The 144,179-nt window shown below is 44.6% G+C and overlaps 3 protein-coding genes and 1 long non-coding RNA gene across 4 annotated transcripts; all 4 read right to left on the bottom strand.

Annotated features, from left to right (window-relative positions):
• Nucleotides 1–17,590: 17,590 nt before the first annotated feature.
• LOC148755980 (mammaglobin-B-like) lies at nt 17,591–20,108 on the bottom strand. The gene is made up of 3 exons (XM_088790021.1): nt 19,948–20,108; nt 19,395–19,582; nt 17,591–17,800 (listed from the first exon to the last, which is right to left on the bottom strand). The coding sequence occupies exons 1-3, from the start codon at nt 20,000–20,002 to the stop codon at nt 17,762–17,764; spliced, it is 282 nt and encodes a 93-aa protein (XP_088646147.1). The 5' UTR covers nt 20,003–20,108; the 3' UTR covers nt 17,591–17,761.
• A 10,661-nt stretch (nt 20,109–30,769) lies between these two features.
• On the bottom strand, nt 30,770–34,049 carry LOC141572470 (secretoglobin family 1D member 2-like). The gene is made up of 3 exons (XM_088790020.1): nt 33,913–34,049; nt 32,085–32,272; nt 30,770–30,908 (listed from the first exon to the last, which is right to left on the bottom strand). The coding sequence occupies exons 1-3, from the start codon at nt 33,965–33,967 to the stop codon at nt 30,879–30,881; spliced, it is 273 nt and encodes a 90-aa protein (XP_088646146.1). The 5' UTR covers nt 33,968–34,049; the 3' UTR covers nt 30,770–30,878.
• An 11,816-nt stretch (nt 34,050–45,865) lies between these two features.
• LOC148755979 (mammaglobin-A-like) lies at nt 45,866–48,626 on the bottom strand. Its single transcript, XM_088790019.1, has 3 exons — nt 48,467–48,626; nt 47,913–48,100; nt 45,866–46,076 (listed from the first exon to the last, which is right to left on the bottom strand). Exons 1-3 carry the CDS (start codon nt 48,519–48,521, stop codon nt 46,038–46,040), a joined length of 282 nt encoding a protein of 93 aa, XP_088646145.1. The 5' UTR covers nt 48,522–48,626; the 3' UTR covers nt 45,866–46,037.
• A 7,976-nt stretch (nt 48,627–56,602) lies between these two features.
• Nucleotides 56,603–99,901, bottom strand: LOC148755978 (uncharacterized). Its single transcript, XR_016018494.1, has 3 exons — nt 99,798–99,901; nt 57,892–58,082; nt 56,603–56,741 (listed from the first exon to the last, which is right to left on the bottom strand). It is a non-coding gene; the product is annotated as an uncharacterized LOC148755978 (long non-coding RNA).
• Between the last annotated feature and the right edge of the window lie 44,278 nt (nt 99,902–144,179).

Below are 144,179 nucleotides of genomic sequence, written 5' to 3'. Positions count from 1 at the left end.
ATTTCCGGGTCACAGGCGTAAGATCGGACTCACATTTGTTTTAGGAGGGTCACCGTGATGTCCATGAGTAGGGGGTGCTGCGGGAAGGGTATCAAGACCCCAGTTGACCCCTTGGGAGACTTTGGCACCCGGCAGGCAGGACTAGGAATGGGCCGTGATGATGGCTGTGTGTGGGGAAAGCACAGGAACCGAGTGGGGCTCTGGAAGTGGACGGGGCAGCACTTAGATGACTCTTAGATGTCAGGAGGGAGATGAGCTGCAATAGGGTCATAATAGTCCCCCAAAAGTTATCCACATCTGAAACCTGGAACTTGTCATTTATCTTTCAGGGCAAAGAAGGACTTCGCAGAGAGGAGATAAAGTTATGGATTTTGAATCAGGGACATAATCCTGAATGTCTGGTGTCCTCCAGGACACCATCTCATAGATTCTACACGAAGGAGGCCCAAGGAGACTTGCACACACAGAAAGGGGAATGCAATGTCACCTCACGGGGCCCTGATTATAGTAATGTGGGCACAAGACAAGGAATGCCGCCAGCCTTCTAAGCTGGAAGTGCCATGGACAGATTTTCATCTTGACTTTCCAGAGCCAGCGTGGCCATGAGTTTGGCAGACGGTTACAGATTTTCGCCTTTTGTCCTCCCCACTTGGAGAAAATGTGATAGGCCACCTTGTGAGTGGTGCTGTGTTACAGCCGACCTTGGAAACGAGTCCGGGGGCCTGTGATGTATCCAAGTTTTCTGAGTCACCTCCTTTAGCCTGGGTGGGGTCATGGCAGAGGCAATGGTGGGGGGCAGACACTGTGTATTTTGTATTTTTCCTCTGAAGTTAAGTGTGGATTTCTTGAGTGGCGTTGTCCAGACGGCAGCTGGAAGCTTGTTTGTGCATCTTTAGGGACTTGAGGGGTGAAGCAGTGGCCGCGCGGTGCAGGCCGTGAAGAGCAATGTGAGTGTGCAGAGCGACATGAGCTCGCTGGAGGCTGAACCCTGAATTCACTGCAAACTGAGAAGGGACAGAAAACAAGTGACACGGGACCATACTAGGACTGAAGCACAGTGAAGGGGTGAGGACCAGGCAGGTTGTTTGTGGTTATGATGAGGATGGAATAGCAGTGACGCTGCTGACTGGGAACCACGTGACCGGCCAGACAGTGAGGCTGCGGGTATCCCTCAGGTCAGGCCCAGGAGCAGGAACCTTGTGGTTGCTTTCTACCCCTAACCATCCTTTTCACTCATGGCCCTGCGACTGGGAACTCTGTAAAGTAATGCAGGATGGTCCTGAGGAAATATTGCCTCTTGTGGTCCCTGCACCTCAGGCCTCCATGGGAACCCGGATGCTGGGTCCTGAAATGTACTAGTGACAGCACCCAATGGCCACTTCATAATGAACCCACCCCATCCAGACCAGAGACTATTGGATGATAAACAGACACGCAGAGAAGTGCAGGGCGAGTGATTTATTGAAGCAAGATGTTGAAACCTTTACATTTTCTGGGAAGATCAGGTCATATGGAACGTCAGAGGTCCTTGTGTGTAAGATTCTTTTTCAACCTAGGATTTACATTTGGACACTATTCTAATCTGAAATAGAAGAAGAGAGAACAGGTAGGTCAGTCATGTTGCTCCCGGACATGACACATTTGCACAGGCTGTTGCTCAAAACCAGGATGTGGAAGAAATATTTCAACCAGCAAAGGCATTGGAGGGCCCCAGGCAGGACAGCGGTGCGAGCGGTGAACTCAGATGTCCTGGTCCACTTACAACAAACCATGCGGGTCAGGAAAGAGCCATGTCCACAGCCCGGCAAAGGGACCCCGAGGGACCCAAGAGTAGGACCCAGGATTCTAATGGACGGAGGAGCAGGGTGAAGAGCAGCCCAGGATTTGCTTTCTCTGAGTCCCAGGTCCCAGGACTGTGCTTTTTCACTCTGAGGTGGACATGGGGTTGAGAGACCGGGACAGGGGTGAGAGGGGCCTGGGAAGTTCCGCTTTCAGATTTCCAGCCTGGAGGTGTGGAAATTCATCGTGAGGGCAGGTGACCTGAGAAGAGAGATTGTGCCAGACGCTGTGTGCAGCCTAAGTACAGCTCAGCAGGTGTCATGTTCTCATTCACCCTGTGGCCACCGGTCAACCTCTCAGATGTGAGCAGAGAGGCAGGAGCCTCCGCCTCCTGTGCCCTCACGGAGGAGATGCCAACCTCCCTCCTGGCTGTGCACTGAGCAGATACCTCTGTGCAGAAAGAAGAGGGAATTTACCAATATATGGAGAATATGGTGTCTGTCCTCACTGGAGATTTCATCTATGCATTCCTTCGCTTCTAGTGTGGACGATAGAGCTTCCTCTGGTGGATTATATTTCTCAAGAATGCTCTTCAACTCTGATATAGAACCCATTAGGAAGCTTTTCACTGCCACAAGAGCGGACGGACAGGCTCCTGTGTTGACTGGAGCAGACAAAAAAGAAATACAATAGACATAAGCAAAGACTCTTTTCTCCATAGCTCTCTGATGTTGGAACTGGACAGGAACCCCAGGGGTTTTATGAGCTCATCACACAATTGTGCCAATGACCATGCAATCCCTAGAAGTCCTGACTTCCTCAAGGTCACAGAGCAAGCCTCAGAGCAAGAGAGCCCTCGATAACAGTTTGACGTATTTCTATGTCAGTTTTCTTCTTTGCAAAGGACACACACTGCCCTCCACGACTCTCCTATTGTGCTGAAGTTCACTTACCCTAGATTTAAAAAATGACGGTTGGCCTATCAATAGAGTGACATCTTCTGTTGTCTTGGATATTGAGGAAGAAGAGATTTAGTAATCAATCTTTCAAGTGAATGGGAGAATCAGATCTTACCAGAGATCAGAGAAGGGGGAATAAACCTGGAGTGAGATTAGTAAAATGTTGCTCTTTGGAAACTAAATTAAACAATATTATTCTGTCATTGGATGCAGACATAACTACAAAGCTAAAAAATATGTTTGTAAGTGTAAGACATCTGAAGCTTATACACAATACTATGATTGGCTCTAATATTCTGCACCGATGTACAGATTTCTTCAGAGAGGTTGGGAGGTGGGAACTCATAGTTATTATTGACCCTACTGGAGTTGTGCTGAGACCTGAAGTAACCCGTTTTCCTGGTCTGGATTCTCCATCCCCTCAGTCTTTGCAACCACCTTAGCCTGCAAAAGACCCAGTCAGGCTCTCATCTGATCGTAATCAGACACACAAGGAGGACGAGGAGGCTCTGAGAGTCAGATGAAAGAGAAAGACTCCAAAAGACGTGGGTCAGGATTGAGGGCATGGAGACACACAAAAGTGTTGTTGGACGGACGGCTAGAGTTAGATCAGAGCGATGGCGATGGAGCCCTAGCGATTGCTCTGGTTCTGCTCCCACTGTGCTCGTGCTCTCAGAGGACGAGCAGGGATTGCGGGTAGAGTGCTGCTCATTGGCAGAGCCCATTGAGATTTATTATTCAGAATCGGAGAATGCTGGCTCTCCTTGAACTGAGAACTAAGACCCTTCACCTCTAACATTTTGTGTGTCTGAAGCTATGAGTCACCAGCTGTGGGCTGACCTGGCACCTAAAAGACCCCGGGCAGGAGAACATCTGATGACTACTGGATAACGACTGGGTACTGACACATAGAGCTGGTCTCTGGACCTACTTAACATTACTCCACTGTCGTAGCTGGTCTTGGTGGTGGCTGTGAAACCCAGTAAGAGGAGACCTGGAGACTAAGCATTGTGTTCAAGGTCACAACGCTGTCAAGTGGCAGAACAGTGATTCACATCCCAATTTAATTCTGTCCTGTGGCTTCTGAGAACATGATCACAGACACGGAGTGAGGCTTCAGATGGAAAACTCTCACATGTGCCTGCAACGCAATTTTTAAAATGAAAGTTCCAGAGTATTGGGAATTGAGTATATGAACCCTGAGCTTTGGGGGACTGGGTCACAAGAGGTGGAAAAAGTTTGAATTGGGATCTGTTCACCCCCTTCCCCAATAAGTCATGTAGTTCAGAGCAGGTAACTTACCAGGGCAGATGCCAGTCTGGTTAGCAATGATACTCACCCTCGTGGCCAGAGGCCAGAATGCAAAAGGCCAGAATGACCAGCAGGACAGGGAAGAACAGCCTCATGGTTTCTTTTGCTTTGAGTTTTCAGCTTTCGCAAAAGATGGGCAATTACAGGAGCTGGACTCAGGAGCCTGGGAGCCCAGGGCTATAAGTACCTAGTGAGCCTCAGTCGTCCTGCCCACAGAGGACGTGGCAGGTCACAAGGCCTGGCGTCCAGCCCTCCCTTCCTCCCTGAGGGCTGATGCCACCATCCATGTCACAACCCCGGTGACAGGTCAAAGCTGGGTGTTGCTGGCACCATGCTCCTCACCTTTGCAGCAAAGCTGAGGTTGTGGCTTTACCAATGTACAGTCAGTGAATTGATGGGAGCCCCCCTGTAATGAAGCTCCTTAACAGAAGCTGAGTGTCCGATAAGCTCATGTTTACTTATCATCGTGAGTGGCACCGTGAAGGATCATCAAATATGCCCGGAATGAATGAATAAATATTAGTGACAAAGCTCTAAATCTGGTTAGTGTACAAACAATCAGTGGTTTCATATCCCAACAGAAACCAGTGCCAACAGGAAGACTACCTCCGCGAACTCACTTACTTCTCCAACACAATGTTTCCAACGACATCAAGAGAGATTTCCTATCAAGTCAGTGCTAATCCGATCAAAAGAAGCCCCCATTCAGTTTCCCGTGTCCAATAGGAGGGTCACACGGGTCGTCAGGGACCCAGCAGTAGAAGCGCCCAGCGGGCAGGTCTCAGCCTCCCCGACCGTAAGCGGGTGCTCTATGGACAATTCGGGGATGGGGCCATGACAGTTCTGAGGAGAGGCATTAGCAAGGAGTCTGTTACAGGGCAGCGGGCTTGACAACCACTCAGAACAGACAGAAGTTTGACATGAAGAAATGTTGGGAGGAGGGATCCGCGGCAACAGCATGAGGGACAAGACAGCTTAAGCCACGTGGCTTGTTGGGAACACAGGTCCCAGGTTTCCCTGAAACGTACAGGACACCTGGTGGGGGAGGGAGGGCTTTGTGCCTGGAGAGACAGCATGGGCCACAGCAAGCAGTTTCCTTTGTATCTGTGGGCAATGCAGGCAGAGTGGATGGCTGAGGTCAGACACACCTAGAGTTTTGCCCTGGTGTTTTCTTGCTGTTATTCAGACGTGAAGTCAAAATCACATGGGATTTTTACATTCAGTATCATGGCATAATCGAAAAATTAAAATTAAAATTACACGTGTTGGTTTGTAAGTGGAGAGATAAGAACACTTGTGCGTCTTTGTTGGGGATATAAAATGGTGCAGGCACCATGGGAAGAGTCTGGAGGGCCTTCAAAAATGAAAGTAGCATTATGATTGATCGACCTGGTCGACCTCTGAATATAGACACAAAAGAATTGAAAGCTGACAGTGGGGAAGGCTGTTCCTGCACGGACATACAGGGCATATGGGAACTGCATTTATTCTCTGCTCAACTTTTCTGCGAACATAAAACTGCTGTAAGAAATAAAACTATGAACAAAGACAACCATCTAGGTGTGAACATTCCCTTCTAATGAGGGGGGATGAGAATAATAAATGAGTCAATGAATTGGTCATGATATATGTAATAGAGAGATAATCAACTATCAGAGAAATTTAAGAGAATCTACTGGAAATAACTGTTAAAACAGATCAAAGCTCACTGTGGAGCTACCTACGAGATCAGCACAGAAGCAACCATCGCTTTCCCATCATCCTGTGTCACCCTGACATGACTAACGGGGAAATGACACCATTGGCCACAGGGACGTTAGCACAACAAAAGTATATTGCAGTTTACACAAGTGAAACACGCAAAGCTTGAATGGTAAAACCATGGAATTTACTCGCAGATGTCACTAGCAATCTAAAATCACCAGGGCACACACCTTGTTCCTGAAGGAAATGCTAGAAAACTTAATGATGTCAACTGTTCTCAATTATTCTAGTTTCAATCCAGGCCACATAAGAATCACAATAAGGCTGTGTAACACTGTGTTTTGAATCTGAAGTGCTGTTTGCATCTTTCACAATTAGAATGGATTCATTTTGGGCATTGAGGAAGAGCCCATATTTAGGGCCAGACTATCTGGGTTTAAGCTCAGCTCTGGAACTTTCCATGTGTGGGGTCTTCGCAAGGTTCCGACCCTCCCTGCCTCAGTTTCCTCACCTGTAAAACCAGGGAGATAATAATAGCCTGTGTCACAGGATGTGTGTTAGGATAAAGCACTTAATACAGGAACAAAGCTCATCACACGGTCTGGCAGTAAACGTCAGCCACTACAATTATGCAACACAAAGGAGAAAGAGTAAGTAATAGTCAAACAGAATAAATCACCTCATTCCCAAAGACAAATATCAAACTGAGTCTAACCAAATAAGCCAACAGGGAATGTTTATTTATCCTAAAGGCTAACAAAGTGTGCTTCTTAATTTGGCTGTGGTTCCATTGGGTTTTCTCTCAGTTAAAGGAGAAAATGAGATCGTTACTTTTCAATCATCTCATTGTTGTTTTATGATCACATCTAAGACTGTTACTGTGATTTTCAAATTCTAAAAACTGAATATTGGAACTAAAGGAAAAGGGTGGTGGGTTGGGGGGAGGTATTATTTATCCTGAGTCACAGGGCCTCTGGACTCCTGTCCTCAGCAGGATGCACTGGGGACAAACATCCTTTTGGCTGAGGTGGAATCCCAGGGCTTCTCCAGGGCTAAGTCTGACTGGTTAACACGTATGTGGGTTGGAAACATGGAGGACATCACTTCTGGATCTTCATGACCACGTATAGTTTTATATAATATGTCTCATCTTGTTACTCTGGTTCTCATTTCCCACCTCCTCTCTCATAAACATTCTCATTCCATTTCCAAAGACAGAAAGTGTACACATCACCCATCACGTCTTACACAGCATTGACTCTGCATGTGTAAATCTCTAGACTCCCTACAATAATGCAAAGTCACATTTTGACACACACAAAATTTTGCCTCCAGAGAGTGGTGTCTGATTCCGTGCTTTGAATAAAATGAAAGGAGGACCTAATTCCCCGTGGGGATAAATCATTAAAAGTAACTGTGAGTGATATATTACAATGTCTTTTTTGGCCAATATCCTAGAGGAATCTAAGAATTCGAGTGACATTGCTACCACAAACTTATTCTTGTCACATCAGCACAATCATGTGACAAGTATCTTCAGACTTTTCTCTTATAAATATGAAAACATGACTAAAATTGCCTTATCTTAACCATAAGTGATATTATTCAGGGATATGTAGAATCAAGTAGGCCCCATTTGTCTCATTAAGAGATGTATTTATCAATAACATTTGACTTCATATATATAAGAAGAATGAAAAATTGAAATATATCTGTTTATCCAACGCTGTGAGCATCTCCGATGGTGCCCAGATCAGCAATGCACCTTATCTCACAAACTCCATCAGCCATGTTATTATTCCTTCCATTTCCCTTGAGCAGGCGTGAGCCCAGGAGATTATGCCCTGAGCTCCTCAGGGAAACTTGTGGGCTGATGGAGCCACTTCTCTCTACTCCCCAGACCACCTGCCAGCAGCCCTCGTACACCCAACGTGGACTCACACCTCTTGCTACAAGCATGAGCTGCAACGGGAGGCCCACGACATGGATAGGCCGGGGGCATCAGAGATTGTTTCCTTCACCTGTTGGCCAACTCTTGCCATAACTCAATTGTTCTGTGATGGCTGAGTCTCCTTCTATGTCCTACATACAGAAAAGAATGAAGGAAAAAAGCAGAAATGCTTGGTTTGCTCCAGAATTTTCCAATAATTACTCACTGTGTGCAGTGCCCTACTTGTGCCTCTCCTAATGCTGGGGATCCAGTCCACGTGCCATTTCAGACACAGCATGGAGTTTGAAGACCCTTCACCCAGGTTCACCTTGATTTTATCCCAAGGTGAACCCATCACGGGGGTTGTCACGTGACCCAGCCACACCTTGGACTCTCCCGGGATGGCCTGGCCTTTCAACAAATCATTTGTGATGAATCATTCATTACAAATACATTTAGCCCCAACAATAAAATTTTCACTTTGAATTTGAAAATAAACAGTTGTATTGCCATACGAGGTCGGAATTTTAAGGTCCCGAACTCATCCTTGAAAAAGTGCTACCGGCCTCGTTGCTGAATGTCCCTGTGGTCACCTGCTTCCCTCTGGTTTCAGTAGAAGTGACTTTAGCACGGATTTCTTTACAGTGATCCTGCCATTGACTTGACAGTTGCTTTTATTTGTTCTAAATACTTTTCTTCTATGATTAATTAACTTAGGATTTTTACTAAGAAAAGTCACCAGATTTTGTCAAATATCATTAATCTGTTCATGTAACTATGAAGTTTTCTGTATTTATTTGTTGAGGTGATAATGTTGATTATAGCTTTTAAAGTTGAGGTGGACACATGTGTCTGGAATCCACTATATGTGTTTAGCTGTTTTAAGACAAGTCTCACCTCTGACCTTTATCTTCTTGGTGTGCAGAGGAGAAATTTCACTACACACACACACACACACACACACACACACATTTACATACTACAGCAGTTAGGGGAGTGCTCAGGGGACTCTATGACTCAGGGGGTCTAGGAAAACAAAACTGTTTTCACAGTAATATTAAGATTTATTTTAGTCGTTCATTCTCATTCTCTCTCAAGTGTTACGTTGAATTTCCAGAGGCTACATGACCTGTACATTGCAACAGAAGTAATTCTGAAGCAAATATGTGAATCCAGCTGTCTTCTATTAAGCCAGACATTAAGAGACTGGGGAAGATCTAAATAATGCTGCTCCAGTCACTGAGGAGATATTTGAGCTTTTTCTAAACAGGTTTGCCATCGCAACACTGGTGTCGTGAAAACCATCACTAAATCTAAGTGAACATGGGAAAGGAAAAGACTCAAATCAACATTGTCGTCTTGGACACGTTGATTCGGGCAAATCGACCACTACTGGCCATATGATCTATAAATGTGGTGGGATCAAGACAAAAAATCTAAAAACAATTTTTTTATTAGAATTTATTGGGGTGACAAAGGGTAGTAATATTACATGGGTTTCAAGTGTATGATTCTGTAATTTGAGAAGGGAGCTGCTCACATGGGAAATGGCTCCTTCAAGTACCTCTGGGTCTTGGATAAACTGAAACTGAACTGAGATATCACCATTGATATCTCCCTGTGGAAATCCGAGACTGGTCAGAGAAGTAAAGAGTTAATAGGAACGAGCTTGTAAGATGGCGGGAGTGAGCTGAAACATTAACTGCTTGGCTCTGACTCCCCTGACCAGCACTGCACCTGCAGGCTGACAAGCACCTTACATCCATCACAGGTGGGAACCAAATATTCTCACCTGCAAGGCCCACCCCCTACCACCTAACAATCTCCCAGCCTAGATGGGAACAGAACGGTTCCCAACCACAACAGCAACTCCCCTGCAAGCTGACGTCCATCACAGATGGGAACAGGACAGTTTCCCGGAGACGACATTTATAACGGCAACCCCCCTACAAGCTGATAAGCACCCCACATCCCGCATGGAAAAAATATGGAACCCCAACACTCCTTCTCATCGGGTCACCTCTCTCATGGGACTCTCCTCTGGCTTAACTTCTGCCAGCATCTCTCTCTTACCCCTCTGTCTCTGCAGCTGTCTCCATCAGACGCTGCCCTGGCCAACTTCTGCCAGCATCTCTCTCTTACCCCGCTGTCTCTGCAGCTGTCTCCATCAGACGCTGCCCTGGCCAACTTCTGCCAGCATCTCTCTCTTACCCGTCTTCCTCCGCAGCTCTCCCTCTCAGGCTGCCCTGTGAAAACTTCTGCCAGTTCCAAACACAACTGTCTTTCTCTCTCTCTTACAGTTTCAATAAATCATCTTACTTTTGTAGAGTATCGTAAATACTTTTACATTCTGCGAACGACCAGGGGTTAATTCTATGCCAAGACAGAGACCAGCACATATTATTTGACCATTGCCGATGCTCCAGAACACAGGGACTTTGTCAAAAACACGAGTACAGGCTGACGGTGCTGTCCTCACTGTTGCTGCTGGTGTGGTGAACTTGAAGCAGGTCTGCCCAAGAACGGAAGACCCATGAGCACACTCTTCTAACTTACACACTGGCTGTGAAACAACTAATTCTTGGTGTTAACAACATGGGTTCCACTGAGCCACCTTTCAGCCAGAAGAGACACGGAAATCGTTAGGGAATTCAGCACCTACTTCAAGCAAATTGGCTATAACCCAGGCACACTAGTATTTGTGCCAATTTCTGGTTGGAATGGTGACAACATGCTGCAGCCAAGTGTCACAAGCTTTGGTTGAAGGGATGGAAAGTCACCCGTAAAGAGGGTGTGTCAGTGGAACCACGCTGCTTGAAGCTCTGGATTACATCCTGCCACCACCTCGTCCAACTGATAAGCTTTGCATCTGCTCCTCCAGGACAGCTACGGAATTGGAAGTATTGGTGCTGTCCCTGTGGGCCGAGAGGAGACTGGTGTTGTCAGACCCTGCACGGTGGTCACCTTTGCTCCAGTCAGCATTACAACTGAAGGAAAGTCTGTTGAAATGCACGGTGAAGCTTTGAGTGAAGCTCTTCCTGGGGACGACACTGGCAAGATGTGTCTGGCAAAGATGTTTGTTGTGGCAATGGGCTGGTGACAGCACAAATGACTCACGAATGGAGCTGCTGGCTTCACGGCTCAGGTGATTATGCTGAACCCTCCAGGACAAATCAGTGCCAGATGCGCACCTGTGCTCATGGCCACCTGCTCACATTGCTTGCAAATTTGCTGCGATGAAGGAGAAGATTGATCATCATTCAGGGAAAATAAAAAGCTGGAAGACGGCCCGAAGTTTTGGAAATCTGGTGATGCTGCCATCATTGACCTAGTGCCTGGCAAGCCCAGGTGTATTGAGAGCTCCTCTGAGTACCCTCCTCTGGGCCATTTTGCTGTATGTGACGTGAGATCGACAGTTGCTGTGGGTGTCATCAAAGCAGTGGACAAGATGGCGGCTCATTGTGGCAAGGTCACCACGTCTGCGCACAAAGCTCAGGGGCTAAATGAACATTATCCCCAATACCTGCCACCCTAGTCTTAGAGATCAGAAGTGTTTGTGTTGATTGGCCTTTGAAGTTTAATAGTAAAAGACTGGTGAATGATTCCAATACCGTGTAAAACCATCTGAAGGAAAGGAGAATGTTTTATGGATCTTGTTGGGGTTTTGTGTGGCAGTTTTTAAGTTATTAGTTTTTAAAGTGAGTACCATTTAATGGAAACACCTTGACCAAAAATTGTCACAGAAGTTTGACACCCACTGAACAAAGTTTATTGAGAAACCTGTGTGTTCCTTTGGCCAACACTGGAACTTCCTCCAGTGCTACATGGGGAAAGACCTAAGGAGAGTGGCCTTTACCTATTTCTGGTGTTACATCTGCTCAGACGTTAGAATTTGATAATTTCTGTGTTAACATTTCTTTTCCTGGGTGTGAACTTTGGGTTTTTTTCATCTTGTCTTAAGGGAAAGAATCATCTATTTACACAATAAAACGTATTGGAAGGGGGTCTATTGGTGCATCACTTCACAGGTGAGAATGCATAAGGAAACAGTGACTTTGTTTACAAAGGCCAAATTCTGTAAAATTAAAGTTCACGTGTTACATACTAAACTTGGTGTAGTTCAATCTATATTGAGTAGGTTTGTTATGTCAAAGTTACTTTTTCATATATTGAAACGTGAATTCTCAGATTTGCAAATCCTGAGGTAGTTTAAAGAACCAACAGTAAGACATAAATACTATTGAGGATTGTTTTGCTACAGTTCCTTGTATCCCGATTCCAGGGAAAAGAAATGACATAGGAAGTTGAAAAAAAGAAAAAGAAAAAAGCAGTGATGGTGATTTGAGTAAAGATCAACGAAGAGAGATCGAAGAGCGAGAAAAATAGGATTTAAGAATTGCTGTACAGTGCATTCCTATGTGTTTCAAAAACACAATTAAAAACAATTATTTAAAGTTGTTATTCTGTTTTTGAACTGTGTATTTTTGGAAAATACATTCCTCAGAGACAGGGCCAAGTGGGCAATTTATTCTGTTCTGGTACCGAAGTACTTCCTGAGTCTCTGATCTTCTTTACCTTCAAAATATTATACTTGTATAACTCCATCTTCCTACTTTATTTTCATTATCTGAGCAGATTAAAAACAATGGTTTGGCATTATCTCATCTCCGTCCAATGTAGTGGGCCCGGACAGGGGAGATGCTCCTGACCCACCAGAGTCCACGGATGAGGCAGTGGGAGTGTTCCCACAGGGCTGGGCACTGAAGGGGGCACTGATGGGAGATTCTAGAAATGAGAACAAAATGGGATAAAAGTGAACTGCTTTAAATTATCGCCATGAGCCAATGTCTCTAAACAATCTCACTAATGACACGCTTCTCCCCGATGGACATTCTAAATGATTGTTACCTTGACCTGAGCAGACTGTTCCCAGAGGCCTGTCAATGAGACGTCCTGACCACGTGCGGTCAGGAAAAATGGTCAGCACAGTGGCAGGAGGTAAATGTCAGCGATTACACTTATATAAACAAGCAAATAGAAATACTAAGTCAAACAAAATAAATCACCTCAAACAGAAAGTCAAATATCAGAGAGTCTGTCTCTGCCAATGAGGAATGTTTATTTATCCTGAATGCTAACCAATCGTGCTTCTGTATTGGCTCTGGTTCCATTGGAATTTTCTCAGTTAAGATAAGGTCACTACTTTTCAGTCACTTAATTTACTATTTTATGATCATGCCTGAGTCACTGTCATTGTGATTTTAAGATCCTAAATACCGGATTTTGGAACTAAGTCTGAGGAGGGTGATTGGTGGGGATAGGAACCGCTTCCCCCAGGCACACAGAGTCTCTGGACTCCTGTCCTCAGCAGGATGTGCTGGTCACACATGTCCCTTCTGGCTCACATTGAAACCTTAGGAATTCTCTAGCCCTTTGGTCTTCAAACTGGTCAACCCTTGCCAGGGGGATAAAAACTTTTAAGGGATCACTCATAGATGGTAACATCCCATATGTTTTACCCCATACATATGTGTGTTCTCACTGACTCGTTTCCTGCCTCTGTTTTCATAATCACTCCTGGTCCGATTTACCAAACAGAGACACGGACCGTCCTCCAACAGAATCTCCATGTAGACAACCGACTCTGCATGTACTTATCTCTAGACTTCAAAAGAAAGAATTTAATGGAGACAACCAAGATGGCGCAGGAGGTAAATGCTGTGTTTCCTTCTCTCACAAGCACATCAGAATTACAACTAATCCAACCTCACTAATCATTAGAGAAATACAAATAAAAACCACAATGAGATACCACCTCACCCCTAGTAAAATGGTTATCATCAATAAATCAACAAACAACAAGTCCTGGAGAAGATGTGTAGAAAAAGGAACCCTTGTGCACTGTTGGTGGGATTGCAGATTGGTGCAGCCACTGTGGAAATCAGTATGGAGGTATCTAAAAAATCTGAAAATGGAACTAGCTTATCACCTAGCAATTCCACTCCTAGGTATCTAACCAGACAAGTCCAAAACTCTGATTTGAAAAAATTTATGCACTCCTATGTTTATTGCAGCACTATACACAAAAGGCAAGACATGGAAACAACCGAAATGCCCGTCAGTAGACAACTGGATCAAGAAACTGTGGTACATTTATACAATGGAGTATTACACAGCCATAAAGAGGAATGAAATCTTACCATTTGCAACAATTTGGATGGACCTGGAGAACATTATGCTAAGTGAAATAAGTCAGACAGAGAAAGACAAATACCATATGATCTCACTTGTATGTGGAATCTAAAGAAAAGAATAAATGAATGAACTAATCAGAAACAGTCTCAGAGACATAGAAGAAAAACTGAGGGTTGCTAGATGGAGGGGGGGTGGGGATAAGGGGGAAGGTGAGGGGATTAGAAAACAGCCAGTAACCACAAGATGGCCACAGGGTTTTGAAAATTAATTTGGGGAATGTAATCAATAATGTTGTAAAGATTTTGTAGGGTATCTGATGGACACTTGTCTCATTAGGGCGACCACCTCAGGGATGATGTAGATGCCTGATCACTGCACTGTACACCTGAAGCTGAAGCTGAACAATAATGAATGTCAACTATAATTTTATATATATACAGTTACAAGAGGTGGAGTACAGCATTAGGAATAGAGACAGTGGAAATATAATCGCTGTATGCGATTTCAGAGGGGTAGGAGAGGGGGGAAGGGGGTTATCACTGTGTGAGGGATATAAATGGTAAATGTCTAACTAGTACATTGTTTTCTACACCTGAAACTAATAAAAAAATTACAACTAAGCTACAAAAGGACCATTATTGAGAATCACCTAAAATCAAGCTGAACTGAGGCCTTTTAACTAAGGATGGACAGAAAAAGCCACCTCCCGACTGATATAAAGGACAGAGATGTGAAACAACCTGGTCCCACACCCGTACGTGACCATTAAAGATCGGGAGGGATATTTCAGCTATGGCGGTCCCCCTTAACACCTAGAAGAGCAAAATATTCCAGTCCAGGGTTCCAGTTCTGGGGAGAGAAGTCCCCACAATTGTTGGTTGTGAAAACCAGTGCACATTGTGACTGAGTGAGACTGAGTGCATCTGTACTCACAGGTGCTCCTCTTAAAGGGACACCACGCGGTGTTACCCAGGAATGGAATCACTCGCTCTGAGCTCCTGCGCTGGGGCAACAGCTGGAAAAGTGACAGGGACAAATGATGGGGAATTGAGTTGTCTGGCTTGGGATGGGGCGGGGCTGGAGAGGTGGCTTCCTCCTGAATGGTGAGTGGGGCTACTAGCAGAAGCCATTGTTTCTTTGTTGAGCCCTTCCCTTTCCTGGTGTGTGAATACTAGCGACTGCCATATCCAAGTTTCCGCAGTTCAATCTCCATGCCCGGCTGAGTTGATACCTAACCCCACACAACTTTAGTGCATACCCAGGCTGCTTTCAGTGGCTTTTTCATGCAGACTTCCTTCCTTGGCTCAAGCTGCAGACTTTCCTAGGGTCTCTCAAACATTCGCGGAACCCACACAAGCAGCATCTGGCTTGAGTGAGTCCTGTACCTCTGGCTGAGCAGCCCTAAGCCAGCACTGGTGACAGCCAACCTTGGTTTGCCCTTGCCCTCTGAAGGTGCTTCAAAGCACAGCACAGGTGGCAGCATCTGTGGATTTCTTTCTGGTTTCTGCTGGGTGGCTCCAGGTGGGGCATGGGCTGTGGCTGAAGTAGACCTACAGCACATCCCCTCCAAGGTGGTCCTGGGGCTGGAGCCCCCAGTGGCCAGCTTCAAAATGAGCTGGAGCATCATCCAGCCGTCTCCAAGTATGACACACCCAAGGGGCGGATTGGGTGGGCACCAGAGTCCTGCTGAGGCAGATCCTGCTCTGTAGGATCAGCCGCTGTACATCAACTCTTCCACAGTAGTCAAAGCCAGTCCTCACAACCAGAGTTCAGGAACACACTCCAAATGGAAGGAAATGTACAGCTGCTGCTCTGCTGAGCTTCAAATACAGCATTAAGTAGGAGTGGTTTCATTAGTCCATTCACACCCCCAAAACCCATCCTTGTTTTGGGGGCCAAATGCTCCGACTCGCAGGACACGTCCTGTGGAATCAGTAGGATGCCCCCAGCATTGCTTCTCTAAATATGTTCCTGCCACACCAGCAATGTCAGCACCAGCTGGGAGCTTGTATGAAATGCAACTTCTTGGCCCTCAGCGCTGATCTACTGATGAGGAAGAACAACAAGCTGTCTGAACGAGACGTCTCGGTGACTCAGCTTGGGCTTCATTCCAGAACCACCACCTGTATCATCTCGCGTAATTTGGACAACAGAACCTAAATTTGTTGTTTCCTGGGATATTGGTTTCTAGACTAATTTATGCTGACACATATTTATGTAAAAACTAAAGAGAGCTCTAGGACCAGACGCTAGAGTGTCCTTCCCCCTGGAATACTCATCACCCAACACCTCACACTCTCTCACTCACCTCCTTCACATCTGGGCTGAAACGTTACATCTTCAGTGAGCCATTTCCTGTCCATCCTAATTAAAACCACACTCCCACCCTTTTTCCTCTCCTTATTTTTCTCTGTGGTCTTTATCACCTCCTAAAGTACTTTTTAATTTACCTCTTTTTTTGGTTCATAATTTCTCTGCCTGTGATCAAATATAAGCATCCCAAGGGTAGGAATTTTTGTCTGTTTTCCTCTTTGATGTATCCCAATGCCAAAAGCAGTGCTTGACACAAACGCATGTCAAACAGGAAGTTTATGAGGGAATGACTGCGATTGTAAGAACTGGTCACGGGAGGACACACTCAAAGGATGGTCAATGAGAGAAACGGCTTCCTGGGAAGTCGGGGTCAGAGATGGTGAGGAAGCAGCAATGGAATTGAAGAGAAGATGGATTCCAGAGTCCAGATTCTGGAAAAGAACCATCAGCCATGAAATGGAAGCTCCAGCATGACCTGACTTATATTGTGTCATATATTTATGCTCTGGGTACAGAGATGACTGTGGAATGTGAGGGAGGCAGATGGACCCGAAGCTCTGCGTGCGGGAAGCATGTGAGTGATTCCCTTCCATTGGGGAGCAAAGCCTTGTCTATAGGGGACCCAACAATCCCAGTGACCCTGAGCTCAACGCAATAGGGCTCCCAGAAGGACTTGTGTGCCGCTAAGGGTCAAGATTGTATGAGGCTTATGATAAAGGAAGGAAACCATAATCATGGAATCTTACCTAACAGCGCACGAGGGATAGAGAAGTGGTAGATCTGAGGGTGTGAAAGGGATGAAGCAGGTGTGTATGGGTCCTGTTCATTGATTAGCACAAAATGACCACACTCATGGGAACACAGACAAACAAGTGTTTTTCCTGAGGTTTGGGGTTATGGGCACAGAGGGGTATAGTAAGTAACTTTGTAATGAAAGATTTTAGCAATCCAGTTGAGGATATAGATCCAATCTTAGGATGCAGACAAGATTCATCCCTGCCCTGCCTGAGCCCCCTTTCTCGCTGGCTGTTCCCCTCCCTGCACACTCGGGCCAGGGACACAGACAGCCCGGCCATGGTGAGCAGAGCTCAGCATGGACACAAGGACTGAAGGACATGTGGGAACTTGAGATTGTCGCAGCCACCAGGACCTTGGGCCTGAGCAAGGCAGAGATCGTCCCGGAAGATGGGGTGAGAGGGGAGAAAAATCACTTTCCAGAGAAGGGTCGATGTTGGGCTACAGGTGGTGAGGAGCAGCGTGCTGCTCAGAGTCTGCAGTCCAGCACCGTGAGCTCTTCATGAATAATGGGTGTGAGTGTGTGTGCGTGTGTGCGAGCACACGCGTGTGTGGTGTGAGTCTCTCTAAAGCCTCCATTTTCATCAGATCACAAGAAAAGAACTTTAGGTTTGCAGATACTTTATTGAAATGAAAATGTATTTGAGGTTTCAACAATTGTCTTGCAGTTTGCAGATCAAAAGACAAAAAAAGAAATATAAGTCGTGGTTTCTAATGATAGACACTCCGTTCTGATCATTCTCTGTAGTCGTCTGAGCCGAAGGTTTGTGGAAATTTAATATTTAGCACACCAGATACTGCGAAATACTGCTTGCTGGAAAACAAAACAGAGACATCACCTACATTCCAATTCCTCATGAGAGGAAAATATGGAAAAGCAAACATTTCTTCTCATTGTTTTCCTGGATTTGTCTAAACACATCTGACATTCAAGAAAGATAGTGCTGGAAATAAAATCAGAATTGTCTCCTCATTTATTCTATTTTCAAGAGACATTAATCGATGCCTAAGAGGTGCTTGTATTTACTGGTCTCCCCCACCCCCATCCTCAGGGGTCCCTGTAATAATTCTATCTGCATGTTTTCTGTTCTTTGAAATAACACATCTAACAAAATTATGCCGTGTGAACCATTTTCAGTATCTCAGCTCAAATACAAGGACGTGTGACATTTTTGAGTTCTTTCATGATCGTACATGTTAGAAATACAGAAAACAGTCTGGTGCCTCCACCATGTCCTTTGTGGGACACAAAATGTCAGAGATGTGTACACTGGCTGATTTGTCTAATCTAGGGTTTTAAAGAAAATATTCCTACCATCTTTAATCGCAGGGGTTGTTCAGTTTTTAAAAAATGTAATTATGGTAAATACACGTAACACAAATATTACCATTTTCACCACTTTCCATATATAGACAGTAGTGTTAAGAATATCCCCTTCACAGTTCAACCAGACCCAGGGCATTTGCATCTTGCTAAAGTGCAAGTCCATACCCGTTAAACACTCCCAATTTCCTCACCACCCAGCCCCTGGAATCCATTACTCTGCCTTCTGTTTCTAAGACATTGGCTACTCTAGAAAACTGATGGAAGTGGATTCATGCTATATTTGTCATTTTGTAACTGGCTTGTTTTTTTATACTGTTTTCAATGTTCTTCCATGTTGCACCCGGTTTCCGAATCTTTTTAGTGACGTACACTTATATGTTTGTGATATGGCAATGCTTTTAAATTGTCTGCCCTGGGGTGTGTTAAATGTTAAATTAGGATATGGAATACATGCAAGGTAAATACTAAATAAATCGTTTATTATTAGACAGATTATCTCGTTGTTAAACTACTGATTTTGTTTTTAACAATTCCCTCACCGTGGTGAGTTCATACCCACGATCTGCACGACTCTTTAATTATTGGTCAGAAAGTGAAGTTTTTACACTAACACACTCTCATTGCTTGAAAGTGCACTTTTGAATGTGTTGGAAAGATGTGTGGAATAATCCTTAAAATGAGTTTTCTGGAATCAATCGAAAAGTCTTTAAAAAGTTTGACTATTTGATCTATGAACAAGAGGAATTAATTTTTCTGAACACTCTTACAAGTGATGGAAGGTCTTCTTAATAATCAGATATTATCTGAGCTGAAGGTTAGGGGAACCTTTGCCCAAGCGTTTTCGCCCCTCTAGGTCTTTTTCATTTGTCACTCACTAAGGATTCCACAAAGTGAACAGACAGAGCAGCACTGAACTTGGACGGCGTTCTTGGTGTCACAGTGTCATTCACACTCACCAACAATGAAAGTCGGGGAAATAAAACATAGTTAACCCTTGCTCTGGCATAATTAGTGACAAATGTAGAGGCTGCTTGTCCCTGTCCAGTGGATTCAAAACACTTAAAGAAGAAATCGAAATTACCAGCATCACATGGATGTTGTTCACATTTTCGCTGTCCTGCTCGAGCAAACATTGCTTCAGTTGGGTGGCGGCATGTTCCTCTTCTGCACCATGTATGAACTCTGCATAATCCCTGATGTAGCGTTCAGTGCTCACGTCACTGGAAAGAGTGTCATTTAGCACTTCCTCAAGGAGCTTGCAGCCAGAACCTGGGATGAAAGCATGCAAAAGTCGGCTCACTTACAGAGGTATGAATTCCTTTATGGGCACAGCTAGGGTGTTTGTCATCTTACATCCCAGGAGAGACGCACATTCAGAAAGACTATGGTCAACGGTCTTGAGTCCTCACATCTAGGAGAGTAAACTCAGGATCTGGGATTTCCTTCAAGCCCTGAAACATTGCCTCCTTGCACCGCCTTCCTGGCTTCCACAGCCCAGAGAAGCCAAACACATGAAAACGAGGACCCTGGAGAAATGAGAGGCGCTGTGCTGGGCTGTGGGGAACAGGAGGTCGTCCACAGGGGCCCTGACAACACCCTGCAAAGCGAAGCCCGCCCTCCGGGTCAGTGCTCACCTGCAAAGCAGCAGAGGGGGAGGGCGATCAGCATGAGGACGGTCAGCAGCTTCATGGTGCAGCAGCGGCTGTGGGGCGGTGAGTGCGGTGTGGCAGCGAGGAAGGGACTCACTTTGGAGCTGAGGGCTCTGAGCTCCTCCTTTTATTCTCCTGGGGCCACCGTGACCCCTCCCCCAGTGAGGGGAGGAGTCACAGGATGAACCTGGAGGCCACGTAACCCCTCCCCTCAGCGAGGGGAGGAGTCACAGGATGAACCTGGCGCTGGGCCAGGAAACCACAGTGGGGAAACACCCAGAACCCAGCCACCCTGAGCTCTGTTCGTAGAAACCGAGGCGACAGCTTTTTGCAATCAAAACAATTTTCAAATTGCAACAATGGTACATGACGGTAGATGCAATTAATGCAGACGTGCTTACTAAATAATAAAGCAATTTAAAACGGAGTGCGCCTTGTTGTTTTATTATTAGGGTGGTCTTCATTACGTCCCATCCTCCTTTTCCTGTTGTTTCTCTTTTCCTTCTCTATCTTCTAGGTACAAAGAGGTTCCTATCCTGTGTCTGTTCCTCCTGCTTCTCTGAACACCTGGGCTGGGTGCAATACCGAATCCCGCCTCGGGGAGGCAGACTTCCTTGGCCCAGAGACATACAGTCAGGGCTTGGAGTTGGGAAATACTAAGGTGTCGCCTGCTTTGAAGATTGTTTTTACGAAGAATACCTCATTTACTTAAGTCAATTTCATGAATTAATTATAAGTGTAGAATTAAATTTCTTCTACACTTACAGTTTTTGTCAGCTGCTAGGTTTTTTTCTTCCACTGATTGAAAGGACGATGTGAGAAGTAGGAAAACTGACGCTTTGGGGGAGGCAGTGCCTAATGGCGGGCTCCTGCAGATGTGGATTTGAATCTTGGATGCAACATCTAATCACGCGGTATCCCCCGGTGAGTTACAGGGCTGGTCATGTCGAGCTCCTTTTGCCCAATTTCTAAAATGGACATAAGTGATCCCATGCTGTTTTTGTAGGGATGGCAGACACTGTATGTAAAGAGCCTATCAGAACTTAAAACAGGGTCATCAGGACTATGGAAGATTCCATCCATCCATCCATCCATCCACCCACCCTCCCATCCTTTCTTCTGTCCTTCCATCCATTGTTCACGACAACCCGATTCTCCTATGACTGGGCCCTGTGCTACATGTCACAGGTTCAGTTGAGGAACAAGTTTGAGCAGGGCCTGGCCTTGTGCAGCTTACCTCTCACTGGGGAGGCAACGAACACACCTACAGTTGACGGAGAAATCTAGGGAAAGTGGTGGTTTAGAGAACAACAAACAACCAGTAGGGTAGCCGTCCTGTAAGGAGGTCCAGGCAAGAATCGGAGGAGGGATTTTTGAACTTCGATGGTGAAATCCAGCAGAACATCTGGGAAAGAGTGTTCTAGACCGAGGAAACAGCAAGTACAGAGGCCCTGAGAGCACATGGCACTTGGCAAGGGAAGGGAAGTGTGCAAAGTGTGCCTCTTGGTGTCAAGAGAGGGACAGGACAGCCTCATAGGATAGAAACGCCGGATGGGTTTTAAGAAGGGGCAATATAAAAATATGAAGGTAACAGGAACAAGAGAAACGAAATAGGCTTACGTTGAAGACAAAAGAAATGGCTGAGAGAGTCTAAGAGTCAATGATTAATTCCCTGCGAACGCATTATTCTCCATCTGGATATTTTGGGATTCACTTCTTGACATCATTCAGCTGGAGCTTAAGTTGCCAAGGACAATACTGATTTACGAAGAAGCGAGAAATAGAGAAGAAGGTCATGTTCTTATGGGTGTCCCCTCACCCAGCTGACCATTGCTGGGCACTTCATTCCAAGGCATGTGAAGGACTTTAGTAATGAAAGAGACATGAACGGGATTTCATGAGAACTCTGCCTGGTGCCTCAGTTGTTACGGACGGGCCCTGGCACACTGGGCCCTTCACAGCCTCTTATTCAGGAAAGAAAATCCCACCTGATGTCCATGAGCGCACAGTAAAGTGTGTGTCTCTTTACCTCCATGTTTTCTGCAAAGCACATGAGGACCATTCTCAGGTGAATCATATAAAATAACTCTGCTCACAAAACTCCTGTAAAAGCATCATTTGCAAGAGCAAATGGAAGAAACCAAAAGGTGAGAATGCCTGTATTGCTGGGCTGATTTTTTCCTCCTCCCAGAAGGCACTTTGACTCAGGCCCCCAAATTCAGTTCACAAACTTGAGCAGTAAAGTAGCCTTCAGTGTCAGTGTGTGTGTCATTTAGTGCTCACCCTCTGTGACAAACCAGACAAAATAGACTTGTAGGTGGAGGTGAATTCTTCACAGATTTTACCGTGAATACTCTTGTCTTGGGTAGAGATAAATGTCAGCTAGGAGAGAATTACATTTGGCCTGTTGTCAGGCTTGTAGAAGACCTGAGGTGAATTCTCACTAATATTTTGCTCATCTGAGGCCTTGCCACCCTTAATAAAAGTGGTAACGCTCAGTGAGACCCATTTTTTCTCAGTGATTCATGCATTGACAAAAAGCATATAAAAGAGTTGTGCAAATGAAATGATCCTTGAGTTTCCATTAATAGTGAGTCGTATACATCAGCCCCACGTTATTTGGGGACAAGATACCCTACATTTCTTCTGTTTCACTCATTCTGTAAACCTGGTTCTGCCCTGCGCTCCTGGGCTGTTGGCACATTAACCTCATGCATGTGGTTTGGACCTGAACCTCTTCTTCCTTAAGATCAGGCCAAAGCCTACAAATTGGGCGGGGAGGTGCTTTCCCCGGCCAGAGACTTCAGGAAAGGCAAAGTCTTGGGGACATCTTGATGTCCGTCGTTCACGGTATCCAGGCCGTTCCAAGCACAGGAGTCTCCCATGCCTGGGGCCACACTGGTGTGGAGATTTCACTGCTGTGTCCCATGTACAATAGCAATCGTCCTATGGATGTCGTGAGGCCTGAATGAGTTACAGTGAGGAATCCTCAGACAGGGCTGGGCACAGAGTAGGTGCTCCGAACACGTCAGCTCCCAGCCAGTAATTTATAACCTGAGAAAGGTATTCTGATAAACCTTGAAGGACTTCTGGGACCATTATAGACCACTGAAAACTCTGCTTCTACTTCACAGTCTCTAAAAGGCCTGGAGATATCATGTCGAGACATGAAGTCCTTGAGGCTTGAGTCCCTTGTCCCCGTTTGCTCTCCATTCTTGGTTACTGTCTTTCTTAACCCTGCGCTGCCCTTCGCGCTTCCCATAATTCTTGTCATGCAGGACGCGACATCTCAGTAATTAATTCCTGTGAACACAGTATTCTCCGTCTGGATTATTTGGGACTCACTTCTTTCCGTCATTCAGCTGGAGCTTAAGTTGCCAAGGACAATACTGATTTAGGAAGAAGCTAGAAATAGAGAAGGTTATGTTCTTATGTGTGTCCCATCACCAGGTGATCGTTGATAGCCATCTTCGTTCCAAAGGCAAGTGAAGGACATTAGTAATGAAACGGATGACTGTCTCCTTGGTCGGGATTTAATGAGGACTCTGCCTGGTGACTCAGTCATTACGGACCAGCCCTGTCACCTGCTGACACACTGGGCCATTCACAGCCTCTTTTTCGGGAAACAAAAACCCACCTCATGTCCATGAGCCCACAGTAAAGTGTGTGTCTCTTTACCTCCATGTTTTGTGCAAAGCACATGAGGACCATTCTCAGACGAATCAGATACAATAACTGCTCGCAAAGGCTCAAGTAAAAAATCGTTTACAAGAGCAAATGGAAGAAACCAAAAGGTGAGAATGCCTGTATTGCTGGGCTGATTTTTTCCTCCTCCCAGAAGGCACTTTGACTCAGGTCCCCAAATTCAGTTCAGAAACCAGAGCAGTGAAGTAGCCTTCGGTGTCAGTGTATGTGACATTTATTGATCACCCTCTGTGACAAACCAGATAAAATAGATTTGGACGTGGAGGTGAATTCTTCACAGATTTTACCTTGAACACCCTTGTCTCGGGTAGAGATAAATGTGAGGTAGGAGAGAATTACTTTTGGTCTGTCCTCTGGTTCAAGCAAGACCTGAGATAAACTCACACTGATATTTCGCTTGTTTGAGGCCTTGCCACCCTTAATACAAGGGGTAACGATCAATGAGAGTCATTTTTTCTCAGTGATTCATGCATTGGCACAAAACCTATAAAATTCTGAACGTATGATCCTTGAGTTTTCATTAATTGAGTTTTAGTTGTATACATCAGCCCCACGGTATTTGGGGACAAGATACCCTACATTTCTTCTGTTTCACTCATTCTGTAAAACTGGTTCTGCCCTGCGCTCCTGGGTGTCGGCACATTAACCTCATGCATGTGCTTTGGACGTGAACCTCTTCTTCCTTAAGATCAGGCCAAAGCCTACAAATTGGGCAGGGAGGTGCTTTCCCCAGCCAGAGACTTCAGGAAAGGCCGACGTCTTGGGGACATTTGATGTCCATTGTTCACGGTATCCATTCCATTCCAAGCACAGGCGTCTCCCATGCCTGGGGCCACACTGGTGTGGAGATTTCACAGCCGTGTCCCTTTGCACAATGGCAATCATCCTATGGAGGTCGTGAGGCCTGAATGAGTTACAGAGAGGAATCCTCAGAACAGGGCTGGGCACAGAGTAGGTGCTCCGAACATGTCAGCTCCAGCCAGTCATTTATAACCTGAGAAAGGTGTTCTGATAAACCTTGAAGGCCTTCTGGGACCATATAGACCACTGAAAACTCTGCTTCTACTTCACATTCTCTAAAAGGCCTGGAGATACCATGTTCAGACGTGAAGCAGAAGGGCTAAAGTAGGAAACAAAGTACTTTTTTGATCCATGCTTCCTGGATTCTTTTTCTGATCCCTCCCTGAAAGAGTCTTATTGAGATAATTACATATAACTTCTCTCTCGAAATAGTCTCTATTCTGTTGGCCTATTAATCTTCCCAATACCCACCTCCAACATGTGTATTTGTTTTCCACATTGAGTAAAACATGAGTGGGAAACAGTGGTAGAGCACTTCTGCGATGAAAGAAAATGGTAATCGCCTCTTTTAATCTTCGCAGGAACCCAATGAGCAAGGTGATGATGACATTTATTCACCAAACAGGGCACTTTGGAAGGTGAAAGAAGTCACTACATGGATGGAATGCCAGGACAGCAGCATGAACCGGGTTTCTCCTGAGCAAACTGAGATGTGTGGTCACCCTCCCCATGAGGTGGGCATCTCATTTCTCCCCAACTGCAGGCAATGGCACAAGAGAGGTCAAGTAACTTGACCAAGGGCACACAGCTCGGGGGTGGCAGAGCCAGTAAGGGGCCAGGCTTTCTGGCTCGAGAGGCCCTCTCGACACTATCGGCCTCCTCAGCCTGACCCTTGTGGACCTTCACTGTATGGTTCACATGGATCCTGTGACCTTGACCTGCACAACTGCCCTGTGTGAACTCCAGGTTGATTTCTGTGCAGGCCACACAGTTTTCAGCTCAAGGCATTTGCTCCCTGAGAAGCCCCTGCTCCACTGTCCTTGCCTCAGTCCCCTTGGTTTTACCTCCTTACGCTTTCCTGACACCACATCAAAGACAGCCCGCTTCTTATGTCCTTTCCTGGCCCTGAATCTCTGGGGATCTCCTTCCCACACCCCATGGCTCTCCATGTGCACGTCTGTCCTGTAAACCAGGCCCAGGCCCCTGGCTCTTTCCCTGTGTTGTGGTCCTGGAGGGCGTGACCTGTGCCCTCTGGTCTTTGTGTGACAATAGTGATAGAGGTGCTTAACTAATGATTGTGTAACTGCTCATCAGGACGGATTGTGAGTTATTACATGTTTTATTCTTGGGTCTATTCAGACAGAGAATGTCATTTGAAATTCAATGTCTAATGAAGGCAAGGCTCAAACACAACATGAAGCCTAAACCCAGGCCTCAGGGTGACATCCTGGTGGTGACACCATGTTCTTTATGTTCCTGGAGAGGACTTCAGAGTCACCACAGAGAGGGCGCAGGTGACCACAGGAGGAAGTTGGAACCCTGTCACCTGGGTCTTGGGCCACCTCAGTCTGTCTGTTCCTGAGAAGTAAACACCAGCTACATCCAGTCAAACCCGGATCCTTCTAATGACTTGGGACAGGAGCCGGATTTGGAGGCCGAGCCTGGATCAGCAGTCGCCTCCAGCTAATTCTTTTTGGCTTCTTCACCGAAATCCTGAACTTTACACGTCTTACATTTTCACAAAGTGTGCGCTTAAACATTTGATCTTCATACACAAGTGACAGTTCCCATGGTTTATGAGGTCGGTATCTACTCAGTTGCTAAGTTCCCCTCCACTTCCTGCCCACATTTTCTAGCTAACATTTGCCTTCAGTATGTGAACGTTTGGCCACTAGGACCCTTACAGTGACAATATGGGGAAACTGATATTAATGATTTCACTGCTAGAACCATGATTCTCATATGCAGCTCCTTCCTGCAGGTTCTTTCCGAAAGGAAACTATTTTTTAGGCTGATGACCAAAAAGTCACAAAAATGAGTTTGGATGTAGGGAATGAGTGGGCTGTTCAATTTTCTATTCTTCACTTTGGGGAAATTTTCTAGATTTTATTTTTTGGTGACTTTCTTCCCACCACAGTGTCTCTCATTCTAGAATCCTATTAGTTGGACATCCTAGATGGATGCTTTAGCGTACTTTTCTTTTCTTTCTTATTTGTGTCCTTCATCCTTTCCACTGCGTATAAATCACTCTTGTTACACATATTATTTGTTTTCGAACTCCCTTATTATCTTTTCCAGCTGTTATATATTTAATTTTTCCGTAGGTGCTTGTACTTGAAGGTTTATTAACCACGAAGAGAATAACAGGTCTTAGTAATGTGAGCTTCTGAAGACCCTGAAGGTGTCCCACGAGAGAAAGAGACTGGCCCAGAGAACTTAGACAGGCCGCAAGAGAGTTTGAGTCAATTTAGAACTTTCTTGACTCCTCTTATCTTCCCATTTTTAACCCCTAATCTCTCAGAAACTATGTTTAGCAGGGAGGAGAGACAGGGAAGTAAGGAGAGAGGGGAAGGAGAAGACTTAATAGTGACCCAATGTGAAGTTTTGATTCGTATCCAGGCCAGGATATACTACTTTCTAAAGGGAGACATTGAACTTCATACCATAGGAATGGAGAGCCATTGAAAGTTGGCTTTAAGTAAGCTTATGACAAATGCGAGCTTTGAATCACATCACTTTATATGAATACAATTCTATGTGCAGTCAGCTATCAATGAAGCACGGGGATAAATAAAGATATTTCAAACGTGCAAGTCTTCAAAACTTTCATCTCCAGTGAGCTTTTTCTCAGAAGGTGGCAGAGGATATGCTCCACCCAAAAGAATATTGTCATCCAGAGTAAGATGGATGCAAGAGGACGACATCTGAGGAGCAGAGCCTGCAGAGACAGCAGTTATGTCTGTCCAGGGAAGGCATTAGAAGTCTCAAAGGTAACGTCAAGAGAACCTGCAGAAATCAATCCTTTGTACTTGGTTAACTCAGTTTGTGAGTCTGATCCAGAGTTTCTAAAAAAATTACTGATATCTTCAACAAAGCAAAACCCAGGAGGCATATCAAACAGAGAGCTTTCTCCACATGTAATTTGAGTTTGAGATGTCAACAACTCTGGGAGAGCGTGTCCAGCGGGGACTGAAGCCCTCCTGCCACTTACAGCCAACTTTCTGCCACCTCTGAGAGAGCTACAGACTGTGGAGTCTTTTAGTGTGTGTTTGATAAAATATATACAATATGATTTTTACTATTTCATTCGTATTTAAGTGTACAATTACTTACATTGAGTACATTCACAATGTTTTACTACTACCCATTTCCAGAAACCATCCCAAGCTGAGACTCTACCCATTAAACCGTAGCCCTTTAACCTCTCGTCCAGCGCCAGTCTTTGGAGTCTTGCATATCTCGCCTCCCACTCTGTGAACATCTCATATAGGAAAATGTCCTGTATGAGATCCTAAGTTTACTAGTTTTATAACAGTGAAACGAATGAATGACCTTCAATTGCCAGGCTTGAAGGGCTATAGAAGTAGCCAGGGACAGGTCTCCAGGTGACCACCTTGGTAATGCTGGCAGTTGTCCGACCGTCGTGAACAGTCTTGTTCCTGCCTCCACTTCAGTGGTGGCCTCCACAGTCACTGGGTGTCTGCACCCTTAGGAGGCAGAGGTGAGGAAATGGGGACTGCATGGGTTCCACACACAGAGATACCCGTGTATTTGTCCTGGAGTGAGGCTTGGGAAACACTTCCTTTGAAATCTTCCCAGTTGATTGTGACACAGAGCCAGGGTTGAGGAGCAGTGGGTGGGACTTTCTTCATCCCCACATGCAATGGTGGGAACAGTCTTTCACCTTCCAGGAGACTAGCAAGGAGAAAGGGAAACAAGGGAAAGAAAACCTGTAAATGTTCCAGGATAATGTCCACCCATAGGTGTGCTCAATACGTGTAAATCCTTAAGTGTTTTAGAAATCATAACAATAATTGATAAAATTTGTTCTTCATGTTAGTAATTTATTTAATATATTCTCAAAACAACTCTGTGATATGAGTGGTATATCCCAGAAAGTTAAAGTGATAACAGAGGGATGACTGCCTATCTATGTGATTATGTGTGTGTCTCGTAAGTCTGTGCATGTTTCTGGGTGTGTCTGTGTGGGTAAAAGTGTGTATCATTGTGTGTGCCATGGGTGTAATATATGTGTGTGTATAAAGGTTTATTTTAGGGTGTGAGAGTCAGGGAGGGCTTCACAGAGGTCGAGACGTGAAAGGGACCTCACAGATGAGGTTGTCAGCTGTCCTGTGCAGGGAAGGTTACAGAGGCAAAGGGAACACCACGTGTCCTGGTGCACTGGTGTGACCCACATAACATGTGAGTGAGTGGCACACAGACAACTATGGCTGAGCACAGAATCCTGGCGAGCAGGGAGAAGAGGTCGGAGGGATGCCAGGGACGGGTCGTGCCAGGCCTTGTGTGTGACACCAATGGTGGGCCGGGTCCTCCCAGCGATTCCAGTCTGGGTCTCCGGGGGTTGCAGGAGCTCCGTGTGTGCACCATGCATAGTATGCAAACTGAACATACAATGTGTTTCAGAAAATAGGGACCAATTCCAGTGCACATGTTTCCTGATGTGATTAAGAATACACATCTTTGTAAAAGAATTGTAGAAAACCGATAATAGTACATAACTGTTGTCTTCTATTCTCTCAATCACAGTTTGAATAAATATCCCTATTATAATTGGAGAATGGGCTTAGGACTCAGAATAAGTCCTCGTGCTTGACACATTCAGAAACACATGTTGTCTAGCATTTCATGGTCACAGGCGTAAGATCGGACTCACATTTGTTTTAGGAGGGTCACCGTGATGTCCATGAGTAAGGTGTCTGCAGGAAGGGAATCAAGACCCCAGGAGACCACTTGGGAGACTTTAGCACCCGCCAGGCAGGACTAGGAATGGGCCGTGATGATGGCTGTGTGGGGGGGAAAGGACAGGAGCCGAGTGGGGCTCTGGAAGTGGAAGGGGCAGCTCTTAGCCGACTCTTAGATGTCAGGAGAGAGATGAGCTGCAATAGGATCATAATAGTCCCCCAAAAGTTATCCTAGTCTGAAACCTGGGAACTTGTCATTTATCTTTCAGGGCAAAGAAAGACTTCGCAGAGGAGATAAAGTTACGGATTTTGAATCAGGGACAGAATCCTGAATGTCTGGTGTCCTCCAAATGCCATCTCATAGATTCTACATGAAGGAGGCCCAGGAGACTTGCACACACAGAAAGGGGAATGCAATGTCACCTCACGGGGCCCTGATTATAGTAATGTGGGCACAAGACAAGGAATGCCACCAGCCTTCTAAGCTGGAAGTGCCATGGACAGATTTTCATCTTGACTTTCCAGAGCCAGCGTGGCCATGAGTTTGGCAGACGGTTACAGATTTTCGCCTTTTGTCCTCCCCACTTGGAGAAAATGTGATAGGCCACCTTGTGAGTGGTGGTGTGTTACAGCCGACCTTGGAAACGAGTCCGGGGGCCTGTGATGTATCCAAGTTTTCTGAGTCACCTCCATTAGCCTGGGTGGGGTCATGGCAGAGGCAATGGTGGGGGGCAGACACTGTGTATTTTGTATTTTTCCTCTGAAGTTAAGTGTGGATTTCTTGAGTGGCGTTGTCCAGACGGCAGCTGGAAGCTTGTTTGTGCATCTTTAGGGACATGAGGGGTGAAGCAGTGGCCGCGCGGTGCAGGCCGTGAAGAGCAATGTGAGTGTGCAGAGCGACATGAGCTCGCTGGAGGCTGAACCCTGAATTCACTGCAAACTGAGAAGGGACAGAAAACAAGTGACACGGGACCATACTAGGACTGAAGCACAGTGAAGGGGTGAGGACCAGGCAGGTTGTTTGTGGTTATGATGAGGATGGAATAGCAGTGACGCTGCTGGCTGGGAACCACGTGACCGGCCAGACAGTGAGGCTGCGGGTTTCCCTCAGGTCAGGCCCAGGAGCAGGAACCTTGTGGTTGCTTTCTACCCCTAACAGTCCTTTTCACTCATGGCCCTGCAACCAGGAAATCTGTAAAGTAATGCAGGATGGTCCTGAGGAAATATTGCCTCTTGTGGTCCCTGCACCTCAGGCCTCCATGGGTACCCAGACGCTGGGTACTGAAATGTACTAGTGACAGCACCCAACGGCCACTTCATGATGAACCCACCCCATCCAGACAAGAGATTATTGAATGATAAACAGACACTCAGAGAAGTGCAGGGCGAGTGATTTATTGAAGCAAGATGTTGAAACCTTTACATTTTCTGGGAAGATCAGGTCACATGGAACGTCAGAGGTCCTTGTGTGTAAGATTCTTTTTCAACCTAGGATTTACATTCGGACACTATTCTCAACTGAAATAGAAGAAGAGAGAACAGGTAGGTCAGTCATGCTGCTCCCGGACATGACACATTTGCACAGGCTGTTGCTCAAAACCAGGATGTGGAAGAAATATTTCAACCAGCAAAGGCATTGGAGGGCCCCAGGCAGGACAGCGGTGCGAGCGGTGAACTCAGAAGAACTGGTCCACTTACAACAAACCATGCAGGTCAGGAAGGAGCCATGTCCATAGCCCAGCAAAGGGACCCCGAGGGACCCAAGAGTAGGACCCAGGATTCTAACAGACGGAGGAGCAGGGTGAAGAGCAGCCCAGGATTTGCTTTCTCTGAGCCTGAGGTCCCAGGACTGTGCTTTTTCACTCTGAGGTGGACATGGGGTTGAGAGACCGGGACAGAGGTGAGAGGGGCCTGGGAAGTTCCGCTTTCAGATTTCCAGCCTGGAGGTGTGGAAATTCACCGTGAGGGCACATGTACCCCTCTGCTCTGAGCACCCAGGCATCATGGAAATGTGCATAAACCTGACTTAATTTCAGCAACTGTTGGGCTGAGAGACGCCTTTAAATATGTAATTTCTTCATAAAGACATGATTTAAGTGTTTCAGCCTCTCCTATACCTGCAAGAGACACAACGGGGGGTGGCTCTACCCACTGGCCATGAGGGGTGAGTGGTGGAAAAGTGAGGCACAGATACAAGGAGCAGGCCTTGGCTCTGCAGAAGCTCAGACACCCCAGCCAGTGTACTCTGTAATAAGTCAGAGGCAGGGCTAGTTCCCTTTCTCCCGCTGTCTCCCCTTCATTACTCCCAACACTCTCCATGAGATTCCCCATTGCCTGTGCCCCTGGGTGAGGGGAGCTTGCACGTCGACAGCTCCTGGGCAGGGAGGCAGCTGGCTCTGGGCGTCCAACATGGCTGCGTGGACCCCTGGTTGTCCTGCCCCTGAGGACACTGAGGGGAACCTGATGCCCAGGCAGGTGACCTAAGAAGAGAGTTTGTGCCAGACGCTGTGTGAAGCCTAAGTACAGCTCAGCAGGTGTAATGTTCTCATTCACCCTGTGGCCACTGGTCAACCTCTCAGATGTGAGCAGAGAGGTGGGGCCTCTACCTCTTGTGCCCTCACGGAGCAGATGCCAACCTCCCTCCTGGCTGTGCACTGAGCAGAGACCTCTGTGCAGAAAGAAGAGAGAATTTACCAATATAAAGAGAATATGGTGTCTGTCCGTATTGGAGATTTCATCTATGCATTCCTTCGCTTCTAGTGATGCCGAAAGAGCGTCTTCTGGTGGATTATATTGCTCAAGAACGCTCTTCAACTCTGGTGCAGTACCCATTAGGACGTTTTTCAATGCCACAACAACGGATGGACAGGTTTCTGCATTGACTAGAGCAGACAAAAAAGAAATACAATAGACATAAGCAAAGACTCTTTTCTCCATAGCTCCCTGATGTTGGAACTGGACAGGAATCACAGGGGTTTTATGAGCTCATCACACAATTGTGCCAATGACCATGCAAACCCTAGAAGTCCTGACTACCTCAAGGTCACAGAGCAAGGGAGTCCTGCAAAACAATTTGAGGGATTCCTAGTTATTTTTTTCTTCTTTCTAAAAGACACTAACTGTTATCCACATCTCTCCTGCTGTGTTGAAATTCACCTTCCCTAGATTTCAAAAACAAAGGTTTGTCTTTCCATCGAATGACACCTTCTTTGTTCTTGGATATTGAGGAAGAGGAGATTGTAGTTATCAATCTTTCAAGTGAATGGTAGAGTCACATCTCACCAGAGATCATAGAAGGGGGAATAAATCTGGAGAGAGGTCAGTAAAATTGTTAAGTATTGGAAGATGCTCTTTGGAAACTAAATTAAACAATAGAATTATGTCATTGGATGCAGACATAGCTACAAAGTTAAAAAAATATGAGTTTAAGTTCAGCACATCTGAAGCTTACACACAAAAGTATGATTGGCTCTTTTATTGTGCACTGATGTACAGAATTCCTCAGAGAGGGTGGGAGGTGGGAACTCAGAGTTATTTTTGACCCAAGGCAATTGTGCTGAGACCTGAAGTAACCCCTTCTCCTGGTCTGGATTCTCCATCCCCTCAGTCGTTGAGTCACCTGCAGCCTGGAAAGTGCCCTTCCAGGCTCTCATCTGACCCTAATCAGACAGCACGGGGAGGACGAGGAGGCTCCCAGAGTCAGATGAAAGAGAAAGACTCCAAAAGACTTGGGTCAGGATCGAGGTCATGGAGACACACAAAATGGTGTTGGATGGACGGCTTGAGTTAGTTCAGAGCAACGGCGATGGTCCCTAGCGATTGCTCTGGTTCTGCTCCCACTGTGCTCGTGCTCTCAGAGGACGAGCAGGGATTGCGGGTAGAGTGCTGCTTATTGGCAGAGCCCATGGAAGATTTATTATTCAGAATCGGAGAATGCTGGCTCTCCTTGAACTAAGAACTAAAACTCTCCAGCTGTAACATTTTGTGTGTCTGCAGCTATGAATCACCAGCTGTGGGCTCACCTGGCACCTTAAAGACCCCGGGCAGGAGAAGGTCTGATGACTACTGGATAACGAATGGGTACTGACACCTAGAACTGGTCTCTGGATCTACTTAACGTTACTCCACTGTCGTAGCTGGTCTTGGTGGTGGCTGTGAAACCCAGTAAGAGGAGACCTGGAGACTAAGCATTGTGTTCAAGGTCACGACGCTGCCAAGTGGCAGAACAGTGATTCACATCCCAATTTAATTCTGTCCTGTGACTTCTGAGAACATGATCACAGACACGGAGTGAGGCTTCAGATGGAGAACTCTGACATGTGCCTGCAATGCTATTTTTAAAATGAAAGTTCCAGAGTATTGGCAATTGAGTATATGAACCCTGAGCTTTGGGGGACTGGGTCACAAGCAGTGGAAAAGGTTTGAATTGGGGTCTGTTCATCCCCTTCCCCAAATAAGTCATGTAGTTCAGAGCAGGTAACTTACCAGGGCAGATGCCAGTCTGGTTAGCAATGATACTCACCCTCGTAGCAGCAAAAGGCCAGAGTGACCAGCAGGACAGGGAAGAACAGCCTCATGGTTTCTTTTGCTTTGAGTTTTCAGCTTTCGCAAAAGATGAGCAATTACAGGAGCTGGACTCAGGAGCCTGGGAGCCCAGGGCTATTTGTACCTAGTGAGCCTCCCTGTGGTCCTGCCCACAGAGGACGTGGCAGGTCACAAGGCCTGGCGTCCAGCCCTCCCTTCCTCCCTGAGGGCTGATGCCATCCATCCGTGTCACATACCCCGGTGAAAGGTCAAAGCTGGGTGTTGCTGGCACCATGCTCCTCACCTTTGCAGCAAAGCTGAGGTTGTAGCTTTACCAATGTATAGTCAGTGAATTGACGGGAGCCCCCCTGTAATGAAGCTCCTTAACAGAAGCTGAGTGTCCGATAAGCTCATCTTACTTATCATCGTAACTGGCACCGTGAAGGATCATCAAATATGCCCGGAATGAATGAATAAATATTAGTGACAAAGCTCTAAATCTGGTTAGGGTAAAAACAATCAGTGGTTTCATATCCCAACAGAAACCAGTGCCAACAGGAAGACTACCTCCGCCAACTCACTTACTTCTCTAACAGAATGTTTCCAACGACATCAAGAGAGATTTCCTATCAAGTCAGTGCTAATCCGATCAAAAGAAGCCCCCGTTCACTTCCCGTGTCCAATAGGAGGGTCACACGGGTCGTCAGGGACCCAGCAGTAGAAGCGCCCAGCGGGCAGGTCTCAGCCTCCCCGACCATAAGCGGGTGCTCTATGGACAATTCGGGGATGGGGCCATGACAGTTCTGAGGAGAGGCATTAGCAAGGAGTCTGTTACAGGGCAGCGGGCTTGACAACCACTCAGAACAGACAGAATTTTGAGATGAAGAGATGTTGGGAGGAGGGATCCGCGGCAACAGCATGAGGGTCCAGACAGCTTAAGCCACGTGGCTTGTTGGGAACGTACAGGACGCCTGGTGGGGGAGGGAGGGCTTTGTGCCTGGAGAGACAGCATGGGCCACAGCAAGCAGTTTCCTTTGTATCTGTGGGCAATGCAGGCAGAGTGGATGTCTGAGGTCAGACACACCTAGAGTTTTGCCCTGGTGTTTTCTTGCTGTTATTCAGATGTGAAGTCAAACTCACATGGGTTTTTACATTTAGTATCATGGGAACAATACAAAAATTAAAATTAAAGTATTAATATTCAAGTGTTGGCAAGGATGTGGAGACATAGGAACACTTGTGCATCTGCGGTCGGGATGTGAAATGGAGCAGCCACCATGGGAAGAGTCTGGGGGGCCTTCAAAAATGAAAATAGCATTACGATTGATCGACCTGGTCAACCTCTGAATATAGACACAAAAGAATTGAAAGCTGACAGTGGGGAAGGCTGTTCCTGCACGGACATACAGGGCATATGGGAACTGCATTTATTCTCTGCTCAACTTTTCTGTGATATAAAACTGCTGTAAGAAATAAAACTATAAACAAAGACAACCATCTAGATGTGAACATTCCCTTCTAGTGTGTGTGTGGTGGGGGGGATGAGAATAAGAAATGAGTCAATGAATTGGTCATGATATATGTAATAGATGGATGATCAACTATCAGAGAAATTTAAGAGAATCTACTGGAAATAACTGTTAGAACAGATGAAAGCTCACTGTGGAGCTGCCTACGAGATCAGCACAGAAGCAACAATCACGATCCCATCATCCTGTGTCACCCAGACATGACTCAAAGAGGAAATCACACCATCGGCCACAAGGACGTTAGCACAACAAAAGTATATTGCAGTCTACACAAGTGAAACACGCAAAGCTTGAAGGGTAAAATGATGGAATCTACTCAAAAATGACAAGGAATGTAAAAATCTGAGGCACACACTTGTTCCTAAAGGAAATATTAGAAAATATAAAGATGTCAAGTATTCTCAAGGGTGCTACAGTTTCAATCCAGGCCCTATCAGATTCTTAATCAGGCTGATTTAGACTTTGTTTTCAAATGCTGTTTGGATCTTTCAATTTTAGAATGAATTCGTTTATTGAGTAGTGAGGAATAGCCCATATTTAGGGCCAGACTACCTGGTTTAAGCTCAGCTGGAACTTTGCACTTGTGGAGCCTTCAGCAAGGTGACCACCCTCCCTGCCTCAGTTTCCTCACCTGTAAAATAAGGGAGATAATAATAGCCTGTGTCACAGGATGTGTGTTAGGATAAAGGACTTAATACAGGAACAATGCTTGTCACAGGGTCTGGCAATAAATGTCAGCCACTAGAATTATGCAACACAAAAGAAAAAGTGTCAGACAGAATAAATCACCTCATTCCCAAAGGCAAATATCAAACTGAGTCTAACCAAATAAGCCAATGGGGAATGTTTATTTATCCTAAAGGCTAACAAAGTGTGCTTCTGAATTTGGCTGTGGTTCCATTGGGTTTTCTCTCAGTTAATGGAGAAAAATGAGATAGTTACTTTTCAATCATCTCAGTTTTGCTTTATGATCACATCTAAGACTGTTACTGTGGCTTTCAAATCCTAAATAGTGAATATTGGAACTAAGGGTAAAGGGTGGTGGGTTGGGGGGAGGTGTTATTTATCCCGAGGCACAGGGCCTCTGGACTCCTGTCCTCAGCAGGATGCACTGGGGACAAACATCCTTTTGGCTGAGGTGGAATCCCAGGGCTTCTCCAGGGCTAAGTCTGACTGGTTAACACGTATATGGGTTGGAAACATGGAGGACATCACTTCTGGATCTTCATGACCACGTATAGTTTTATATAATATGTCTCATCTTATTACTCTGGTTCTCATTTCCTACCTCCTCTCTCATAAACATTCTCATTCCCATTTCCAAAGACAGAAAGTGTACACATCACCCGTCACGTCTTACACAGCATTGACTCTGCATGTATAAATCCCTAACAATAATGCAAAGTCACATTTTGACATACACAAAATTTTGCCTACAGAGAGTGGTGTCTGATTCCGTGCTTTGAATAAAATGAAAGGAGGACCTAATTACTCGTGGGGATAAATCATTAAAAGTAATTTTGAGTGATATATTACAATGTCTTTTTTGGCCAATATCCTAGAGGAATCCAGGAATTCGAGTGACATTGCTACCACAAACTTATTCTTGTCACATCTGCACAATCATGTGACAAGTATTTTCAGACTTTTCTCTTATAAATATGAAAACATGACTAAAATTGCCTTATCTTAACCATAAGTGATATTATTCAGGGATATGTAGAATCAAGGAGGCCCCATTCGTCTCATTAAGAGATGTATTTATCAATATCATTTGACTTGATGTATATAAGAAGTATGAAAAATTGAAACGGATATGTTTATCCAAACTGTGAGCATCTCCGATTGTGCCCAGATCAGCAATGCACCTTATCTCACAAACTCCATCAGCCATGTTATTATTCTCGGGTGCCTTTGTGCAGGCGTGAGCCCAGGAGATTATGCCCTGAGCTCCTCAGGGAAACTTGTGGGCTGATGGAGCCACTTCTCTCTACTCCCCAGACCACCTGCCAGCAGCCCTCGTACACCCAACATGGACTCACACCTCTTGCTACAAGCATGAGCTGCAACGGGAGGCCCACAACATGGATAGGCCGGGGGCATCAGAGATTGTTTCCTTCACCTGTTGGCCAACTCTTGCCATAACTCAATTGTTCTGTGATGGCTAAGTCTCCTTCTGTGTCCTACATATGGAAAAGAATGAAGGAAAAAGCAGAAATGCTTGGTTTGCTCCAGAATTTTCCAATAATTACTCACTGTGTGTACTGCCCTACTTGTGCCTCTCCTAATGCTGGGGATCCAGTCCACGTGCCATTTCAGACACAACATGGAGTTTGAAGACCTTTCACCCAGGTTCACCTTGATTTTATCCCAAGATGAGCCCATCACGGGGGTTGTCACGTGACCCAGCCACACCTTGGACTCTCCCAGGATGGCCTGGCCTTTCAACAAATCATTTGTGATGAATCATTCATTACAAATACATTTAGCCCCAGCAATAAAATTTTCACTCTGAATTTGAAAATAAGCAGTTGTATTTCCATACGAGGTCAGAGTTTTAAGGTCCCGAACTCATCCTAGAAGAAGTGCTACCGGCCTCGTTCCTGAGTGTCCCTGTGGTCACCTGCTTCCCTCTGGTTTCAGTAGAAGTGACTTTAGCACGGATTTCTTTACAGTGATCCTGCCATTGACTTTGACAGTTGATTTTATTTGTGCAAATAGTTTTCTTCTATGATTAATTAACTTAGGATTTTTACTAAGAAAAGTCACCAGATTTTGTCAAATATCATTAATCTGTTCACGCAATTACGAGGTTTTCTGTATTTGTTTGTTGAGGTGATAATGTTGATTACAGCTTTTAAAGATGAGGTTCACACATGTTTCTGGAATCCACTATATGTGTTTAGCTGTTTTGAAGACAAGACTCCCCTCTGACCTTTATCTTCTTGGTGTGCAGAGGAGAAATTTCACTACACACACACACACACACACACACACACACACACACACACACACACATTTACATACTGCAGCAGTTAGGGGAGAGCTCAGGGGACTCTATGACTCAGGGGGTCTAGGAAAACAAAACTGTTTTCACAGTAATATTAAGATTTATTTTAGTCGTTCATTCTCATTCTCTCACAAACGTATAGTAGAATTTTCCAGAGGCTACATGATCTGTACATTGCAACAGAGATAAGACTGAAGCAAATATGTGAATTCAGCTGTCTTCTATTAAGCCAGATGAAGAGACTGGGGAAGATCTAAAGCAGGGGTGTCCAAACTTTTTTCAACGGTTTTCACCAAGGGCCATATGCGGTAAAATTCACAAACAGCCGGGCCACTAACTCGAGGTGAAGTACGTATTGCCTCACCTGGTTTGTTTAAGTAAACTAAATATATTTTTGGAATTTGCTGCGGGCCAATTAAAAATGGGTTACGGAACGCAGTTGGCCCGTGTGCCACAGTTTTGACACCCCTGATCTAAGTAATGCTACTCCAGTCACTGAGAAGGAGATATTTGAGCTTTTTCAAAACAGGTTTGCCACCACAATACTGGTGTCGTGAAAACCATCCCTAAATCTAAGTGAACATGGGAAAGGAAAAGACTCAAATCAACATTGTCGTCTTGGACACGTTGATTCAGGCAAATCAACCACTACTGGCCATATGATCTATAAATGTGGTGGGATCAAGACAAAAAACACAAAAGCAATTTTTTATTAGAATTTATTGGGGTGACAAAGGGTAGTAAAATTACATGGGTTTCAAGTGTATGATTCTGTAATTTGAGAACGGAGCTGCTCACATGGGAAATGGCTCCTTCAAGTACGCCTGGGTCTTGGATAAACTGAAACTGAACTGAGATATCACCATTGATATCTCCCTGTGGAAATCCGAGACTGGTCAGAGAAGTAAAGAGTTAATAGGAGAGAGCTTGTAAGCTGGCGGGAGTGAGCTTAAACATTAACCGCTTGGCTCTGACTCCCCTGGCCAGCACTGCACCTGCAGGCTGACAAGCACCTTACATCCATCACAGGTGGGAACCAAATATTCTCACCTGCAAGGCCCACCCCCTACCACCTAACAATCTCCCAGCCTAGATGGGAACAGAACGGTTCCCAACCACAACAGCAACTCCCCTGCAAGCTGACGTCCATCACAGATGGGAACAGGACAGTTTCCAGGAGACGACATTTATAACGGCAACCCCCCTACAAGCTGATAAGCACCCTACATCCTGCATGGAAAAAATACGGAACCCCAACACTCCTTCTCATCGGGTCACCTCTCTCATGGGACTCTCCTCTGGCTTAACTTCTGCCAGCATCTCTCTCTTACCCGTCTTCCTCTGCAGCTGTCTCCATCAGACGCTGCCCTGGCCAACTTCTGCCAGCATCTCTCTTGCCCGTCTTCCTCTGCAGCTCTCCCTCTCAGGCTGCCCTGTGAAAACTTCTGCCAGTTCCAAACACAACTGTCTTTCTCTCTCTCTTACAGTTTCAATAAATCGTCTTACTTTCATAGAGTATCGTAAATACTTTTACATTCTGCGAACGACCAGGGGTTAATTCTATGCTAAGACAGAGACCAGCACATATTATTTGACCATTGCCGATGCTCCAGAACACAGAGACTTTGTCAAAAACACGAGTACAGGCTGACGGTGCTGTCCTCACTGTTGCTGCTGGTGTGGTGAACTTGAAGCAGGTCTGCCCAAGAACGGACGACCCATGAGCACACGCTTCTAACTTACACACTGGCTGTGAAACAACTAATTCTTGGTGTTAACAACATGGGTTCCACTGAGCCACCTTTCAGCCAGAAGAGACACGGAAATTGTTAGGGAATTCAGCACCTACTTCAAGCAAATTGGCTACAACCCAGACACACTAGTATTTGTGCCAATTTCTGGTTGGACTGGTGACAACATGCTGCAGCCAAGTGTCACAAGCTTTGGTTGAAGGGATGGAAAGTCACCCGTAAAGAGGGTGTGTCAGTGGAACCACGCTGCTTGAAGCTCTGGATTGCATCCTGCCACCACCTCGTCCAACTGATAAGCCTTTGCGTCTGCTCCTCCAGGACGGCTATGGAATTGGAAGTATTGGTGCTGTCCCCGTGGGCCGAGTGGAGACTGGTGTTGTCAGACCCTGCACGGTGGTCACCTTTGCTCCAGTCAGCGTTACAACTGAAGGAAAGTCTGTTGAAATGCACGGTGAAGCTTTGAGTGAAGCTCTTCCTGGGGACGACACTGGCAAGATGTGTCTGGCAAAGATGATTGTTGTGGCAATGGGCTGGTGACAGCACAAATGACTCACGAATGGAGCTGCTGGCTTCACGGCTCAGGTGATTATGCTGAACCCTCCAGGACAAATCAGTGCCAGATGCGCACCTGTGCTCATGGCCACCTGCTCGCATTGCTTGCAAATTTGCTGAGATGAAGGAGAAGATTGATCATTGTTCAGGGAAAATAAAAAGCTGGAAGATGGTGCGAAGTGTTGGAAATCTGGTGATGCTGCCGTCATTGACCTAGTGCCTGGAAAGCCCAGGTGTGTTGAGAGCTCCTCTGAGTACCCTCCTCTGGGCCGTTTTGCTGTATGTGACGTGAGATCGACAGTTGCTGTGGGTGTCATCAAAGCAGTGGACAAGATGGCAGCTGATTGTGGCCAGGTCACCACGTCTGCGCACACAGCTCAGGGGCTAAATGAACATTATCCCCAATACCTGCCACCCTAGTCTTAGTCAGAGGCTTCAGAAGTGTTTGTCTCGATTGGCCTTTGAAGTTTAATAGTAAAAGCCTGTTTATAATTGTAAAACCTTCAGAAGGATAATAGAATGTTTTACGGATCTTCTGGGATTTTTATGTGGCAGTTTTTAAGTTATTAGTTTTTAAATGAGTACCATTTAATAGAAACAACTTGACCAAAAATTGTCACAGAAGGTTGAGACCCATTGAACAAAGTTTAATGAGAAACCTGTGTGTTCCTTTGGCCAACACTGGAACTTCCTCCGGTGCTACATGGGGAAAGGCCTAAGGAAGAGTGGCCTTTACCTATTTCTGGTGTTACATCTGCTCAGACGTTAGAATTTGAGAATTTCTGGTCAAATTTTTTTTTCTGGGTGTGAACTTTGTTTTTTTCCACGTTGTCTTAAGGGAAAGAATCATCTATTTACATAGTCTAAACCTATGGGAAGGGGGTCTGTTTGTTCAACGCTTCATACGTGAGGACACATAAGGAAACAGTGACTTGGTTTAGAAAGACCAAAAATTGTAAAATTAAAGTCCACGTGTTACATACTAAACTTGGTGTAGTCACATGAATATTGAGTAAATTTGTTGTGTCAAATTTCGGTTTTTAGCTATTGAAATGTGAATTCTCACATTTGAAATCCTGAGGTAGTTTATAGAACCTAAAATGAGGCTTAAAGAGTATTGAGCACTGTCTTACTACAGTTAATTGTATCCAGATTCCACAAAAAGTAAATGATACTGAAGTTGGATAAAGAGAGAGTGAGAGAGAGACATTTGAGTAAAGAACAAGGAAGTAAGAGAAACTGAAGAGCGAGTAAAACAGGATTTAGGAATTGTGCACACGGCGTATTCCTATGTGTTTTAGAAATGCACTTAAAAATAATTATTTAAAGTTGTTATTCAGCTGTTGGACTGTGTGTTTTTGGAAAACACACTGCAAAGACAGGACCAAGTGGCCAATTTATTCTGTTCTGGTACCTAAGTACTTCCTGAGTCTCTGATCTTCTATATCTTCAAAATATTATACTTGTATAACTCCATCTTCCTACTTTATTTTCATCATCTGAGCAGATTAAAAACAATGGTTTGGCATTATCTCATCTCCGTCCAATGTAGTGGGCCCGGACAGGGGAGATGCTCCTGACCCACCAGAGTCCCCTGATGAGGCAGGGGGAGTGTTCCCACAGGGCTGGGCACTGAAGTGGGCACTGATGGGAGATTCTAGAAATGAGGACAAAATGGGATAAAAGTGAACTGCTTTACATTATCACCAGGAGCCAGTGTCTCTAAACAATCTCACTGATGACACGCTCCTCCCCGATGGACATTCTAAAATGATTGTTACCTTGACTGGAGCAGACTGTTCCCAGAGGCCTGTCAGTGACACGTCCTAACCATGTGTGGTCAGGAAAAATGCTCAGCACAGTGTCGGGAGGTAAATGTCAGCGATTACCCTTATGTAAACAAGCAAATAGAAATACTAAGTCAAACAGAATAAATCACCTCAAATAGAAAGTCAAATATGAGAGAGTGTCTCTGCCAACAAGGAATGTTTATTTATCCTGAATGCTAACTTAATGTGATTCTGAATTACTTCTGGTTCTATTGGGGTTTCCCTCAGTTAAGATAAAATCACTACTTTTCAGTCACATAATTAACGTTTTACGATCATGACTGCGTCACTGTCATTGTGATTTTAAAATCCTAAATACCAGATTTTGGAACTAAGGGTGAGGAGAGTGATGGGTGGGGATAGGAACCACTTCCCCCAGGCACACAGGGTCTCTGGACTCCTGTCCTCAGCAGGATGCACTGGTCACACATGTCCCTTCTGGCTCAGGTTGACATCCCAGGTATTCTTCTGGCCTTTGGTCTTCAAAGTGGTGAACTCATGCCAGGGGGGTAAAAAGTTTTAAGGAACCACTTCTAGACGGTAACATCCAATATACTTTACTACATACATACGTGTGCTTTCACTGACTTTGTTTCTTTCCTCCACTTTCATAGTCACTCCTGCTCCAGTTTACCAAACACAGAGACGGACCATCCTCCATCAGAATCTCCATACAGACCACAGACTCTGCATGTACAAATCGCCAGACTTGAAGAAAAAATTGAAGCATATTGTGGTGCAGAAAATGTTTTCAATAGAAAGTGATTTCTACTTGCTTGCCTTTATAAAGTCAAAGGAGGACCTAATTAAACCGTGGCTGATAAATCATTAAAAATAATTTCAGTGACAATATATACCCTATAGCTGAAAGGAATTCAAAGAATCAGGTGACATCACCACTACAAACTCATTCTATTTGTATCTGCACATTCACGAGGCAAGTATTTTCAGAATTTACATGCTTAAGGTGGAAAACATGAACAAAATTTCCTCACATTAGTAATAAGTGAGGTAATCCATGGATATATAAAATTAAAGAAGGACCTCTTTCTGCACATTAAGAGATGCATTTAGCAATAACATCATACAGCATATAATTAAGAAGTATCAAAAATGCCCATGTCAGGTGTTTGTCCAACATTGTCAGCATCGGACTGGTACCCAATATTCCAATGTACTGTATGTAATAAACTTTCCAAACCAACTTTATTTCTTCATCCCTTGCCATAGTGCACTGTTGATCCTTAGGGATTTATGCCCTGATTTCATCCAAGACACGTGTCAGCTGAGGCACCACTACTCGCTGTTTCCACAAACCACCTGCCAGCAGCCCTCGTCCACCTAACGCAGGCTCACACTTCTTGCTACAAGCTGTGAGCTGCCAAGGGAGGCCCATGACGTGGGAGAGGCTGCTGGACATCAGACATTGTTTCCTTCATCGTGTTCACCAACTCTTGCCATGAAGTCATGGTCCTGTTATCTCTTTTGGTTCAAAAATAAGAAGAAGAAGGAAGGAAAATAACAGAACTCATGGTTTACTCCTGAGCTTCCGTAACATGTCTCCTGTGCCCTGCCCTACGCATGCAGCTCATAGTGCTTGGAATCCTGTCCGGGTCCCATTGGGGCACAACCTGGAGTTTGGGGACACACTCCAAATGGGAGAGAATGTTCAGCTCCTGCTCTGCTGAGCTTCAGATACGGCAATAAGTAGGAGTGGTTTCTGTAGTCCATTCACCCCCCCACGTCAATCTTTGTTTTGGGGGCCAAACCCTCAGACTGGCAGGACACTCTTGGGGAGATCAGTAGATGCCCCAGAACACTGCTTCTCTAAATATGTTCCTCCCACACCAGCAATGTCAGCATCTCCTGGGAGCTCGCATGAAACGCAACAATTGATGAGAAAGACAATGCAGATCTATTGATGAGAAAGACAAGGGTAGGACCAAGAAGCTGTCTTAGCAAGACCTCTAGGTGACTCAGGCGTGAGCTAGATTTCAGAATCAACACCTTTTAGCATCGCACATAGGTGGGCCAAGCGTACCTTAATCTGTGTGTCCTGGAATATTGGCCATGGAATAATTAAAGCTGACACCTGTTTATGGAAAACTAAAGAGAGCTCTAGGATCACATCCTGGAGTGTCCTTCCTCCTGGAATACTCATCTCCCAGACGCCTCACACTCTCTCCCTCACGTCCTTCACATCTGGGCTGAAACAACACGACTTTAGTGAGCCCTTCCCTGTCCATCCTAATTAAAACCGCACCCCCACCCTTCCTCCTGTTCTTATTTTCCTCTGTGGTATTTATCACCTCCCAATATACTTTTTAATTTACCTCTTTATTCCCTTCATTCTTTCTCTCCCCTTGATAAAATATAAGCATCCTGAGGGAAGGCATTTTTGTTTGTTTTCCTCACTGATGTATCCTGATGCCAAGAGCAGTGCCTGATACAAATGTGTGTCCAACAAGAAGTTCATGAGTGAATGACCATGATTGTAAGAACTGGTCACAGGAGGACAGAGTCAAAGGATGGACAGTGAGGGAAACAATGAGAAGGACTTGTGTTCCATTAAGGATCAAGATTCTCTGAGGCTTATGATAAAGGAAGGAAACTGTAATTATGGAATCTTACCTAACAGCCCACAAGGCTGGAGAAGTGGTAGAGTTGAGGGTGTGAAAGGGATGAAGCAGGTGTGTATGGGTCCTGTTCATTGATTAGTGCATCAATGGCCACACTCCTGGGACACAAACAAGTGTTTTTCCTGAGGTTTGGGGTTATGGGCACAGAGGGGTATAGTAAGTAACTTTGTAATGAAATATTTTAACAACCCAGTTGAGGATATAGATACAATCTTAGGATGCAGACAGGATTCATCCCTGCTCTGCCTGAGCCCCCTTTCTCGCTGGCTGTTCCCCTCCCTGCACACTCGGGCCAGGGACACAGAGAGCCCGTCCATGGTGAGCAGGGCTCAGCATGGACACAGGGACTGAAGGACATGTGGGAACTTGAGCTTGTCGCAGCCACCAGGACCTTGGGCCTGAGCAAGGCAGAGATCGTCCCGGAAGATGGGGTGAGAGGGGAGGAAAATCAGTTTCCAGAGAAGGGTCGATGTTGGGCTACAGGTGGTGAGGAGCAGCGTGCTGCTCAGAATCTGCAGTCCTGCACCCGTGAGCTCTTCATGAATAATGTGTGTTTGGGTGTGTGTGTGTGTGCGAGCACACGCGTGTGTGGTGTGAGTCTCTCTAAAGCCTCCATTTTCATCAGATCACAAGAAAAGAACTGTAGGTTTGCAGACACTTTATTGAAATGAAAATGTATTTGAGGTTTCAACGATTGTCTTGCCGTTTGCAGATCAAAAGACAAAAAAAAGAAACATAAGTTGTGGTTTCTACCAATAGACACTCCGTTATGATCATTCTCTGTAGTCGTCTGAGCCGAAGGTTTGTGGAAATTTAATAGTCAGCACACCAGCCACTGCTATATATTGTGTCCTGGAAAACAAAACAGAGACATCACCTCCATTCCAATTCCTCATAAGAGGAAACTCTGGAAAACCAAACATTTCTTCTCATTGTTTTCTTGGATTTGTCTACACACATCTGACATTCAAGAAAGATAGCGCTGGAAGTAAAATCAGAATTATCTCGTCATTTATTCTATTGTTCAGGATACATTATGATGCCTAAGAGGACTGGTATTTCCAGGTCTCTCCAACTGCAGCCCCAGGGGTCCCTTTAATAATTTTATCTGCACGTTTCCTGTTCTTTGAAATAATATATCTAACAAAATTATGCAGTGTTACCAGTTTTCAATATGTCAGCTCAAATATGATGACATGTGAAGTTTTAGAGTTCCTGTATGACCTTACATGTTAGAAATACAGGACATAATCTGATACCTCCATCGTATCCTTTGTGGGCCACAAAATATCGGAGATGTGCACTCCGACTGATTTGTGTAATCTAGGTTTTGTTTTAAAAATTTTATTGGGGAATATGGGGAACAGTGTGTTCCTTCAGGGCCTATTAGCTCCAAGTCATATCCTTTAATCTATTTGTGGAGGGTGCAGCTCAGCTCCAAGTCTAGTCGCCGTTTTCAATCTTTAGTTGCAGGGGGCGCAGCCCACCATCCCATCTGTGAATTGTACTGGCAACCTTGTTGTTGAGAGCTTGTGCTCTAACCAACTGAACTATCCGGCAGCCCCTAATCTAGGTTATTAAGGAAAATATTCCTATACAGCAGTCGTTCCATTTTTAAAAAAATGCAATTATTTTAAATACACATGACATAAATAATACCATTTTCACCATTTTCAATATACAGTTCAGTAGTGTTAAGAATATCCCCTTTGCAGAGCAACCAGACCACAGGGCATTTGCATCTCGCTAAAGTGCAATCCACACCCATTAAACACTCCTAATTTCCTCACCACCCAGCCCTGGAATCCATTACTCTGCCTTCTGTTTCCAAGTCATCGGCTACTCTAGAAAATTGATAGAAGTGGAGTCATGCTCTATGTGTATTTTGTGACTGGCTTTTTTTTTTTTTATCATGTCCTCAAGGTTGTTTCCTGTTGCTCCCTGTTTCAGAATCTTCTTAGTGACGTACACTTATATGTTTGTGCTTTGGCAATACTTCTAAATTATCTACCCTGGGGTGTGTTAAGTGTTACATTAGGAAACAGAAAAACTCTACATAAAAACGAATCCAATCTATTATGATTAGAAAGATCATCTCATTGTTAAACTACTGATTTTGTTTTAAACAATTCCCTCACCCTGGTGGGTTCATGCCCACGATCTGCACGTGTCATTCATGGGTCTTTAATTAGTGGCCAGGGATTCAGTCTTTTATACTAACAAATGTCGATTGCTTGAAAGGGCACTTTAGATTGTGTGGATAAGATGTGTGGAATAATCCTTAAAACGAATTCTCTGGACTCTGTTAGAAAGTTTAAAATGTTTGACTATTTGATCTACAAACAAGAAAAATTTGTTATTCAGATCACTTGTACAAGTGAAGGAAGGTCTTCTTAAGAATCAGATATTTTCTAAGCTGACTATTCGGGGAGTTTTTGCCCAAGCTTTTTTCCCCTCTTGGTCCTTTTCATTGATCATTCACTAAAGATTCCACAAAATAAAGAGACAGAGCAGCACTGAACCTCGGATGGCTTTCTTGGTGTGACAGTGTTATTCACACTCACCAACAGTGAAAGTCGGGGAAATAAAGCATGGTCGACACTTGCTTTGGCATAATTAGTGACAAACGTAGAGCCTGCTGGCCCTGTCCAGTGGGTTCAAAACACTTAAAGAAGAAATAGAAATTACCACAATCACTTTTAGGTTGTCCACAGTTTTACCATCCTGCTTAAGAAAATATTGCTTCATTTCCTTTAGGGCGTTTTCAGTGGGTTCATCATCTATCAACTCTTGATAATTCTTGAGGTATTGATCAACGCCCACGTCAGGAGAGATTGTATCATCTATCAGTTCCTCAAGGAGCGGGCAGCCAGAACCTGGGATGAAAGCATGCAAAAGTGGGCTCACTTACAGAGGTATGAATTCCTTTATGGGCACAGCTAGGGTGTTTGTCATCTTACATCCCAGGAAAGACGCACATTCAGAAAGATTATGGTCAACGGTCTTGAGTCCTCACATCTAGGAGAGTAAACTCAGGATCTGGGATTTCCTTCAAGCCCTGAAACATCTGCCTCCTTGCACCCCCTTCCTGGCTTCCACAGCTCAGAGAAGCCAAACACATGAAAACGAGGACCCTGGAGAAATGAGAGGCTCTGTGCTGGGCTGTGGGGAACAGGAGGTCGTCCACAGGGGCCCTGACAACACCCTGCAAAGCGAAGCCTGCCCTCCGTGTCAGTGCTCACCTGCAAAGCAGGTGATGGGGAGGGCGATCAGCATGAGGACGGTCAGCAGCTTCATGGCGCAGCAGCGGCTGTGGGCTGGTGAGTGCGGTGTGGCAGCGAGGAAGGGACTCACTTTGGAGCTGAGGGCTCTGAGCTCCTCGTTTTATTCTCCTGGTGGCCACGTAACCCCTCCCCCCAGCGAAGGAAGGAGTCACAGGATGAACCTGGTGGCCACCGTGACCCCTCCCCCCAGCGAGGGAAGGAGTCACAGGATGAACCTGGCGCTGTGCCAGGAAACCACAGCGGGAAACACCCAGAACCCAGCCACCCTGAGTTCTGTTGGTAGAAACCGAGGAGACTGAGTTTTTGAACCGAAAACGACTTTGGAACAGAAATAATGGCACACGGAAGTAGTTGCAATTAATGTAGACGTGCTTGTTCAAAAAAAGAAAAGCTAATTACAGTATTGTGAGCCGTTTTGTTTCATTATTAGGGTGGTTCATTGTGTCCCCATCCTCCTCCTCCTCCTTCTCCTTTTTTTCCTTCCCTTCCTCCTCCTCGTGTTGCTTCTCTTTTCCTTCTCCGTCTCCTAGGTACAAAATGGTTCATACCCCGTGTGTCTGTTCCTCCTGCTTCAGGCAACGCCTGAGCTGGGTGCAATACCTCATTCCGCCTCTGGGAGGCAGACTTCCCTCACCCACAGAGTGGAGTGGGACAATATTAAAGTCTCGCCTACTTTGAAGATTGTTTTTGCAAAGAATATCTCACTTATTTAAGTAAATTTCATGAATTTGATTATAAATGTAGAATTAAATTTCGTCCAGCTTTTGTTAGCTTTTTCGTGTAGCTTACCTCTCTCTCACTGGGGAGACAACGAACACACATACAGTTGACTGTGAGATCCAGGGAAAGTGATGGTGTAAAGAACAACAAACAACCTGTAGTGCAGCCGTCCTGTACAGTGGTCCAGGCAGCATCGGAGCAGGTACTTTTAAGCTTGGATGTGAAATCCCGGGGAACATCTGAGGAAGAGTGTTCTAGGTCAAGGGAACAGCAAGTACAGAGGCCCTGAGAGCACATGGCACTTGGCAAGGGAAGGGAAGTGTGCAAAGTGTGCCTCTTGGTGTCAAGAGAGGGACAGGACAGCCTCACACGATAGAAAAGCCGCATGCATTTGAGCAGGGACAACATGAAGGGAACAGGAACAAGAGAAACAAAGTTGGCTTATGTTCAAGAAAAAAGAAATGGCTGAGAGAGCCTGAGAAACGAGTCAATGATTAAATCCGTGTGATTACATTATTCTCCGTATGGATTATTTGGGACTCACTTTTTTAGTAATTCAGGTGGAGCTTCAGTTGCCAAGGATACTAATGAATTAGGAAGAAGCTAGAAATAGAAGAAGGTCATGTTCTTATGGGTGTCCCCTCACCCAGCTGACCATTGCTGGGCACTTCATTCCAAAGGCAAGTGAAGGACATTAGTAATGAAATGGGAGACTGTCTCCTTGAATGGGATTTCATGAGGAATCTTCCTGGTGACTCAGTCATTACGGACCAGCCCTGTCACCTGCTGATACACTGAGCCCTTCACAGCTTCTTACTCAGGAAACAAAACTCCACCTCATGTCCCACAGTAAAGTGTGTGACTCTACCTCCATGTTTTCTGCAAAGCACATGAGGACAATTCTCAGGTGAATCATGTACAATCACTGCTCAAAAAAGCTCATGTATATTAGCATCGGTTGAAAATGCAGATGGAAAAAACCAAAAGGTGAGAATGCCTGTATTGTTGGCCTGATTTTTTCCTCCTCCCAGAAGGCTCTTTGACTCAGGTCCCCAAATTCAGATACTAGAGCAGTGAAGTAGCCTTCGGTGTCAGTGTGTGTGACATTTATTGATCACCTTCTGTGACAAACCAGACACAGTAGATTTGGGGTGGAGGTGAATTATTCACAGATTTTACCGTGAACACCCTTGTCTCAGGTAGAGATAAATGTGAGGTAGAAGAATTACATTTGGCTTCTTCTCAGGCTCATATTAGACCTGAGGTGAACTCACACTAACATTTGCTCATTTGAGGCTTTGCCATCCTTAGAAAAAGTGGTAACGCTCAGTGAGACCCATTTTTTCTCAGCGTTTCATGCATTGGCACACAGCCCATGAAAGAGTTCTGTAAATTAGATGATCCTTGAGTTTCTGTTAATTGTAAGTGAGTCGTATACATCAGCCCCATGGTATTTGGGGACAAGATACCCTACATTTCTTCCTTTTCACTCATTCTGTAAAACTGGTTCTGCCCTGCGCTCCTGGGGTGTTGGCACATTAACCTCATGCATGTGCTTTGGACGTGAACCTCTTCTTTCTTAAGATCAGGCCAAAGCCCACAAATTGGGCAGGGAGGTGCTTTCCCCGGCCAGAGACTTCAGGAAAGGCTGAGGTCTTGGGGACATCTTGATGTCCATCGTTCACGGTTTCCAGGCCATTCCAAGCACAGGCGTCTCCCATGCCTGGGGCCACACTGGTGTGGAGATGTCACTGCTGTGTCCCTTTGCACAATGGGAATCGCACTGTGGAGGTCGTGAGGCCTGAATGAGTTACAGTGAGGAATCCTCAGAACAGGGCTGGGCACAGAGTAGGTGCTCCGAACATGTCAGCTCCAGCCAGTCATTTATAACCTGAGAAAGGTGTTCTGATAAACCTTGAAGGACTTCTGGGACCATATAGACCACTGAAAACTCTGCTTCTACTTCACATTCTTAAGGCCTGGAGATACCATGTTCAAACACGAAGCAGAAGGCCTAATTTAGGAAATAAAGCACTTTTTTGACCTTGACCGGCACAACTGCCCTGTGTGAACTCCAGGTTGATTTCTGTGCAGGCCGCACAGTTTTCAGCTCAAGGCATTTGCTCCCTGAGAAGCCCCTGCTCCACTGTCCTTGCCTCAGTGCCCCTGGGTTGACCTCCTTATGCATTCCTGAGGCCACATCAAAGACAGCCCGCTTCTTATGTCCTTTTCTGGCCCTGAATCTCTGGGGATCTCCTTCCCAAGACCCCATGGCTCTCCATGTGCACGTCTCTCCTGCAACCAGACCCAGGCCCCTGGCTCTTTCTCCGTGTTGTGGTTGTGGAGGGCATGACCTGTGCCCTCTGGTCTTTGTGTGACAATAGTGATAGAAGGTGCTTAACTAATGATTGTGTAACTGCTCATCAGGACGGATTGTGAGTTATTACATGTTTTATTCTTGGGTCTATTCAGACAGAGAACGTCATTTGAAATTCAATGTCTAATGAAGGCAAGGCTCAAACACAACATGAAGCCTAACCCAGGCCTCAGCGTCACATCCTGGTGTGACACCATGTTCTTTATGTTCCTGGAGATGACTTCAGAGTCACCACAAGGAGGGCACAGGTGACGACACGAGGAATTTGGTGCCCTATCATCTAGGCATAGGGCCACTTCAGTCTTTCTGTTCCCAAAAAGTAAACACTAGCTCCATCCAGTCTAACCTGGATCCATCTATGACTTGGGACAGGGAACCGGATTTGGAAGCCGAGCCTGGATCAGGAGTCACCTCCAGCTATTCTTTTTGGCTTCTTCACCAAAACCCTGAACTTTACACGACTTAACATTTCCACAAAATGTGTGGTTGAATATGTGATCTCAATATACGTGTGAGAACTCACATGGTTAATTAGGTATCTACTGAATTACTAAGTTCCCTTCCTCTTCCTGCCCACATTTCTAGCTCACCTTTCAGAATATGAACCTCTGGCCCCTAGGACCATTGCAAGGGGAATATGGAGAAACTTATATAAATGATTTCACTGCTAGAACCATGATTCTCTCCTGCAACTCCTTCCTGCAGGTTCTTTCTGAAAGGAAAATCTTTTTTTTTTTGGTCAATGTCCAAAGGTCATAAAAATGTGTTTGATATAGGAATGAGTGGGCTATTCAATTTCCTGTTCTTCACTTCTGGGAAATGTCCTAGTTGATTTTCTTTGGTGACTTTCTTCCCACCACAGTGTCTCTCAGTCTAGAAGGCTGTTAGATGGACGTCCTACATGGAAGCTTTGCGGACTTTTGTTTCTCACATATTTGTGTTCTTTCTCCTCCCACTACGAATAAATCACTTTGGTTACAAATATTACTTGTCTTCCAACTCCCTTATTATCTTTTCCAGCTGTCGTATTGCTAATTTTTCCAGAGCTGCTTGTACTTTGAATGTTTATTAACCATAAAGAGAGTAACAGATCTTAGTAACCTGAGCTTTCTGCAGACCCAGGAAAGTGTCCCACGAGCGAACGACACTGGCCCAGGAATCTAGACCAGTCTCAAAAGAATATGAGTCTATTTAGAACTTTCTTGTCCCTTTATCTCTTCCCTTTTAAGCCCTAAATCTGTCAGAAAATATGGTTATCAGGTGGGATAGAAAAAGGGAACTAAGGAGAGTGGAGATGGAGTGGTCTTAATTGTCAACCATTGTGAAGTTTTAATTCTTATCCAGGCCAGGATATGCTAATCTCTAAAGGGAGACATTGAACTTCATACCATAGGAATGGAGAGCCATTGAGAGTCGGCTTTAAGTAAGCTTATGACAATCCGAGCTTTGAATCACATCACTGTATATGAATACAGTTCTGTATGCAGTCAGCTAGATTTGAACCATGGGGATAAATAAAGATAATTCAAATGAGCAAATCTTCAAAACTTTTATCTCCAGTGAGCTTTTTCTCAGAAGGTGGCAGAGGATATGCTCCACCCAAAAAATATTGTCATTCAGAGTAAGATGGATGCAGGGAGACGGTATCTGAGGAGCAGAGCCTGCAGAGACAGCTATTATGCCTGTCCAGGGAAAGCATTAGAAGCCTTAGGTAATGTCAAGAAACCCTGCAGAAGTCAATCCTTTGTACTTGGTTAACTCAGTTTGTGAGCCTGATCCAGAGTTTCTAAAAAATTACTGATATCTTCAACAAAGGAAACCCAGGCCTACAATAGAACAGAGAGCTGCTCCAGACATAATTTGACTGTCAGCTGTCAACACTGTGGGAGAGTGTGTCCAGGGAAGACGGAAACACAGGCCCTTCTGTCACCTACAGCTAACTTCCTGCTGCCTCTCAGAGAGCTACAGAATGTGGAGACTTTCAGTGTGCTTTTGGTAAAATATGCACAACATAAATTCACCATTTCAACCTTATTTAAGTGTACAATTACTTGCATTGAGTACATTCACAATCTCTTACTATCCATTTCCAGAAATCATCCCAAACGAAGACTCTAGCCATTAAACAATCACTGTCTAACCTCTCCTCCAGCGCCAGTCTTTGGAGTCTTGCATATCTCACCCCCGACTCTGTGAGCATCTCATGTAGGAAAATGTCCTGTATGAGTTCCTAAGTTTATTAGTTTTATAACAGTGAAACGAATGAATGACCTTCAATTGCCAGGCTTGAAGGGCTATAGAAGTAGCCAGGGACAGGTCTCCAGGTGACCACCTTGGTGATGCTGGCAGTTGTCTGACTATCGTGAACAGTCTTGTTCCTCCCTCCACTTCAGTGGTGGCCTCCACAGTCACTGGGTGTCTGCACCCTTAGGAGGCAGAGGTGAGGAAATGAGACTGCATGGGTTCTACCCACAGAGATACCCGTGTATTTGTCCTGGAGTGAGGCCTGGGAAACACTTCCTTTTGAAATCGGCCCTGTTGATTGTAACACAGAGCCAGGGTTGAGGAGCAGTGGGTGGGACTTTCTTCATCCCACATGCAATGGTGGGAACAGTCTTTCCATTTCTGGAGACTAGTAAGGACAGAGGGAAACGGAACCTGTAAACCTTCCAGGATAATGTCCACCCATTGGGGTGCTCAATACATGTAAACTCTTAAGTGTTTTAGAAATAATAATAATAACTCATAAAAATTTTTAAGGTTATTGCTTTTTTTCAGTATGTTTTCAAACAATACTGAGAAATGAACATTAAATCACAGAAAGATAAAGTGACAACAGAGTGATGACTGCCTGTCTATGTGTGTAGGTCAGTGTATGTGTCTGTGTGTCTGTGTGTGTAAAAGTGTGTATCTGTTTGTGTGCCAGTGGGTGTAATATATGTCTGTGTATAAAGGTTTATTTTAGGGTGTGAGAGTCAGGGAGGGCTTCACAGAGGACGAGACGTGAAAGGGACCCCACAGATGAGGTTGTCAGCTGTCCTGTGCAGGGAAGGTTACAGAGGCAAAGGGAGAACCACGTGTCTTGGTGCACTGGTGTGACCCACATAACACATGGGTGAGTGGCACACAGACAACTATGGCTGAGCACAGAATCCTGGTGAGCAGGAGAAGAGGTCGGAGGGATGCCAGGGACGGGTCGTGCCAGGCCTTGTGTGCGACACCAATGGTGGGCCGGGTCCTCCCAGCGATTCCAGTCTGGGTCTCAGGGGGTTGCAGGAGCTCCGTGTGTGCACCATGCATAGTGTGCAAACTGAACGTGCAATGTGTTTCAGAAAATAGGGACCAATTCCAGTGCACATGTTTCCTGATGTGATTAAGAATACACATCTGTTGTAAAAGAATTGGAGACACTGATAATAGTACATAACTGTTGTCTTCTATTCTCTCAATCACAGTGTGAATAAATATCCCTATTATAATTGGAGAATGGGCTTAGGACTCAGAATAAGTCCTCGTGCTTGACACATTCAGAAACACATGACGTCTAGTATTTCTGGGTCACAGGCGTAATATCTGATTCACATTTGTTTTAGGAGGGTCACTGTGATGTCCGTGAGTAGGGTGTGATGCGGGAAGGGTATCAAGACCCCAGGAGACCACTTGGGAGACTTTGGCACCCGCCAGGCAGGACTAGGAAAGGACCGTGATGATGATTGTGTGGCGGGAAAGAACAGGAGCCGAGTGGGGCTCTGGAAGTGGACGGGGCAGCACTTAGCCGACTCTTAGATGTCAGGAGGGAGATGAGCTGCAATAGGGTCATAATAGTCCCCCGAAAGATATCCACATCTGAAACCTGGGAACTTGTGATTTTTCCTCCAGAGCAGAGAAAGACTTTGCAGAGGTGATAAAGTTACAGATTTGAGTCAGGACAATAATCCTGAATGTTCTGGTGTCCTCCAAATGCCATCTCATATATTTTACACGAAGGAGGCATGGGGAGATTTGCACACACAGAAAGGGGAATGCAAGGTCACATGGGGCACTGATTATAGTTATGTGGGCACAACACAAGGCATGTCACCAGCCTTCCAAACTGGAAGCGCCATGAACAGATTTTCATCCTGAGTTTCCAGAGCCAGCGCTGCCCTCCTGACAGTGTGTGTTTGGCAGACTCTTACTCATTTTAGCCTTTTGTCCTCCCCACTTTGATAAAATAAGGTTAGTCACCTAGTGTGTGATGGTGTGTTACAGCCGACCCTGGAAATGAGTCCGGGGGCCTGTGAGGTATCCAAGTTTTCTGAGTCACCTCCATTAGCCTGGGTGGGGTCACGGCAGAGGCAATGGTGGGGGGCAGACACTGTGTATTTTGTATATTCCCTCTGAAGTCAAGTGTGGATTTCTTGAGAGGCATTGTCCAGATGGCAGCTTGATGCTTGTTTGTGCAGCTTTTGGGACAACGAGGTATAAAGCAGTGGCCGCGCGGTGCAGGCCTTGAAGAGCAATGTGAGTGTGCAGAGCGACATGAGCTCGCTGGAGGCTGAACCCTGAATTCAGTGCAAACTGAGAAGGGACAGAAAACAAGTGATACGGGACCATACTAGGACTGAAGCACAGTGAAGGGGTGAGGACCAGGCAGGCTGTTCGTGGTTATGATGAGGATGGAATAGCAGTGATGCTGCTGGCTGGGAACCACGTGACCGGCCAGACAGTGAGGCTGCGGGTTTCCCTCAGGTCAGGCCCAGGAGCAGGAACCTTGTGGTTGCTTTCTACCCCTAACTGTCCTTTTCACTCATGGCCCTGCGACTGGGAAATCTGTAAAGTAATGCAGGATGGTCCTGGGCCAATATTACCTCTGTGGTCCCTGCACCTCAGGCCTCCATGGGAACCCGGATGCTGGGTCCTGAAATGTACTAGTGACAGCACCCAATGGCCACTTCATGATGAAACCACCCCATCCAGACCAGAGAGTATTGGATGATAGAAAGACACGCAGAGACGTGCAGGGCGAGTGATTTATTGAAGCAAGATGTTGAAACCTTTACATTTTCTGGGAAGATCAGGTCACATGGAACGTCAGAGGTCCTTGTGTGTAAGATTCTTTTTAACCTAGGATTCACATGTGGACACTATATTCATCTGAAATAGGAGAAGAGAGAATCAGTAGGTCAGTCATGCTGCTCCCGGACATGACACGTTTGCACAGGCTGTTGCTCAAAACCAAGAGGTGGAAGAAATATTTCAACCAGCAAAAGCATTGGAGGGCCCCAGGCAGGACAGCAGTGCGAGTGGTGAACACAGACGACCTGGTCTACTTACAACAAACCATGTGGGTCAGGAAAGAGCCATGTCCAGAGCCCGCGAAAGGGACCCCGAGGGACCCAAGAGTGGAATGGAGGAGCAGGGTGAAGAGCAGCCCAGGATTTGCTTTCTCTGAGCCTGAGGTCCCAGGACTGTGCTTTTTCACTCCGAGATGGACATGGGGTTGAGAGACCGGGACAGCAGTGGGAGGGCGCTGGGTAGTTCTGCTTTCAGATTTCCAGCCTGGAAGTGTGGAAATTCACCATGAGGGCACATGTGCTTCTCTGCTCTGAGCACCCAGGTATCATGGAAAATGCATAAACCTGACTTAATTCCAGCAACATTGGGCTGAGACAACTTTAAACATCTGATTTCTTCATGAAGACATGATTTAAGTGTTTCAGTTTCATATGAGGCTGCAGGAGCCATCACAGGGGGTGGCTTTATTCACGGGCAGTGATACGTGACGGGTGGGAAAGTGGGCAAAGGTACGAGGGGTGGGCCTTGGCTCTGCAGAAGCTCAGAGACCCCAGCCGGTGACCCTCCATCAGGACAGAGGCGGGGGCTAGTTCCCTCCCTCCCGCTGTCTCCCCTTCAACACTCCCACCCTCCCCATGAGATTCCCAGTGCCTGGGTCCCTGGGTGAGGGGAGCTCAGACCCCGACAGCTCCTGGGCAGGGAGGCAGGCAGCTCTGGGCGTCCAACATGGCTGCGTGGGCCCCTGGTTGTCCTCCCCCTGAGGACACTGAGGGGAACCTGGCGCCCTGGGAGGTGACCTGAGAAGAGGGATCAGGCCCAACTCTCTGTGCAGTTCAAGCTCAGCTCACAGGTGTCATGTTCTCATCCACCCTCAGGCCAGGGATCAGCCTCTCACACGTGAGCAGGGGGCACGGGCCTCCGCCTCCTGTGCCCTCACAGAGCAGATGCCAACCCTCCTCCGGGCTGTGCACTGAGCAGAAGCCTCTGTGCAGAAAGAAAAAGAATTTACCACAAAACTTTGAATTTTCTCTCGGTGAAAATAGGATATGCCGTTAGTGAATCCTTCCTTCACTCTCACCACATCCTGAGCAGCTTCTGGAGGTGGATTAAAAAACTGAAGAATGCCCTCGTAGGTGGGTACAGAATCCAAAAGGAAGCTTCTCACTGCACTAGCAAGGGATGGACACACATTTGCATTGGCTGGAACGTAAGAAAAAGAAATACAAGTGATATAAAGAAAGTCCCTTTTCCTCTCTGATGTTAGACCCGGACAGGAACCCCAGTGGTTTTATGAGCTCATCACACAATTGTGCCAATGACCATGCAAACCCTAGAAGTCCTGACTTCCTCAAGGTCACAGAGCAAGGCAGCCCTGGAAAACAGTTTGAGGGATCCCTAGTTCAGTTTTTATTCTTTCAAAAAGACACTAACTGTTATCCACATCTCTCCTGCTGTGTTGAAATTCACTTTCCCTAGATTTCAAAAACGAAGGTTTTCCTTTCCATAGAATGACACCTTCTTTGTTCTTGGATATTGAGGAAGAGGAGATTGTAGTTATCAATCTTTCAAGTGAATGGTAGAGTCAGATCTCACCAGAGATCATAGAGGGGGGAATAAATCTGGAGAGAGGTCAGGAAAACTGTTAAGTATTGGAAGATGTTCTTTGGAAACTAAATTAAACAATAGAATTATGTCATTGGATGCCGACACAGCTACAAAGTTAAAAAAATATTCGTTTAAGTTGAACACATCTGAAGCTTACACACAAAAGTATGATTGGCTCTTTTTTTGTGCAGTGATGTACAGAATTCCTCAGAGAGGGTGGGAGGTGGGAACTCAGAGTTATTTTTGACCCAAGGCAATTGTGCTGAGACCTGAAGTAACCCCTTCTCCTGGTCTGGATTCTCCATTCCCTCAGTCGTTGAGTCACCTGCAGCCTGGAAAGTGCCCTGCCAGGCTCTGATCTGACCCTAATCAGACAGCACGGGGAGGACGAGGAGGCTCTGAGAGTCAGATGAAAGAGAAAGACTCCAAAAGACTTGGGTCAGGATTGAGGGCAAGGAGACACACAAAATGGTGTCAGATGAACGGCTAGAGTTAGATCAGAGCGATGGCGATGGAGCCCTAGCGATTGCTCTGGTTCTGCTCCCATTGTGCTCGTGCTCTCAGAGGACGAGCAGGGATTGCGGGTAGAGTGCTGCTCATTGGCAGAGCCCATGGAAGATTTATTATTCAGAATCGGAGAATGCTGGCTCTCCTTGAACTAAGAACTAAAACCCTCCAGCTGTAACATTTTGTGTGTCTGAAGCTATGAGTCACCAGCTGTGGGCTCACCTGGCACCTAAAAGACCCCGGGCAGGAGACATCTGATGACTACTGGATAACGACTGGGTACTGACACCTAGAACTGGTCTCTGGACCTACTTAACGTTACTCTACTGTCGTAGCTGGTCTTGGTGGTGGCTGTGAAGCCCAGTAAGAGGAGACCTGGAGACTAAGCATTGTGTTCAAGGTCACGACGCTGCCAAGTGGCAGAACAGTGATTCACATTCCAATTTAATTCTGTCCTGTAGCTTCTGAGAACATGATCACAGACAAGGAGTGAGGCTTCATGGAGAACTCTGACATGTGCCTGCAACGCTATTTTTAAAATGAAAGTTCCAGAGTATTGGCAATTGAGTATATGAACCCTGAGCTTTGGGGGACTGGATCACAAGAAGTGGAAAAGGTTTGAATTGGGATCTGTTCACCCCCTTTCCCAAATAAGTCATGTAGTTCAGAACAGGTAACTTACCAGGGCAGATGCCAGTCTGGTTAGCAATGATACTCACCCTCGTAGCAGCAAAAGGCCAGAGTGACCAGCAGGACAGGGAACGGCCTCATGGTTTCTTTTGCTTTGAGTTTTCAGCTTTCGCAAAAATTGAGCAATTACAGGAGCTGGACTCAGGAGCCTGGGAGCCCAGGGCTATTTGTACCTAGTGAGCCTCCCTGGTCCTGCCACAGAGGACGTGGCAGGTCACAAGGCCTGGCGTCCAGCCCTCCCTTCCTCCCTGAGGGCTGATGCCACCATCCATGTCACATACCTCAGTGACAGGTCAAAGCTGGGTGTTGCTGGCACCATGCTCCTCACCTTTACAGCAAAGCTTAGGTTGTAGCTTTACCAATGTACAGTCAGTGAATCGATGGGAGTCCCCCTGGAATGAAGCTCCTTAATGGAAGCTCAGTGTCTGACAAGCTCATCTTTACTTATCATCGTGAGTGGCACCGTGAAGAGGATCATCAAATATGCCCGGAATGAATGAATAAATATTAGTGACAAAGCTCTAAATCTGGTTAGTGTACAAACAATCAGTGGTTTCATATCCCAACAGAAACCAGTGCCAACAGGAAGACTACCTCCGCGAACTCACTTACTTCTCCAACACAATGTTTCCAACGACATCAAGAGAGATTTCCTATCAAATCAGTGCTAATTCGATCAAAAGAAGCCCCTGTTCACTTCCCGTGTCCAATAGGAGGATCACACGGGTCATCAGGGATCCAGCAGTAGAAGCGCCCATCGGGCAGGTCTCAGCCCCCCCGACCATAAGCGGGTGCTCTATGGACAATTCGGGGATGGGGCCATGACAGTTCTGAGGAGAGGCATTAGCAAGTAGTCTGTTACAGGGCAGCGGGCTTGACAACCACTCAGAACAGGCAGAAGTTTGACATGAAGAAATGTTGGGAGGAGGGATCCGTGGCAACAGCGTGAGGGACCAGACAGCTTAAGCCACGTGGCTTGTTGGGAACGTACAGGACGCCTGGTGGGGGAGGGAGGGCTTTGTGCCTGGAGAGACAGCATGGGCCACAGCAAGCAGTTTCCTTTGTATCTGTGGGTAATGCAGGCAGAGTGGATGGCTGAGGTCAGACACACCTGGAGTTTTGCCCTGGTGTTTCTTGCTGTTATTCAGACGTGAAGTCAAAATCACATGGGTGTTTTACATCCAGTGTCATGGCAACAATACAAAAATTCAAATTAAAATTTCGAGTGTTGGCAAGGTTGTGGAGACATAGGAGCACTTGTGTATCTTTGGTGGGCATGTGAAATGGAGCAGCCACCATGGGAAGAGTCTGAAATGCCTTCAAAATTAAAACTAGAATCACAATGTGATCGATCAGGTCCCCCTCTGAGTACAGACACAAGAGAATTGAAAGCTGGGTCTCAAACACATATTTGCACACCCATGTTCATAGCAGCATTATTCAGAACAGCCAAAGGTGGATGTAGCCCAAATGTTAGGGACAGATGATGGATAAGCAGAGTGCAGTACATACGTGTAATGGAATGCGGTTCAGCCTTTTAAAGTGAGGAAACCCTGTCACATACTACAACACGGATGAACTGTGAGGACAGGGCAATATGTACAATAAATCAGTCACAGAAAACACCGTTTTGCGATTCCTTTCCATGAGATTTGTAGAGTAGTCAAATTCATAGAAACAGACAGTAGAATGGTGGTGACCAGGGCCTGAGAGAAGGGAAAATAGAATTGTAATAAACATCAACTCAGCAAATTAACAGTGAGCTCATTACATCTGGAAACAGACCATTGTGATGCATTCTTCATACAGGTCCTTTGGGTTACAAACCTTCTGAAGCTCAAAAGAATAGTGAAAATGAGAAGTGCAGCAATATTTTTAATGCTAACTATGGTCATGCAATGTGCAAACATAATTTGTCATATTCAGTCACAGCTACAGATCGATAGCTATTACCTTCCCCGTTACAACAGTTGATCAACTAACTTGCAGAAAGTAAGAAACTTGCTCAAACTTGTACAGTCTGGAAGTCAGTAGCCCAGCTCGGGCACTGGTGGTATGTGATGGTAACACACAAAGTGGTAATTTCAGTCGGGGTGTCTGGCAGTGGTGACGTGTCCAGTTGAATGGAGATAGTTGACAGTTCAATTCTATCTCAGCTGCTTGCATCTCACTTTCTGACTCAGTTGAATTCTCTAGTTGATGACTCATCCCACTTCCTTCATCTGTCTCTTTTCAATTCCTTTTTCTTCTTTTCTTTAAAAAAAAAGATCATTTACTGACAGCAAGAAATGCTGGGGAGGATGTGGAGCAACAGGAACTCTCGTTCATTGCTGGAGGGAATGCAAAATGGTGCAGCGACTTTGGAGGACAGTTAGTCCGTTTCTTGCTACCTGCACACCATTTTACCATGTAATCCAGCCATTATACTCCCTGGGAACGTTGTCCCCCAAGTGTATGGTGCTGATGGAGCTGACAGTGGGGAAAGCTGTTCCTGCACGGACATAAATGGCATATGGGAACTGTATTTATTCTCTGCTCAATTTTTCAGTGAAGCTAAAACTGCTCTAAAAAATAAAGACTATTAAAATACAAAGGCAAACATCTAGTTGAGAACATTCTCTTCAAATGATGGGGGGAAATTAGTATAAGAAACGAATCAATCAATTGGTCATGATATGTGTAATAGATTGATCAACTATCAGAGAAATTTAAGAGAATCTACTGGAAATAATTGTTAGAACAGATAAAAGCTCACTGTGGAGCTGCCTACGAGATCAGCACAGAAGCAACAATCGCTTTCCCATCATCCTGTGTCACCCTGACATGATGCAACGAGAAAATGACATCATTGGCCACAGGGACATTAGCACAACAATAGTATGTTGCAGTTTACACAAGTGAAACACGCAGAGCTTGATGGTAAACCATGGAATTACTCCCAGATGTCACTAGGAATCTAAAATCACCAAGGCACACACCTGTTCCTGCAGGAAATGCTAGAAAACTTAATGATGTCTACTGTTCTCAAATGATTCTAGTTTCACTCCAGGCCACATAAGAATCCCAATCAGGCTGTGTAACACTGTGTTTTGAATCTGAAGTGCTGTTTGCATTTTTCACAATTAGAATGGATTCATTTTGAGCCGTGAGGAAGAGCCCGTATTTAGGGCCAGACTATCTGGGTTTAAGCTCAGCTCTGGAACTTTCCACGTGTGGGGTCTTAGCAAGGTTCCGACCCTCCCTGCCTCAGTTTCCTCACCTGTAAAATAAGGGAGATAATAATAGCCTGTGTCACAGGATGTGTGTTAGGATAAAGGACTTAATACAGGAAAAATGCTCAGCACAGGGTCTGGCAGTAAACGTCAGCCACCACAATTATGCAACACAAAGGAAAAAGAGTAGGTAATAGTCAAACAGAATAAAGCACCTCATTCCCAAAGACAAATATCAAACTGAGTCTAACCGACTCAGCCAACGAGGAATGTTTATTTATCCTAAGGGCTAACAAAGTGTGCTTCTGAATTTGGCTGTGGTTCTGTTGAGTTTTCTCTCAGTTAAGAGAGAAAAATGAGATAGTTACTTTTCTTTTTTTTTTTTTAAATTTATTTTTGACATTTCTTTTTTATTTTATTTTAGATAGTTACTTTTCAATCATCTCATTTTTGTTTTGTGATCACATGTAAGTGACTGTTACTGTGATTTCCAAATCTTAAATACTGAATATTGGAACTGAGGGTAGAGGAGGGTGGTGAGTGGGGGGAGGTGTTATTCATCCCGAGGCACAGGGCCTCTGGTCTCCTGTCCTCAGCAGGATGCACTGGGGACAAACATCCTTTTGGCTGAGGTGGAATCCCAGGGCTTCTCCAGGGGTTTGTCTGACTGGTTAACACTTATGTGGGTTGGAAACTAGGAGGACATCACTTCTGGATCTTCCTGACCACGTATACTTTTACAATATGTCTCATCTGGTTACACTTGTTCTCATTTGCAATGTCCCCTCTCAGGAACATTCTAGTTCCGGTTTCCAAAGACAGAAAGCATGCACGTCACCCATCACGTCTTATACAGCATTGACTCTACGTGTACAAATGCCTAGATATCCCCCAAATAATCCAAAGTAATATTTTGAGGTACAAAAAACTTTTTCTACAGAGAGTGGCTTCTCATTCCGTGTTTTAAATAACATCACAGGAAGACCTAAACACCCGAGGCAGAGAAATCATTAAAAATAATTTTAAGTGACAGATCACAGTGTCATTTTTAGCCAATTCCCCAGAGGAACCCAAAGAATCAAGTGCCATCGCTGCCAGAAACTCATTCTTGTCACATCTGGACAATCATGTTCAAGTATTTTAAGAATTTACATCTATAAAGATGAAAAAGATGAAAATTGCCTCATCTTAACAGTAAGTAATATTATCGGTAGATTTATAAAATCAAGCAGACCTTATCCATCTCACTAAGAGATGTATTTATCAATAACATTTTACTTCATATATTTAAGAAGTATCAAAAATTGAAATATATCTGTTTATCCAAAGCAGTGAGCATCTCCGATGGTGCCCAGATCAGCAATGCCCCTTATCTCACAAACTCCATCAGCCATGTTATTATTCCTTCCATTTCCCTTATGCAGGCGTGAGCCCAGCAGATTATGCCCTGAGCTCCTCAGGGAAACTTGTGGGCTGATGGAGCCACTTCTCTCTACTCCCCAGACCACCTGCCAGCAGCCCTCGTACACCCAACATGGACTCACACCACTTGCTACAAGCATGAGCTGCAACGGGAGGCCCACGACATGGATAGGCCGGGGGCATCAGAGATTGTTTCCTTCACCTGTTGGCCAACTCTTGCCATAACTCAATTGTTCTGTGATGGCTAAGTCTCCTTCTGTGTCGTACATATGGAAAAAAGGAAGAAGAAAAGCAGCAATGCTTGGTTTCCTTTAGAATTTTGCAGTAGTTACTCGGTGTGTGCAGTGCCCTCCTTGTGCCTTTCCTAATGCTGGGGATCCAGTCCACATGTAGCCTTAGCATCGTCTCTAAATCTCTCTCATTGTAGATCTGCCACGCTTAGTGTGTAAGTCGTGAGACGTAAGACCTTACAGGAATCTTCCTTACCTAGCATTGCCTAATACACGGCTATTGACCAATAAAGCCTATGTGTTGGTTAGTTCATGATTATAAATATTATGCTAATTAAGTCATCTTTATCATGGCGTAAGCTATTATCTTTTACCAGCTATTAATTTTTCTATGAGTAAGAAAAATAACCTACGTCAGGCTGCAAAATACAGACGAGCCTCTGTAATATACTCAGTGGTATTGTAACAGCTTTATTTGATGTCAGAGGATAGTAGACTTGGGAGGTATCACTTAGTGAGGGGTATAAATGTCTAATCATTATGATGTTTTGTCCACCTGAAACTAATGTAAAAAATTCTTGGAAGGAGAACTGATTCTGGGTGGTGAACACACAATGGGATTTATAGATGATGTAATACAGAATTGTACACCTGAAATCTATGTAATTTTACTAACAATTGTCACCCCAATAAATTAAAAAAAAAATTTAACAGCAAAAAAAAAAATTCTTAGAAAGGAAGAAAAAAATGAAAAAAAATCAAGCGTCTTTAGATTAAATCACTGTGGGCCAGATAGGGTCTATATTTCTTTAGTTCAGAGTTTCTTTGTCTTACTCATCTCTATTGCTAGAACAGAAGGTCCAATTCGGGCTGCTAAGCAGGGTGTCGGATGATGGAGGCTTAATGGATGAACAGAAGTTGTGTAAGTCATCAAGGTGTTACATAGAACAAGGGTGGGGATCACGGTCATTAACACAGGAGAGAGCGCTGGGCGAGGGGCCCCTCTCCTAGGACTCCCCACCTTCACAAAGGTACTGAGCATCAACTGCATGGCGTCCCAGCCTTCTGTGCCCATGAGCCCAAACCTCAGGAAACACTCTGTGCTCTCGTGAGTGTGATCGTTTCGGTGCAAACCAATGAATACATGCATACACACCTGTTTTATCACTTTAACACCCCCAGATCTAGTTGTTCTCCACCCCTTGTGGGCTGTTCGGGAAAATTCCATAATCATGGTCCTTCCTTTATCATACGGCTCATACAGTCTTGATCCTCAGTGCCCACAAGTCCTTCTGGGAGCCATGTTGCTTTGAGCCTCAGGGTCACTGAGATCGTTGCAAACCCTCATAGAGAAGGCTTTGCACAGCAATTCAAGGAAATCATTCACATGCCTCCAGTCCCCAGGGCTCGGGTCCATCTCACTCCCCCACCTTTCACAGTGATCGCTGTACCCCACAGAGTACATGTATCACACAATGTAAGTCAGTTCATGCTGCAGCTTCCATGTCTTGGCTGATGGTTCTTTTGTAGAATCTGCACTCTGGAATCCACCTTCTCTTCAATTCCATTGCAACGTTTCCCTCATGACGATCCTTTGAGTGGGTCGTCCCCGTGACCACTTCTTACAATCATGGTCATTCACTCATGAACTTCTTCTTGGACACACATTTTTTGTCAAGCACTGCTCTTAGAATTGAGATACATCAGTGAGGAAAACAGACAAAAATCCCTCCCCTCGGGATGCTTTTATTTCATCTAAGGGAGAGAAATAATGACCCCAATAAAGAGGTAAATCAAAAAGTATAGGGGGTGGCTGGTTAGCTCAGTTGGTGAGAGTGTGGTGCTGGTAATACCAAAGTTGACCGTTCGATCCCAGCATGGGCCAATGTGAGCTGCACCCTCTTAACATTTCAGCCTAAACCTGAAGGAGGTGAGGGAGAGCGTGTGAGGCATCTGGGAGATGAGTATTCCAGGAGGAATGACACTCCAGGGTCTGGTCCTAGAGCTCTGTTTAGGTTTTACATAAATAGGTGTCGTCATAAATTACTCTAGGGACCAATATTCCAGGAAACAAAAAATTAAGATCCTGTTGGCCAACCTATGCGAGATGCTAAAAGGTGGTGGTCCTGAAATGTAGCCTGCATTTGAGTCACCTAGAGATCCTGCTAAGACAGCTTCTTGGGACCGCCCTTGAGTTTCTTATCAGCTGATCTGCATTGAGGTCCAAGAGGTTTCGTTTCAAACGAGCTCCCAGGTGATGCTGACGATGCTGGTTTGGGAGGAACATATTTTGAGAAACAGTGTAATGGGGCCACCTGCCCATCTCCCCAAGATGTGTCTTGTGAGTGTGAGTGTTTGGCTCCAAAAACAAGCAAGGGACTTGGGGGATGTAAATGGTCTAAAGAAACCACCACTACTTATCGCCATATTTGAAGCTCAGCAGAGCAGGAACTGTTCATTACCTTCCATTTGGAGTGTGTCCCCAAACTTGAGGTTGTGTCCCAATGGTACTCGGACAGGATTCCAAACATTATGAGCTGCATGCGTAGGGCAGGGTACGCAGGAAAAAATTTATGGACGTTCAGAAGTAAACCAGTCATTTCAGGTATCTTCCTTCCTTCTTCTTCTTAGGTTTTGAACAAGAGGGATGACATAGGACCATCGCTCATGGCAAGAGTTGGTGAACAAGATGAAGGAAACAATGTCTGATGTCCAGCAGCCTTTTCCACGTCATGGGCCTCCTTTGGCAGCTCACTGTTTGTAGAAGAAGTGTGAGCCCGCGTTAGGTGAACGAGGGCTGCTGGCAGGTGGTCTGTGGAAGCAGTGAGTAGCACTGCTTCAGCTCACATGATTCTTGATGAACCTCCACAGGGTATGGGCACAGAATGGTGCACCGATGGGAGAATCTACAAAGGATAACAAAATGGGATAAAAGTGAACTGCTTTAAAATATCACCAGAAGCCTGTGTTTCTAAACCGTCTCACTGATGACACACTCCTCCCCGATGGACATTCTAAATGATTGTTACCTTGACTGGAGCAGACTCTTCCCAGAGGCCTGTCAATGACATGTCCTGACCACGTGCGGTCAGGAAAAATAGTCAGCACAGTGTCAGGAGGTAAATGTCAGCGATTACACTCATGCAAAAAAAACATATAGAAATACTAAGTCAAACAGAATAAATCACCTCAAACAGAAAGTCAAATATCAGAGAGTCTGTCTCTGCCAACGAGGAATGCTTATTTATCCTGAATGCTAACTGAGTGTGCTTCTGTATTGGCTCTGGTTCCATAGTGATTTTCCTCAGTTAAGATAAGATCACTACATCTCAATCACTAAATGTACTGTTTCATGATCTCATCTGAGTCACTCTTATTATGATTTTAAGATCCTAAATACTGGATTTTGGAACTAAGGCTGAGGAGGGTGATGGGTGGGGATAGGAACCACTTCCCCCAGGCACACAGGGTCTCTGGACTCCTGTCCTCAGCAGGATGTGCTGGTCACACATGTCTCTTCTGGCTCAGGTTGACATCCCATGAATTCTTCTGGCCTTTAGTCTTCAATCTGGTCAACCATTCCAGGGGGGTAAAAACTTTTAAGGAACCACTTCTAGATGGTAACATCCAATATACTTTACCCCATACATTCGTTGGCTCTCACTGACCCTCGTTTCCAGCGTCCACTTCCATCATCACTCCTGCTCCAATTTACCAAACACAGAGACAGACCATCCTCCATCAGAATCTCTATACAGAACACGGACTCTGCATGTACAAACCTTGAGACTTCAAAAAACAATTTAAGTACATTTTGGTGCAGGAAATGTTTTCAATAGAAAGTAATTTCTACTCACCTGTCTTTATAAAATCAAAAGGGGACCTAATTTAGCCATGGATTATAACGTATTAAAATATGTTACAGTGATTAATTGTAGTGACATAGTATTTACCCTATAGCTGAAAGGAATTCAAAGAATCAGGTGACACAACCACTACAAACTCATTCTTTTTGTATCTGCATATTGATGTGACAAGTGTTTTCAGAATTTACATGCTTAAGGTGGAAAACATGAACAAAATTTCCTCATTTTAGTAATAAGTGATGTTATCCACGGATATATAAAATGAAAGCCTCTTTCTGCTCACAAAGAGATGTATTTATCACTAACATTTTACATCACAAAATTAAGAAATATCAAAATTGTGTCTGTCAGGGGTTCACCCAAAGTTGTGAGCATCTGTACTGGTACCCAAGTTACCTCTGTACTCTATGTTATCAACCCCAAACCCACTTTATTCTTTCTTCGCTTCCCATAGGGCACAGTGATCCTAGGTGAATTATGCCAGGAGGTTCATCCGGTGAACGTGTGAGCTGATGCACAGCTACTCGCTGCTTCCACAGACCACCTGCCAGCAGCCCTCGTCCACCTAACGCGGGCTCACACTTCTTGCTACAAGCTGTGAGCTGCCAAGGAGGCCCATGACATGGGAAAGGTTGATGGACATCAGGCATTGTTTCCATCGTCTAGTTCACCAACTCTTGCCATGAAGCAATGGTCTTATGTTATCTCTTTTTTTTGTCACAACCTAATAAGAAGAAGGAAGAAAAATACCCGAAATGACTGGTTTACTCCTGAGCTTCTGTAACATTTCTCCTGTGTGCCCCTCCCTAGGCATGCAGTTCATAGTGCTTGGAATCCTGTCCGGGTAACACTGAGATGCAACCTAGAGTTTGGGGACACTCTCCGTGTTGAAGAAAATGTATATTTCCTGCTCTGCAAAGCTTCAATGTGTGGCGATAAGTAGGAGTGATTTCTTTAGTCCATTTACATCCCCCAGACCCCATCCTTGTGTTTGGGTCGTAACCTCAGACTCGCAGGACACATCTTGGGGAGAGAGGTGGGTTACCCCCATCACTGCTTCTCGAATTATGTTCCTCCCAAACCAGCAATGTCAGCATCACCTGGGAGTTTGTGTGAAACACAACTTGTTGGACCTCAATGCACATCTACTGATGAGAAAGTCAAGGATGGGACCAAGAAGCTGTCTTAGCAGGACCTCTAGGTGACTCAGATGCGGGCTAGTATTCAGAACCACCACCTTTTATCTCGCATAGGTTGGCCAAGAGAAGCTTAATTTGTTGTTTCCTGGTATATTGGTCCATGGAATAATTTATGATGACACCTATTTATGTAAAAACTAAAGAGAGTCCAGACCCTGGAGAGTCCTTCCCCCTGGAATACTCATCTCCCAGGCGCCTCGCACTCTCTCCCTCACCTCCTTCAGATCTGGGCTGAAACATCACGACTTAGTGAGCCCTTCCCTGTCCGTCCTAATTAAAATCGCACCCCCACCCTTCCTCCTCTCCTTATTTTCCTCTGTGGTATTTATCACCTCCCAATATACTTTTTTTTTTTTTTAATTTTATTTTATTAAATTTATTGGGGTGACAATTGTTAGTAAAATTACATAGATTTCAGGTGTACAATTCTGTATTACATCATCTATAAATCCCATTGTGTGTTCATCACCCAGAGTCAGTTCTCCTTCCATCACCATATATTTGATCCCCCTTACCCTCATCTCCCACCCCCCACCTCCCCACCCCCCTTACCCTCTGGCAACCACTAAACTATTGTCTGTGTCTATGAGTTTCTGTTTCTCATTTGTTTGTCTTGTTCTTTTGTTGTTTTTGGTTTATATACCACATATCAGTGAAATCACATGGTTCTCTGCTTTTTCTGTCTGACTTATTTCGCTCAGCATTACTCTCTCAAGATCCATCCATGTTGTCACAAATGTTCCTATATCATCTTTTCTTACCGCCGAATAGTATTCCATTGCGTATATATACCACAACTTCTTTATCCATTCATCTATCGAAGGACATTTTGGTTGTTTCCATGTCTTGGCCACTGTAAACAAAGCTGCAATGAACATTGGAGCACACGTGTCTTTATCTCTAAATGTTTTCAGATTTTTTGGGTAGATCCCAGGAGAGGGATTGCTGGGTCATATGGCAATTCTATTCATAATTTTTTGAGGAACCTCCACACTGCCTTCCATAACAGCTGCACCAGTCTGCATTCCCACCAACAGTGTATGAGGGTTCCTTTTTCTCCACAGCCTCTCCAACATTTGTTACTATTTGTCTTGTTGATGATAGCCATTCTGACTGGGGTGAGGTGATATCTCATTGTCGTTTTTATTTGCATTTCTCTGATGATTAGTGATGTTGAGCATTTTTTCATATGTCTATTTGCCATTTGTATGTCCTCTTTGGAGAAATGTCTCTTCAAGTCCTCTGCCCATTTTTCAATTGGGTTGTTTGTTTTTTTGTTGTTGAGTTGCATGAGTTCCTTGTATATTCTGGATACTAGCCCCTTATCGGAGGCACTGTTTGCAAAAATCTTCTCCCATTCAGTTGGTGGCCTCTTTATTTTGTCAATGGTTTCTTTTGCTGTGCAGAAGCTTTTAAGTTTCATATAGTCCCATTCGTTTATTTTCGCTTTTACTTCCATTGCCTTTGGAGTCAAGTTCATAAAATGCTCTTTGAACCCAAGGTCCATAAGTTTAGTACCTATGTTTTCTTCTATGCGGTTTATTATGTCAGGTCTTATGCTTAAGTCTTTGATCCATTTTGAATTAACTTTGGTACATGGTGACAAATAGCAGTCCAGTTTCATTCTTTTGCATGTGGCTATCCAATTCTCCCAGCACCATTTATTGAAGCGGCTGTCTTTGCTCCATTGTATGTTTTTAGCTTCTTTGTCAAAAATTATCTGTCCATATTTATGTGGTTTTATTTCTGGGTTCTCAATTCTATTCCATTGGTCTATGTGTCTGTTTTTCTGCCAATACCATGCTGTTTTGATTATTGTAGCCCTGTAGTACAAGCCAAAGTCAGGAAGTGTGATACCTCCATTACTGTTCTTTTTACCTAAGATTGCTTTGGCTATTCGGGGTCTTTTGTGGTTCCAAACAAATCTGATGATTTTTGTTCTATTTCTTTAAAATATGCCATTGGGATTTTGATGGGGATTGCATTGAATCTGTATATTACTATGGGTAATATGGCCATTTTAACTATGTTGATTCTTCCAATCCATGAGCACGGAATGTCTTTCCATTTCTTTGTGTCTTCTTCAATTTCTTTCAAAAATGTCTTATAGTTTTCAGCATATAGGTCTTTCACATCCTTGGTTAAGTTTATTCATAGGTATTTTATTCTTTTTGCTGCAATTGCAAAAGGAATTGTTTTTTGTATTTCTTTTTCTGAGATTTCATTGTTAGTATATAGGAAGGCAATGGACTTTTGTACGTTGATTTTGTAGCCAGCAACTTTACAGTATTCGTTGATTGTTTCTAATAGCTTTTTGGTGGAGTCTTTAGGGTTTTCTATATATAGCATCATGTCATCTGCAAAGAGTGATAATTTAACTTCTTCATTCCCAATTTGGATGCCTTTTATTTCTTTCTCTTGCCTGATTGCTCTGGCAAGGACTTCCAACACTATGTTGAAAAGCAGAGGTGATAGAGGACATCCCTGTTGTGTTCCTGAATGTAGAACAAAGGGCTTCAGTTTTTCTCCATTAATTATGAGATTAGCAGAGGGCTTGTCATATATGGCCTTTATTATGTTAAGGTATTTTCCTTCTATACCCATTTTATTAAGTGTTTAATCATAAATGGATGTTGTATCTTGTCAAATGCTTTTTCTGCATCAATTGATATAATCATATGATTTTTGTCCTTTATTTTGTTTATGTGATGTATCACATTGATGGATTTGCGGATATTGAACCATCCTTGTGCCCCGGGGATGAACCCCACTTGGTCGTGATGAATAATCTTTTTAATGCATTATTGTATTCGATTTGCTAGAATTTTATTTAGGATTTTTGCATTGGTATTCATCAGAGACATTGGTCTGTAGTTTCCCTTTTCTGTGCTGTCCTTACCAGGTTTTGGTATCAGGGTAATGTTCGCCTCATAAAATGAGTTAGGGAGTACTGTCTCTTCTTCAATTTTTTGGAAGAGTTTGAGCAGGATTGGTATTAGATCCTCTTTGAAGGTTTGGTAGAATTCACTAGTGAAGCCATCTGGTCCCGGACTTTTGCTTTTGGGAAGGTTTTGGATGACTGATTCAATTTCGTTACTGGTGATCGGTCTGTTTAGATTTTCCAGTTCTTCATGGTTCAGCCTTGGAAGGCTATATGTTTCTAAGAACTTGTCCATTTCTTCTAGGTTGTTGAATTTGGTGGCATATAGTCCTTCATAGTATTCTTGGATGATCCTTTGTATTTCTGTGGTGTCCGTGATAACTTCCCCTTTTACGTTTCTGATTTTGTTAATCAGTGTCTTCTCTCTTTTTATCTTAGTAAGTCTAGCCAAGGGTTTGTCAATTTTGTTAATCTTTTCAAAGAACCAGCTCTTTGTCACATTAATTTTTTCTTTTTTTTTTTTTTTAAATTAAATTTATTGGGGTGACAATTGTTAGTAAAATTACATAGATTTCAGGTGTACAATTCTGTATTACATCATCTATAAATCCCATTGTGTGTTCACCACCCAGAGTCAGTTCTCCTTTCTATTGTCTTTTTGTTCTCTATTTCATTTAGTTCTGCTCTAATTTTTGTTATTTCCTTTCTTCTGCTGACCTTGGGTTTTACTTGTTCTTCTTTTTCTAGTTCTTTAAGGTGTAACATGAGGTTATTTATTTGGGAGTTTTCTTGTTTCTTGAGATAGGCCTGTAATGATATAAATTTCCCTCTTAAAACTGCTTTCGCTGCATCCCAAAAATTTTGGTAGGATGTATTTTCATTGTCATTTGTTTCTATGTATCTTTTGATCTCTCCTCTAATTTCTTCTTTGACCCAGTCCTTCTTTAAAAGTATGTTGTTTAATCTTCATGTATTTGTGTTTTTTCCCGCTTTCTTTTTACAGTTGATATCCAATTTCAAAGCCTTGTGATCAGAGAATATGCATGGTATGATTTCAATCTTCTTAAATTTGTTGAGACTGATTTTATGTCCCAATATATGGTCTATCCTTGAGAATGTTCCATGTACACTAGAAAAGAATGTATAGTCTGATGTTTTAGGATGAAGTGCTCTATAAATGTCAATTATGTCCATTTCATCTAATGTGTCATTTAGGGCTACTATTTCGTTATTTATTTTCTGTTTGGATGATCTATCCATAGCTGTCAATGATGTATTTAAGTGCCCTAGTATAATTGTGTTTTGGTCAATTTCTCCCTTCAGTTCTGTAGTAGTTGCTTGGTGTATTTCGGTGCTCCCTGATTGCGGGCATAAATATTGATGACTGTTATGTCTTCTTGTTGTACAGTCCCCTTCACCATTATGAAATGTCCATCTTTATCTCTTGTTATCTTTTTCACCCTGAAGTCTGTTTCATCTGATATCATTATGGCTACACCTGATTTTCTCTGGGTACCATTTGCTTGGAGTGTCAATTTCCACCCTTTCACTTTGAGTCTATGCTTGTCCTTGTAGCTGAGATGTGTCTCTTGGAGACAGCATATGGTTGGGTTTAGTTTTTTGATCCAATCTGCTACTCTGTGCCTTTTTATTGGTGAGTTCAGTCCATTTACATTTAGGGTGATTATTGATATGTGAGGATTTCCTGTCATTCTATCTTTAGTTTTCTGGTAAGGCTGTGTGTCCATTGTTTCCTTGCCTTTTTGTTGTTGTCTATTATTTCTGTGTGGTGGTATTCTATGATGTTTCCCTCTGTTTCTTCTTTTATTTCAGTATATATTTCAGTTCTGGATTTTTTTTGAGTGGTTACCCTTAAGTTTATGTAAAAGAAAGTTTGATATTTAGAGTATTCCATTTTCTTCAGCACGCTTACTTCTCCATTCCCATATTCTGGTTCAGGCCTTTACTCTCCCCCTTTTTGAGTTTTGGTTGCCACAAATTGTCCCTGTTGATGGTGGTTGAATAGCCTCCTTTAGTATTTCTTGTAGTGCAGGTCGTGTATTAGAAAATTCCCTCAGCTTCTGTATGTCTGGAAAGGTCTTTATTCCTCCTTCATATCTAAAGGATATCTTTGCTGGATATATTATTCTTGGCTCATGATTTCTCTCTTTCAATAGTTTGAATATTTGGTTCCACTCCCTCCTGGCTTGTAGAGTTTCTGCTGAAAAATTTGATGATAATCTAATGGGCTTTCCTTTGTAAGTTACCGTCTTCTTTTCCCTGTCTGCCTTGAGGATTCTTTCTTTGTCATTGATTTTAGACAGCTTCAATACAATGTGCCTTGGAGAAGGCCTGTTGGAATTGAGGTAACTATGTGTTCTATTTGCTTCTTGGATTCGAGGGTCCAGTTCTGTCCACAAATTTGGGAAGTTCTCATCGACAATTTGTTTGAATATATTCTCTGTTCCCTTCTCTCTTTCTTCTCCTTCTGGTATGCCCATTATTCTTATATTGCTCTTTCTGATGGAGTCAGAAAGTTCTTGTAGAGTTCTTTCATTTCTTTTAAGTCTCAAGTCTCTTTCTTCTTCTATCTGTGTCATTTCCAGGTTTCTATCTTCGATGTCACTGATTCTTTCCTCCATCTGGTCAACTCTACTACCTAAGCTGGTTATTTCATTCTTAATTTCTTCTATTGAGTTCTTAATCTGCAGAAATTCTATTTGGTTCTTTTTTAAGATTTCAATCTCTTTCGTAAAATGCTCATGCTGTTCTTTGATTGAGTTTCTGAGTTCATTTAACTGCCTATCTGTGTTTTCTTGTATCTCGTTGAGTCTTTTCAGAACTGCAATCTTGAATTCTCTGTCATTTAAGTCACATATTTCTGTATCTTTAAGTGCTTTCTCTGGAGATTTTCACTTTCTTTCTGAGCTATCTTGTTGCCTTGGTTATTCATGGCGATTACTGGTTTACTATTTCTCTTCCTAGACATCTACAGGAGTGACTTCTGCAACAGGTTGATAGGAAGAGGTCTTTCATTTGTTTTCCGGTACTTGTTGGTAGAATGTTTTATTATTTCTCCAACTGCAATTTATTTTTCTTCTCCCACACGGTAGTGCTATGTTTTCTCTGCACTATTCCTGCTTCTCACACAATGGGGGGATTCCCTGGGAGACGGGCTTCTCCTCTGTTAATAGTTCATCTAGGTCACAGGGCGCAGTGTCCCGGTGGGTATGCGGAGAGCTTTTGATGTTCCAAAGCTCTTCCAGCTCCTGATTCAGAGCCCGTATGTTTCAGCAGTTCTGTTTACTCCTGTAGGTGATTTCAGTCGGTAGTGGGCCTCTTCGACTTGCCTGTCTGCTGTGCAGGGAGTCCTTTGTGGAGTTTTTGTTGTTTGATTCTTTGTAAATTCCAGGGGAGCTTTACAGAGGCTCACCTCACGCTGCAATTTTTCCGGAAATCTCCCCAATATACTTTTAATTTATCTCTTTACTTGCTTCATTATTTTTCTCCCCTTGATAAAATATAAGCATCGTGAGGGAAGGGATGTTTGTCTGTTTTCCTCACTGATGTATCCTGATGCCAAGAGCAGTGCTTGGTACAAAATGTGTGTCCAACAAGAAGTTCATGAGTGAATGACCATGATTGTAAGAATTTGTCACAGGAGGACACAGTCAAAGGATGGACAGTGAGGCAAACGGCTTCCTGGAGGGTCGGGTTGGAGATGAGGAGGAAGTGGCAATGGAATTGAAGAGAAGATGGATTCCAGAGTCCAGATTCTACAAAAGAACATCAGCCAAGAAACAGAAGCTCCAGCATGAACTGACTTACATTGTGTCATATATTTACGCTCTGGGTACAGAGATCACTGTGAAATGTGGGGGAGGGAGATGGACCCGAGCTCTGGGGGCGGGAAGCATGTGAATGATTCCCTTCAATTGGAGAGCGAAGTCTTGTCTGTGAGGGGACCCAACAATCCCAGTGACCTTGAGGCTCAATGCAATAGGGCTCCCAGAAGGACTTGTGGGCACTAAGAATCAAGATTGTATGAGGCTTATGATGGAGGAAGAAAACCATAATTATGGAATTTTACCTAACAGCCCACAAGGGATAGGGAAGTGATAGATCTGAGGATTTCAAAGGGATGAAGCAGGTGTGTATGAGTCCTGTTCATTGATTAACACATAAATGACCACACTCATGGGAACACAGACAAACAAGCGTTTTTCCTGAGGTTTGGGGTTATGGCGCAGAGGGGTATAGTAAGTAACTTTGTAATGATAGATTTTAACAACCCAGTTGAGGATATAGATCCAATCTTAGGATGCAGACAGGATTCATCCCTGCCCTGCCTGAGCCCCCTTTCTCGCTGGCTGTTCCCCTCCCTGCACACTCGGGCCAGGGACACAGAAAGCCCGGCCATGGTGAGCAGGGCTCAGCACGGACACAAGGACTGAAGGACATATGGGAACTTGAGCTTGTCGCAGCCACCAGGACCTTGGGCCTGAGCAAGGCAGAGATCGTCCCAGAAGATGGGGTGAGAGGGGAGGAAAATCAGTTTCCAGAGAAGGGTCGATGTTGGGCTACAGGTGGTGAGGAACAGCGTGCTGCTCAGAGTCTGCAGTCCTGCCCCTGTGAGCTCTTCATGAACAATGTGTTTGGGTGTGTGTGTGTGTGCGAGCACACGCGTGTGTGGTGTGAGTCTCTCTAAAGCCTCCATTTTCATCAGATCACAAGAAAAGAACTTTAGGTTTGCAGATACTTTATTGACATGAAAATGTATTTGAGGTTTCAACGATTGTCTTGCAGTTTGCAGATCAAAAGACAAAAAAAAGAAACATAAGTTGTGGTTTCTACCAATAGACACTCCGTTATGATCATTCTCTGTAGTCATCTGAGCCGAAGGTTTGTGGAAATTTAATAGTCAGCACACTGCTCACTGGTATATATTCTGTCCTGGAAAACAAAACAGAGACATCACCTCCATTCCAATTCCTCATAAGAGGAATATCTGGAAAACCAAACATTTCTTTTATTGTTTTCCTGGATTTGTCTACACACATCTGACATTCAAGAAAAATAGCACTGGAAGTAAAATCAGAATGACCTCGTCATTTATTCTATTGTTCAGGAGACATTGATTGATACCTAAGAGGACTGGTATTTCCAGGTCTCTCCAACCGCAGCCCCAGGGGTCCCTTTAATAATTTTATCTGCATGTTTCCTGTTCTTTGAAATAACATATCTAACAAAATTATGCAGTGTTACCAGTTTTCAATATTTCGTCTCAAATACAATGACATGTGAAGTTTTAGAGCTCCTGTATGACCTTACATGTTAGAAATACAGAACACAATCTGATGCCTCCACCATATCCTTTGTGGGCCACAAAATATCGGAGATGTGCACGCCGACATAGTTGTCTAATCTAGGGTTTTATTTTATTTATTTCATAGGGGAATATTGGGGAACAGTGTGCCTCTCCAGGGCCCATCAGCTACAAGTCATTGTCCTTCAATCTAGTTGTGGAGGGCGCAGCACAGCTCCAAGTCCAGTTGCCATTTCAGTCTTTAGTTGCAGGGGGCCCAGCTCACTATCCTACCCCTGAATTGAACTAGGAACCTGGTTGTTGAGAATTTGTGCTCTAACCAACTGAGCCATCCGGCTGCCCCTCCGAAAGCACAGCGGCAGCTAGTTGTTCAATCTAGTTGTGGAGGGCGCAGTTCACAGCCCCATGTGGAAATCGAATTGGCAACCATATTGTTCAGATCTAGCATTCTAACCAACTGAGCTATCCGGCCACCCCTAATCTAGGTTTTTAAAGAAAATTTTCCTACACATCAGTTCACTTTTTAAAAGATGGAATTATGTTAAATGCATGTGACATAAATATTACCATTTTCAGTACACAGTTTAGTAAAGAATATTCCCTTTGCAGAGCAACCAGACCACAGGACGTCTGCATCTCGCTAAAGTGCAACTCCACACCCGTTAAACACTCCCAATTTCCTCACCACCCAACCCTGGAATCCACTACCCTACCTTCTCATTCTAAGACATCGGCTGCTCTAGAAAACTGATAGAAGTGGAGTCATGCTATATGTGTCTTTTGTGACTCGCTTTTTTTTTTTTTATCATGTCTTCAAGGTTGTTTCATGTGATCCCTGTTTCAGAATCTTCTTAGTGACGTACACTTATATGTTTGTGCTTTGGCAATGCTTTAAATTGTCTACACTGGAATGTCTTTAATGTTGCATTAGGATACGGAAAAGTCTCAGTAAAAACTAAACAAATCTGTCATAATTAGAAAGATTATCTCATTGTTCAACTACTGATTTTAGTTTTAAACAATTCCCTCACCCTGGTGGGTTCATGCCCACGATCTGCATGTGTCATTCATGGGCCTTTAATTAATGGCCAGGGATTCAGTCTTTTATACTAACAAATGTGGATTGCTTGAAAGGGCACTTTAGATTGTGTGGATAAGATGTGTGGAACAATTCTTAAAACACATTTTCTGGACTCTATTAGAAAGTCTTTAAAATGTTTTACTATTTGATCTACAAACAAGAAAAATTTATTAATCTGATCACTCGTACAAGTGAAGGAAGGTCTTCTTAATAATCAGATATTTTCTAAGCTGACGATTAGGGGAGCTTTTGCCCAAGCTTTTTTCCCCTCTAGGTGCTTTTCATTTATCACTCACTAAAGATTCCACAAAATAAAGAGACAGAGCAGCACTGAACCTTGGATGGCTTTCTTGGTGTGATAGTGTTATTCACACTCACCAACAGTGAAAGTCAGTGAAACAAAGCATGGTCGACACTTGTTCTGGCATAATTAGTGACAAACGTAGAGGCTGCTTGTCTCTGTCGAGTGGATTGAAAACACTTAAAGAAGAAATTGAAATTACCATCATCAGTTGGATGTTGTCCAGAGTTCCCTCATCGTGGCTAAGAAAACATTGCTTCAGTAGCTTTAGGGCCTTTGCAGTGGTTTCACCACTTATAAAGGGTTCTTGTTCCACGAGATACTGATCCACGTCCAATTCAGGAGAGATTGTATCACTGATAAATTCCTCAAGGCGCGGGCAGCCAGAACCTGGGATGAAAGCATGCAAAAGTGGGCTCACTTACAGAGGTATGAATTCCTTTATGGGCACAGCTAGGGTCTTTGTGATCTTACATCCCAGGAGAGACGCACATTCAGAAAGATTATTGTCAACGGTCTTGAGTTCTCACATCTAGGAGAGTAAACTCAGGATCTGGGATTTCCTTCAAGGCCTGAAACATCTGCCTCCTTGCACCCCCTTCCTGGCTTCCACAGCCCAGAGAAGCCAAACACATGAAAACGAGGACCCTGGAGAAATGAGAGGCTGTGTGCTGGGCTGTGGGGAACAGGAGGCCGTCCACATGGGCCCTGACAACACCCTGCAAAGCGAAGCCCGCCCTCCGGGTCAGTGCTCACCTGCAAAGCAGCAGAGGGGGAGGGCGATCAGCATGAGGACGGTCAGCAGCTTCATGGCGCAGCAGTGGCTGTGGGGTGGTGCCTGCGGTGTGGCAGAGAGGAAGGAACTCACTTTGGAGCTGAGGGCCCTGAGCTCCTCCTTTTATGCTCCTGGGGCCACCGTGACCCCTCCCCCCAGCGAGGGGAGGAGTCACAGGATGAACCTGGTGGCCACCGTGATCCCTCCCCCCAGCGAGGGGAGGTGTCACAGGATGAACCTGGCGCTGGGCCAGGAAACCACAGCGGGAAACACACAGAACCTAGTCACCCTGATCTCTGTTCATAGAAACCAAGGAGACTGACTTTTTGAACCAAAAACGACTTTGGAACAGAAATAATGGCACACGAAAGTAGTCGCAATAAATGCAGACGTGTTTGGTAATAATAGGGCAAATTAGAACGGAGTGAGCCTTGTGTTTTATTATTAGGGTGGTCTTCATGATGTCCCCATCCTCCTTCTCCTTGTTTTCCTTCCCCTCCTCCTCCTCGTGTTGATTCTCTTTTCCTTCTCCATCTTCAAGTTACAAAAGGGTTCATATCCTGTTTCTGTCCCTCCTGCTTCACTAACTCCTGGGTGGGTGCAATACCTCATTCCGCCTCTGGGAGGCAGACTTCCCTCTCCCTCAGACAATACTCAGAGGCTGGAATGGGAAAATATTACTGTCTCGCCTACTTTAAGATTGTTTTTCACAAAGAATATCTCACTTATTTAAGTGAATTTCATGAATTTAACTATAAATTTAGAACTAAATTTCGTCCGATTTTTGTTAGCTTTTTCCCGATTTTTTTCCAGTGATTGAAAGGACGTAGTGAGAAGTAGAGAAACTGATGCTTACGGGACGCAGTGCCTGATGGCGGGCTCCTGCAGATGTGGGTTTGCGTCTTGGATGCAACATCTAACCACGCGGTGTCCCAGGTGAGTTAAAGTGCTGGGCATTCCGAGCTCCCTTTTCCCAGTTTCGAAAGTGGGCATAAGTCATATCTTGCCCGGTTTTGTAAGGATGGCAGACACTGTATGTAAAAATCCCATCACAGAACTGAAAACAGGAGCATTAGAATAATGGGAGATTCAAGCCATCCATCCATCCACCCACCGACCCATCCTTCCTGCTGTCCTTCCATCCATTGTTCACGACCGTCACGATTCTCCTATGACTGGGCTGCATGTCATACGTTCTGTTTAGGAACAAGTTAGAGCAGGGCCTGGCCCTTGTGCAGCTTACCTCTCACAGGGGAGGCAACACACACGCCAACAGTTGACTGAGAGATCCAGGGAAACTGATGGTGTGAACAATTTCCTGTAGGGCAGTAAACAACCTGTAGGGAGCCGTCCTGTAAGGAGGCCCAGACAAGCATCGGAGCAGGGACGTTTAAGCTTCGATGGTGAAATCCCGGGGAACCTCTGGGGAAGAGTGTTCTCCAGGGAGGAAACAGCAAGTACAGAGGCCCTGAGAGCACATGGCACGTGGAGAGGAAGACAAGAGAGCAAAGTGTGCCTCTAGGTGTCAAGAGAGGGACAGGACAGCTTCGTAGAATAGAAACGCCACATGGGTTTAAGCAGGAACAACACGAAGGTAACAGGAACAAGAGAAACCAATTTGGCTGAGGTTCAAGAAAAAGAAATGGGAGCGAGAGCTGAGAGATTTGTCATTGTTGCCTTATACCTGCCAATCCATTTGTTCCTCCGCGCTCTTCCCAGGATTTCACAAGGGAGTGCCTCAGCAAACTGAGGCCCGATGGAGAGATATCGTAGAAGCTTCCTTGAGCGGATGTCTCAGCAAACTGAGACCTGATGGAATAATATCGGTCCCTCCCCTTCAGTGGATCCCCTGGGATTGTGTGTGTGTGTGAAGGCAAAGTTCAAGCCGGAGCACAATGGGGACTTTCAGAAAGACAGCCAGCAGGCCACGTAACACACAGATCCTGAGATTAACAATCTTTACCTCCTTAGAAGTTAACCAATAAAAGCTATGCGTTGACCCGATTCGGGGCTCAGTCCTTGATGCTTGAGTCCCTTGTCCCCGTTTGCTCTCCATTCCTGGTTACTGTCTTTCTTAACCCTGCGCTGCCCTTCTCGCTTCCCACAGCTCTTGTCATGCAGGACGCGCCATCTCAGTACTTAATTCCCTGTGAACACAGTATTCTCCATCTGGATTATTTGGGACTCATTTCTTTCCATCATTCACCTGGATCTTAAGTTGCCAAGGACAATACTGATTTAGGAAGAAGCTAGAAATAGAGAAGGTTATGTTCTTATGGGTGTCCCATCACCGGGTGACCGTTGATAGCCATCTTCGTTCCAAAGGCAAGTGAAGGACATTAGTAATGAAACAGACAACTGTCTCTTTGAATGGGATTTTATGAGGACTCTCCCTGGTGCCTCAGTCATTATGGACCAGCCCTGTCACCTGCTGACACGCTGGGCCATTCACAGCATCTTATTCAGGAAACAAAATCCCACCTCATGTCCATGAGCCCACAGTAAAGTGTGTGTCTCTTTACCTCCATGTTTTCTGCCAAGCACATGAGGACCATTCTCAGGTGAATCAAATACAATAACTCTGCTCACAAAGGCTCATGTCAAAGCATCGTTTACAAAAGCAAATGGAAGAAACCAAAAGGTGAGAATGCCTGTATTGCTGGGCTGATTTTTTCCTCCTTCCAGAAGGCACTTTGACTCAGGTCCCCAAATTCAGTTCAGAAACCAGAGCAGTGAAGTAGCCTTCGGTGTCACTGTGTGTGACATTTATTGATCACCCTCTGTGACAAACCAGATAACAGAGATTTGGACGAGGAGGTGAATTCTTCACAGATTTTACCTTGAACACCCTTGTCTCGGGTAGAGATAAATGTGAGGTAGGAGAGGATTACTTTTGGCCTGTCCTCTGGTTCATACAAGACCTGAGATAAACTCACACTGATATTTCGCTTATTTGAGGCCTTGACACCCTTAATACAAGGGGTAACGATCAATGAGAGTCATTTTTTCTCAGTGATTCACTCATTGGCACAAAACCTATAAAATTCTGAACGTACGATCCTTGAGTTTTTATTAATTGAGTTTTAGTTGTATACAACAGTCCCACTGTATATGGGGACAAGATACCCTAGATTTCTTCTGTTTCACTCATTCTGTAAAACTGGTTCTGCCTTGCACTCCTGGGTGTTGGCACATTAACCTCAGGCATGTGCTTTGGACGTGAACCTCTTCTTCCTTAAGATCAGGCCAAAGCCCACATATTGGGCGGGGAGGTGCTTTCCCCGGCCACAGACTTCAGGAAAGGCCGACGTCTTGGAGACATTTGATGTCCATTGTTCACGGTATCCAGTCCATTCCAAGCACAGGCGTCTCCCATGCCTGGGGCCACACTGGTGTGGAGATTTCACTGCTGTGTCCCTTTGCACAATGGCAATCATCCTATGGATGTCGTGAGGCCTGAATGAGTTACAGTGAGGAATCCTCAGAACAGGGCTGGGCACAGAGTAGGTGCTCCGAACATGTCAGCTCCAGCCAGTCATTTATAACCTGAGAAAGGTGTTCTGATAAACCTTGAAGGACTTCTGGGACCATATAGACCACTGAAAACTCTGCTTCTACTTCACATTCTCTAAAAGGCCTGGACTATGTTCAGACGTGAAGCAGAAGGCCTAAGTTAGGAAACAAAGCACTTTTTTGATCCATGCTTCCTGGATTCTTTTTCTGACCCCTTCCTGAAAGAGTCTTATTGAGATAATTTATCAATACATATAAGTTCCCTTTCAACAATATTCTACATACTAGTCGCCTATTGATCTTCTAAAAACCCACCTCCAACCTGTGCTACTTGTTTTTCAAATTCAGTAAAACATGAATGAGAAACAGTTGTAGAGCACTTTCGCGATGAAAGACAATGGTAATCGCCTCTTTTAATCTTCACAGCAACTCAATGAGTGAGGTGATGATGACATTTATTCACCAAACAGGGCACTTTGGAAGGTGAAAGAGGTCACTACATGGACGGAATGCCAGGACAGCAGCATGAACTGGGTTTCTCCTGAGCAAACTGAGATGTGTGGTCACCCTCCCCATGAGGTGGGCATCTCATTTCTCCCCAACTGCAGTCAATGGCACAAGAGAGGTCAAGTAACTTGACCAAGGGCACACAGCTAGGGACTGGCAGAGCCAGTAAGGGGCCAGGCTTTCTGGCTCGAGAGGCCCTCTCAACACTATCGGCCTCCTCAGCCTGACCCTTGTGGACCTTCACTGTATGGTTCACATGGATCCTATGACCTTGACCTGCATAACTGCCCTGTGTGAACTCCAGGTTGATTTCTGTGCAGGCCGCACAGTTTTCAGCTCAAGGTATTTGTTCCCTGTGATGCTCCTGCTCCACTGTCCTTGCTTCAGTCCCCCTGGGTTGACCTCCTTATGCATTCCTGACACCACATCAAAGACAGCCCGCTTCTTATGTCCTTTCCTGGCCCTGAATCTCTGGGGATCTCCTTCCCAAGACCCCATGGCTCTCTGGGTGCACGTCTCTCCTGGCAACCAGGCCCAAGCCCCTGGCTCTTTCTCCGTGTTATGGTCCTGGAGGGCGTGACCTGTGCCCTCTGGTCTTTGTGTGACAAGTGATAGAAGGTGCTTAACTAATGATTGTGTAACTGCTCATCAGGACAGATTGTGAGTTATTACATGTTTTATTCTTGGGTCTATTCCGACAGAGAATGTCATTTGAAATTGAATATCTAATGAAGGCCAGGCTCAAACCCAACACGAAGCCTAACCCAGACCTCAGGGTGACATCCTGGTGGTAACACCACGTTGTTTATGTTCCTGGAGAGGACTTTGGAGTCACCACAGGGAGGGTGCAGGTGACCACAGGAGGAAGTTGGAACCCTGTCACCTGGGGCCTGGGCCACCTCAGTCTTTCTGTTCCTGAAAGTAAACATTAATTTGATCCAATTTAACCCGGATCCTTCTAATGACTTGGGACAGGAGCCGGATTTGGAGGCCAAGCCTGGATCAGGAGTCATTCTAGCTAATTCTCCTTGGTTTCTTCATCAAAACCCAGAACTTTACATGTCTTACATTTTTACTAAATGTGAGGTTAAATATTTAACGTCTAACACATGCGACACCTCACATGGTTTGTTAGGTGTCTAGTCAGGTACTATTTCACCTCTACTTTCTGTCCACATGTTTGAACTAACCATTGGCTTCCAGAATGTGAACTTCTGGCCCCCAGGACCATTACAAGTGGAATATGGGGAAACTCATGTAAATGATTTCCACTGCCAGGACCATGATTCTCGCGTGTAGCTTTTTCTTGCAGGTTCTTTCTGAAAGGAACAATCTGTTTTCTTTTTTCAGGCCGATGTCCAAAACGTCACAAAAATGTGTCTTGATGTAGGAATGAGTGGGCTATTCATTTCCTGTTCTTTACTCTGGGAAATGTTCTAGATGTTTTTCTTCGGTGACTTTCTCCCCACCACGGTGTCTCTTATTCTAGCAGCCTATTCATTGGACATCCTACACGGATGCTTTAGTGTACTTCTCTTTTTCTCTTGTTTGTGTTCTCTATCCTTTCCGGTATGGATAAACCACTTTTGTTACATATATTATTTGTCTTCCAACTCCTCTGTTATCCTTCCCAGCTGTAGTATTTTTAATTTTTCCATAGGTGCTTGTACTTTGAATGTTTATTAATCATGAAGAGAGTAACAGATTCCCGTAATCTGAGCTTTCTGAAGACCCATGAAGGTGTCCCACCTGCGAACGAGACTGGCCCAGAGAACCTAGACCAGTCCCAAAAGAGTATGAGTCTATTTAGAACTTTCCTGTCTTCTTATCTCTCCCCATATTTAACCCCTAATCTGTCAGAAACCATGGTTAGCAGATGGGAGAGAAAAAGGGAAGTAAGGAGACAGGGGAAGGAGAAGTCTTAATTGTGACCAATGTGAAGTTTTGATTCTTATACAGACCTGGGTATACTAATTTCTAAAGGCAGACATTGAACTTCAAATCAGAGGGAGAGCCATTGAGAGTTGGCTTTAAGTAAGCTTATGACAATCCGAGCTTTGAATCATATCACTGTATATGAATACAGTTCTGTGTGCAGTCAGCTAGCACTGAAGCATGAGGATAAAGACACTTCAAATGTGTTCCTCTTCAAAGTTTTATCTAAGTGAGCTTTTGCTCAGCAGGTGTGTCATGCAGGGTCTCTAGTCCCACTCCCCGCACAAGAACACAGGAAATGGTGAGGCCAAAAAAGAACACCAACAGAATCATATACAGGAAAGTCATACCGCTATATTCTCACTGGCGGCTGGGTTGGAGTCAAAGGTAGAAGGAGCCACACGATCCGCAATCTGCCATCTTCTTCTCTGCCAACCAAGCAACCAATGTAGCCATGGCAGTTATATCAGCAGCTAATGGCTAACCAGTAACAGCTCATGGTCAACTAGTCACAGCTGATGGGCATCTACTACCCGAGCCAGCACCTTTCCTCGTGAGGCCAAGAGCCTGGAAACTACTCTCTACGATTCTGTCCCCACAAGGTGGCAGAGGATATGCTCTACCCCAAAGAATATTGAGCTTGTCATCCAGAGTAAGATGGATGGAGTGATGTCTTAGGAATGGCGACAGTGAGATGGGCTTCCTGGGTTCTCCTCTGGAACTTACCACAAATTGAACATTTATGACCCATCAAAGGATTCTCTGCTCATCACACACCAGCTAAGAGACTCGCACCAGGATTACTTCAAGGTGGGCAAACCGGGTGAGCAGCAGAAGAGGGAACAGAGCGGTGTAGAGACCTCCGGCCCCAGGACGCACTGGCGATTGCAGCAGCCGGGCTCTGGGCTCTTTCCCTGGCCCCACAGCCGATGTCTCCTGCTGAGAGATGAGCAGCAGCATCTGCAGCGTTTCAAGCAGTGACCTCAGCTGAGCTCTCCAGCTGGGCCTCAGGGTGGACAAAAAGCAAACTCCATACCTGGGCCCTTCCCCTACTCTCCCACAGCAATGCTATCCCTGCCCTTCCAGACTCTCAAGCTGGTCCCTGAGCTGAGGAGTAGTGTCAGACGACAGAGATGCTGTAGTGCTCAGGATCTGGAAAGAGCCAGTTTGCAGCTGTGACCTAGTGAAGAAGCCAGTCCCTACCTTTTCTGAGCTGCTCACCAGCAGCAGGGCAATTACAGCTACGGAGACACACACAGGGTCAGCAACAATTGGCAGAGGCAGCTCTGAGCTTTCAGCCATTCAGAAATCTCGAACCCTCCACACCCCTGGAGGGAAGAAGCACCCTAAGACTCAGGAGACCAGGCACACAGGGAATAAGCCCACCTCCCAGGGGCTGGCTCTGGTGCTCTCAGCACGCATTTGTGCATGCCAGAGCAGAAACTACAATGACTTTGTAAAAACTACCAACAACACCACATAGCCTCTGGGGACAGAGCCAGGAGTGCAGTTTCCAGGCTCTCGGCCTCACAAGGAAAGGTGCTGGCTCAGGTAGTAAATGGCCATCAACTGTGATTGCATGGCTATCAGCTCTGGCTAGATGGCCGTCAGCTGTAAACAGTGAGCCATTGGCCACTAATATAATTGATGAGGCTATGCTAGCAGAAAATGGGGGCTAGCAAGAAGATAGTAGATGGCAAGCGCGGATTGCAGTTAGCACAGCGGGTTGCGGACAGTGTAGCTACTGTTTCCTGTGTCTCCAACCCAGCCACCAGCGAGACTATAGTGGTATGACTCCCCTATCTATGGCTCTGTGGGTGTTCCTGTTTGGCCTCACCATATCCTGCGTTCTTATGTGGGGAGCGGGATCAGAGACCCTGCGTGACACCCTGAATGACTTAGCCCCTCTCATCTAGAACTGTAGTGCCAGGGTTGCTCTTGACACCAGGTGCCGGCTCTACCTCCATAAGATGCAGAGGAGTCTTTGTACAGCAGAGGACAACCTGGAGATAGCTTGGTGGACTCAAGCCAAGACTGGCGCTGCTTTTCTTTTTCTTTTGGTATTATTGTCATTTTTAGCTTATATATATATGTTGAAAAAAAAATATATGTATGTATATATGTGTGTGTATATATATGTATATATGTGTGTATATATATATATATATATATACACACACACACACATATATATATATACATTTTCCCCTGTCTCTCTCTCTCTCTTCTCTTTTCTTTTCCTTGCCCTACTTTTTCTCTCTCTTTCCATTTTTCTGTATTGATTTGTGTGGGGTTTTTCGGTGTTGTTATTTTTTCTTTTGTTTTTTTGGTTTTGTTTTGTTTTTGTTTTTCGTATTTTTGATATTTTTGTCTGTGTTGAGTGTCGGTTATCGGTTGTTTTTCATATGAGTGTATTTGCTTTTTTCTTTGTTGTTCTTCTGCTTCTTGATTTGTTTTGTTCTGAAATTGCCCTACACCAGGCACAAGATGTAACACACCCAGATGCCAACTCCAGACCAAACAGAGTATTACCGGGTTTGACTACCAGTGACACACCCGGAGTGAGTTCTCTACAGGCACAAGAGACCATAGGGGCCAAGCCTCATCTGAGCAGTCAACCCTCACAGAGCAATTCATCCACTGTGGGCATACACAATTCTCATAACTAGTCAGCCTAGGAGTCAATCCCACCTACTGACAAGCCAAAAGCAATTAAACCTCCACTTTAACAGGAGAATACACACAACACAAGGGTCACCTTTGGAGCACATGCACAGGAGAATAGGGAAGTGGTGTAAGTCAAATATAAAGGACACATACTACATAAGACCACCCAGCAAAGACTGAGAACCCTAGGGGATCTACCTAATACATTGAAGCAAACACAGAGAGTCAGCCAGAATGGGGAAACAAAGAAACAGGTCTCAAATAAAAGAACAGAAGTAACCTCCAGAATAGGAATTAAATGAAACAGAGGTAACCAACCTATCAGAGACAGAGTGTAGAATGCTGATGATAAGAATGTTTAAGGATCTTAGTGATGACATAAAGGATAGAAAAATCATAAAGAACAACCAGTTAGAACTAAAGAATACAATAACTGAAATAAAGAACACACTTGAAGGAATTACCAGCAGGTTAGATGAGGCAGAGGATTGAATCAGCGATTAGAAGACAAGTTAGCAGAGATCACTCAAGTGGAACAACAAAAAGATAAAAGAATAAAAAACAATGAAAATGGTGTAACAGACCTGTGGGATAACATGAAGAGAAACAACATGCACATAGGAGTACCAGAAGGAGAAGAGAGGGAGCAAGGGATCGAGAACATATTTGAGTAATAATGACCAGAAACTTCCCTAACCTGGTGAAGGAAATAGACATACAAGCCCAGGAAGTACAGAGAGTTCCAACCAAGATGAACCCAAACAGGCCCACACCATTTTAACATGATCGTTAAAATGGCAATGGTTAAAGACAAAAAGAATACTAAAAGTAGCAAGAGACAGACAGCGGGTTACACACAAGGGAAATCCTATAAGATTATCAAATGACTTTTCTAGAGAAAGTTTGCAGGCCAGAAGAGAGTAGCAGGAGGTATTCAAAGTGATGAATTTCAAAGGCCAACAACCCAGATTGCTTTATTCAGCAAGGCTATCATTTAATATTGAAGGAGAGATACAGAGTTTCCCAGGAAAGAATAAGGTAAATGAATTCATTACCACGGAGACAGCAATGCAAGAAATGTAAAAAGGGCTTCTGTAAGCAGAAGAAAGACGAAAACAGTCTACCTAATGAAGAGCAGAAATACAAATAACAAAATGGCAAAACTATGTACCTATCAACAATTACTTTAAATGGAAATGGATTAAATACTGCAATGAAAAGATATAGGTTGGCTAGTGGATAAGAACAGAAGACCCTTGCATATTTTGTGTACAAGAGACTCACCTTAGATCAAACAATACACACAGGGTGAAGTGAATGGTTGGAGTAAGATATTTCATGCAAACGGAAATTGGAAAAAAGCTACAGTACCTATACTTATATCTGACAAAATAGACTTTATGTTTTTTAATTTATTTTTTGTTTTGTTAACATTTTAAAAAATATGTTTCAGGTGTCTGACAAAATAGATTTTAAAATGAAAAACATATTAAAAGACAAAGATGAGCACTACATAATAATAAAGGGATCGGTCCAACAAGAAGACAAAACCCTAGTAAACATCTATGCACCCAACATAGGAGCACCTAAATATACAAAACATATTGACTGACATAAAAACAGAGATAAACAGTAACACTATCATAGCAGGGGACTTCAGCACACCTCTGACAACAAGGAACAGGTCACTCAGACAGAAAATTGTTACGGAAACAGTGGCCTTAAATGACACGTTGGACCTGTTGGATATAATCGATGTTTTTTGAGCCTTTCACCACAAAGCTACAGAATACACATTCTTCTGTAGTGCACATGGAACATTTTCCACAACAGATCACATGTTAGACTACAAAACAAGTCTCAATAAATTTAAGGAAATTAATATCATGTCAAGTTTCTTCTCTGACCAGAGTGCTACTAAATTAGAAATCAATTACAAGAAAGAAACTGGAAGACACACAAATACACGGAGGCTGAATAACATGTTACTAAATAATGCATGGGTCAACAATGAGAGCAAAGAAGAAATCAAAAGATATTTCAAGACAAACGGAAAAGAAAGCACAATGACCAAATATCTGTGGGATGCAGTGAAAGCAGTCCTAAGAGGGAAATTTGTAGCAATGCAGGCCTACCTAAAGAAACAAGAGAAATCTCAAATCAACAGTTTATCCTTACACTTAAGGGATCTGCAAAAAGAACAGAAAATAATCCCAAAGAGAATGCAACGAGATAATACAGATCAGAGCAGAAATAAATAAAATAAAGCACCCCCCCCCCCAAATGCAAAAGATCAAAGAAACCAAGAGCTGGTTTTTTGAGAAGATAAACAAAATCAACTAATCTTCAGCCAGACTCATCCAAAAAAAGAGAGAGAGGTCCAAATTAATAAAATCAGAAATGAAAGAGAAGGGACAACAGACACCACAGAAATACAAAAAAATTTAAGAAATTACTATGAGCAACTATATGCCAACCAATTAGACAACCTGGAGAAATGGACAATTTTCTAGAAGCATACAACCTTCCAAGGCTAACTCAAGAAGAAACGGAAAACCTGAACAGACTGATTACTACTAGGGAAATTGAATCGGTAAGCAACAAGCTCCCAACAAAAAGACCTGGACCAAATGGCTTTAAAGGTGAATTGTGCAAAACATTCAAAAGAGAATTATCACCTAGTCTCCTCAAACTATTCCAAAAAATCCAGAAGGAGGAAGTCTCCCAAACTCTTTTTACGAGGCCATTATCACCCTGATCCCCAAATCACACAAAGACATTTAAAAAAAAGAAGAAAAGAAAAGAAAAAAACAACTAGAGGCTGATATCCCTAATGAACATAGATGCAAAAATCCTCAACAAAATATTAGCAAACAGAATTCAGCAATATATTAAAAAGATCCTACACCACGATCAAGTGGGATTCATTCCTGGTGTGCAAGAGTGGTTCAATATCCACAAATCAATTAATGTGATACACCACATTAACAAAATGAAAAATAAAAATCGTATGATCATATCAATAGATGCATAAAAAGCATTTGACGAAATCCAGCAGCCATTTATGATAAAAACTCTTAAGAAAGTGGGAATAGAGGGACCATATCTCAACATAAAAAAGGCCATATATGATAAACCACAGCTAACATCATACTCAATGGGGAAAAGCTGAAACCATTTCCCTTAAGATAAGGAACAAAGCAAGGTTACCCACTTTCTCCACTTCTATTCAACATAGTTCTGGAAGTTCTAGCCACAGCAATTAGATAAGAAAAGAAATAAAAGGCATCCAAATCAGTAAGGAGGAAGTAAAATTGTCATTATATGCAGATGATATGATTCTATATAGAGAGAACCCCAAAGACTTCACCATAAAACTATCAGAACTGTTAAATGAATTTAGTAAAGTAGCAGGATACAAAATTAATATTCAGAAATCATTTGCATTTGTATATACCAATAATAAACTATCAGAAGGAGAAATTAAAAAAACAGTCCCATTTACAATTGCTTCAAACACTATAAAATACTTAGGAATAAATTTAACCAAAGAAGTAAAAGACCTGTACTCAGGAATTTATAAGACACCGAATACAGAAAGTAAAGAAGATACAAATAGATGGAAACACATACCATGCTCATGGATAGGAATAATTCATATAGTTAAAATGTCCACATTTCCTAAGGCAATACACATATTCAACACAATTCCTATCAAACTACCAATGACGTTTTTCTCAGAATTAGAACATATAATCCTAAAATTTATATGGAACCATAAAAGACCCCGGATAGCCTCAGCAATCTTGACAAATAAGAACAAAGTGGGAGGTATAACGATACCTGACATCAAATTATACTACAAGGCTACACTAATCAAAACAGCATGGTACTGGCATAAAAACAGATACATGGTGCAATGGAACAGAATAGAGAGCTCAGAAATAAACCCACGCCTATATGGTCATTTAATCTACGACAATGGAAGCAAGAATTTACGGTGGTGTAAAGACAGTCTATTTAATAAATGGTGCTAGGAAACCTGGACAGACACATGCAAAAAAATGAAGCTAGACCACCTCCTTACACCATATACAAAAATAAATTCAAAATGGTTTAAAGACTGAAATGTAAGATCTGAAACCAAAAAATTCCTAGAAGAAAATATAGGAAGAAACTTTACAGACACTACCTAGAGTAAAATTTTTACTGATATATCCCCTCACGCAAGGGAAGTAAGAGAAAAAAAACACATGTGGGATTACATCAAACTAAAAATTTTTGTCCCAGCAATGGTAACCACCAATAAAACAAAAAGGGATCCTACTGAATGGGAGAAGATATTTGCCAATGATATACCCGATAAGGGGTTAATATCCAAAATTTATGACAAACTCACTCAACTCCAAAAAAAACAAACAACCCAATTAAAAAATGGGCATAGGACAGGAAGAGACATTTTTCTGAAAAGGATATACGGACGGCAAACAGACATATGAAAAAATGCTCAACCTCACTAATCATTAGAGAAATACAAATAAAAACCACAATGAGATACCACCTCACCCCAGTCAAAATGGCCATCATCAATAAATCAACAAACAACAAGTGCTGGCGTGGATGTGGAGAAAAGGGAACGCTGTGTACTGTTGGTGGGATTGCAGATTGGTGCAGCCACTTGGAAATCAGTATGGAGATATCTAAAAAGCTGAAAATGGAACTACGTCATGACTCAGGAATTCCACTCTTTGGTGTCTATCTGGAGAAATCCAAAACTCGAATTCAAAAAAATTCATTCACCCCTAATGTTTATTGCAGCACTATACACCATAATCAAAACATGGAAACAACCGAAATGCTCATCAGTGGACGACTGGATTAAGAAACTGTGGTACATTTACACAAGGGAGTATTACACAGCCATAAAGAAAAATGAAATCTCACAATTTGCAATGATATGGATGGACCTAGAGAACATTATGCTAAGAGAAATAAGTCAGACAGAGAAAGAGAAATACAATATGATCTCACTTATGTGTGAAATCTAAAGAACAGAATAAATGAACGAACTAATCAGCAACAGTCTCAAAGACATAGAGGAAAAACTGAGGGGTACTAGATGGGGGTGGGGGTGTGTGGGGATGAAGGTTAAGGTGACAAGATTAGAAAGCACAATCGGTAACCACAAGATTGCCACGAGAATACGAAAGACAGTTTGGGGAACATACTCAATGGTGTTGTAAAGATTTTGTAGGGTTTCCTGTGGACACTGGTCTTATTAGGGAGACCACTTCATGGATGGTGTAGGTACCTGACCACTGCAATGTACACCTGAAGCTGAAGCTGAATAATAATGAACGTCAACTGTAATTTAATACATATGTATATATTCACAGGAAGTGGATACGTGAACAATCTTGTTTCCCTCTTCACTTCAGTGGTGGCCTCCACAGTCACTGGGTGTCTGTACCCTTAGGAGGCAGAGGTGAGGAAATGGGGACTGCATGGCTTCCACGCACAGAGATACCCATATATTTGTCCCCGAAGGAGGCCTGGAAAGCACTTGACTTTGAAATCTTCCCAGCTGATTGTAACACAGAACCAGGAATGAGGAGCAGTGGGTGGGCAATTCTTCATCCCCACGTGCAATGGTGGGAACAGTCTTTCACCTTCCAGAGAACTAGTAAGGACAGAGGGAAGCAAAGGAAACAAAACCTGTAAATCTTCCAGGATAATGTCCACCCATAGGGGTGCTCAATACATGTACTCTTAAGTATTTTAAAAATAATAATAGTAACTGTTCTTTTATGTTATTAATGTATCCTTTATGTTCTGAAAACAGCTCTGTGATATGAGTCTTATATCCCAGAAAGATAAAGTGCTAACACAGGGATGATGACCTGGCTGTGTGCATGTGTGTGTCCATGTGCAGGCCTGTGCACGTCTCTGGGTGTGTCTGTGTGTAACAGTGTGTATCTGTGTGTCTGCCATTAGGTGTAGACATACGTCTGTGTATAAAGGTTTATTTTAGGGTGTGAGAGTCAGGGAGGGCTTCACAGAGGACGAGACGTGAAAGGGACCTCACAGATGAGGTTGTCAGCTGTCCTGTGCAGGGAAGGTTACAGAGGCAAAGGGAACAGCACATGTCCCGGTACACTGGTGTGACCCACATAACACATGAGTGAGTGGCACTCAGACAACTATGGCTGAGCACAGAATCCTGGTGAGCAGGGAGAAGAGGTCGGAGGGATGCCAGGGACGGGTCGTGCCAGGCCTTGTGTGCGACACCAATGGTGGGCCTGGTCCTCCCAGCGATTCCAGTCTGGGTCTCAGGGGGTTGCAGGAGCTCCGTGTGTGCACCATGCATAGTGTGCAAACTGAACGTGCAATGTGTTTCAGAAAATAGGGACCAATTCCAGTTTCCTGATGTGATTAAGAATACACATCTGTTGTAAAAGAATTGGAGACACCGATAATAGTAGATAACTGTTATCTTCTATTCTCTCAATCACAGTTTGAATAAATATCCCTATTATAATTGGAGAATGGGCTTAGGACTCAGAGTAAGTCCTCTTGCTTGACACATTCAGAAACACATGACGTCTAGTATTTCCGGGTCACAGGCGTAAGACCCGATTTACATTTGTTTTAGGAGGGTCACCGTGATGTCCATGAGTAGGGTGTCATGCGGGAAGGGTATCAAGACCCCAGGAGACCACTTGTGAGACTTTGGCACCCGCCAGGCAGGACTAGGAATGGGCCATGATGATGGCTATGTGGGGGGAAAGGACAGGAGCCGAGTGGGGCTCTGGAAGTGGATGGGGCAGCACTTAGCCGACTCTTAGATGTCAGGAGGGACATGAGCTGTAATAGGGTCATAATAGTCCCACGAAAGACATCCACATCTGAAACCTGGAAACTTGTGATTTTTCCTCCAGAGCAGAGAAAGGCTTTGCAGAGGAGATAAAGTTATAGATTTTGAGTCAGGTACACAATCCTGAATGTTCTTGTGTCCTCCAAATCCCATCTCATATATTTTACACGAAGAGGGCACGGGAGATTTGAACACACAGAAAGAGGAACGCAGTGTCACCTCACGGGGCCCTGATTATAGTAATGTGGGCACAAGACAAGGAATGTCAGCAGCCTTCCAAGCTGAAGGCGCCATGAACAGATTTTTATCTTGACTTTCCAGATCCAGCGTGGCCTTCTTGATACTATGAATTTGGCAGACTGTTACGAATATTACAGTTTGTCCTCCCCACGTTGAGAACATCAGGTAAGCCACCAAGTGTGTGTGCTGTGTTACAGCCGACCCTGGAAACAAGTCCGGGGGCCTAAGATGTATCCAAGTTTTCTGAGTCACCTCCATTAGCCTGGGTGGGGCCATGGTGAAGGCATCTGCAGGGGGCAGACAATGTATGGATTTCATATGTTCCCTTGGAAATAAGTGCGGATTGCTTGAATGGCGTTGTCCAGATGGCAGCTGGAAGCTTGTTTGTGCATCTTTAGGGACTTGAGGGGTAAAGCAGTGGCCGCGCGGTGCAGGCCGTGAAGAGCAATGTGAGTGTGCAGAGCGACATGAGCTCGCTGGAGGCTGAACCCTGAATTCACTGCAAACTGAGAAGGGACAGAAAACAAGTGATACGGGACCATACTAGGACTGAAGCACAGTGAAGGGGTGAGGACCAGGCAGGTTGTTTGTGGTTATGATGAGGATGGAATAGCAGTGACGCTGCTGGCTGGGAACCACGTGACCGGCCAGACAGTGAGGCTGCTGGTATCCCTCAGGTCAGGCCCAGGAGCAGGAACCTTGTGGTTGCTTTCTACCCCTAACTGTCCTTTTCACTCATGGCCCTGCGACTGGGAAATCTGTAAAGTAATGCAGGATGGTCCTGAGCAAATATTGCCTCTTGTGGTCTCTGCACCTCAGGCCTCCATGGGAACCTGGACGCTGGGTCCTGAAATGTACTAGTGACAGCACCCAACGGCCACTTCATGATGAAACCACCCCATCCAGATCAGAGACTATTGGATGATAAACAGACACGCAGAGAAGTGCAGGGCGAGTGATTTATTGAAGCAAGATGTTGAAACCTTTACATTTTCTGGGAAGATCAGGTCACCATGGAACATCAGCAGTCCTTGTGTGTGAGATTCTTTTCAATCTAGGAGTCACAAGTGGATGCTACATTTTTCTGAAATACAAGAAGACAGTACGGGGATGTCAGTCATGCTGCTCCCAGACATGACACGTTAACACAGGCTGTTGCTCAAAACCAGGATGTGGAAGAAATATTTCAACCAGCAAAGGCATTGGAGGGCCCCAGGCAGAACAGCAGTGCGAGCGGTGAACTCAGACGACCTGGTCCACTTACAACAAACCATGCGGGTCAGGAAAGAGCCATGTCCACAGCCCGGCAAAGGGACCCCGAGGGACCCAAGAGTGGGACTCAGGATTCTAATGGATGGCGGAGCAGGGTGAAGACCAGCCCAGGATTTGCTTTCTCTGAGCCTCAGGTCCCAGGACTGTGCTTTTTCACTCTGAGGTTGACATGGGGTTGAGAGACTAGTACAGGGTGGGAGGGGCCTGGGAAGTTCCGCTTTCAGATTTCCAGCCTGGAGGTGTGGAAATTCACCGTGAGGGCACATGCACTTCTCTGCTCTGAGCACCCAGGCATAATGGAAATGTGCATAAACCTGACTTAATTCAAGCAACATTGGGCTGAGACACCTTTAAACATCTGATTTCTTCATAATGACATGATTTAAGTGTTTCGGTTTCATATGAGGCTGCAGGAGCCATCACAGGGGTGGCTCTATTCACGGGCAGTGATACGTGACGGGTGGGAAAGTGGGCAAAGGTACGAGGGGTGGGCCTTGGCTCTGCAGAAGCTTAGAGACCCCAGCCGGTGACCCTCCATCAGGACAGAGGCGGGGGCTAGTTCCCTCCCTCCCGCTGTCTCCCCTTCAACACTCCCACACTCCCCATGAGATTCCCCAGTGCCTGGGCCCCTGGGTGAGGGGAGCTCAGACCCTGACAGCTCCTGGGCAGGGAGGCAGCCGGCTCTGGGCGTCCAACATGGCTGCGTGTGCCCCTGGTTTTCCTCCCCCGGAGGACTCTGAGGGGAACCTGGCGCCCAGGGAGGTGACCTGAGAAGAGGGATTGTGACAGATGTTCTGTGCAGCCTAAGTACAGCTGAGCAAGTGTCATGTTCTCATTCACCCTGTGGCCACTGGTCAACCTCTCACAGGTGAGCAGAGAGGCAGGGGCCTCTACCTCCTGTGCCCTCACAGAGCAGATGCCACCCTCCCTCCTGGCTGTGCACTGAGCAGAGGCCTCTGTGCAGAAAGAAGAGAGAATTTACCACAAAATTGTGAATTTCGACTCTGTACTCTTCAGGGATACTATCTGTGCATTTCTTCCCTTTCAAATCGGCCTGAACAGCTTCCGGAGGTGCATCATATTGCTGAATATGCTTCTTATACTCTGCCATAGTACCCGTTAGGTAGGTCTTCAATTGAAGAAGAAGGGATGGACAGGTGTGTGCATTGGCTGGACCAGATGAAAAAGAAATACAATTGATACAAGCAAATACACTTTTTCCCACAGCTCTCTGATATTTGAAATGACAGGAACTCAAGGGGTTTTATGGTCTCATCACACAATTCTGCCAATAACCATGCAAACCCTGGAAGTCGTGACTTCTTCAATGTCACAGAGCAAACCTCAGATTAGGGAGCCCTGGAAAACAGTTTGACTGATCCCTAGTTCACTTTTGCTTCCTTGTAAAGGACACACACTGCTCTCCAGGATTCTCCTGCTGTGATGATACTCACTTTCTCTAGATTTCAAAACTGAAGGTTTGTCTGTCAATAGAGTGTCACCTTCTTTTGTCTTGGATATTGAGGAAGAGGAGATTTTAGTAATCAGTCTTTCAGGTGAACTGTAGAGTCAGATCTTACCGTAGATCAGAGAAAGGGGAATAATCTGAAGAGGTGAGTAAAACTGTTAAGTGTTGGAATTTGCTCTTTGGAAACTAAATTAAACAATAGGATTATGTCATTGGACGAAGACATACCTAAAAATATAAAAAATATGCTTATAAATTTAACACAGCTGAAGCTATATACAAAACTATGATTGGCTCATTTATTCTGCAGTGATGTGCAGAATTCCTCAGAGAGGGTGGGAGAAGGGAAATCGGACTTATGTTTGACCCCAGTGAATTGTGATGACACCTGAAGCAACCCCTTCTCCTGGTCTGGGTTCTCCATCCCCTCAGTCTTTGCAACCACCTTCACCTGGACAGTGTAATACCAGGCTGTCAGCTGACCAGGATCAGACACACGGGGAGGAAGAGGACATTCAGTAAGTCAGATGAAAGAGAAAGACTCCAAAAGATTCGGTCGGTATCGAGGTCATGGAGACACACAAAATGGTGTCGGATGGACGGCTAGAGTTAGTTCAGAGCAACGGCGATGGTCCCTAGCGATTGCTCTAGTTCTGCTCCCGTTGTGCTCGTGCTCTCAGAGGACGAGCAGGGATTGCGGGTAGAGTGCTGCTTATTGGCAGAGCCCATGGAAGATTTATTATTCAGAATCGGAGAATGCTGGCTCTCCTTGAACTAAGAACTAAAACCCTCCAGCTGTAACATTTTGTGTGTCTGAAGCTATGAGTCACCAGCTGTGGGCTCACCTGGCACCTAAAAGACCCCGGGCAGGAGACATCTGATGACTACTGGATATCGACTGGGTACTGACACCTAGAGCTGGTCTCTGGACCTACTTGATGTTACTCCACTGTCGTAGCTGGTCTTGGTGGTGGCTGTGAAACCCAGTAAGAGGAGACCTGGAGACTAAGCATTGTGTTCAAGGTCACAACGCTGCCGAGTGGCAGAACAGTGATTCACATCCCAATTTAATTCTGTCCTGTGGCTTCTGAGAACATGATCACAGACACGGAGTGAGGCTTCAGATGGAGAACTCTCACATGTGCCTGCAACGCTATTTTTAAAATGAAAGTTCCAGAGTATTGGGAATTGAGTATATGAACCCTGAGCTTTGGGGGACTGGGTCACAAGAGGTGGAAAAGGTTTGAATTGGGATCTGTTCACCCCCTTCCCCAAATAAGTCATGTAGTTCAGAGCAGGTAACTAACCAGCGCAGATGCCAGTCAGGTTAGCAATGATACTCACCCTCGTAGCAGCAAAAGGCCAGAGTGACCAGCAGGACAGGGAAGAACAGCCTCATGGTTTCTTTTGCTTTGAGTTTTCAGCTTTCGCAAAAGATGAGCAATTACAGGAGCTGGACTCAGGAGCCTGGGAGCCCAGGGCTATTTGTACCTAGTGAGCCTCCCTGGTCCTGCCCACAGAGGACGTGGCAGGTCACAAGGCCTGGTGTCCAGCCCTCCCTTCTTCCTGAAGGCTGATACCATCCATCTGTGTCACATACCCCTGTGACAGGTCAAAGCTAGGCTTTCCTGCCATCATGCATTTTCCTTTATAGCAAAAGCTGAGTTTGTAATTTTACAAATGAATAATCAGTTAATTGATCATGGTCCCTATGAAATTTAGCTCTTTAATGGCAGGGCAGTGTCAGGTGAGGCTCATTTTACTTACCATCGTGATTGGCACAGAAAAAGGATCATCAAATATTTGCAGAATCAATGAATGAATACAGATAAACAAAGCACTAAATCTGGTTATGGTGAAAGAAATCGGTGGTTTCATGTCCCAACAGAAACCAGTGCCAACAGGAAGACCACCTCCGCCAACGCACTTCCTTCTCTAACAGAATGTTTCCAACGACATCAAGAGAGATTTCCTATCAAGTCAGTGCTAATCCGATCAAAAGAAGCCCCCGTTCACTTCCCGTGTCCAATAGGAGGGTCACACGGGTCGTCAGGGACCCAGCAGTAGAAGCGCCCAGCGGGCAGGTCTCAGCCTCCCCGACCATAAGCGGGTGCTCTATGGACAATTCGGGGATGGGGCCACGACAGTTCTGAGGAGAGGCATTAGCAAGTAGCCTGTTACAGGGCAGCGGGCTTGACAACCACTCAGAACAGACAGAAGTTTGACATGAAGAAATGTTGGGAGGAGGGATCCGCGGCAACAGCATGAGGGACCAGACAGCTTAAGCCACGTGGCTTGTTGGGAACACAGGTCCCAGGTTTCCCTGAAACGTACAGGACGCCTGGTGGGGGAGGGAGGGCTTTGTGCCTGGAGAGACAGCATGGGCCACAGCAAGCAGTTTCCTTTGTATCTGTGGGCAATGCAGGCAGAGTGGATGGCTGAGGTCAGACACACCTAGAGTTTTGCCCTGGTGTTTTCTTGCTGTTATTCAGACGTGAAGTCAAAATCACATGGGTGTTTTACATCCAGTGTCATGGCAACAATACAAAAGTTAAAATTTAAATTACACGTGTTGGCAAGGATGTGGAGACATAGGAGCACTTGTGCATCTTTGGTGGGTATGTGAAATGGAGCAGCCACCATGGGAAGAGTCTGAAATGCCTTCAAAATTAAAACTAGAATCACAATGTGATCGATCAGGTCCCCCTCTGAGTACAGACACAAGAGAATTGAAAGCTGGGTCTCAAACACATATTTGCACACCCATGTTCATAGCAGCATTATTCAGAACAGCCAAAAGGTGGATGTAGCCCAAATGTTAGGGACAGATGATGGATAAGCAGAGTGCAGTACATACGTGTAATGGAATGCGGTTCAGCCTTTTAAAGTGAGGAAACCCTGTCACATACTACAACACGGATGAACTGTGAGGACAGGACAATAAGTGAAATAAATTAGTCACAGAAAACACCGTTTTGCGATTCCTTTCCATGAGATTTGTAGAGTAGTCAAATTCATAGAAACAGACAGTAGAATGGTGGTGACCAGGGCCTGAGAGGAGGGAAAATAGAATTGTTAATAAACATCAACTCAGCAAATTAACAGTGAGCTCATTACATCTGGAAACAGACCATTGTAATGCATCCTTCATACAGGTCCTTTGGGTTACAAACCTTCTGAAGCTCAAAAGAATAGTGAAAATGAGAAGTGCAGCAATATTTTTAATGCTAACTATGGTCATGCAATGTGCAAACATAATTTGTCATATTCAGTCACAGCTACAGATCAATAGCTATTACCTTCCCCGTTACAACAGTTGATCAACTAACTTGCAGAAAGTAAGAAACTTGCTCAAACTTGTACAGTCTGGAAGCCAGTAGGCCCAGCTCGGGCACTGGTGGTATGTGATGGTAACATACAAAGTGGTAATTTCAGTCGGAGTGTCTGGCAGTGGTGACGTGTCCGATGCAATGGAGGTGGATGACAGTTCAATTCTATCTCAGCTGCTTTCATCTCACTTTCTGAATCAATTGAATTCTCTAGTTGATGACTCATCCCATTTCCTTCATCTGTCTCTCTTCAATTCCTTTTTCTTCTTTCTGTTTAAAAAGATTATTTACTAACAGCAAGAAATGCTCGGGAGAATTTTGGAGAACAGGAACTCTCGTTCATTGCTGGTGGGAATGCAAAATGGTGCAGCTGCTTTCGGGGACAGTTAGACAGCTTTTTGCAAAACTGGACACCATTTTACCATGCAATCCAGCCATTATACTCCCTGGGAACGTTGTCCCCCAAATGTATGGTGCTGATGGAGCTGACAGTGGGGAAGGCTGTTCCTGCACGGACATAAATGGCATATGGGAACTCCATTTATTCTCTGCTCAATTTTTCAGTGAAGCTAAAACTGCCCTAAAAAATAAAGACTATTAAAATACAAAGGCAAACATCTAGGTGAGAACATTCCCTTCTAATGATGGGGGGGATGGGTGGAATGAGAATAATAAATGAATCAATGAATTGGTCATGATATGTGTAATAGATTGATCAACTATCAGAGAAATTTAAGAGAATCTACTGGAAATGACTGTTAGAACAGATGAAAGCTCACTGTGGAGCTGCCTACGAGATCAGCACAGAAGCAACAATCACGATCCCATCATTCTGTGTCACCCTGACATGACGCAACGGGGAAATGACACCATTGGCCACAGGGACGTTAGCACAACAAAAGTATGTTGCAGTTTACACAAGTGAAACACGCAAAGCTTGAAGGGTAAAACCATGGAATTTACTCCCAGATGTCACTAGGAATCTAAGATCACCAAGGCACACACCTTGTTCCTGAAGGAAATGCTAGAAAACTTAATGATGTCAACTGTTCTCAAATGATTCTAGTTTCACTCCAGGCCACATAAGAATCCCAATCAGGCTGTGTAACACTGTGTTTTGAATCTGAAGTGCTGTTTTCATCTTTCACAATTAGAATGGATTCATTTTGAGCCGTGAGGAAGAGCCCGTATTTAGGGCCAGACTATCTGGGTTTAAGCTCAGCTCTGGAACTTTCCACGTGTGGGGTCTTAGCAAGGTTCCGACCCTCCCTGCCTCAGTTTCCTCACCTGTAAAATAAGGGAGATAATAATAGCCTGTGTCACAGGATGTGTGTTAGGATAAAGGACTTAATACAGGAACAATGCTCGTCACAGTGTCTGGCAGTAACCGTCAGCCACCACAATTATGCAACACAAAGGAGAAAGTGTAAGTAATAGTCAAACAATAAATCACCTCATTCCCAAAGACAAATATCAAACTGAGTCTAACCAAATCAGCCAATGGGGACTATTTATTTATCCTAAAGGCTAACAAAGAGTGTTTCTGAATTTGGCTGTGTTTCCATTGGGTTTTCTCTCAATTAGGAGAGTAAAATGAGATCGTTTTCAATCAGCTCATTTATCATTTTATGACCACATTTAAGTGACTGTTACTGTGATTTCCAAGTGCTAAGTACTGAATATTGGAACGGAGGGTAGAGGAGGGTTGTGAGCGGTGGGGAGAGGTGTTATTCATCCCGAGGCACAAGGCCTCTGGTCTCCTGTCCTCAGCAGGATGCCCTGGGGACAAACATTCTTTTGCCTGAGGTGGAATCCCAGGGCTTCTCCAGGGCTAAGTCTGACTGGTTAACACGCATGTGGGGATGGAAACATGGAGGACATCACTTCTGGATCTTCATGACCACGTATACTTTTACAATATACGTCTCATCTGGTTACACTTGTTCTCATTTCCAATGTCCCCTCTCAGGAACATTCTAGTTCCCGTTTCCAAAGACAGGAAGCGTACACGTCACCCGTCACGTCTTATACAGCATTGACTCTGTGTGTACAAATTCCTAGATATCCCCCAAATAATCCAAAGTAATATTTTGAGGTACAAAAAATTTTTTCTACAGAGAGTGGCTTCTCATTCCGTGTTTTGAATAACATCACAGGAAGACCTAAACACCCGAGGCAGAGAAAACATTAAAAATAATTTTAAGTGACAGGTCACAGTGTCATTTTTGGCCAATATCCCGGAGGAATCCAAAGAATCAAGTGACATCGCTGCCAGAAACTCATTCTTGTCACATCTGCACAATCATGTTCAAGTATTTTAAGAATTTACATCTATAAACATGAAAAAAATGAAAATTGCCTCATCTTAACAGTAAGTAATATTATCGGTAGATTTATAAAATCAAGCAGACCTTATCCATCTCATTAATAGATATATTTATCAATAACATTTTACTTCATATATTTAACAAGTATCAAAAATTGAAATATATCTGTTTATCCAAAGCCGTGAGCATCTCCGATGGTGCCCAGATCAGCAATGCCCCTTATCTCATAAACTCCATCAGCCATGTTATTATTCCTTCCATTTCCCTTATGCAGGCGTGAGCCCAGGAGATTATGCCCTGAGCTCCTCAGGGAAACTTGTGGGCTGATAGAGCCACTTCTCTCTACTCCCCCAGACCACCTGCCAGCAGCCCTCGTACACCCAACATATACTCAGACCTCTTGCTACAAGCATGAGCTGCAACGGGAGGCCCACGACATAGATAGGCCGGGGACATCAGAGATTGTTTCCTTCACCTGTTGGCCAACTCTTGCCATAACTCAGTTGTCCTAAGATGATTAAATCTCTTTCTGTGTCCTACATACAGAAAGGAAGGAAGAAGAAAAGCAGCTTGGTTTGCTCCAGAATTTTCCAATAATTACTCACTGTGTGCAGTGCCCTACTTGTGCCTTTCCTAATGCTGGGGATCCAGTCCACGTGCCATTTCAGACACAACGTGGAGTTTGAAGACCCTTCACCCAGGTTCACCTTGATTTTATCCCAAGGTGAACCCATCACGGGGGTTGTCACATGAACCAGCCATACCTTGGACTCTCTCTGGATGGCCTGTTGCTTCCACAAATCATTTGTGATGATTTCTTCATTACAAATACATTTAGCCTCAGCAATACAATTTTTCACTTTGAATTTGAAAACAGCTTCCAAGTTACAGAAATGTTGCAACGCTCTATACTCGAAGGACATCTGTACACATTTATGCAGATCCACCGATGATTGATGTGTCACTCCCTTTGCTCCAGTTTACAGTCTCTTTGGGGTATTCTATTAAAGAAAAAAGACTAAGACATAGAATCTCAATTTATGAGACAAATTTTCCAACAGGTACGCAAAGTCTTACACGTCAACTTACAACCAAGTATCCCTCCCCAATCCCAGGGATATGACATAGTCACCCACAAATCCAGTGGTAAATCAAGGACTGAATAAATTATAAGGAACAAGTCAAAGTGGCCACAAGCCCTCTCAATGTCACAGTGAATATGCAGGCTGCATTCGAAGGAGCTGTGGGACACTGTACACATGACATTGTCACAGGCCCATGAGATTTGCAGGGAGGCCCCCTGTGATTTTCTTCCACCCGTAGAAGACACTTAGTGTCAAGGACTCTCCTTCAGCCCAAGCTCCTTTACGTCAGGAGTCAAGGCTACCCGGCCAAGTTGAAGCTCTGTGACAATACATGTGTTCTACCTGGGGAACCATGTTACATTAAACAATTCCAAAGGGAGAACTTCCTCACAGCAATGAAGGCCACGTCCCCACAACTCTTCCTGACCATCCCCACAGCCAGTTAGGTCAGCGGGCCCACCGTTGAGGTCCATGCTCCTCATTGTAAGTCAGCCCCAGATGTGAATGAGAAGCTTGAGGACAGCATGTCACAACCCCATCAAAGGTACCTCCCAAACATTGGAGTTTGAGTCCTCTGCACACAAAGGTGCCATTTACGATGATGGAATAAGCAGATTGTCTATGTCTTCACGCTACAGAAGAAAAGCAGTATTCTGTGGCATCTGTGACAGGAAGAAGGAAGTTGTTTAGGTACTGGAGGCACTGCATAGGGAAAGAGGCCAAAAACAACTCTGGGCTTGTGAGACGGACCAGGAAATTGAAGAGCTAACGTACCTGTCGGTTCTTCAGGAATATTTACTATGCTTAACTATACTTTGCTCACCATAAAGACCTTTCTTCTTGAATAGCCTTTGATAGTGAAGTAGACAATTAAAGTCTTCTGTTCCTTGTGGATGTTGGTCCTCATTACTCCTCATTGCAATCTAATACTGATGTGCACGTAGCCTTAGTATCGTCTCTAAATCTCTCTCATTGTAGATCTGCCACGCTTAGTGTGTAAGTCGTGAGACGTAAGACCTTACAGGAATCTTCCTTACCTAGCATTGCCTAATACACGGCTATTGACCAATAAAGCCTATGTGTTGGTTAGTTCATGATTATAAATATTATGCTAATTAAGTCATCTTTATCATGGCGTAAGCTATTATCTTTTACCAGCTATTAATTTTTCTATGAGTAAGAAAAATGACCTCCATCAGGCTGCAAAATACAGACAAGCCTCTGTAACATAGTCAGTGGTATTGTAACAGCTTTATTCCATGTCAGAGGGTAGTAGACTTGGGAGGTATCATTTAGTGAGGGGTATAAATGTCTAATCATTATGATGTTTTGTACACCTGAAACTAATGTAAAAAATTCTTACAAAAAAAAAAGAAAAAGAAAAAAAAATCAAGCTTCTTTATATTAAATCACTGTGGGCCAGATAGGGTCTATATTTCCTTAGTTCAGAGTTTCTTTGTCTCTATTGCTAGAACCGAAGGTCTGCGAGTTACGTATCCCGATTCTCTTGCAAGCTGCCATCTTGCTACTTCCTCCAATGGAAGGCAGTGATGGGAGAGTGCAAAATAGGAACAGAGCAGAAGTCCTGTTTTCTCAGCTTTGACATCACCACTTCCAGTGCTTGGAGAAGCGGTGTCTGTAGTACCCACAGCAGCCCAGCAATGGCCCTGCCTAACAAATTATGGAAGCATGGAAAATGTGCACCTCACTGGGGGCATTCCGGGTGGCTTCTTGGGAGGCATGACACAAGATAAATAGAGAAAGCATCTATGCTAGAGTAGCCGTCAGCCTTCAACAACTTGGCACAGGGTCAAGACAGGAAGACCTGATCTCACTGCATGCTGGGAAGTGAGCAACATGGACTTCTGGGGAAGGGGCAAAACTGCAACCAGGAGAAGCCCAGGTTGGCTGAAGCCATTTGCAGGTGCTCAGGACTAGTTCCTTCCACCTCAGTTCCATGGTTCTTTGTACCCATGTGCTGGAATCCTCTCTGGAACTGACCTCAAATTGTCTTTGGGGATTTGATACTCCATCTCTTTTGTCTCCCTTCCCTACAAGAAAGAGCAGGGATCAGAGTCCCAGTTTTTATTGACTCTCTAGGACCATGAGTTCAGTCAAGGAGATGAACCATCCCTAAGTGGAGAATGCAATTCCCCAATTTCTCCCAGCTGAACTGACTCTGCAAATTGATTCTATTAATGCTCTATTGATTCAGCAAACAATCTATGCTACTGCAGCAACAAAGAAGGGTGAAAATACCAAGCTTTCTCCTCTTACGATGTGCAGAATGGAGGCGATGTAAGGAAGCAGAAAGAGAGGCTCTTGTTAAATTAGGTCCGTTTTTGGTAACATCAGTGAGATTTAAACCCACACAAAGCCTATTATTTGGAAGGGAGGCGAGAAAGGGTCTTTAGTAAAATGGTCTTCCTCGCGGAGGGCAAACACATCTGGAATGGGGGAGAATGTTTCTCAACACTTTGCTGAGGTTCAAATGTGGTGACTGGCCTGCTTTCTTTAGTTCACTTGAATTCTCCAAGCACTTTCTTGGAGCATCTCCCATGAACCCTGTGTCATGCAGGGACTCAGCTCCCGCTCCCCACACAAGAATGCAGGATATGGTGAGGCCCAAAAGGAACACCATCGGAGCCATAGAAGGAGAGTCATTCCACTATAGTGTCGCTGCGGGCTAGGTGACACAGGAAGCAGGAGCCACACGACCCACAATCCGCCGTCTACTTCTCTGCAAACCAACCAACAACAACGTAGCCACAGCAGTTATATTAGTGGCTAATGGCTAACCGCTAAGAGCTGATGGCCACCCAGCCATAGCACATGGCCATCTAAAAACCGAGCCAGCACCTTGCCATGTGAGGCTGAGAACCTGGAAACTGCTCTCTGGGACTCTATTCCCATACCTTTAGGCCTTAGATAAAGACTGCGAAAGGAGTCAAACCTTTCAAGCCACTTAATCTCCTGCTGCTTCATTTCTTGAGTGTTTTGATACCACAATTGTGTCTGCGTCTTTCTCTACCTAAGTCACACGCCCTGGTAAACTCTTGGATATGGCAAAGCGAGGTGCTCGAAGGCAAGTGAGCATGACGGTTCATGATGGGTCAGGAAGGTCCAATTCGGGCTGCTAAGCAGGGTGTCGGTTGATGGAGGCTTAAAGGATGAACAGAAGTTGTGTAAGTCATCAAGGTGTTACATAGAACAAGGGTGGGGATCACAGTCATTAACACAGGAGAGAGCACTGGGCGAGGGGCCCCTCTCCTAGGACTCCCCACCTTCACAAAGGTACTGAGCATCAACTGCATGGCGTCCCAGCCTTCTGTGCCCATGAGCCCAAACCTCAGGAAACACTGTGCTCTCGTGAGTGTGATCGTTTCGGTGCAAACCAATGAATACATGCATACACACCTGTTTTATCACTTTAACACCCCCAGATCTAGCTGTTCTCCACTCCTTGTGGGCTGTGCGGTAAAATTCCATAATCATGGTCCTTCCTTTATCATAAGGCTCATACAGTCTTGATCCTTAGTGCCCACAAGTTCTTCTGGGAGCCATGTTGCTTTGAGCCTCAGGGTCACTGAGATCGTTGCATCCCCTCATAAAGAAGGCTTTGCACAGCAATTCAAGGAAATCATTCACATGCCTCCAGCCCCCAGGGCTCGGGTCCATCTCACTCCCCCACCTTTCACAGTGATCTCTGTACACCACAGAGTATATATATCACACAATGTAAGTCAGATCATGCTGCAGCTTCCATGTCTTGGCTGATGGTTCTTTTGTAGAATCTGGACTCTGGAATCCACCTTCTCTTCAATTCCATTGCCACTTCCTCATCATCTCTCACCCCAAATTCCCAGGAACCCGTTTTCCTCACTGTCCATCCTTTGAGTGTGTCCTCCTGTGACCAGTTCTTACAATGATGGTCATTCAATCATAAACTTCTTCTTGGATACACATTTTTTGTCAAGCACTGCTCTTAGAATTGAGATACATCAGTGAGGAAAACAGACAAAAATCCCTCCCCTCAGGATGCTTTTATTTCATCTAAGAGAGAGAAATAATGACCCCAATAAAGAGGTAAATCAAAAAGTATAGGGGGTGGCTGGTTAGCTCAGTTGGTGAGAGTGTGGTGCTGGTAATACCAAAGTTGACCGTTCGATCCCAGCATGGGCCAATGTGAGCTGCACCCTCTTAACATTTCAGCCTAAACCTGAAGGAGGTGAGGGAGAGAGTGTGAGGCATCTGGGAGATGAGTATTCCAGGAGGAAGGACACTCCAGGGTCTGGTCCTAGAGCTCTGTTTAGGTTTTACATAAATAGGTGTCGTCATAAATTACTCTAGGGACCAATATTCCAGGAAACAAAAAATTAAGATCCTGTTGGCCAACCTATGCGAGATGCTAAAAGGTGGTGGTCCTGAAATGTAGCCTGCATTTGAGTCACCTAGAGGTCCTGCTAAGACAGCTTCTTGGGACCGCCCTTGAGTTTCTTATCAGCTGATCTGCATTGAGGTCCAAGAGGTTTCGTTTCAAACAAGCTCCCAGGTGATGCTGACGATGCTGGTTTGGGAGGAACATATTTTGAGAAACAGTGTAATGGGGCCACCTACCCATCTCCCCAAGATGTGTCTTGTGAGTGTGAGTGTTTGGCTCCAAAAACAAGCAAGGGACTTGGGGGATGTAAATGGTCTAAAGAAACCACCACTACTTATCGCCATATTTGAAGCTCAGCAGAGCAGGAACTGTTCATTACCTTCCATTTGGAGTGTGTCCCCAAACTTGAGGTTGTGTCCCAATGGTACTCGGACAGGATTCCAAACATTATGAGCTGCATGCGTAGGGCAGGGTACACAGGAAAAAATTTATGGACGTGCAGAAGTAAACCAGTCATTTCAGGTATCTTCCTTCCTTCTTCTTCTTAGGTTTTGAACCAAAGGGATGACATAGGACCATCGCTTCATGGCAAGAGTTGGTGAACAAGATGAAGGAAACAATGCCTGATGTCTAGCAGCATTTTCCACATCATGGGCCTCCTTTGGCAGCTCACTGTTTGTAGAAGAAGTGTGAGCCCGCGTTAGGTGGACGATGGCTGCTGGCAGGTAGTCTGTGGAAGCAGTGAGTAGCACTGCTTCAGCTCACATGATTCCTGATGAACCTCCACAGGGTATGGGCACAGAATGGTGCACTGATGGGAGAATCTACAAAGGATAACAAAATGGGATAAAAGTGAACTGCTTTAAAATATCACCAGGAGCCTGTGTTTCTAAACCGTCTCACTGATGACACGCTCCTCCCCGATGGACATTCTAAATGATTGTTACCTTGACTGGAGCAGACTCTTCCCAGAGGCCTGTCAATGACATGTCCTGACCACGTGCGGTCAGGAAAAATAGTCAGCACAGTGTCAGGAGGTTAATGTCAGCGATTACACTCATGCAAAAAAAACATATAGAAATACTAAGTCAAACAGAATAAATCACCTCAAGCAGAAAGTCAAATATCAGAGAGTCTGTCTCTGCCAACGAGGAATGCTTATTTATCCTGAATGCTAACTGAGTGTGCTTCTGTATTGGCTCTGGTTCCATAGTGATTTTCCTCAGTTAAGATAAGATCACTACTTCTCAATCACTAAATGTACTGTTTCATGATCTCATCTGAGTCACTCTTATTGTGGTTTTGAAATCTTAATACTGGAGGTTGGAACTAAGGCTGAGGAGGGTGATGGGTGGGGATAGGAACCACTTCCCCCAGGCACACAGGGTCTCTGGACTCCTGTCCTCAGCAGGAAGCGCTGGTCACACATGTCCCTTCTGGCTCAGGTTGACATCCCAGGAATTCTTCTGGCCTTTGGTCTTCAATCTGGTCAACCCATGCCAGGGGGGTAAAAACTTTTAAGGAACCACTTCTAGATGGTAACATCCAATATACTTTACCCCATACATTCGTCGGCTCTCACTGACCCTCGTTTCCAGCGTCCACTTCCATCATCACTCCTGCTCCAATTTACCAAACACAGAGACAGACCATCCTCCATCAGAATCTCTATACAGAACACGGACTCTGCATGTACAAATCTTGAGACTTCAAAAAACAATTTAAGTACATTTTGGTGCAGGAAATGTTTTCAATAGAAAGTAATTTCTACTCACCTGCCTTTATAAAATCAAAAGGGGACCTAAGTTAGCTGTGGATTATAACTTATTAAAAATAATTTAGAGTGATAAATTATAGTGACATAGTATTTACCCTATAGCTGAGAGGAATTCAAAGAATCAGGTGACATCACCACTGCAAATTCATTCTTTCTGTATCCTCATATTCATGTGACAAGTGTTTTCAGAATTTACATGCTTAAGGTGGAAAACATGAACAAAATTTCCTCATTTTAGTAATTAGTGATGTTATCCACGGATATATAAAATGAAAGCCTCTTCCTGCTCACAAACAGATGTATTTATCACTAGCATTTTACATCACATAATTAAGAAATATCAAAATTGTGTCTGTCAGGTGTTTATCCAAAGTTGTGAGCATCTGTACTGGTACCCAAGATACCACTGTACTGTATGTTATCAATCCCAAACCCACTTTATTCTTTCTTTGCTTCCCATACCGCATGGTGATGCTAGGAGATTCATGCCAGGAGGTTCATCCGGGGAACGTGTGAGCTGATGCACCACTACTCGCTGCTTCCACAGACCACCTGCCAGCAGCCGTCGTCCACCTAACATGGGCTCACACTTCTTGCTACAAGCTGTGAGCTGCCAAGGAGGCCCATGACGTGGGAAAGGCTGATGGACATCAGGCATTGTTTCCATCGTCTAGTTCACCAACTCTTGCCATGAAGCAATGGTCTTATGTTATCTCTTTTTTTGTCACAACCTAAAGAAGAAGGAAGAAAAATACCTGAAATGACTGGTTTACTCCTGAGCTTCTATAACATTTCTCCTGTGTGCCCCTCCCTACACATGCAGTTCATAGTGCTTGGAATCCTGTCCGGGTAACACTGAGACACAACCTAGAGTTTGGGGACACTCTCCATGTTGAAGAAAATGTATATTTCCTGCTCTGCAAAGCTTCAAGCATGGCGATAAGTTGGAGTTATTTCTTTCATCCATTTACATCCCCCAGACCCCATCCTTGTGTTTGGGTCGTAACCTCAGACTCGCAGGACACATCTTGGGGAGAGAGGTGGGTTACCCCCATCACTGCTTCTCGAATTATGTTCCTCCCAAACCAGCAATGTCAGCATCACCTGGGAGTTTGTGTGAAACACAACTTCTTGGACCTCAATGCACATCTACTGATGAGAAAGTCAAGGATGGGACCAAGAAGCTGTCTTAGCAAGACCTCTAGGTGACTCAGATGAGGGATAGTATTCAGAATCACCACCTTTTAGCATCATGCATAGGTTGGCCAACAGAACCTTAATCTGTTGTTTCCTGGAATATTGGTCCCTAGAATAATTTATGACGACACTTATTTATGTAAAAACTAAAGCGAGCTCTATGACCAGACCCTGGAGAGTCCTTCCTCCTGGAATACTCATCTGCCAGACGCCTCGCACTCTCTCCCTCACCTCCTTCAGATCTGGGCTGAAATGTGACAACTTTAGTGAGCCCTTCCCTGTCCGTCCTAATTAAAACTGCACGCCCACCCTTCCTCCTCTCCTTATTTTCCTCTGTGGTATTTATCACCTCCCAATATATTTTTTAATTCACCTCTTTATTTCCTTTTTATTTCTCTCTGCTCGATAAAATGTTAGCATCCGAGGGAGGAGATTTTTGTCTGTTTTCCTCACTGATGTATCCTGATGCCAAGAGCAGTGCCTGGTACTAAATGTGTGTCCAACAAGAAGTTCATGAGTGAATGACCGTGATTGTAAGAATTTGTCACAGGAGGACAGAGTCAAAGGATGGACAGTGAGGGAAACGGCTTCCTGGGAAGACAAAGTCGGAGATAATGAGGAAGTGGCAATGGAATTGAAGACAAGATGGATTCCAGAGTCCAGATTCTACAAAACAACATCAGCCAAGAAATGGAAGCTCCAGCATGACCTGACTTATATTGTGTCATATATTTATTCTCTGGGTACAGAGATCACTGTGAAATGTGGGGGAGGGAGATGGACCCGAAGCTCTGGGTGCAGGAAGCATGTGAATGATTCCCTTCAATTGGGAGCAAAGCCTTGTCTATGAGGGGACCCAACAATCCCAGTGACCCTGAGGCTCAACACAATAGGGCTCCAGAAGGACTTGTGTGCCGCTAAGGGTCAAGATTGTATGAGGATTATGATCAGGAAGGAAACCATAATCATGGAATCTTACCTAACAGCGCACGAGGGATAGAGAAGTGATAGATCTGAGGGTGTGAAAGGGATGAAGCAGGTGTGTATGAGTCCTGTTCATTGATTAGCACATAAATGACCACACTCATGAGAACACAGACAACCAAGCGTTTTTCCTGAGGTTTGGGTTTATGGGCACAGAGGTGTATGATAAATAACTTTGTAATGAAAGATTTTAACAACCCTGTTGAGGCTGTAGATCCAATCTAAGGATGCAGACAGGATTCATCCCTGCCCTGCCTAAGCCCCCTTTCTCGCTGGCTGTTCCCCTCCCTGCACACTCGGGCCAGGGACACAGAAAGCCCGGCCATGGTGAGCAGGGCTCAGCACGGACACAAGGACTGAAGGACATGTGGGAACTTGAGCTTGTCGCAGCCACCAGGACCTCAGGGCCTGAGCAAGGCAGAGATCGTCCTGGAAGATGGGGTGAGAGGGGAGGAAAATCAGTTTCCAGAGAAGGGTCGATGTTGGGCTACAGGTGGTGAGGAACAGCGTGCTTCTCAGAGTCTGCAGTCCTGCCCCCGTGAGCTCTTCATGAACAATGTGTGTTTGGGTGTGTGTGTGTGTGTGCGAGCACACGCGTGTGTGGTGTGAGTCTCTCTAAAGCCTCCATTTTCATCAGATCACAAGAAAAGAACTGTAGGTTTGCAGATACTTTATTGAAATGAAAATGTATTTGAGGTTTCATCAATTGTCTTGCCGTATGCAGATCAAAAGAAAAAAAAAAGAAACATAAGTCATGGTTTCTAACGATAGACACTCCGTTCTGATCATTCTCTGTAGTCGTCTGAGCCGAAGGTTTGTGGAAATTTAATATTCAGCACACTGGTCACTGTTATATATTGTTTCCTGGAAAACAAAACAGAGACATCACCTCCATTCCAATTCCTCATAAGAGGAAAATCTGGAAAACCAAATATTTCTTTCATTGTGATATCTGACATTCAAGAAAAATAGTAGATGGCTGATCTCTGCACAGTACACCTGAAGCTGAACAATACTGAATGCCAACTATAATTTTATATAAATATATATATGTATGTATATTTATATATTTGTATGTATATTGTTACAGGAAGTGGAGTACAGCATTAGGAAAAGAGACAGTGGAAATGTAATGTTCTGTGCGATGTCAGAGGGATAGGGGATGGGGGAGGGGGGTTCACACAGTGTGAGGGATATAAATGATAAATGTCTAAGTTTTGCTTTGTCTTGTGCACCTGAAACTAATAATATTTAAAAAAAGAAAAAATAAAAAAAAGAAAAATAGCACTGGAAGTAAAATCAGAATGACCTCGTATTTATTCTATTGTTCAGGAGACATTAATTGATAGCTAAGAGGACTGCTATCTATTTACAGGTTCTCCAAGCCCCACCCCCAAGATCCCTTTAATAATTTTATCTGCACGTTTCCTGTTCTTTGAAATAATGTATCTAACAAAATTATGCAGTGTTACCAGTTTTCAATATGTCAGCTCAAATATGATGACGTGAAGTTTTAGAGCTCCTGTATGACCTTACATGTTAGAAATACAGGACACAATCTGATGCCTCCATCGTATCCTTTGTGGGCCACAGAATATCGGAGATGTGCACTCCGACTGATTTGTCTAATCTAGGGTTTGTTTGTTTTTTAATTTTATTAGGGAATATGGGGAACAGTGTGTTCCTTCAGGGCCTATTAGCTCCAAGTCATATCCTTTAATCTATTTGTGGAGGGTGCAGCTCAGCTCCAAGTCCAGTCGCTGTTTTCAATCTTTAGTTGCAGGGGGCGCAGCCCACCATCCCATCTGTGATTTGAACCGGCAACTTTGTTGTTGAGAGCTCGGGCTCTCACCAACTGAACTATCCAGCCGCCACTAATCTAGGTTTTTAAAGAAATATTCCTATACAGCAGTCGTTCCATTTTTTAAAAATGCAATTATTTTAAATACACATGACATAAATATTACTATTTTCTCCATTTTCAATATACAGTTCAGTAGTGTTAAGAATATCCCCTTTGCAGAGCAACCAGACCACAGGGCATTTGCATCTCGCTAAAGTGCAATCCATACCCGTTAAACACTCCCAATTTCCTCACCACCCAGCCCTGGAATCCATTACTCTGCCTTCTCATTCTAAGTCATCAGCTACTCTAGAAAACTGATAGAAGTGGAGTCATGCTATATTTCTCTTTTTGTGACTCTTTTTGTAATTTTAAGTGAGTCGTATACATCAGCCCCACGGTATTTGGGGACAAGATACCTCACATTTCTTCTTTTTCACTCATTCTGTAAAACTGGTTCTGCCCTGCGCTCCTGGGGTGTTGGCACATTAACCTCATGCATGTGCTTTGGACGTGACTCTCTTCTTCCTTAAGATCAAGCCAAAGCCTACAAATTGGGCAGGGAGGTGCTTTCCCCAGCCAGAGACTTCAGGAAAGGCCGAGGTCTTGGGGACATCTTGATGTCCATCGTTCACGGTATCCAGGCCATTCCAAGCACAGGCGTCTCCCATGCCTGGGGCCACACTGGTGTGGAGATTTCACTGCTGTGTCCCTTTGCACAATGGGAATCGCCCTGTGGATGTCGTGAGGCCTGAATGAGTTACAGTGAGGAATCCTCAGAACAGGGCTGGGCACAGAGTAGGTGCTCCGAACATGTCAGCTCCAGCCAGTCATTTATAACCTGAGAAAGGTGTTCTGATAAACCTTGAAGGACTTCTGGGACCATATAGACCACAAAAACTCTGCTTCTACTTCACATTCTCTAAGGCCTGGAGATACCATGTTCAGACGTGAAGCAGAAGGCCTAAGTTAGGAAATAAAGCACTTTTTTGATCCATGCTTCCTGGATTCTTTTTCTGACCCCTTTGAAGGAGTCTTATTGATATAATTTACATAGAAGTTGTTTCTCAAACATATTCTACATACTGTTGGCCTGTTAATCTTCTCAATACCCACCTCCAACCTGTGTTAGTTGTTTTCCACATTCAGTAAAACATGAATAGCAAACTGTCGTAGAGCATTTACTCATGACAGGCACTGGTACCTGCTCTTTTAATCTTCACAGGAACCCAATGAGTAAGGTGATGATGACATTTATTCACCAAACAGGGGCACTTTGGAAGGTGAAAGAGGTCACTACATGGACGGAATGCCAGGACAGCAGCATGAACCAGGTTTCTCCTGAGCAAACTGAGATGTGTGGTCACCCTCCCCATGAGGTGGGCATCTCATTTCTCCCCAACTGCGGACAATGGCACGAGAGGTCAAGTAACTTGACCAAGGGCACACAGCTAGGGGGTGGCAGAGACAGTAAGGGGCCAGGCTTTCTGGCTCGAGAGGCCCTCTCGACACTATCGGCCTCCTCAGCCTGACCCTTGTGGACCTTCACTGTATGGTTCACATGGATCCTGTGACCTTGACCTGCACAACTGCCCTGTGTGAACTCCAGGTTGATTTCTGTGCAGGCCGCACAGTTTTCAGCTCAAGGCCTTTGCTCCCTGTGAAGCCCCTGCTCCACTGTCCTTGCCTGAGTCCCCCTGGGTTGACCTCCTTATGCATTCCTGACACCACATCAAAGACAGCCCGCTTCTTATGTCCTTTCCTGGCCCTGAATCTCTGGGGATCTCCTTCCCAAGACCCCATGGCTCTCTGTGTGCACGTCTCTCCTGGCAACCAGGCCCAGGCCCCTGGCTCTTTCTCCGTGTTGTGGTCCTGGAGGGCGTGACCTGTGCCCTCTGGTCTTTGTGTGACAATAGTGATAGAAGGAGCTTAACTAATGATTGTGTAACTGCTCATCAGGACGGATTGTGAGTTATTACATGTTTTATTCTTGGGTCTATTCAGACAGAGAATGCCATTTGAAATTGAATGTCTAATGAAGGCAAGGCTCAAACACAACATGAAGCCTAAACCCAGGCCTCAGGGTGACATCCTGGTGGTACCACCACATTCTTTATGTTCCTGGAGAGGACTTCGGAGTCACCACAGGGAGGGCGCAGGTGACGACAGGAGGAAGTTGGAACCCTGTCACCTGGGGCCTGGGCCACCTCAGTCTGTCTGTTCCTAAGAAGTAAACACTAGCTCAATCCACTCTAACCCACTCTAACCCATTAGCTTTGCGGACTAATGACTTGGGACAGGAGCCAGATTTGGAAGCCGAGCCTGGATCAGGAGTCACCTCCAGCTAATTCTTTTTGGCTTCTTCACCAAAACCCTGAACTTTACACGACTTAACATTTCCACAAAATGTGTGGTTAAATATATGATCTCAATACACATGTGAGAACTCACATGGTTAATTAGGTATCTACTGAATTACTAAGTTCCCTTCCTCTTCCTGCTCACATTTTATAGCGAACCTTTCAGATTATGAACCTCTGGCCCCTTGGACCAATACAAGGGGAATATGGAGAAACTTATATAAATGATTTCACTGCTAGAACCATGATTTTCACCTGCAGCTCCTTCCTGCAGGTTCTTTCTGAAAGGAAAATCTTTTTTTTGGCCAATGTCCAAAAGTCATAAAAATGTGTTTTGATGTAGGAATGAGTGGGCTATTCAATTTCCTGTTCTTCACTTCGGGGAAATGTTCTAGTTGATTTTCTTTGGTGACTTTCTTCCCACCACAGTGTCTCTCAGTCTAGAAGCCTGTTAGATGGACGTCCTACATGGAAGCTTTGCGGACTTTTGTTTCTCACATATTTGTGTTCTTTCTCCTCCCACTACGAATAAATCACTTTGGTTACACATATTACTTGTCTTCCAACTCCCTTATTATCTTTTCCAGCTGTCATATTGCTAATTTTTCCAGAGCTGCTTGTACTTTGAATGTTTATTAACCATAAAGAGAGTAACAGATCTTAGTAACCTGAGCTTTCTGAAGACCCAGGAAAGTGTCCCACGAGCGAACGACACTGGCCCAGGAATCTAGACCAGTCTCAAAAGAATATGAGTCTATTTAGAACTTTCTTGTCCCTTTATCTCTTCCCATTTTTAAGCCCTAAATCTGTCAGAAAATATGGTTATCAGGTGGGATAGAAAAAGGGAAGTAAGGAGAGTGGAGAAGGAGTGGTCTTAATTGTCAACCATTGTGAAGTTTTAATTCTTATCCAGGCCAGGATATGCTAATCTCTAAAGGGAGACGTTGAACTTCATATCATAGGAATGGAGAGCCATTGAGAGTCGGCTTTAAGTAAGCTTATGACAATCCGAGCTTTGAATCATATCACTGTATATGAATACAGTTCTGTATGCACCCAGCTAGATTTGAACCATGGGGATAAATAAAGATAATTCAAATGAGCAAATCTTCAAAACTTTTATCACCAGTGAGCTTTTTCTCAGAAGGTGGCAGAGGATATGCTCCACCCAAAAAAGTATTGTCATTCAGAGTAAGATGGATGCAGGGAGACGGTATCTGAGGAGCAGAGCCTGCAGAGACAGCAATTATGCCTGTCCAGGGAAAGCATTAGAAGCCTTAGGTAATGTCAAGAGACCCTGAAGAATCAATCCTTTGTACTTGGTTAACTCAGTTTGTGAGCCTGATCCAGAGTTTCTAAAAAATTACTGATATCTTCAACAAAGGAAACCCAGGCCACCAATAGAACAGAGAGCTGCTTCAGACATAATTTGACTGTCAGCTGTCAACTCTCTGGGAGAGTGTGTCCAGGGAAGACGGAAACACAGGCCCTTCTGTCACCTACAGCTAACTTCCTGCTGCCTCTCAGAGAGCTACAGACTGTGCAGTCTTTCAGTGTGCTTTTGGTAAAATATACACAACATAAATTCACCATTTCAACCTTATTTAAGTGTACAATTACTTGCATTGAGTACATTCACAATCTTTTACTATCCATTTCCAGAAATCATCCCAAATGAAGACTCTAGCCATTAAACAATCACTGTCTAACCTCCTCCAGCGCCAGTCTTTGGAGTCTTGCATATCTCACCCCCGACTCTGTGAGCATCTCATGTAGGAAAATGTCCTGTATGAGTTCCTAAGTTTATTAGTTTTATAACAGTGAAACTAATGAATGACCTTCAATTGCCAGGCTTGAAGGGCTATAGAAGTAGCCAGGGACAGGTCTCCAGGTGACCACTTTGGTGATGCTGGCAGTTGTCTGACTGTCGTGAACAGTCTTGTTCCCCCCTCCACTTCAGTGGTGGCCTCTACAGTCACTGGGTGTCTGCACCCTTAGGAGGCAGAGGTGAGGAAATGAGACTGCATGGGTTCTACCCACAGAGATACCCGTGTATTTGTCCTGGAGTGAGGCTTGGGAAACACTTGCTTTTGAAATCGGCCCTGTTGATTGTAACACAGAGCCAGGGTTGAGGAGCAGTGGGTGGGACATTCTTCAATTCCACATGCAATGGTGGGAACAGTCGTTCCCCTTCCAGGGGACTAGTAAGGACAAAGGGAAATAGAACCTGTAAACCTTCCAGGATAATGTCCACCCATAGGGGTGCTCAATACATGTAAACTCTTAAGTACTGTAGAAATAATAATAATAACTGATAAAAATTTTTAAGGTTATTGCTTTTTTCAGTATGTTCTCAAACAATACTGAGAAATGAACATTAAATCACAAAAAGATAAAGTGACAACAGAGTGATGACTGCCTGTCTATGTGTGTAGGTCAGTGTATGTGCCTGGGTGTGTCTGTGTGTGTAAAAGTGTGTATCTGTTTGTGTGACAGTGGGTGTAAATATATGTCTGTGTATAAAGGTTTATTTTAGGGTGTGAGAGTCAGGGAGGGCTTCACAGAGGACGAGACGTGAAAGGGACATCACTGATGAGGTTGTCAGCTGTCCTGTGCAGGGAAGGTTACAGAGGCAAAGGGAACAGCACATGTCCCGGTACACTGGTGTGACCCACATAACACATGAGTGAGTGGCACACAGACAACTATGGCTGAGCACAGAATCCTGGTGAGCAGGGAGAAGAGGTCGGAGGGATGCCAGGGACGGGTCGTGCCAGGCCTTGTGTGTGACACCAATGGTGGGCCTGGTCCTCCCAGCGATTCCAGCCTGGGTCTCAGGGGGTTGCAGGAGCTCCATGTGCACAAACTGAACGTGCAATGTGTTTCAGAAAATAGGGACCAATTGCAGTGCACATGTTTCCTGATGTGATTAAGAATACACATCTGTTGTAAAAGAATTGGAGACACCGATAATAGTACATAACTGTTATCTTCTATTCTCTCAATCACAGTGTGAATAAATATCCCTATTATAATTGGAGAATGGGCTTCAGACTAAGAATAAGTCCTCGTGCTTGACACATTCAGAAACACATGATGTGTAGTATTTCGTGGTCACAGGTGTAAGACCGGACTCACATTTGTTTTAGGAGGGTCACCGTGATGTCCATGAGTAGCGGGTCCTGTGGGAAGGGTATCAAGACCCCAGGAGACCCCTTGGGAGACTTTAGCACCCACCAGGCAGGACTAGGAATGGGCTGTGATGATGGTTGTGTGTGGGGAAAGGACAGGAGCCGAGTGGGGCTCTGGAAGTGGACGGGACAGCACTTAGATGACTCTTAGATGTCAGGAGGGAGATGAGCTGCAATAGGGTCATAATAGTCCCCCAAAAGTTATCCACATCTGAAACCTGGGAACTTGTAATTTATCCTCTATGGCAGAAAAAGACTTTGCAGAGGAGATAAAGTTATGGATTTGAGCCAGGACAATAATCCTGAATGTCTGGTGTCCTCCAAATGCCATCTCATATATTTTACATGAAGAGGGCATGGGGAGATTTGCACACACAGAAAGGGGAACACAATGTCACCTGACGGAACACTGAGTATAGTGATGTGGGCAAAAGACAAGGAATGTCACCAGCCTTCCAATCGGGAAGCGCCAGGAAGATTTTCTTCTTGACTTTCCAGAGTGAAGATGGCTTTCCTGATACTAAGAGTTGGGCAGACTGTTACAAATATTACAGTTTTGACCTCCCCAGTTTGAGAAAATAAGGTTAGTCACCTAGTGTGTGACGGTGTGTTACAGGTGACCTTGGAAATGAGTCTGGGTGCCTATGATGTATCCAGTTTTCTGAGTCACCTCCATTAGCCTGGATGGGGTCCTGGCAGAGGTAACAGCGGGGGGCAGACACTGAGTGGATTTTATATGTGCCCTCGGACGTAAGTGCAGATTGCTTGAGTGGCATTGTCCAGACGGCAGCTGGATGCTTGTTTGTGCATCTTTAGGGACATGAGGGGTAAAGCAGTGGCCGCGCGGTGCAGGCCGTAAAGAGCAATGTGAGTGTGCAGAGCGACATGAGCTCGCTGGAGGATGAACCCTGAATTCACTACAAACTGAGAAGGGACAGAAAACAAGTGATACGGGACCATCCTAGGACTGAAGCACAGTGAAGGGGTGAGGACCAGGCAGGTTGTTTGTGGTTATGATGAGGATGGAATAGCAGTGACGCTGCTGGCTGGGAACCACGTGACCGGCCAGACAGTGAGGCTGCTGGTATCCCTCAGGTCAGGCCCAGGAGCAGGAACCTTGTGGTTGCTTTCTACCCCTAACTGTCCTTTTCACTCATGGCCCTGCGACTGGGAAATCTGTAAAGTAATGCAGGATGGTCCTGGGCCAATATTACCTCTGTGGTCCCTGCACCTCAGGCCTCCATGGGAACCTGGACGCTGGGTCCTGAAATGTACTAGTGACAGCACCCAACGGCCACTTCATGGTGAAACAACCCCATCCACCAGAGACTATTGGATGATAAAACACACGCCGAGAAGTGCAGGGCGAGTGATTTATTGAGGTCCCAAGACTGTGCTTTTTCACTCCGAGGTGGACATGGGGTTGAGAGACAGGGACGGGGGTGGGAGGGGCCTAGGAAATTCTGCTTTCAGATTTCCAGCCTGGAGGTGTGGAAATTCACCGTGAGGGCACATGTGCTTCTCTGCTCTGAGCACCCAGGTATCATGGAAAATGCACAAACCTGACTTAATTCCCGCAACATTGGGCTGAGACACCTTTAAACATCTGATTTCTTCATAAAAACATGATTTAAGTGTTTCGGTTTCATATGAGGCTGCAGGAGCCATCACAGGGGTGGCTCTATTCACGGGCAGTGATACGTGAGGGGTGGGAAAGTGGGGAAAGGTACGAGGGGTGGGCCTTGGCTCTGCAGAAGCTCAGAGACCCCAGCCGGTGACCCTCCATCAGGACAGAGGCGGGGGCTACTTCCCTCCCTCCCGCTGTCTCCCCTTCAACACTCCCACACTCCCCATGAGATTCCCCAGTGCCTGGGTGTGGGGAGCCATGGTTATGGCTAACTATGCTTAACCTGTTTCCTCCCCTGAGGCAATTATCTCTGCCTGCACCTGGAGGGTGCTTGTAAGCTGCTCAGGAATGTGGTGGGAGTAGCCAGTTCCAGGACACAGAAGGCTGATGCCTATCAGGGCAATTGATAGGATAATTACTTTTGAGAGTTTCAGTGAATTTTGTATCCTCTATGTGAAAGTTAAAGAATTTACATTTGTTAAGGTAATGCATACTTTCGTTGCTAAGTTGCACGTACTCAAACTGCTTATATGGGTGCAGTAAAATAAACTGGACGGCTTCAGCATCACTGGAGTCCGCGATCGCCATCATCATATGTGTGAGTGTCTTTTATTTCATTCCCACTCTCCCATTCGGGAACCGATCGACTTGTGGCGGCTGGCCCGTCACACTTGGCGCCCGAACAGGAACCTGAATACGGGGGTAACAGTGAGGAACACCGCGTGGCAAGGGCCCGGCTCGTAGAGGAGCTTATTTCAATGGATGCGCGGTGAGTGAGACACTTTAATATTACCCCTCGGTCGAATGAATGTGTGAATGAGTGATAGTTCCACGACTTTTTGTCATGGAGCTTGATTGGGCCCTAATCTACGGTTCTGTTTCTGTCATACGGCATAACGGCGACTGGATTTCAATCCACCAGTTCGGGGATTTATACCGAAGCGCCTTAGCCAAGACAGATTTAGTCCCGCGAGGGGCACGGCCAGACGGGCATCTGATTGTTTTCTTTGTTGATTGAAGGGCCGAGAAAGGGAAAAAATGGGTCACGCGAGCAGCAAGGACCTGTATGTTAGAGGACTTAAGAAGTTGCTTACCGCCCGTGGCAGTCGGGTGAGCAGAGAACAGCTAGAGAAGTTTTATAAAAATTGCAAAAGAAAGGTGGAAAAACAGTTACAAGATTATTATGCTGCCCATGGACTTAAACGTAAGGGTTGCAAGCTAGAGAAAGTGAAACAAGTTGGGAACGAGGAAATTCTCCCATCTGCCGCTTCTCCGGCGGAGAAAGAGAAGGGGGAGAGAGCGAAACACACAGAAGGATTTTTTAAGGTTAATAAAGAGCCTGTTTGTCAGGAATCTCCGGTCGAGCACTGGGAAGATTTAGACCCTCAGGATCAGGAAAAATTAGAAGATGAAGTAGCCAAATATGATAGGGACAAAAACCCTCCTTTGGTGGCTATGACTCAAGAAGGCGGGTAGCCTGCAGGCACTGCACTTTCTCTTACAGATCAAATAAAAAAGATTCAGGGACAGCTGATTGAACTTAAAGTTGCTGTAGATGGAGGAAATTGTCCTCGGGGTCCCCAGATTCCTTTTAGAGATCAATGGAATCCTCGGGGTAAAGATCCCCCCTTAGTTAATCCCTCTGCACCACCTTCTGAGGAGTCCCGTATGTGGGGTCCTCCGCTGCAGTCCCCGGTTTGGGAAATGCCTACTAAGCAACCTCCGCCAGGTTATGTTAAGCCAGGATCGGACTCTGTTGTGCGATCCCCTCTTCAAATGGCTTGTGAAGAAGCTCACAAGCAAGGGAAGTCCACGGATCATTTTGGAGTATATCCTATCTTTGACAGGCTTGACCAGGCAGGGAATAGGTTTAGAGAATGGAGGCCATTTCAATGGAAACAATGAAAGGAATTAAAAGAGGCTTGTGTACAGTATGGTCCTATTGCTCCTTTCACTATGGCAATTTTGGATGCACTGTCTAGTGAAGCTACCCCTGCAGAGGATTGGAAGCATATTGCTCATGCTTGCCTTTCCGGAGGCGATTATCTCTTATGGAAATCAGAGTTTTATGAAAATTGTAAAAAGAAGGCTAATCAAAATGCCCTAAGGCAAATTCCTATTACTTTTGACATGCTAGCAGGAGAAGGCATATATGCTGAGTTAAGAAACCAGATGGGCTTTGCAGTGGGAGTTTACGTTCAAACAACTGCAGCGGCAAGAGACGCGTGGTGAATGTTGCCTGATTCTTCCCGCAAAGAGGAACATGTTTCTCAGATAAGGCAGGGAGCAGATGAGCCTTTTCAGGAATTTGTGTCTCGCCTCAATATAGCCGCGGGGTGGATTTTTGGGCCATCGGCTGCTACTCAGTCATTTATAATGCAGCTTGCTTATGAAAATGCTAATTCTGCATGCCAAGCTGCTATTAGACCGTTTAGAAAAAAGGGAACATTGTCTGACTATATTCGCTTGTGTGCTGATGTGGGATCCTCTTTTACCCAAGGCATAGCCATAGTGGCAGCTATACAAGGGAGGCCTATGAAAGAAGTATTGTATCAACAGGCAAGGCTCAATTCAGGGAGTCGCTCTGGAGCTTGTTTTACTTGTGGAAAATTGGGACATCGAGCTGCCCAATGCCCTCGTAAAGGGGAATCTGAGAACTCAACCGCTCCTACAAAAAAGCCTCCAGATATATGTCCTAAATGTAGGAGAGGAAAACATTGGGCTAATGAATGCAAATCCAAGACAGATAAAGATGGGAAACCCATCCAGGGAAACTGGGTGAGGGGCCAGCCCCTGGCCCCGAGTCAGCAATGTTATGGGGCACTTCAGATCCCAGCGCAGATGCAGGGACAGAGAGGGAACGAGCCTCTGAGAGGAAATACATCACAGATTTATTCCGGGCCACCTCAGGCAGTGCAGGATTGGACCTGTGTTCCACCACCAACATCGTATTAACTCCTGAGATGGGAATGCAAGCATTGCCCACAGGGATTTTTGGGCCACTACCACCAAGAACTATAGGTTTATTATTAGGAAGAAGTAGTACCACTATGAAGGGGATTCAGATTTCCCCGGGAGTTATTGATGAGGATTTTACTGGAGAAATTAAGATTATGACTTATTCATCTTCAAATGTTTCAGTTATACCTGCTGGGACTCGCATAGCTCAGCTAATTATTTTGCCTCGTGTAAAAATAGGAAAAAATAGGCAAAGTCAGAAACATGGAGACCGAGGATTCGGTTCCTCTGATGCTTATTGGGTTCAGGAAATAAAAAGAGATCGACCTGTTTTGCAGCTTAAAATTAGTGGAAAAAGTTTTCAAGGGATTTTAGATACTGGAGCTGATGTATCCTGTATATCTGCTGAGCATTGGCCTTCTAGTTGGCCTATGCGATGCACTAACACAGACTTACAAGGCATAGGTCAGTCTCATTCCCCTAAGCAAAGCAGTAATTTATTGTCATGGCAAGATGAGGAAGGACATCAAGGGACTTTCCAACCATACCTTATTCCCGGTCTGCCTGTTAACCTATGGGGACGGGACATTATGAGCAATATGGGAGTTTATATTTTTAGCCCAAGCACTCAAGTAACTCAGCAGATGTTTGATCAAGGGCTCCTCCCTGGACAAGGCTTAGGCACTGAGGGACAAGGACGTCAGGAACCCATTTCGCCTACCTCTAATTTACAAAGAGCTGGTTTAGGATATTTTCCCCAGGGGTCATAGATCTACCTGTACTCCACCAAAAAACTGCAGAAGCAATAACTTGGAAATCTGATATGCCTGTGTGGATAGATCAATGGCCCCTTACTCAAGAAAAAATATTAGCCGCTCAAGCGCTAGTACAGGAGCAGCTTGATAAAGGCCATGTAATTGAATCTACGTCACCCTGGAATTCACCCATTTTTGTAATTAAGAAAAAATCAGGGAAATGGAGATTGTTGCAGGATTTGAGAAAAGTAAATGAAACTATGGAAGTTATGGGTGCTCTCCAGCCAGGATTACCTCATCCTTCTGCTATTCCAAAGGATACCTATAAAATAGTGCTAGATCTAAAAGACTGCTTTTATACTATACCACTCCATCCTCAAGATTGTAAGAGATTTGCTTTTAGTATTCCTAGTCTAAACTTCCAGGAACCTATGAAGAGATATCAATGGCGAGTCCTTCCCCAAGGTATGGCTAATAGCCCCACCTTATGTCAGAAGTTTGTTAGTGAAGCAATTGATAACACCAGAAAACAGTTTCCTTCTGTGTATATCATTCATTATATGGATGACATCTTATTGGCTTGTAAGAAAGAAGGAATGTTGTTAGCTTGCTTTGTAGATATGAAAAAGAATCTTCTGGCCTCAGGTCTTATTATTGCACCTGAGAAAGTACAGAGAAGTGAGCCTTATTCTTATTTGGGATTTCAGTTGTTTGCTCAGTATTTCGCCCCACAAAAAATAGAGCTTAGGAAAGATCATCTTAAATCTCTTAATGATTTTCAGAAACTGTTGGGAGATATTAATTGGCTGTGTCCTTCTTTGGGACTAACTACTGGAGATCTTAAACCACTGTTTGAAAATTTAAAAGGAGATTCTGATCCGACCTCGCCCAGGTCTCTTACTGAGCCTGCACGGAAGGCTCTTTCTAAGGTTGAGGAAGCCATTCAGCAACAGCATGTTTCTTTTTTAGATTATTCTAAACCTCTATATGTGTATGTTTTGGACACCAAGCATACACCCACAGCGGTGTTATGGCAAGAAGGGCCACTTAGATGGATACACCTCCATGTGGCTGCTCAAAAGAACCTTACTCCTTATTATGAATTTGTGGCCAGTTTAATTCAGGAGAGCCGCTTGGAAGCTTGAAAATATTATGGAAAGGAGCCAGATTCTATTGTTATTCCTTTTACAAAAGCACAGATTCAAGGCCTGATGCAGTTTACTAACAGTTTTCCTGTTGCATTGGCTCATTTTGCAGGGACATTGGATAATCATTATCCTAAGCATAAATTGCTTCAATTTTTTCAACATCATGATCCAATTTTCCCTTCAATAGTATCACATGCTCCTCTTCCTGCTGTACCTAATGTTTTTACTGATGGATCTAGCAATGGTGTAGCTGTCTATGCACTCAATGAAAAGGTCATCAAAAGAGTGCAGACACCTCCAGCCTCAGCTCAAACAGTTGAGCTTCGAGCAGTTCATATGGTATTGCTTGACTTTGCTTCCCAGTCTTTTAATTTATTCTCTGACAGCCATTATGTGGTTCGTGCCATCAGAAATTTAGAAACGGTACCTTTTATTAGCACTAGCAATCCTGTTATTCAGGACCTGTTTCTTCAGATACAGCAGGCCATTCAGCTGCGCTGTGAAAAATTTTACATTGGCCATATTAGAGCTCACTCTAATCTTCCAGGCCCTTTAACCTCAGGAAATCAAATTGCAGACTCTGCCACTCAGCTCATTGCCTTGACTCAAATAGAAAAGGCACAAAAGGCTCATAGCCTCCACCATCAAAATAGCCAGAGCTTGAGATTGCAGTATAATATAACCAGAGAAGCAGCACGTCAGATAGTAAAACAATGTCCGGACTGTTCACATCTCCAGCCTGTGCCTCATTATGGAGTCAACCCTCGAGGCTTGCGTCCTAATGACTTATGGCAAATGGATGTGACTCATATACCTGAATTTGGGAAGTTAAAATATGTTCATGTCTCCATCGATACGTTTTCCGGATTCGTTGTGGCAACAGTTCAGACAGGTGAGGCCACATCCCATGTTATTAGACATTGTCTTGCTGCATTTGCCATGATTGGAACTCCTAAAAAACTTAAAACAGATAATGGCTCAGGTTATACCAGCAAAAAATTTGCTCTATTTTGCCAGCAATTTTCGATCAATCATGTTACTGGCATTCCTTACAATTCCCAAGGACAAGGGATTGTTGAGCGCACTCATGGCACTTTGAAAGTCAATTTGCATAAAATAAAAAAGGGGGAGTTATATCCCCTAACGCCTCATAATTATTTGTCTCATTCTCTCTGTATTCAAAATTTTTTGACCTTGGATGCCCATGGCAAGAGTGCTGCGGAGCGCTTTTGGCATCCTTCCACTGCCCCACAGGCTTTGGTCAAATGGAAAGATCCACTCACGGGCTCTTGGCAAGGCCCAGATCCAGTCCTCATATGGGGACGAGGACATGTATGTGTTTTTCCACAGGATGCAGAAGGCCCTCGGTGGCTACCAGAACGATTGGTGCGACATGTGGACCCTCTACCTATTGATGACGCTGATAGCTCTCAGCAATGCAGGAGATGACCAGACATATTGGGCCTATGTACCTAATCCACCAATCCTCCATCCCACTGTGTGGGACGGTCCTGAGATTCCAGTCTATGTTAATGACACCCATGCCTTAGGATTGCCCTCTGATGGACACATGAAACAGCAACTGGAGAAGAATTTTACTTATAATGGTATAGGAACAGGTTTGCCTATTTGTATTGCAAAAAATAGGTCTACATCTGGGTGCTTGCGTAGTTCTCCTGTCACTATGCACATTAATGACTCTTAGTTGGATGGACTGTTCGTCTTAATATGCTAGGCGATTGGTCAGGAGGACGCAGAATAAATCTGCCCGTCCCTCCATCACGTCCATCTTGCAATAAAAGATTGAAATTAAATATTGAGACTGTCCCATGGAGAGACTGTCCTGGCAATGATCCTGTTCGTTATGACATTCCTGGAACAGGCAGATACATCATTGACTGGTCGAGAAGTAACCGGTCAGGATGGGCCCGAGAACTGACTTCTGGACTTTGGACTTCTGATACACAATATCAGCAAAATTCATTATGGAGACTTATGGGAGTAATAGGTGAAGTTGTTCAAATAGTTGAGTTCTGTAAATCAGGCACTCCCTGCAGTCATGTGAGTGTCTTGAAAGATGGGACTAGAGATTGGACGACTGTTGCTAAGACTGTTAATATATCTGCTTGTGTTCCTTCTCCTTATGCACTGTTGATTGGAAATGTTAATGTACACTTTATAGGAAATCAATTTAGTGTATCCTGTAGTAATTGTTCTTTAGCAAATTGTATTTCTTGGGTACCATTAGGAACTCATGTTATGATGCTTAAACAGCCATCTTTTGTTATGCTTCCTGTTAATATTTCTGGACCTTGGTATGCTGAAAGAAGTTTGCAGATTTTTAAAGAAATTGAGTATGCTTTGAGTAGGCCAAAGCGGTTTATTGGACTTCTACTTGCAGGAATTATGGCTTTGGTTACTATAATTGCAACTGCTGCTACAGCAGCTGTGGCTCTTTCTCAGACTATTCAAAATGCTCATTATGTTAATACTCTTTCAAAAAATGTTACTTTGGCTTTAGGGACCCAAGAAGCTATTGATGAGAAATTAGAGCAAAAAGTGAATGCCCTTTATGATATGGTTCAGTATATGGGAAATGTGATTCAGGGTATGAAAGTTAAATCTCATTTAGAATGTCATTCAGAATATCATTGGATATGCGTTACTTCTAAAAAATATAATAATAGTCAATATGATTGGAATCGGATTCGTTTACATCTTCAAGGAATTTGGCATGATGCTAACCTATCTTTAGACATGTTTCGGCTTCATGATGAAATCCAAAGTATGAGAGAAGCTGAACCCTTGAAATTTGATGCAGCTCAGGCTGCTTCTGAGTTCGTTAATGTTCTTAGGAACGTTTTGCCGTCTATGCCTTATATTACCCATTCTGTTATAATATTTCTTACATTGGGCATCTGTGTCTGTTTGGTTCTGTGCCTACTCCCCATCCTCATTAGATGTTTCATCAGCAAAATGTTAGACTTACGAGCTAACATCCATCAGCTTGAGCTTAAGGCAAGTCTTAAGACTCTCACCCCTGTGCATTATGAGGGACGGGTTAGTCAACGACGGGTAAATACTTGGGAGCCGCTTCAACACCTAAGACAGGGCTTGTATTAATAAAATATGAGTACCAATGACGGGTAAGTTGAGGCAGGCGTCCTGGGACACCTAAGACAGGCACCGTAACCTTGCCATCCTGGTCGGATGGATTTTGTTCCTATAAAATAAAAAAGGGGGAGATGTGGGGAGCCATGGTTACAGCTAACTATGCTTAACCTGTTTCCTCCCCTGAGGCAATTATCTCTGCCTGCACCTGGAGGGTGCTTGTAAGCTGCTCAGGAATGTGGTGGGAGCGGCCAGTTCCCGGACACAGAAGGCTGATGCCTATCAGGGCAATTGATAGGATAATTACTTTTGAGAGTTTCAGTGAATTTTGTATCCTCTATGTGAAAGTTAAAGAATTTACATTTGTTAAGGTAATGCATACTTTCGTTGCTAAGTTGCACGTACTCAAACTGCTTATATGGGTGCAGTAAAATAAACTGGACGGCTTCAGCATCACTGGAGTCCGCGATCGCCATCATCATATGTGTGAGTGTCTTTTATTTCATTCCCACTCTTCCATTCGGGAACCGATCGACTTGTGGCGGCTGGCCCGTCACACCTGGGCCCTGGGTGAGGGGAGCTCAGACCCCGACAGCTCCTAGGCAGGGAGGCAGGCAGCTCTGGGTGTCCAACATGGCTGCGTGGGCCCCTGGTTTTCCTCCCCCTGAGGACACTGAGGGGAACCTGGCGCCCAGGGAGGTGACCTGAGAAGAGGGATCAGGCCAAACTCTCTGTGCAGCTCAAGCACAGCTCAGCAGGTGTCATGTTCTCATCAACCCTGTTCCCACTGGTCAGCCTCTCACAGGTGAGCAGGGGGCACGGGCCTCTGCCTCCTGTGCCCTCACAGAGCAGATGCCAACCCTCCTCCGGGCTGTGCACTGAGCAGAAGCCTCTGTGCAGAAAGAAAAAGAATTTACCACAAAACTTTGAATTTTCTGTCGGTGAAATATTGCATGCCATTAGTGAATCCTTCCTTCACTCTCACCACATCCTGAGCAGCTTCTGGAGGTGGATTAAAAAACTGAAGAATGCCCTCGTAGGTGGGTACAGAATCCAAAAGGAAGCTTCTCACTGCACTAGCAAAGGATGGACACACATTTGCATTGGCTGGAACATAAGAAAAAGAAATACAAGTTGTCGTGCAGGGCGGCCCTCCCAGCCATCCCGGCAAATGCAGGCGAAGGAGTCCCCTCTGCCCACACAGGTGCCCCCGTTCACGCAGGGGTTGGGCAGGCACAGGCATGCTCCCGCTCACAGTTCCTACCCGAGTAGCCAGCAGGGCAGACGCAGTGAGCGGGAGCATGCCTGTGCCTGCCCAACCCCTGCGTGAACGGGGGCACCTTTTTGGGCAGTGGGGACTCCTTCGCCTGCATTTGCCGGGATGGCTGGGAGGGCCGCCCCGCACGACAAGTGGCGCAGCGAGCAGGGTACGGTACCGGCCAAAAGCTACTGAAGCATGGTGGAGCGGTTTGTGCGTGTGAGAGCCCAGCTTCGGGAGGCCCATGAGGAGCGACACCGGGAACGGGAGGCGCGGTATGCCTGGGAGACTCAAGCCTACAGCTGGCACATCACCCTCTTGGCCATGGACGGCATTGCATTCATTTTGGTAATCTGCTGCGGCCTTAAGCTCCGAGAGCTGTGGACATCTGCCGCGGAGGCCTCCACCCACTCAGACACCTGGCACCGCGAGCAAGATTCCGACCAGGTAGGAATGGCGTCTGACTCTGGGCAGAAGGACGGTGGCCATGGAAGTCGGAATCCGCTAAGGAGTGTGTAACAACTCACCTGCCGAATCAACTAGCCCTGAAAATGGATGGCGCTGGAGCTTCGGGCCCATACCCAGCCGTCGTTGGCAGTCGGTGACGCGCGAGAGAGACGGGAGCCGGGCGGGGCGTCTGCGCTCTAACCGCGCATGCGGCCCCCACGGACACTGCGTCAGCCAGCCCGGGGGCAATTTCTCTTGCGTCTGCGACAGCGGCTTCACGGACATGGACGACTGCCTGGACCAGCCATGCCACAATGGGGGCACGTGTATTGCCGAGGATTGCCAAGGAGCCGAGCAGAGCCAAGCAGAGCCGAAGAAAGCGGAAGAGGAGAGCCGAGAGAGAGGAACAGAGTCGAGAGAGTGGAGGAGAGTCGTTGGTCGGTCGGTTGGCGGAAGGCGGACGGCAGGTCACGCGTCCGGTGGGCCCAGCCTCCAGTGAGACCATAGTGGTATGACTCCCCTACCTATGGCTCCGTGGGTGTTCCTTTTCGGCCTCACCATATCCTGCGTTCTTGTGTGGGGAGCGGGAGCAGAGACCCCGCAGGCCACCCCGCCTGAAAGATGGTGCGGCGAGCAGGCCTCCGCGCACGACAAATGGCACAGCGAGCAGGGTCTCCCGCACGACACAAGTGATATAAAGAAAGTCCCTTTTTCTCTCTGATGTTAGACCTGGACAGGAACCCCAGTGGTTTTATGATCTCATCACACAATTGTGCCAATGACCATGCAAACCCTAGAAGTCTGACTTCCTCAAGGTCACAGAGCAAGACAGCCCTGGAAAACAGTTTGAGGGATCCCTAGTTCAGTTTTTATTCTTTCTAAAAGACACTATCTGTTATCCACATCTCTCCTGCTGTGCTGAAATTCACCTTCCCTAGATTTCAAAAACGAAGGTTTGTCTTTCCATAGAATGACACCTTCTTTGTTCTTGGATATTGAGGAAGAGGAGATTGTAGTAATCAATCTTTCAAGTGAATGGTAGAGTCAGATCTCACCAGAGATCATAGAAGGGGGAATAAATCTGGAGAGAGGTCAGTAAAACTGTTAAGTATTGCAAGATGCTTTTTGGAAACTAAATTATGCAATAGAATTATGTCATCGGATGCAGACATAACTACAAAGTTAAAATAATATGAGTTTAAGTTGAACACATCTGAAGCTTATACACAAAAATATGATTGGCTCTTTTATTCTGCACTGATGTACAGAATTCCTCAGAGAGGGTGGGAGGTGGGAACGCAGAGTTATTTTTGACCCCAAGGCAATTGTGCTAAGACCTGAAGTAACCCCTTCTCCTGGTCTGGATTCTCCATCCCCTCAGTCGTTGAGTCACCTGCAGCCTGGAAAGTGCCCTGTCAGGCTCTCATCTGACCCTAATCAGCCACATGGGGAGGACGAGGAGGCTCCCAGAGTCAGATGAAAGAGAAAGACTCCAAAAGACTTGGGTCAGGATTGAGGGCATGGAGACACACAAAATGGTGTTGGATGGACGGCTAGAGTTAGATCAGAGCGATGGCGATGGAGCCCTAGCGATTGCTCTGGTTCTGCTCCCACTGTGCTCGTGCTCTCAGAGGACGAGCAGGGATTGCGGGTAGAGTGCTGCTCATTGGCAGAGCCCATGGAAGATTTATTATTCAGAATCGGAGAATGCTGGCTCTTCTTGAACTAGGAACTAAAATCCTCCAGCTGTAACATTTTGTGTGTCTGAAGCTATGAGTCACCAGCTGTGGGCTCACCTGGCACCTAAAAGACCCCGGGCAGGAGAAGGTCTGATGACTACTGGATAACGACTGGGTACTGCCACCTAGAGCTGGTCTCTGGACCTACTTAACGTTACTCCACTGTCGTAGCTGGTCTTGGTGGTGGCTGTGAAGCCCAGTAAGAGGAGACCTGGAGACTAAGCATTGTGTTCAAGGTCACAACGCTGCCAAGTGGCAGAACAGTGATTCACATCCCAATTTAATTCTGTCCTGTGGCTTCTGAGAACATGATCACAGACACGGAGTGAGGCTTCAGATGGAAAACTCTCACATGTGCCTGCAATGCCATTTTTTAAAATGAAAGTTCTAGAGTATTGGGAATTGAGTATATGAACCCTGAGCTTTGGGGGACTGGGTCACAAGTGGTGTGTGGGGACAGAGCCAGGAGTGCAGTTTCCAGGCTCTCGGCCTCACGTGGAAAGGTGCTCACGCGGGTAGTAAGTGGCCATCAACTGTGATTGGATGGCCATCAGCTGTGGCTAGTTGGTCGTCAGCTGTAACCAGTGAACCATTCGCCACTAATATAACTGCTGTGGCTGCACTAGCAGCAAATGGGGGCTAGCAAGTAGATGGTGGCTGAGCTAGTGAGAGAGGATAGCAGATAGCAAGTAGGGTTGGTTGGTTGGCAGAAAAGCAGACAGCAGTTTGCAGATCGTGTGGCTCTGGCTTCCTGTGTCTCCAACCCAGCTGCCAGCGAGACTATAGTGGTATGACTCCCGTATGTATAGCTCCATGGGTGTTCCTTTTTGACCTCACTGTGTCCTGCGTTACTATGTGGGGAGCAGGACTAGCGACCCCGTATGACACTCTGCATGACATGGTGGAAAAGGTTTGAATTGGGATCTGTTTACCCCCTTCCCCAAATAAGTCATGTAGTTCAGAGCAGGTAACTTACCAGGGCAGATGCCAGTCAGGTTAGCAACGATACTCACCCTCGTAACAGCAAAAGGCCAGAGTGACCAGCAGGACCGGAAAGGACAGCCTCATGGTTTCTTTTGCTTTGAGTTTTCAGCTTTCACAAAAGATGAGCAATTACAGGAGCTGGACTCAGGAGCCTGGGAGCCCAGGGCTATTTGTACCTAGTGAGCCTCACTGGTCCTGCCCACAGAGGACGTGGCAGGTCACAAGGCCTGGCGTCCAGCCCTCCCTTCCTCCCTGAGGGCTGATGCCATCCATCCATGTCACAAAGCCCGGTGACTGGTCAAAGCTAGGTGTTGCTCCTCAGCTTTGTAGCAAAAGCTGAGGTTGACTACAAATGTACAGTCAGTGAATTGACGGGAGCCCCCCTGGAATGAAGCTCCTTAATGGAAGCTCAGTGTCTGACAAGCTCATCTTTACTTATCATCGTAACTGGCACCGTGAAGAGGATCATCAAATATGCCCGGAATGAATGAATAAATATTAGTGACAAAGCTCTAAATCTGGTTAGTGTACAAACAATCAGTGGTTTCATGTCCCAACAGAAACCAGTGCCAACAGGGAGACCACCTCCGCCAACGCACTTCCTTCTCTAACAGAATGTTTCCAACGACATCAAGAGAGATTTCCTATCAAGTCAGTGCTAATCCGATCAAAAGAAGCCCCTGTTCACTTCCCGTGTCCAATAGGAGGGTCACACGGGTCGTCAGGGACCCAGCAGTAGAAGCGCCCAGCGGGCAGGTCTCAGCCTCCCCGACCATAAGCGGGTGCTCTATGGACAATTCGGGGATGGGGCCATGACAGTTCTGAGGAGAGGCATTAGCAAGTAGCCTGTTACAGGGCAGCGGGCTTGACAACCACTCAGAACAGGCAGAGCTTTGACATGAAGAAATGTTGGGAGGAGGGATCCGCGGCAACAGCATGAGGGACCAGACATCTTAAGCCACATGGCTTGTTGGGAACACAGGACCCAGGTTACCCTGAGACGTACAGGACGCCTGGTGGGAGAGGGAGGGCTTTGTGCCTGGAGAGACAGCATGGGCCACAGCAAGCAGTTTCCTTTGTATCTGTGGGCAATGCAGGCAGAGTGGATGGCTGAGGTCAGACACACCTAGAGTTTTGCCCTGGTGTTTTTTTGCTGTTATTCAGATGTGACGTCAAAATCACATGGGTTTTTTACATTTAGTATCATGGCAACAATACAAAAATTAAAATTAAAGTATTAATATTCAAGTGTAGGCAAGGTTGTGGAGACATAGGAGCACTTGTGCATCTGCGGTGGGCATGTGAAATGGAGCAGCCACCATGGAAAGAGTCCTGAGGGCCTTCAAAATTAAAACTAGAATCACAATGTGATCGATCAGGTCCACCTCTGAGTACAGACAGAAAACAATCGAAAACTGGGTCTCAAACACATATTTGCACACCCATGTGATTATAAAAGTGGAGGAAAGAAACGAGGGTGAGTGAGAGCCGACGTATGTATGGGGTAAAGTATATTGGATGTTACCATCTAGAAGTGGTTCCTTAACAGTTTCTACCCCCCTGGCATGGGTTGACCAGATTGAAGACCAAAGGCCAGAAGAATTCCTGGGATGTCAACCTGAGCCAGAAGGGACATGTGTGACCAGTGCATCCTGCTGAGGACAGGAGTCCAGAGACCCTGTGTGCCTGGGGGAAGTGGTTCCTATCCCCACCCATCACCATCCTCACTCTTAGTTCCAAGATCCGGTATTTAGGATCTTAAAATCACAAGAACAGTGACTCAGACATGATCATAAAACAGTAAATTAAGTGATTGAAAAGTAGTGATTTTATCTTATTTGAGGGAAATCCCAATGGAACCAGAGGAAATTGAGAAGCACATTAAGTTAGCATTCAGGATAAATAAACATTCCTCGTTGGCAGACAAACACTCTGATATTTGACTTTCTGTTTGAGGCGATTTATTCTGTTTGATTTAGTATTTCTATTTGCTTTTTACATAAGGGTAATCGCTGACATCTACCTCCTGACACTGTGCTGAGCATTTTTCCTGACCGCACGTGGTCAGGACATGCCATTGACAGGCCACTGGGAACAGTCTGCTCAGGTCAAGGTAACAATCATTTAGAACGTCCATCGGGGAGGAGCGTGTCATCAGTGAGATTGTTTAGCGACACTGGCTCCTGGTGATAATGTAAAGCAGTTCACTTTTATCCCGTTTTGTCCTCATTTCTAGAATCTCCCATCAGTGCCCCCTTCAGTGCCCAGCCCTGTGGGAACACTCCCCCTGCCTCATCAGGGGACTCTGGTGGGTCAGGAGCATCTCCCCTGTCCGGGCCCACTACATTGGACGGAGATGAGATAATGCCAAACCATTGTTTTTAATCTGCTCAGATGATGAAAATAAAGTAGGAAGATGGAGTTATACAAGTATAATATTTTGAAGATATAGAAGATCAGAGACTCAGGAAGTACTTCGGTACCAGAACAGAATAAGTTGCCCACTTGGCCCTGTCTCTGCAGTGTGTTTTCCAAAAATACACAGTCCAACAACTGAGTAACATACTTTAAATAATTATTTTTAATTGCATTTCTAAAACACATAGGAATATGCCGTGCAATTCTTATATCCTGTTTTACTTGCTCTTCAACTTCTTTTTTTGGTCTTTCCTCAAATCTCCCTCTCTATCTTTTCTTTTTTTCAACTTCTAAAATCATTTATTTTTCTGGAATCTGGATACAATGAACTGTAGCAAAAAAAATGCTCAATTCTATTTAAGTCTCATTTTAGGTTCTTTAAACTTCATCAGTATTTGCAAAGGTGAGAATTCACACTTAAATAGCAGGGTTTGACATAAAAAATTTACTCAGTATTGATGTAACTACACAAACTTTTGTATGCAACACACGGCCTTTAATATTATCCTTTATAAACAAAGTTACTGTTTCTTTATGCAGACTAACTTATGAAGTGTTGCACCAACAGACCCTCTTCCAATAGGTTTTTATTATGTAAATAGATGATTCTTTCCCTTAAGATAAGGTGAAAAAAACTAAAGTTCACACCCAGGGGGAAAAAAAAGTTAACTCAGAAATTCTCAAATTCTAACGTCTGAGCAGATGTAACACCAGAAATAGGTAAAGGCCACTCTTCCTTAGGCCTTTCCCCATGTAGCACTGGAGGAAGTTCCAGTGTTGGCAAAAGAACACACAGGTTTCTCATTAAACTTTGTTCAGTGGGTGTCAAACTTCTGTGACAATTTTTGGTCATGTTGCTTCAATTAAAAGGTACTCATTTAAAAAACTAATAACTTAAAAACTAATACACAAAAAACCCAGAAGATCCATAAAATATTCTTCTTTCCTTCTGAAGGTTTTACAATGTATTGTAATCATTCACCAGTCTTTTATTATTAAACGTCAAAGGCCAATCGAGACAAACACTTCTGAAGCCTCTGACTAAGACTAGGGTGGCAGGTATTGGGGATAATGTTCATTTAGCCCCTGAGCTTTGTGCGCAGACGTGGTGACCTTGCCAGCTCCTGCACCCGTCTTGTCCACTGCTTTGGTGACACCCACAGCAACTGTCGTTCTCACGTCACATACAGCAAAATGGCCCAGAGGAGGGTAGTCAGAGGAGCTCTCAACACACCTGGGCTTGCCAGGCACTAGGTCAATGATGGCAGCATCACCAGATTTCAAACACTTCGGGCCGTCTTCCAGCTTTTTATTTTCTCTGAACAATGATCAATCTTCTCCTTCATCGCAGCAAATTTGCAAGCAATGTGAGCAGGTGGCCATGAGCACAGGTGCGCATCTGGCACTGATTTGTCCTGGAGGGTTCAGCATAATCACATGAGCCGTGAAGCCAGCAGCTTCCATTCGTGAGTCATTTGTGCTGTCACCAGCTCATTGCCACAACAATCATCTTTGCCAGACACATCTTGCCAGTGTCGTCCCCAGGAAGAGCTTCACTCAAAGCTTCACGGTGCATTTCAACAGACTTTCCTTCAGTTGTAACGCTGACTGGAGCAAAGGTGACCACCGTGCAGGGTCTCACAACACCAGTCTCCTCTCGGCCCACAGGGACAGCACCAACTCTTCCAATTCTGTAGCCATCCTGGAGGAGCAGACGCAAAGGCTTATCAGTTGGATGAGTTGGTGGCAGGAACTAATCCAGAACTTCAAGCAGCGTGGTTCCACTGGCATTACCATCATTACAGGCAACTTTCCATTTTTTGAACCAAGAAATCTTAGCACTTTACTCCAGCATGTCGTCACCATTCCAACCAGAAATTGGCACAAATGCTACGTTGAGGTTATAGCCAATTTTTTTAAGTAGGTGTTGAGTTCCTTAATGATTTACTAGTATCTCTTCTGGCTGCAAGTTGGCTCTGTGGAATTGATCTTCTTAACCCAAACAATTAGTTGTTTCACAGCCAGTGTATAAGCCAAAAGGACATGCTCATGGGTCTGCCATTCTTGGGTATTCAAGTGCACCAACAGCAGCAGCAACCATCAGGACAGCACCGTCAGCCTGACATGTGCCTGTAGTCATGTTTTTGTGAAGTCTCTGTGTTCTGGAGCATCAACAATGGTCAAATAATACTTTCTGGTCACAGATTTCCACAGGGAGATAGCAATGTTGATATCTCAGTTCAGTTTCAGTTTATCCAAGACCCAGGCGTACTTAAAGGAGCCTTTTCCCATCTCAGCAGCTTCCTTCTTAAATTATAGAATTGTACAACTGAAACCTATGTAATTTTACTAACCATTGTCACACCTGTAAATTTTAATTAAAAACAACCTTTTTTGTTGTTGTTTTTCTTGAATCCACCACATTTATAGATCAGATGGCCAGTAGTGGTAGACTTCCTGAACCTATGTGTCCAAGACAACAATGTTGATTTGAGTCTTTTCCTTTCGCATTTTAGCTCAGATTTAGCAAGTTTTCATGACACCTGTGTGTTCTCGTGGCAAACCTGGTTTGAAAAAGCTCAGATATCTCCTTCTCAGTAAGGAGAGTAGCAATGTTTAGATCTTCCCAAGTCTCTTAATGTCTGGCTCAATAAAAGACAGCTGTGTTCACATGTTTGATTGACTCTTAACTCTGTTGCAATATCACATGTCATGCAGCCTCTGGAAAATTCTACTGTACATTTGTGGGATAATGAGAATGACTGAGGAAAATAAATCTCAATATTATTGTTAAAATAGTTTTGTTCTTCTAGACCCCCTGAGTCATAGGGTCCCTTTAGCAGTCCCCGAACTGCTGTAGTATGTAAATGTGTGTGTGTGTGTGTATGTGTTTGTGTGTGTGTGTGTGTGTGTGTGAGTGTGTGTGTATAGTGAAATTTCTCCTCTGTATACCAAGAAGATGAAGGCCAGAGAGGAGTCTTGGCTTAAAGTAAGTGAAACTCATATAGTGGAATCCAGAAACAAGTGTCCACCTCAACATTAAAAACTTTAATCAACATTAGCACCTCAACAAATGAATACAGAAAACCTCATAAATATACAAACAGATTATAGTTATGTGATAAAACCTGGTGAGCTTTCTTAGAAAAATTCTAAGTAAATTAAGAATAGAAGAAAACAATTTGGAGCAAACAAAATTTATTGTCAAAGTCAACAGCAAACATCACTCTAAAATAATGAGTATAGTGACGTCATAAAAATGGTGGCATGAGGTGAGCCTCTTGAAATCTCCCCTTGAATTAACAACAAATTGAACTATAACTTCACAAAGGACTCCCTGCACAGCAGACAGGCAAGACTAATAGGTGCACTACTGAAATCACCTAAAGGTGGGCAAATTGCATGAGGGGGCAGGGGAGGAGGGAAGGGAGAAGTGGGGAGATGGGGAAGTCTGGGCTCAGGACGCAGACCTAGCTCAGTGCTCTGAGCTCACTGCATCCCGGAACTACCACAGCTGCAGGAGAGGTCAGAACTCGGACTGCTAGGGCTCCACTTATGGCCCACAGGGCTGAGGAGACAGCACATAACATGGCTGAACCCAATGCCCATGGCAGAGACCTCAGAACAAAGATTAAGGGAAGAAGGCTGGAAACAGTGGGTTAAGCCCTCAATGCCGAGCAGAGAATGGAAGCCTTAGGAACTGAGACTAGCCGTCCCCTCCTTACCTTCCCAGAGCTAACCTCTCCCCCACCTGCCCAGTTCTAGAAGTGGAACAGTAGCAATGTCACATCAAAAGAACAGAATATTTGAAGTTCTGAGAACTGAGGTCCACAGACACAAACTCACAGCCCAACTAGTTCCGGCAAAGCAGAGGGAGCTGTGGAAGCAGGACTGGCTGTGGTGGTGGTCATCGCTCTGGGCCACCTCTCACAACCCACCCCTCCCCTGTCCCCACCTATCTGGTCGGATCTCTGCAGCAGTAAACAGAACTGCTGAAACACACAGGCTCTGAATCTGGTACAGGAAGAGCTTAGGAACTTCAGAAGCTCTCCACATGCCCCCACAGAGATGGCACCATATGACCCAGGCGAACTGTTCACAGAGGAGAAGCCCACCTTCCAGGGACTCCCCCCATTGTGTGAGAAGCCAGAAGAGTGCAGAGAAAACATAACACTACAGTGTGAGAGAGAAAAAAAGGCTACAGTCGGAGAGAAAATAAAACATTTTACCAACACCTACTGGAAAACAAAAGAAAGATCTCTTTCTATCAACCTGTTGCAGAACCCACTCCTGTAGATGTCTAGGAAGAGAAATAATAAATCATTAATTGCCATGAATAACCAAGGCAACAAGACAGCTCAGAAAGAAAGTGAAAAGTCTCCAGAAAATGAACTTAAAGATATGGAAATATGTGACTTAAATGGCAGAGAATTCAAGATTGCAGTTCTTAAAAAACTCAACGAGATGCAAGAAAACACAGACAGGCAGTTTAATGAACTCAGAAGCACAATCAAAGAACAAAATGAACATTTTACCAAAGAGATTGAAATTTTAAAAAAGAACCAAATAGAATTTCTAGAGATTAAGAACTCAATAAAAGAAATGAAGAATGAAATAGCCAGCTTAGGTAGCAGAGTTGACCAGATGGAGGAAAGAATCAGTGACATCGAAGATAGAAACCTGGAAATCACACAGGTGGAAGAAGAAAGAGACTTGAGACTTAAAAGAAATGAAGGAACTCTACAAGAACTTTCTGACTCCATCAGAAAGAGCAATATAAGAATAATGGGCATACCAGAAGGAGAAGAAAGAGAGAAGGGAACAGAGAGTATATTCAAACAAATAGTTGATGAGAACTTCCCAAACCTGTGGAAAGAACTGGATCCTCGAATACAAGAAGCAAATAGAACACCTAATTACCTCAACCCCAAAAGGCCTTCTCCAAGTTACATTGTATTGAAGCTGTCAAAAATCAATGACAAAGAAAGAATCTTCAAGGCAGCCAGGGAAAAGAAGACGGTAACCTACAATGGAAAGCCTGAATATTATTAGATTTTTCAGCAGAAGCTCTACAAGCCAGGTGGGAGTGGAACCAAATATTCAAACTATTGAAAGAGAGAAATTACAAGCCAAGAATAATATATCCAGCAAAGATATCCTTTAGATATGAAGGAGGAACGAAGACCTTTCCAGACATACAGAAGCTGAGGGAATTTTCTAACACCCGACCTGCACTACAAGAAATACTGAAGGAGGCTATTCAACCAGCATCAAATGAGATAATTTGTGGCAACCAAAACATAAAAGGGGGGAGAGTAAAGGCCTGGACCAGAATATGGGAATGGAGAAAGTAAGCATGCTGAAGAAGATGGAATACTCTAAATATCAAATTTCTTTTACATAAATTTAATGGTAACCACTCAAAAAAAATCCAGAACTGAAATATATAACACAATAAAAGAAGAAACAGAGGGAAAAATCATAGAATACCACCACATAGAAATAATAGACAACAACAAAAAAGCAAAGAAACAATGGAGACACAGTCTTACCAGAAAACTAAAGATAGAATGATAGGAAATCCTCATATATTAATAATCAGCCTAAATGTAAATGGACTGAATTCAACAATAAAAAGGTACAGAGTAGCAGATTGGATAAAAAAAAACACTAAACCTAACCATATACTATCTCCAAGAGACACATCTCAGCTACAAGGTCAAACATAGACTCAAAGTGAAAGGGTGGAAATTGACACTCCAAGCAAATGGTATCCAGAGAAAATCAGGTGTAGCCATAATGATATCAGATGAAACAGACTTCAGGGTGAAAAAGGTAACAAGAGACAAAGATGGACATTTCATAATGATAAAGGGGACTATACAAGAAGAGGTAAGAGTCATCAATATTTATGTCCCCAATCAGGGAGCACCACAATATACCAAGCAAATACTAACAGAACTAAAGGGAGAAATTGACCAAAACACAATTATACTAGGGGACTTAAATACATCATTGACAGCTATGGATAGATCATCCAAACAGAAAATAAAGAAATAGCAGCCATAAATGACACATTAGATGAATTGGACATAACTGACATTTATAGAGCACTTCATCCTAGAACATCAGACTATACATTTTTTTCTAGTGTACATGGAACATTCTCAAGGATAGACCATATATTGGGACATAAAATCAGCCTCAACAAATTTAAGAAGATTGAAATCATACCAAGCATATTCTCTGATCACAAGTCTTTGAAATTGGATATCAACTGCAAAAAGAAAGCAGGAAAAAACACAAATACATGGAGATTAAACAACATGGTTTTAAAGAACGACCAAGTCGAAGAAGAAATAAGAGGAGAAATCATAAGATACATAGAAACAAATGAGAATGACAATACATCCTACCAAATTTTTTGGAATGCAACAAAAGCAGTTTAAAGCAGAAAATTTATATCATTACAGGTCTATCTCTAGAAACAAGAAGCATCCCAGAAATAACCTCACATTACACTTTAAAGAACTAGAAAAAGAAGAACAAATGAAACCCAAAGTCAGCAGAAGAAAGGAAATTATAAAATTCAGAGCAAAACTAAATGAAACAGAGAACAAAAAGACAATAGAAAAAATTAATGTGACAAAGAGCTGGTTCTTTGAAAAGATTAATAAAATTGACAAACCCTTGGCTAGACTCACTAAGATAAAAAGCAAGAAGACACTAATTAACAAAATCAGAAACGAAAAAGGGCAAGTTATCACGGACACCACAGAAATACAAAGGATCATCCAAGAATACTAT

Source organism: Rhinolophus sinicus, chromosome 14 (genome assembly GCF_057876585.1).
Source record: "Rhinolophus sinicus isolate RSI-liver-muscle chromosome 14, RSI-T2T, whole genome shotgun sequence".
NCBI lineage: Eukaryota > Metazoa > Chordata > Mammalia > Chiroptera > Rhinolophidae > Rhinolophus > Rhinolophus sinicus.
Note: the sequence above shows the minus strand (reverse complement) of the source record. Positions and strands in the feature narration are given on the sequence as shown.

Coding starts and splice junctions, on each gene's coding strand:
- LOC148755980 (XM_088790021.1), bottom strand. CDS start 20,002: ATGAAGCTGCTGACCGTCCTCATGCTGATCGCCCTCCCCCTCTGCTGC. Junction 19,583..19,947: donor CCCCCTCTGCTGCTTTGCAG/GTGAGCACTGAC, acceptor CTTTCATCCCAG/GTTCTGGCTGCAAGCTCCTT. Junction 17,801..19,394: donor ACAACATCCATGTGATGCTG/GTAATTTCGATT, acceptor TTTGTTTTCCAG/CAAGCAGTATTTCGCAGTAT.
- LOC141572470 (XM_088790020.1), bottom strand. CDS start 33,967: ATGAGGCTGTTCTTCCCTGTCCTGCTGGTCACTCTGGCCTTTTGCTGC. Junction 32,273..33,912: donor GGCCTTTTGCTGCTACGAGG/GTGAGTATCATT, acceptor TGTCTGCTCTAG/TCAATGCAGAAACCTGTCCA. Junction 30,909..32,084: donor ACCATATTCTCTTTATATTG/GTAAATTCTCTC, acceptor CTTCTATTTCAG/TTGAGAATAGTGTCCGAATG.
- LOC148755979 (XM_088790019.1), bottom strand. CDS start 48,521: ATGAAGCTGCTGACCGTCCTCATGCTGATCGCCCTCCCCATCACCTGC. Junction 48,101..48,466: donor CCCCATCACCTGCTTTGCAG/GTGAGCACTGAC, acceptor CTTTCATCCCAG/GTTCTGGCTGCCCGCTCCTT. Junction 46,077..47,912: donor ACAACCTAAAAGTGATTGTG/GTAATTTCTATT, acceptor TTTGTTTTCCAG/GACACAATATATAGCAGTGG.